This window comes from Colius striatus, chromosome 7 (assembly GCF_028858725.1).
Source record: "Colius striatus isolate bColStr4 chromosome 7, bColStr4.1.hap1, whole genome shotgun sequence".
In the NCBI taxonomy this organism is placed as follows: Eukaryota; Metazoa; Chordata; class Aves; order Coliiformes; family Coliidae; genus Colius; species Colius striatus.
Genome location: NC_084765.1, coordinates 5878797 through 6012765, shown reverse-complemented (window position 1 = coordinate 6012765; position 133969 = coordinate 5878797). Strand labels below are relative to the sequence as shown.

At 40.5% G+C, this 133969-nt stretch overlaps 3 protein-coding genes across 4 annotated transcripts in view; all 3 read left to right on the top strand.

Annotated features, from left to right (window-relative positions):
- The first annotated feature begins 26004 nt into the window (after window positions 1–26004).
- On the top strand, window positions 26005–39102 carry LIN7C (lin-7 homolog C, crumbs cell polarity complex component). The gene is made up of 5 exons (XM_062000177.1): window positions 26005–26081; window positions 31125–31243; window positions 32457–32528; window positions 32884–33093; window positions 35595–39102. The coding sequence occupies exons 1-5, from the start codon at window positions 26045–26047 to the stop codon at window positions 35748–35750; spliced, it is 594 nt and encodes a 197-aa protein (XP_061856161.1). The 5' UTR covers window positions 26005–26044; the 3' UTR covers window positions 35751–39102.
- Window positions 39103–48277: 9175 nt separating this feature from the next.
- Window positions 48278–126211, top strand: LGR4 (leucine rich repeat containing G protein-coupled receptor 4). Its single transcript, XM_062000084.1, has 18 exons — window positions 48278–48916; window positions 80719–80790; window positions 95180–95251; window positions 96853–96924; window positions 108838–109053; window positions 109685–109756; window positions 111618–111686; window positions 112273–112344; window positions 112431–112502; window positions 113193–113261; window positions 113678–113749; window positions 115229–115294; window positions 116091–116162; window positions 116952–117023; window positions 117327–117452; window positions 118823–118944; window positions 120161–120235; window positions 123227–126211. Exons 1-18 carry the CDS (start codon window positions 48732–48734, stop codon window positions 124501–124503), a joined length of 2853 nt encoding a protein of 950 aa, XP_061856068.1. The 5' UTR covers window positions 48278–48731; the 3' UTR covers window positions 124504–126211.
- A 6835-nt stretch (window positions 126212–133046) lies between these two features.
- The window catches only part of CCDC34 (coiled-coil domain containing 34), a 16622-nt gene continuing 15699 nt past the window's right edge, over window positions 133047–133969 (top strand). For both annotated transcript variants that reach the window (XM_062000464.1, XM_062000462.1), the window contains exon 1: window positions 133047–133376. In XM_062000464.1, the coding sequence (XP_061856448.1) occupies window positions 133174–133376 (203 nt within the window). In that variant the 5' untranslated portion in view covers window positions 133047–133173. The remainder of the gene's footprint in view (window positions 133377–133969) is intronic.

Below are 133969 nucleotides of genomic sequence, written 5' to 3'. Positions count from 1 at the left end.
CTGTGGTGTTTGCCTGTGTAGATGTAATCTGTTGAACACATATATTAAGAAAAAAAAAACCCACCAAAAGCAGCCAAAACCCAGAAGATTCGTTTCTGACAAAGCTGTGATTGCTGTGAGCAGTAACTAGGGAGTTACAAGAACTTGTATGCAAAATACAGACTTGAACTGCAGAAATAAAACTCTGCCTCTTCTCTCACAGCAGGCACGCTGATCCAACTTCATGGGCCAGCTTAGTGTACAGGGCAGCAAACCCAGGGTTATTCCTTCATAGATCTGTTCTAGACACAACGAGTGCGCTTGGGAGAAGAATTTGCACAAGCGACACCATTTAGTTTGGGAAGTATAACAAGATTTGACTAAATATTAATGTGATTAGGAAAAGTGTTTTCTTTTAACTCCTACCACCATACTTCTGACCTACAGTTTTCTTTCTTCTGAGATGAGCAATATATGATCCACAAAACTTTTTTAGTCGTGAAAAACACATTTCTGAAGAGTTCAGCACGTCACTGGACGTAAAACTCTGCCCTTTCTAAAAATACGTGCTGTGAAATATCTGTTCATTGATGTTAAAATATCCACAATGTGAATATTTTGCAATATAAATATAACTCTGCATTAAATAACTAAACAAAGCCCATGACAGGCTGTGTGAGTCACTGGTGCAGATATATGCTGTATTGATTGCCAATGCAAAGGTCCACTTCGTAGGCTGATTTTATTTATCAGAATACACGCACCGCTCCAAAACTGGAAATACTCCTACCCACAGAGTATTTAAAGGATGTTCAAATAAAATCCCCCTCTGCAAGTGTAAAACTGACAAAGACTTTAGACTCCTCAAGTATACTTCAGGCTTGAAACGACAGAAAATGTGGGCTCCAGACTTGGGGCTTTTGGCCTGACTAACAAATGTTGTTACATCTCCCAGTGAGGTCCCTGCGTCCAGCCCTCCCCTGCACAGAGCTGGGCATACACCACAAAACAGCTCTCGTTCTTGGTGTTTGGATAGGTCCAGCTCAACTAGGTTCCAGTGCTCTTCCGTGCTTCTTGTTGCTTTCTGTGCTCCTTTCCCACAGGTGCTCAGCTCTAGTTCAAAGCTTGGTGTACTAACACTAGCCTTTTGAGATGAGTGCCTATGAGGGTCTGAGTGTTCTCACTCTTGCAATCTCAGGTAATCAAGACTGGGAAAGATACCAGGACCTGATATTATATATCTGAAAACAGGTAAAGCAACAATAGAACAGCTTGCAGGACATTTAGGGGAGTGGTGGCAGTGTAGGTCTGTGCTTTACCAAGGGAGTAAGACCTGCTAAAAACTTTCTGGGAAGAAAGAAAACACAAAGAGATAAAGCCACTTCTGGCCAGGGGACAGGATTTGTCCCAGGGAGGAGCAGCCTGGGAAGTGGATGGGAAATAGTTTCTCTGGCTTCTCACGACTTTGGGGAGAAGAAGCTGCAATGTGGCAAGTGGGGGCAACTCAAAAGAGCAACCAGAAAGAAAAGCCAGCAGAACTAAACCCAGGGGGGAAATGTTGGTAGCTGGGTGATCATATTTGCAGAAAGGAGAAGAAAATACACAGGCAAAGCATCTAGCCAAGCGGGGGAAAACACACTTGAAATACAACATGGAGCTGCAGGCCAGGGGCTGCTGCTGAGCATGGCAGGTTTGCAAGAGACTGGAAGGACTGGGGTGGCTGAACATAGAGGCCATGAGTTCCATATGGGGATTTGGAGGTGAGCAGCCTCCACGCTGGGCCTGTTCGTGCTTGCAGGCTCTCAGTGTCTGAAACGCAGCAGCTTCGCTAATGAGCAGATGTTTTCTCTGTGTGGCTGTTACGACATCCTTTAGGGTTCCTGCTAGAGATGTGTAACCAGTCTCTTCCCACCCACACACCAGCTTTGAACACAAGCTTGAATACACAGTTGTGCAACAGCATTTGCTCCATGCTGCTCCTGATGGCCCAAGGTACCTACAGAAACTCGAGATTTCAAATGAAAATAATGCTGCTGCTACTATAAACCACTTGACATTTCTGATTGTTGGACATTTGTCAATATGCCTTACCCATTAACCCAAATTTGGGGTTCCCAATGTGCTGATCACCTGTGTCATTTCCTACTAAAGTCACGTCAGTCCACACCTGAATTGAAAACATAGCACAGGCAGTACCAGAGCTGCAGTCTCATCCATCTCCTCCCAACTGACTAGACATCCAGCCAGCTCAGCTATGAGGATGCTGAAGGTGTAAGAAAACCCTCAGGATGGCTCAGAGTAACAACTGAAACGTTACTGACATAAGCCACGAGCACTTGCTGTTTTCAGGAGTGCTATAGCAAGACATCACAAACTTTCCAGAGGAAATGCCCAGCCATCTGCATGCACCTAATCAATGCACCAATCAATTAAAACCACTGGCAGAGACATTGTATAAAGGATGTTGTTTATGCTGCATCTAGCTGTAAAGCAAAAGACCCAGCCCTGTGGGTTTTAGTGCATGCTCTGATGGCTTAATGATAGCCTACCTGAGGCATAAGTCTCAGCTCTTCCATTTTACTGCAAAAGTTTTGTTTGGTTTCTCATTTATCACCTGAGAATTAACGTCTCACACAGACACTGCAGAAGGTGGAAGAATAAGTGTCTCTTCAGTGCTAAAAACACTTTAATGAAAATGGAACAAATGATAACAATAAGTGCTTGTTTGTTTTTCCTAATGGATTAGCTGGCCTTTTAAGAGAGCTTCCTTTTCTTCACTAACCTTATCTTGCTTAAATATGTAGTTGTGTGCTTCTCATGTTTCCCTCTCTGTTTTTGAATAGTATTTCTGAATCTCCTTAATCGTTACTGCTGTTATTTCTGCCTGAGCAGGAAGGTGATGAGTAAAACTCTGCTTTGCTTTAAGCAGATGTGTTTGCATATCACCTAGGTTACCATTTGCACAGAAGGCAAAAAGATCACAACCATGGCATCCTCTATCTTTCCTAGCTGAACCATGGCTTGTGGAAAATGCTAAATGTGGAGGAAATCATCAATTATAATGCTTTCCCTGTTTGAGTAGCTTGTTCTGGAGAATCTTAAATTGCAATTATTCTCAGAGTATTGCTGTGAGGTCCATGGATGTTTCATGGCTGGGTAAACTCAGCACAAAGCATTTAAGTGATTTGCTGAAGATCTCACAGCAAAGTAATAGTAGAATCACCCGATCCTTCTTCTTTTCCAAACTGGCCCTTCATCTTTCACTTAAAAGAGCAAAATCTCACAACTCCCTTAACCCATGTTGCAATGAGGAAACACAATGTATTCAATAGTTTCAGATGCAGGGGCACTCGGTGTTGTGGTCAGGACGAGGTGAAGGCAGTGCAGGCAGCGGGGTCAGGGCAGGCTGAGGACAAACCCTCCGGGGCCACCACTGCAGGGGACAGTGCAAGGGTGGCATTGCCTGGGGACCTGCTGGTACCCCAGGGCCTGCCAGCAGCCATCCACTCTCTTCCAGTCCAGCACTGTAAGGGCATACACAAGCTGACCCTTGTGTTGCACCCTTCAGTCTGCACTCCTTCATCTCTGCCTACAGCTCAGCTGGAGCACGGTGACCTCAGTTTTCTGATGTTTATGTGCTGGCAGGAACCTCTCCCCTCGTGTTTGCCCTGTTTGAAGTCTCCATGGCCATTGCTGGAGGAGTGGGCAGCCTTGGGACACAAGAGGCACCAGGAAGGATGAGGAGGTAACTGCAGAGCTGATGTTGAAGCAGCTCTACTGCATAGTGTAACTTCTGTGCTCTGCAGAACTATGTGTTTGGTTCTCCTACTGCACATGACACATGATGCCTCGTGTGTACACTCTGCTGCCTGGGATGCTTTTGTAATCATCTTTCTCCTGATGCCCAGTTAAGGTTCCCACACAAAATGTTCAACAAAGATTATCTCTTATCCAAAGCACCAGCCACCTGCTTGCAAAGCTTGCCACCACCATTGTCACTGTTGATGTTCTCTTTCAAGCAGCTAAAGTTCAAATGAGAAACAAACCGTCTTGGGAATGGGGAGGATCGGGGCTTAGCAAAACTGTGATGAATGATGGTGAGGTGGATGAGGAGAGAAGCCAGCATCTTCTAGCAAGATTGAAACCTTGACTGAAATGTTTAGATTAAAAGCCTATCAGTTGCACACATAAGGCTCTTGCAGTCAATCCCAGTTCAGTAGCTGAATCTCTCCTGTAAGTTTCATCAGTGCTGTTGAATGGCATTAAAGCCGGGATGTGTAATGATACCCAGAGTTGGGCATCCCCAGATTTGGGTAGGGATCCCAAAGGGTGGCTGCTCAAGTAAAGTAGGGGGGTGATTGAAGTGGTTTCTCCTCTCTCTGTGTAGTAGTGTGTTTTCACACACAACCACACCATCTGTAATGCTTGTGGTTATAGATGCCCAAAGTGTAGAGCTGAAGCTCCGTTAGTGTTTTTTTAACAGTAGATACCCAGGTATCTCTTATTTGCTTTAGAAGCCTTTGGAATTGACATTTTCTCTGTAGCCATCAGGGCTGGAAACCTTTATTCCCCTAGTAAAAGCTGAGATTTTCTCATAATAACATGATTCTGGTAACTAGAGCTTTAAGAAAAAGGTCAGATAATGTGACACTTGCAATAAAACCCCAAGATTTGACAAAGCTGTATTTAGTGCAGTTCCAGCTGAACAGGGAATTGTCATTATGTATTCAGTTTAAAGTACACTTACATTTATTCCAGGAAAGCTCTAATGCAACCTTTTCCTATTAGCTAAATAAAAGATTAAGTTAATGCTGCCACTTATTTTAAAATTTACTGAAAGTATCAGGAGGGAAAAAAAATAAAGTGAAGATTTTTGTAGATGAGTCACTATAGAAATATGTAATGTTGGTAAAACTTTGCTCAGTATCATTCATTAATATTTATAGTAGATTTCACTAATTATAGTCTGAAGCAACACTTCCTCATTTTATTGTTTAACTTTTTGGTCATTTCACGGAATTCCTCGTGTTGCTTTCTTAGTATGCATAGGTCTGTCTACTTGAAAGGAGATGTAGGAGGAAGTTATAGGGTAGTGGAGTTTTAGGCAGTGGAGAGGGAGAAGGTTTTGAATTGGGATGTCTGCAAGCAGGTGCTGTTGGTCTTTATTCTGTGGGGGAAGTTGATATTGGGACAGGGCTCTCATGGAAACCAAACATCTTTCCTCTTTTCATGTGGAATGATTGCTTGATGTGGGACACCTGCCATCAGGAGTACATCATCCTTCCACTAGAAGCACATAAAAAGTGTGACTACAAATAACATGAATACAAATTTGAACATGGAACTTATTTTTTCCTTCCAGCATGGTCCATCCTAGGTTAGGAGAAGATTTTTTTTCCACATACTTTCTAACAGATGGCAGGCTTTAGTGTCCACAATACAGAGCATACAGGGGACATTCATGTTAAAATGGCTGAGAAACTATATATATATATATATATATATATTTAGCTAAACCATGTCCTTTTCCCTAAAGACTTTGCAAGGGTGTCTATGACTTTCAACAAAATGATTCCACCATGCACTTTTTTTCTGAGAAAACAGAGAAATATGTCAAAACCATCAAAAAGAAGCTTCACAAATAACATTCAACGTTGTAAACAGGAACATAAAAGGATTTGTGATCAAATTTGTATGTTTATATTCATAAAGAATCTTTCAGAGAGGATATTTTATTTCATTTTCCCTTATTTCACTACTGAACAAGATTTTATTGCTTCTCGTATACCCACGCTTGCTTTTTACCAGCACTGCTCATGTACAATGTGATTTTATATATTTTTGCCACTGTTTACCAAAATGTCTTTAAATTATCTAATCCAGTCCTGTACTAGCCTTCCACCATGGGCTTCACTGGGTAGGCAAAGCAAGAGATCCATTTTGTAGCCCTGTTCCTTCCTTTTCACTTGTTAATTTACCACTTTCATACCACTGATCAATGTTTGATGGCTTAAGAATGTATTCCAGAGTTCTGACAATGCACAAAGAAAAGTTGCTGTAAAGGTCTGGTGTTCAGGGAAGGAGTGATTCCTGGCTCCAGTGAGCATCTAGAGTAGAGTAGCATCTACTGGAAATTGAATGAAATGACAACTCGGGAATTAACAGTACAATAAAACCTTGGCCATACAGAGGAAGTGGCTGCTTCAACTCCTCAGACACAAGCTTGCTGCAAGCCTAGGAGACAACAAAGTTGATTAGGAGAAGACCATCCTGGGTCCATTTGCATAGCCAGGCTGCTTGGCATATTCCTCAGGTGGGTTTTTATCAGGGCTTTTAAATGGAGAAGAAGCTCTCACAGACTACAGGTCAGTACCTGGTCCCAGCTCCATACCTGTCCCATCCTCTCTCCACAGGCTTGCAGGGACCAGTGTCCCAAGAGCATCTGTGGGAGGGGAAGGGATGCTGGGCACAGCCCCCCTGCTCCCCAGTTTCTGCCAGCTGGTCACTACGTTGTACATCTGGAGACTGTCCCTCTCCTCTTCCAGAGCAAGGCTTTGACCGAAGTTCCTTGTCAGAGCTGAAAGTGAAATCCTTCAGGATTTTGGGCTGGGGCTTCTATATGGGGCTAATCTGCCTGGAGCATCGCTTTGCCTAGGTAGCTCAAACCATGCATCGAGAGTGAAAGGAGGAAGGTACTTTTCACTAAGTGGGCTGCTATTGATTTCCATATGTTCATAGGTATTACAGAGGAAAAAGACCTGTTAAATCATCTAGTCAGTATAATCAGTGCAGAACTATTCCCTGGACATTTCCTGGTGGTTTGTCAACTCTAGTTCAGGAAATTGAGTTGTAGTATTCAATGTAATGGATTCTAAATTTCCATTTAATATCAGTTTTCTTTGGTTTCTGCTTTTACATTAATGCATTGATGTGCTTTATATTGATTGACTTTTCTTAGTGTAATGAGAACGAAATGCCACTTATCATTTAAGTCATTTAACTCAAACTAGCAAGCTATCAAGCTAGCTCCTCCCAAGGGAAAGTTGTAATGGCTAGAGCAGAGCGCCATGTCAATACAGAAGCGTTGGTAAGCTAGATAATTCTACAAATGTTTTAATTTATTTCAAAAACAATGGTAGAGAGTTATACAGCTGAATATACCATCAAAAACTACTCAAACAACAAATTAAATCCTCACCACTGATCTTGCCAGTCCTACTTGCCTCCCAGCAGTTTCATACATCTCACGTGCTCAGCTGCCTGTGCAAAAATAGAGGAAATTCCTTAAAATCAGGTGAAACAGAGCAAACTGAGCATTAACCTTTGAGCCCAATCCTTACTTGGTTATGAGCATTATACCATGGAGATCTGCTTGACAAGGACTGAAAGAAGAAGAGTAGAGCCATTGCTTTACCTCCCGTCAACTAATAAAACCTGATGCTGACAGTAGTGGGTTATTCATAGATTTCAATACAGCAGCAGACCTAGTGTGAGAATAAGTGACAGAAGGAGGTTTTGATCCTTATAAATAGGTTGCTGAAAACATGAAAAATATCATGCCCCTCTAGTGCCACGCTCTTATAAACATGTTCTGAGTTTTAGCACCCCAACTGTTTTGCAAATGCTGCCAATCTGTGGGCTGAAAGAGAGCTCTGGGCTCCAACATCTGCAGAGTGCAGATGTGGTGTAGGGTGAAGCGTAATCTAAAACTGCCGGAAAGCAATTAGTAACACATCACTGGCATTATTTTTAGCATTAATGTTTTAATATTGAGTAACAGCCTACCCTATATGTTGGGTAAAAAATGATCAAACTGAGGATGTTATACTTCTGTGATGTGTTCCTTGAGCTGGATTTTTATGAACTTTTAATAAGTTGAGGGTAATGAAATAAGGCAGGTGATACAAAACTTCCTCTTTGCAGAATGGTGCAGTCATTTTTAATTATGACTTCATGGGAAGGTATGAAGAGGAAAAGCCATCCTTTCTTCTCTTTCTTATGTTGTCTATTGTCATATTTACTATATTGCAGTGGTCTACATCTTGCCTAGCGCATGCAATTACTGTCAGGAGTTCAGTTTTTACCCAGTACTTCTCTAGAGGGTTCCAATCCAGCATGAAAATATAAAAGCCTTATGACCACTTCTGACTGTCAACAGATCTGTTCTCATTCCCTGCCAAAAAGAAAGTTAATTACAAATAAACTATTTCAAGAGAATCTGAAGTGCACTTGGACCAAGCAGATTGCTGTCAGTGACTCTCTGCAGAAGGTGAAGAATCAGAAAATTTCCCATGACTTCAGGCTGTTTCCCTGGAAAGGTGTCAAAGACAGGGAGAAGGTGGTTGGGAGCACAGCTAAGTCACACTCCTCATTTCCAGAACTAATTACACTATTTACATGTGGCTGCTCTCCAAGGAAAACAAATCTATCCATGCTTTCTCCATCCATCTTACTTTGTTCCAGAAGCTGCTTTCAATTCATCCTCCACAATTATGTACAAAGTGGGAAGGGAACATAAAGGCAGACAGGCTGAAGGTCCCTGCAGCCTAAGAGCCTATCTCCAGCAAAGGCATGTGCAGGCAACTGAGAAATAAGAATGGAGTAAGTGAATGTCATCTTTCCACTCACGATTTCTCTGAAAATGACTTTTAGTGGATGAGGGAACTCCTTGGGCTGATACTCGCTGAGCCTCCTCTTGGCCCCACAGACATTGCATCCTTGGGCAGGGAGTGCTGGAAGCATTCAGTGAAGGACCAGGTCTGCAGGTCTTTTTCAGCTCTGTCGCCTCCTGGATCTCCCCACACTTCCAAGTGCTTGTAGCAGAAAAAAACTGTTGTGAACACTTCACCCTGCTCTGCTCCCTGCTCCCATGACTTCAGGCCTCTAGTTTGTTTCCTCATTCACCCTCTCTCCTGATGGAAGAGTCTTATCCTGCCAACTTGTTCCTCACGGGGAAGTTTTTGAAATGTGTTCATGCTTGTTGCCCCTTTCTGACTTTTTTTTCCCCTAGTCTTCCTACAGCTGTTTGCGACCAGAGCTGCATGCATACTAAGAACATCCAATCCATATAGCAGAGTAAGCTTATAGCATCAAAATTGACCTCAGAACTGAGATAAACCATGATTTTTCACTTCTTCTTCTTTGTAAAGTGGAAGCATCAGACAGAAAATCAGAAGCAGCAGCTGTAGCTGCGTACAGCCCCCCAGTGCCAAGAAACAATCATAACATGTAATCCTGCCTGTTCATTCACTGGGCTCCTTCTTTAAAGGATTTTCTGCCCCCACCTTCCTGCATCCTTGTTCCTGTCAAGAAACTTTTGTACGTTTTTGTTCCTTTTTTGGGGGGTTAGAAACCTGTCTCTTTTTTTTCCTTCATTTTTGGTCTAACTTCATTCACACTCAGATTATATCTCTTAGTCTTATTGTTATGGATTTTTCTTTGGCTAATGATTACTTTTCATGTCACCTCTCAGCTAGAGTCTGGATGAGGCAAATGAAACAGATTTTTCTAACTACTGCTTAGGATGAGCCAATCCTTCTTGAACAGTTCAAGATAAATCACAGAACCAAGGGTCTCTCCAATAATCATTATACCTTTGGCTTAAGCAAGTGCCCCATAGATACAGTTTATCTTCCTTTTAATCAAACAGAAAACAGTAATAATATTCAGTATTCAGCATTTACGTGACACAGAACTTTGAATGGATGTAACAAGAGCTTGAACTGATCAAGTCCCTTGGGCCCATCATGTCATGGGCCTGGAAATATTTCCCAAAACATCTAGCTTCTCTTTGCACAATGGTGGTGAATCCTTCAGCTGTGGTGGTTATGGAATAGCTTTGACCTGAGTTACTTCACCTGTTATATTTATTACTACCAGTGTACCCCTCTGTGTGACATTGTTAGATGAGAAATGCAATGGCTCTGATATATGCAATCACTCATTTACCTAGTATATCCCCTGGTGAGGCTCTCTTAGGGGAATGAGGCATCTGGGAAAAGTTAATTTCAAATAAATATATTCCTGTTTTTTTCCAGAGGCTGATTTTTTCCTGTTTAGATACGGGTTTTCTTGCTTGAATTCTATATCATAATCACAGTGTCTCAGAAATGTTTCTTACTATGCCAAAACTGCTTAATCCATTGCCTTTAGTTGGTCTGATATGTTGAACACAGCTCTGGCTTTTGTTCTGTCTGCTGGTCAAATCCTTAGGAAGTGTGGGTGCAATGATGGAAGTGTTTATAATGTGTGTACAATTTTCATATCTGCTGCCCTGTGATTTAGATGCAACTGGTGTTTCTCCACTAATCTTTTTGAACCTGTTTGTGAGGAACCTGAATTCTGCCTCTGACGAGAGATAGTCTGAGGACACCAGAAATGGAGCCTGGTCAGTTAATTTCATAGAAAGTAATTGATTTATTGTTAAGATTTGCGTCACTTGAGAAGTAGCCATCATCTTCCTAGTGTCTGTGGTTTGCTACCTTAGTTCCACATTTACCATAGCAAGGAAGCTTTGTCCTGTGCTTGTATCCCATGGGGTAAGCCCTTCGCCACCACTGCTTGCTCCACTAGCTCAGCACTACACGTCACTTCTACTGATTTTACAGTTTAGGAGTTTACCACCACTTGATGCTCAGAGACAACAGTGCCCACACACCATTCTGCTCCAGGCCCTGGGACCTGCCAGGCCAGAGCCTGGTATGCTGTGGCCCATGCCCATGTAGGAGGCATGGCACTCTGCTTGCAGACTTATTTTCAGAGATGGTTCTCCCTTTTCCAGCCATTGGAATGACACGTTTGGTACTGGAAGAAGTTTGTTGCTTCTGATGGCCGCTTGGTTAAATGGCATTTTTTACACCATATCAATGCTCTCTGTCAAGGAACTTCTAAGGTGCAAATCCTACAGCTGGACCTTGCATAAAATACAGGTGAAATCCTTGGCTGATGGAATGTGACAGGAAAAACAAACAGAGATGACTTCCAAGCCCAAAACCTTAACCACCTCAGAAAAATCCAATAAGTGTTTATGCTCTTTCCTTGTAAGCAAGTCAGTCTGCTTATTTTAAACCCAGAGTTAGGACAGACATGTCCTGTAGGGCCATAAATCAGAGGGATCTGTCTCTTTGCCAGCACAAGATGGATGCCTGCTTCGTGTTAAAGACTATTCAAACTGTACTCAGGCTCTAAAAAGCAGCATGGAAGTGCAGGGCTGTCAAGGCATTGTATTGAGAGTGTATCATCTGGTTCTCTTCATCCCACGGAGCAGGAATATACCAGCAGCTGCCTGGGCTGTCAGGCCCCGAAGAGGCTCCTGGGCTGCTTCTTTAGTGCCTCTCATCTAGCATCTGCTCGTTACTTGCCTAGTTACTATTCCTCAGTGCTTTCTCTTCAATTATCTCCATTTCCTGGATCCTGTTTGATTGCTCATGCAAAAGTGACTTTCATTTTATGCAGAGCAGGGGCGATTTCTACAGCTGCCCCGTGTACCTGGTGTGGCCCTGCTCTGCTGGTGAGCGCTTCTTGGGGAGGTTTATTGCTGCAAACCTCATGCACAGCTGACAGAGGATGGCAAAAGCCTGGGCAAGTGGAGAGCAGGAGCATGGCCACCTTTTCCCAAAACAGAGCCTTTGCTGAAATGTCAGGTATGAGAGTTAAACTTTTCCTAAGGCTATGAGAGTTCCCTGATAAGATTCTGCTTAACATGCTGGATAACGATGTGAGACAGGCCCCTTTCTCACCATGCAAAATTAAATCAGTGGAGGTTTCACAATGTATAAAATAACAGAGAAAATATGGCAGTGGGTGGCAGGGAATGGTGCTTAGTCACTGGATATTAAGCAACACAGGGCAAGACAAAGAAGGATTACAGACTCTTTGGGGATGCCGTGTCAGGTAACCATTTGGAGGCAAGTGGGAGCCCTCATCTGACGTGCAAGCACAGGCATCTGTCACCATAGCTGTGCTCTGGCCCAGGGCAGGGAAGTAAGAAAGGAGAGCTCCTCAAAGCCAAAATGGCTAAAGGCATCTCAGCAGGGTCGTGTCACTCACCTGGGGAAGGAAACAGGAAAAGTCTAGAAAGGTTTCTCTTGAAGCAGAGCTAGAAAGGCAGCTGCTTATATCCAACAAATCCTGATTTCTTCATTTCTTTTTTCAACCGTACCTTCTTAAAGACCCTTATCTTTTATTCAATATCACCCAGATTTTCATCAAAATAGAAAAAATTTGTTTTTTAAAAGCTGATAACAAGTATTTTACTGCCAAATTTCAGCTCAGGTATTTAAACACAAACTTTAGTGTACCTTCAGCTGCATCTTTAATGGTTTTTTTCCATATTTCCTTCTGAAATACAAACATATTCAGGTATGAACAGGGAATGGCCTCAGATGTCCTCATCAGAAAACATGAAATGCTAAATGTATGTGGTAATTAACTTGTGCTTGAAGAACTTCCTGTGAAGCTGTTGCATAAATCCAAAGCTACGGCAGACAGAATTACTTCAGAGTTTATTTCATTACATAAATATGCATCACCAGATCCTGACTTTTTACTCTTATGCACAGAAATAGTCAGATTTTTACCTAATATTTCTTACCTCTGGTTTTGGAATGACATAATACAATAATGCTGCAAACAAGAGAGAGTCCTTAGTTGCCACAGAAGCCAGGTAGCAAAGACTCCTGGGTGGGGAAAAGCATATTCTGAGAAACTGTAAGTGTCAGACTTGCTAACTGGTGGGCTTACGTGGAGAAATGCGCCAAGAAGGCTTCTGAAAATAAGTTAGAGACAATTTTAGTACAGATTTCCTCAACCTCTCACAGACAGATGAGTAAGAATTGCACCTGGCTGTGCTCAGCGTGAAATGGCACGTGTGGAGAAAACAGCCATGAAATGTCCATTTATACACACAAAGGTTTGCTGAGGCACATGAGAAACTTTAACTGTTGCTCTAGATTCAAATGCAATTGGATTCCAAAAACCCTCCCTAAAAACAAAACACGGCCTCCCAACATTAGCAGCATTTCCAGGCTCCTAAAATATTACCAGTAGAGTTAAAAGGTGCCCTTGCTTTGCAGCTCTGGATTTTGGGTGTCCTGCTCCTGGGGAACACCCACATGTGAGTTCACATCATGCCTCACCTGAACCCATGAGTATCCTCCATGTGTGTCTCAAGACCATGAGTACCACTCCCAGCTTTCAAAGACTGGGGAATGCACGCCCTTAAAGAAACATTGTCAACAGAAATACAGGGAGTAAAACTGTGCTGCAGCCTCTTGCCTAATGTACTCCTGCCTAAACTGCACTGAGAAGTGATACCAAAACAAGCAATGGGTCACCATATCTCCTGCCCAAGCACCCAGCATGTGGTAGGAGGCAGGAGAGGTCTTTTTGCTGCCTTTCTCAGTAAGCTCAGCATACTACTCTATCTGTAAGAAATCACTTTTTTAAGCTCACCACAATTGACATCTGACACCTTCTGAGAATGGCTTGGTAGTTTTGCTACAATTTAACCCATTGTTTTTTTACCAGCACCTCATACATAACCAAACTCCTTCCTCTGCCTATCTGGTTTGGGATTGTACCTTTGCATACACCTTTTCATATAAATAAGAAAAGAATGTGTTATTGACAAAATATGGAGTAGGCTTCTTAGAAACATGTTTACTATTAAGTTGCTGGGCTCAAGCAAGAATTTCTAGTCAAACTAAGAGGTATGGGAAAGAGGGGGAATGATGGAGCAGTTCCAGACCAAGCAATATCCTCATGATTATTTTACTCACCTGGAAAAGAGGTAATGTAGGATCCCAATCTGGAACTGGAACTAGGTAAAGGGTAAAGATATTTATACAATTTCTGTAACTGATTCTATAGTTATCTCTCTGTTTGAATGGAGCTAGTTAATTTTGCATACATATGTCAAAATGTGTTGAGCCAGAGCTGGTTTTATAGTTGGTTTCAATCTACATTGCAACAAAAGCAAGCAGTTAAAGGGGTAGGACCAAATTACAGAAAGGCAACGGCTGGGAGAAAAGTCTTAGAAAATACACCAGCCCTGGGACTGATGAGGTAACCTCAGCCATGGCACACGTGGGTTTGACTCTCTGCTTTTACCCCATCTCCCAGGCATCTTCCTAGCCACACAATTCCCAGACATTCCAGAGCATCTTTCTCTCATTCTGGCTTATCATTAAAAAACTCTAAGCATCTGGGTTTCATCTTGATGCAAATGGCATTAAGTGCCAAGCCTTATTGTTTGTTTGTTTGATTGGTTTTGATTTAAGCCAAATACCTTTTTTTTCTTTTACCAAGCCTGCTCCTTCACATTCACTTCTAAACCCATCAGACTCTTGCTGGAGTGTCACAGACAAGGTCTGGTTTTTCTGGTTTTTCCTCTTCTAGAAATCCTTTACACCTGAAGCACCACAAACTTTTTAATCCTTCTCTTGATGTTTGAAATGTCTTATGTAACCTTTAATAAAAGTTGGCTATAGAAATCTCCATAATACTACCCAGACTCATGGGTGGTAGCTTGAACTAGGACTTGTTGTCCTCTCAGCTACCAGCACATTTTATAAGTGAGGAGGAGTATCATGGACTTTGGACTTTGGTAGGGTGTTCTTCACAGCTCTCTGAGCAGAAGGGACTTGCCGCAGTTTTAGGAGCACAAGGACACAAAACAAGTCAATCACTGAGCCTTTTGGAGCTGAGTCAGGCTCCACACCACTTTATTGCATGCCAGAGGGTTGGTAAATCCATACAGCTAACTCACCTTTTTCTTTTTTTTAAGCCAGAATCTACGTTGCATCAAGACATCTAAGCCATAATTGAAAGTAAAATGTTACTGAACATCATTGAAATATTTTAAGTAGAACTTTTTCTGAGGACTTCTCGGGAGGGGAAATGCTTTTGAGAGAGGTCTCTTTGGACACTGCAAGCAACCTGCAGAATAGCAGTCCCACTTCACTGGAGTCCCTGTAAGCGTCCTAAGCACTTTCTGACAAGCGGAACATAAATAAGAAATAAGCTTTGGGCTTTGGGCTTTATGAGATTCCCATTTGGAAAAGTAAAAAAGATGAAAACACAATAGATAAATAAAATGTGTCTTAATGCAAAGATTCTTGTAATTTGGAAAGACAGTTCATTGGTAAGGTTGTGACTAGGTTGTATTATAAAACAAGAGAAAACAAGTGAGTCTAGATAATATATTGTCTCCAGCTGAATGTTGTCATTTAAAAAACCCTGGTGCTCTAAAATCTATGCTGTCCTTTGATAGTGTGCCTTATCTTTAATGACACAGTTATTTTAGCTGTGGAAGAATACTAGTGCCAATTGTACCAGCTTAGCTGGCCTTAAATTTTAGTGTTCTCTGTTTTTGTTGTGTGGCTCAGTGCAAAATCCCTTTTTTATTTCTTGCTAAATGGAAATGGCAGGGTGTGGAGAAGAGGCGGTGTGTTTGCACTCCAGAGGATGGGAGCTGGCTGTACTCCTTTTGAACCACCATAAATTACTAAGAGCACAGAAAAGAGATGAAAGCTACTTATAGTGCTCCCTGCATACTTGAGAGATGTTTTTGTTGCATGTTGTAGTGTTTTATTTGATTTTACTTATATCTTATTTTTTAATTAGGGATCCTAGACTCATCATCATCAAACTCATAGCACTTGATAGAGGGCATAAAGCCTGGCTCTCATCAGGGTTTCTAGATATAAATCCAGGGTTTCTATCTGTGTATTTTCTAACACAACCTTAGGGGTGTCTTCCGAGATTGTTCAGATCAGTTCATCTGGTGATATTTTTGCATTTTTATTTCCCTTTGTGTTTTTAAATGAAAACATGTTACTATTACTTGCCTCCTGAATGTTAAGTGTATGTACACAGTACACAAAGACTTGTTAGATACTTTGATGAAGTTGACTGTGTGAGCCAAAAACCAGACATGACAAGTTTGAAATTAAATCCACGTTGAATAGAAACACTAATTTCAATGTACTCTTACATTTCAAGATCACCTTAAAAAGAAGAGAGATAAAAAGCTTTTAAAAGGATATTTATAACATATTGTCTTATATTGATGAGGCTACATGGAGAAATAAGAGTTGTCAGACAATGGTCATATAATTCACCACAGATGTTTGCATTGTGCTCTGTACAGAGTGCTCTAGCTAGGACTAGGTAAATGTACAACAAGCAGAGTGTAGATTCTTTCCTGTTTGATGAAAAGGTTAAGACTGAATGACCTTATGTCCATTTCCTTGCAGATGTCTCTGCCTTGGTGGATGTTTCCATTCCTGTTCTGACATTCTTTCATGTAGCAAAGCTGTACTGCTTGCGGGTGAAAGTAATTCTTGATTGCTGGAAAGCTGTTAGAACAGCTCCTCAGAGGAAGGGATGGAAACTTGCTTGAGGACACCAGGAGTGAATGTTGTCATGGGAGCATAAGAGGCTCTAAAGTCATAAAATATAGAGTTAAAATGCAGACACAAGTCTGGAGGATCTACCTGTTGGAGGGCTGCGTAGCTTATAAAGCAAGTGTGTTCAACTGAAAGTAAACAGCACAAGGCAGAACACAGACTTAGGTCTTCTAAGGAAAACAACTATTTTATCTGCTCTCCTGCAAGGAGAAAGGGAAAGCATGAGTAAAATTAAGGCTGGTCTTATGAACCTTGGAAGTGTTAGCTCCGAGGCTTTTTGTTAGGAGAGTAAGATGCAAAAGGGTCGGCTTGCAACGAGCTTTCTTTCCAAAGTTCAGTAGGGCTAAGCGAAGTGCTTACGCTGAGCTGCAAGCACACCACTGCTTTACTGTGGGAGAGGTTTGTCTCTTGAGTCACGTCTAATTCATAAGTCAAATTTAGTTTGCCAGAACTGAGCTGAAGACGAAGGAAGGAAAGCATATGATTTTCCATTACTGATTTTCTGCTCTGCAAATAGGCAGGGGAAGGACTGCCACTTGCTAGTGACAATGACATTGGAATTGCTGCTTTGGGAGCCCAGCTGTCCTACTGTGCTACACACAGGGGCTAAAGACAGGCAAAAAATTGAAGTAGAACTCAGCTGCCTTAAAAAGGCACAGTGGTCTTGGCCTGGGCCAGGAAATCCAGTCTCTCAGTACTTCAGAACCACGTTGTAACCCATTTAGGAAAAGAACTGATCTTCCTCCTAAAAGTATGTTTGGGAGGTTTTTGCTTGTTTCAGCTGCAAAGCTTCTTCAGAATCAGATTTCATTACTAGCAGGCAGCTTGTTGGTAATTCCTAACTGTACTACTGGCTAACCGACATCTATTTGTTGTCATCAATCTCTGTTGCCCTCCTTCAATCCCCAGCATATATTCCCCAGTATACTCAGGGAAAGTAATCCTCTCCTAAGTTAGGCTCTCCCTTCACCTAATCATCCGAGCAGTCTTTCTTCCCATCTGTTACAAATCATTGGTTTTAACATGTTTGACAGGAAGGAGAGACAGTAGAAGTCTTTTTTTTTTTTTTTTTTTTAACAAAGGAATCTTTTCCTTGCTGTTACAGGAAATTGTGTCTCAAATTCTGACATCAGAATCTGATTTTGAAGCTTTTGCATGCTGAGACTTTTTAAATGGGTGTTCCTCAGCAAGGCAGGGATGTCATGCAGAAATATGTTCAATGAATTGCAAGGCTAAAACCTATGGTGTGTGTACCATTGAAACACAGAACAAATAGGACTTAAAGAACATAATCCCAGTCTGTAAACGTGAATGCACCACTCTGATTAAAGGATTTATGTTCAGAGGTGCATAAACTAATATTAAAATGTTTCAGAAGGGCCTAAGTTGCCAAAACTCTGTGTCTGGCAGCTGGACTTAGGTTCTTCCATCACTTATTTGCTTTTGGTATTACCTGAAGTTCTAAATTTCACAAATTTACAAGCTGCCATGGAAATTCACTTTGTCATAGGCTGAAAATAAGTAGCAGTTGCATGTACTCATAAACCCCTTTTACTGCCTTCCTACACAAATTTACTGTCAGTCCTTTGGCTGAAATACACAAGAAGAAACTAAAGAACACTTGAAGAAAACTAAAACCCGATGTTTCTAACATGCACAAATGCAAACTAACATGTTTCAAATTTAATTCTGTGCTGGTCACTAAAATTTAGCCTGACAAATCCTACACAAATTAAATTACCTCTTCCATTTTTCAGCCAAAAACCAAATTTTAAATGTCAAATCAAGTTGGAATCTTTTATTCTTTGAGCATAGAGAACACTTTTTATCACCAAACTACCAAATATTTTCCCATGTGCATCACGCTTCCCATATGTGTAACTACAAAACAGATCAGAAGGAAACAGGAAAAGATAAAATCAGACAAATAAGGCATATTTCCACCTTCAAAATATAATCCTAAATGAAGAATCTAGAACAATTATCAGCCTTTTACACTCAGAAAAAATTTAAATATAAATTATATTGTAAACTGGGGCCCAAGCTTGCAAACATTAAAGAATATGAGGTTATTTTATGCATGTGAGTAATTCCTCTTGAGAATATTTGCAGGATTAGAAACAAGAAAATTGTGATAAAACAGTATGGAAGGAGATTGTGTTACATCTGTAGAGGCTATACCAGTTAGATACCACTAACGTAGTCTGTTTAATATTGGTCAAACTCACTGGCTTCGTAAAGATGGCAAGATCAGATATTTTAACAAAACAAAACTAATCTAATTCTAGCACTACCAGGTTGGCAGTGTTGACTGGGAGAGGAAAATCTAGTTAAAGACTCAGTTTTGGTAAACAATTGCTATATATTCTTCAGTGTATAGAAAGTAAGCTCTGAAAATCCTTAGTTCTGTGAAGAAAATACATTCACGGTATATACTATTCTGTACACCTGATGAGGTGGCACATCTCCTCGCTACCTGATTAGAGTGGTTCAGATCCACTGCTATTGCAATTGACAGCAAAACTCCTGGGGCTGTAGGAACCAAAACCTGCCTATACCGTCACTGCAGCAAGATACCAGTGAGCCAGAGATGCAGAGGCAGCAGGGTTGCGTGTGTCTGCATCAGCAAATGATCTGGCTCTTAGCAAGCCTACAAGAAAATAATGTTAAACTCTTATTACTCAACTATTTTACAAGGAAATTTTACATACACACTTTAAACATTTTTCTCTGAGTTTTAAATGGCACAACAATGTGCAACGGAACTAGAGCTCATTAAACTTCAGGGATATTACTAAAAACACAGTCAATGTCTTTGAAACTTACATTCCTTTCTGTGCAAGAGGACCTCATTATGTGGAGATGGAGAATCAGTTGGGGACTGTCAGTGGTGGATGCATTTTTGGAAGCATAAACAATTTGACAGTACTCTTTAGTGTTCCGTTCGCAGTTTGTATCCATTTTGTTCCAATCAGACCTTTGAGAAATGGTATTTACAAATCGGTTTGGGCCAAAAAACCCTGAGGGAAAAAAGTCTCCCTACAAAGCCAGAAATGTGTTACCCATCACGCAGCAAAGTCCATCTGCTTTTCAGTTGTAAATATATATCTTAATTGTATTCAAATTTTCTCACTTGCACCAGAGGAGAGCAAGAACCACCTTACTGACCTTGAGTGGTCTTCTGGGGCTTAGTCACCCACTTAGGTCAACGGCATCCATTTAATGACTTAAGCAGAGCATAAACTGAATTATTTCAGACCTGAGAAGTCAAACTAGTGTTTTCTAGAGACTGTTCTGATCCTGTTGAGCTTTGTTCTGAGACAGCTCACGTAAAGGTACACAGATAAATGGTTGGTTGCAGAAGGACTAGCCAATGAACACTGGAGTCAGTGACTGAAGTGCAGCCTGAGAGAGCAGAGAAATTACTGCAATGAAGGGAAAAAAGCCAAAATATGAAATTAAATTCCAGTCCAAATACTCACAAGGTCCTGAAGAGCACAGATGCTTATTCTGTACTGTGACCCCTGCTGATCATAACAGTTCATCTGCTCAGGAAAGCTGTTCTCAAAAGATGTGAAATAACAATCTTTGTATTGCCTGATGAAGACACACAATGTAAGTTTTCATATAACTGATGAGTTTTAGTTTCTGCTCAGTTGTTTTCTTCTGTAAAGAGGAAGATTTCTCATCTGTACTGTAGAAAGAATATATTGCCTAGCTAACAGAAAGCCTGCTCGCTGTTATAAAACACTGACATCACTACAGAGAGACAGTCACCGCCTAATACATAATAAAAGTATTTTCCAATGATTATTTTTGTAAGTGTAGTTTTTTTGTGTATGGTGATCAAGATCTCGATACAGAAGTCTTTGTGGATATTTCTATTACATTTTAGGGGTAAATATTGTCTCCTTACAAACTACTCCTTTACAGTGCAGTCTAAATTTAAAGAAAAAGCTGATATTTGGAATTCACTGTTATTTCACACCTGTATTTGAACAGGACACGCACTGGATTTGCAACTTCAACCCCTTTCCTACTCAGAAAAGCCCTGTCAAGTTAAAGTAAGACGAAGAGCATACTGCAGAGGCAGAGTTCTTCTTTTGACCACTTCACCTAGAGGCTGAGGCCACATGTTGCTTTCAGTGATGAAAGCAGAGAGAGACTCAGCATGTTTATATTATTCTATCAAAAGGCTGTTGTGCCAAAGCTATTTTGGGTAGCTATAGTTCAACACTAAATCTTTTCTAAAGTAAACTGAAACCTTTAAGAGTTCAAATAACTTTTCATAAAGTAGAATAAAATTATTTTTCTTTTTAACGTTGCCATTGTTTGCCCACTGCTTTGTCTTGTAAGCTGCTTGAACAGGACATTAAGTAAAGCACTTGAAAAGCAGGCAATCTTAACTTATCTCTGTGATTGCACAGAAAGACACTACTTATTAGGAAATGTTTTTCAAAAACACTCCTGTCTCATTCAAGGAGAAATTAAACATCCTGCATTTCTCCTGAAGTTTACCAGTTAACACAATTTCATTCCCTGGGCTATTTCAATTGTGTACCAAGGAAAATGTGTTTAGAGGTGAGAACAGTGCCGTCTTAACTATTTTATTATGACTGCTTGCATATGGAAAGTAGTAAATTCTGTCCAATTAATGTTGGAAAGGAGGTTTTGGTTCTGTATAGAAGGCTATATTATAATAGCAATAATATTAATATATAATTAAATATTAACATACTACTACTATTCTGTTTTGTAAACAGAAGTTTGCTATCCTTCACAACTTCATGGTGAAGGAGCTCCTGTACTACAGAGTGTGTGCTCACTACGTCACAGAGTAAGGTGAGTCCCTCTCACCTGTATAAGGCCTTTCATAGATACTGTGCATTTCATTAAAAAAGAGCATTTTCAAGATCAAGGATTTTCCTCTTAAAAAAAATATAAAGAACAGATACATTCAGTTATTTCTAAGTACTAATGGTAATTTGCATTTAGATGCATCACTGACTCTCCAGATTGACTTTTTTCCTCTGCCAGTCCTGTCATCAGGAAACAGCATTTTCATCTATAGAAAAGGCCAGCAGGAGGATTATAATGACAGGATTTCCAAAAAAAAAAAAAAAAGAGTAACAGGCAGGGTTTTCTATACATCTGCTATGTGCTCCCACATTTGCCAGGATTGACTAGAAAAATTCAGAGACAACTCACACAGTCAAATTTTATGTTGAAAAAATAACTGGCATGGAGATTAGGTGGCACAGACCAACATGCTGGACTCTTTCTACTTGTTAATCAAGCAGAATGTGAGAGATTAATCAAAATGCAGATTGTGGAACATGGAACAAAGGAAAGATCTCTTCTGTCATACAATGACAGAAAAAAAATTGGTATGTGCGTGACCCAAAAGGCACCATGTTCCTCAATAGGTGTCAGAGCCTGAACTTTGGCAGGGACAATAGCAATCAATCACAGTGTCTGGCAGACCATGAAACTCACTCTGGACTAGGCTAAGGAATCAAAGTATTGCTGAAATTGCAAGTACTAATGCAACAGTCAAAGATCTAAAGTGATTAAATTCAGCAGTATGAAAGCAATAAAATTCTACCAACATTGTAGTCCTGAGGCATCGGGATGTCTTAATAACCTAAAAATTTAATTTCCACTCTCTTCTTTGCCTTGAATCATAAATAAAAGTCCTATCATGGTTAATTTGGCCTTTCAGGTTTCCCAGGCATACATTGTTTTTTGTGGAAAGCAGAAATTCCACTGAAAGTTTTATATATCCTGTCCTGTCATCCATTACTAGCTGTGTTTTTCCTCTCCACATTGGTGTACCGTGTTACACAACTGCCATTTCCTCTTTAAAGGTACCTGATACATACATACCTTCTACAGAAATTCTGCAGCTATGTAATTAAGTAAAATTCCTTTCAGTCTGGACTCAACATTTGCTTAATAATGTTAAAACCACTTTGAGACCATCCTCAATCACACACATGTGAAAATACATACATAAAAAAATGCGATTTGTACTACCTGTGTGCGATTTGTACTACCTGTGCATCCAAATAACACACTAATTGCCACTGTTACACTTCTAAAGACCTTATCGTGATGATGGAATTTTAGAAAACTGTGTTCCAATGTTTTCTATAGCATCTAAAGAATATTTTAGTCCCTTCTTGTGACTAAATTCACATCAGCTGAATGTGAAGCAAAACACTACATAGCTACCAGACCACTATGAGCTGGTTCTGTTAATACAGGAACACCTATACATATGCAGGGAAAGCAATTGTCCAATAGAACTAAGACATAAGTTTATACATTGATAGAACAGTACAGAGACAAAGTTTCCACAATATGTGTGTATTTTCTTGTTCTTCTGATAGCTTTTTGAGTTTAGGACATCCACTAACAAAGTATTTAAGCTAAACCAAGCCAAGCTTAAAAAAAAAGCCCACGTAAGAGAGGTTCATGAGAATAACTGCTTGCACAGCTGGAAACACTGTCTCTTTCTCACGAGAAGCTTGAGCCTAAACCTTGCACCCAAGAAACAGCCTGAAGGGAAGTAAACAAAGTTTCTTGAACCACTCTTCTTTGTGCATTTTGCCTAGCTAATCATAGAGTACATCATCATCTTTGCTTTCCCTCCCCTTGTGTCTAATGTCTAGAATCTAAATGCTCCATGTTTGGCTGCCTGGTAAGACGGTATCATAAAAATATTAGAAACTTACTGATTAACCTATAAAGAATGCTCATCCTCTTAATCAGTTAGGGATTAACTTCTTACACACTAAGACCTCTCACCTAAAACAAACTGTTTTCATTTTAAATAAGCTTACACCAGAGACTGATTTCCATTTCCTTTGGACTGGTAAGGCAAGTATTTTCCAATGAAGACATAGGCTATGTCACTTGATTATTGATAATCCTTCAACAACCACTCTAGACTGTCACCACACAGACAAGAACCTGCAGGATGTACTTGCTCCCAGAAGTCCCACTGACACATGCTCCAGCACACAGCACCAATATTTCATGGGGTATTCAAGTGCAGCTGGTAACACCTAGGCTAATTCATCAAGAAGATAGAAGTATTGGGTAAAACTGACACAAGCTTAAGTGACATAGACAAATGTGTCTACATTAATAATTTCATTATAGTTAGTAAAATACATCACTTGAACATTAATGATTAGATCTTTCATGCTTCTCAGCCACTACTGTGCAAATACATTTTCCTAGTCATTCAGGAGGAGCATCCTCCATTCCTTGGGACTAGCTTCTGGGACCTGTTTTTTCCCCTAACACTTCCCAGGATAGGTATTTCCTAACTAGAACGGTACAAACAGTTTGTCATGTTAATACTGAATCTGTCAGTATCTACCCATGCTTTGACATTTTCTTGAGAAAAACTTAGCATGCTATATACTCAGCAGTTCATTCTTTTCCAGCAGGACAGGATCAGACTTCTTATATAGTCACTGTCTTTCATTCAAATACATTTTCTTATTTTTGAAGACAAAAAAAAAAGTACTAAAATACCTCTGCCACAGCAATATCTGGCTTTGTAACTTAAGACATCAGTGCAAAAATACAGCAGTGCATTTACAGCTACCTCAGAAATGAAAAAGCAAATGGGTATGTACCCTTATTCTTTTGCTCTATAACTTGTAGCTTTATTTTCCTTCCCTCTGCTGTTGTCCTGCACTGGCATTCCACTGCTTCTTCCGCTGGGATATGAAGCCTGTCATTCTTTGGTTCTTCTGAAGGACATGGAAAAGGTGTACATGCCAATTTGTAGCTTTTCTATTAACATGAACCGTAATGTCAAATTGTATACCAAAGTCACCTTTCTCGGATATTTTTCAGCAGGTTGAGTTCTGTAGGTGCTACACCAAACAAACTAAGCAGCCACTTCAACTGCTTCTTTTCCATTATTTTCTAAGATTATAACCCTACTAGTTTTCCTGCTATCCACAGAACATCTGTTGTAACACAACCCAGCTTTCTCAAGTATAAGATAATCAGAGAAAGTAAGTTCCCTTCTGGAATCAAAGAACAGATAAAATCAAGTAGCTGTTACATTATCAACATTCTTCACATTTTAAACATTAGAAACACAAACCTTGTTGTTGGGTTTTTTGGTTGTTGTTTTGTTTGGGCTTTTATTCTGCAGATATACATCAGTGCAAATTCCTAGTGTGACATGGTTTAAGCTGGACAGTGCTATGAAGGTAGACTGTGGAAGTACTACATAAAATTTGCTTTTCAGATTTTCTTATTCTCATAATGTAATTGTCCAATTCAGTAGGTCTACAGGAAGGTTAAAGCAGCTGCATTAACTTCTGAATCTTTGGTTTTAACTGAAGTCAGAATTTTAAAGATATGTTTAAACGTGTATTCTTACAAAGATTTATGAAATATTGCTGCACATTCATTTTTCTTCATAGGCTCATCCATCCAAACTCAGAGCAGGCTATTGTAAATTTCAATCACATGTAAGAGAATGGTAGTTCCTGCACCACTGTGATAGAAACATCTGGATTTTATTCCAGAAATATTCTATGGTTCCAGCTGCTAAACCATTTTTTTCTTGATAGAAACTAGTCTGTGAGGATTTAATTTTGTTCACCTGCAAAATTCCATTCGTATGACCTTTTCATTGCAACGCACAGGCAGCATCCTTCAAACTGAGAGGAAGTGGCATTAAAATGAATCACAGAAAGGGGGGAGTACATCACCGTCACATTAGCGGACACTTTGAGACCTGTGGAGAACTATTCTCTTTCAAAGCAAAAAAATACAAAGTGCAGACAAAAATCAAAGCCAAACGTGGACTTGTACCCTTGGAATAAATTAAGGATATTGAAATACGTGTCCTGAAGTGGTCTCCTTTTCCATAAAAAGCCTCAAACATCATGTCATGCTTACATCTATTAGGACATGAGGAAATGGGTTCAAGATGCGCCAGGGGAGATTTAGATTGATGATTAGGAAGAACTTTTTCACCAAGATGATTACTAGGCATTGGAATGGGCTGCCCAGGGAGGTGATGGAGTCACCATCCCTAAGAGGTATTTATAAGCCGTGCAGATGAGGTGCTGAGGGACAAGAGTTAGTGAAAGACTTACTACTGTGAGATTAGTGGTTGGATTCAATGACCTTAAAGGCCTTTTCCAACCAAAACGATTCTATGGTTCTATGATTTCATACAGAAGGCAAACACAACATGCTGACCTCACACAGACTACATTTATGTCAAAGGAGAAAGGAAAGCACATGCTCAACTTCATCCAGGCCAAACCACTGGCATGTAAACATCCCATTTCCAGAGGCACCTCACAGACACCCGCTCCCTGGGTGGTGTCTCTACCGTGTAAAGAGCCTTCAGTCACGGTACGGGCTGGCGGTAAAAAAGCGAGAGTGAACTTGTCATGACTTCGGCCGGTGTGGCAGTGGCGGGCGGGCAGTCCCGGCCTCCAGTGCCCGTCCCTGGCGAGCACTGCCATAGCCCCGTGCCGCTCTCCGCCACGCTCACACCCGCCACGGTCGCTATTACCGCCACGCCGGCCCTGTGGGCACCTGCCCGCCCCCCGTCGCCCTTCCGGCAGCGGCGCCCCACTTCCGGCGCGGGCCGCAGCGGAGAGAAGATGGCGGCGCTGGGCGAGCCGGTGCGGCTGGAGCGAGGTGAGCGCGACTGGGGCTGTGGCCGCGGCCGCCGAGCGAGAGGGCACTCCCCTCCGCGGGCGAGCTGGGCCGGTGCACCGGTTTCTTTGCCCGGGACGGCTCGGCCCTGGGACGCGTTGCTGGGTGTCTGACCCGAACCCGCGCGACGGCCTCCTCCGGCCTGAGGCCTCACGGGCCGCGGCGGAGGCGGGAGCTGGCGGCTGTGGCGGTGCTGCCGCTGCCTTCTGCGTCCCGCCGCCCGGCACCGAGCGGCTCCTCAGTCCCGGAGACAGCTGGAGGGAGGCCGGCCTTGCGGAACCTGCTTTGAAAGTGCTTTCCTTCGCCTCTGATTCTTCCAGCGGTTTTTCTTCGCTTCTTCTGCATTTCTTTTTGCAGCCCCGGAAGGTTTGTCCAGTGTTTCGGTTTGTGGCGGGGTTTCCATGGATGCGATCGCCACAGCCCTTCCGTGGATGTGCCTGCTGTGCCTTCATCAGTGGCAATTCCTTTGCCAGCTCTTTACTCAGCCTTCCAATCCCTTGTTTCTCTTTCTTTCCTGGGAATGCTTACACTTGAACACAGCTGAATTCCTAGCTTTAAGTTCAATCTACTAGGCTGGGAATTAGCAATAGTCATTAACTTGTGTTTATAGAAGACAAGTGACACATGCAGGGGTCCCTTTACACTTGTTCATGGTTCTGCACAACCCTGTTATTCTCATGCTTATGTTTTAATCACGATTTTCCAGTTTATAGTTTTAATTTGTAGTGTTAGTACTGTGCAGTGTGTAACTAGAATTAGTAGGGAAACAGATAAAATATAAACTAGTTGGATGTTTTCCCAGTAGTGTGTTTGTGTCTTTTTATCTAGGGCTTTTGAGAAACAATGATAAACTTCCTTCAGGGTGATTCTTCACAACGGTGCAAGATCCACTGTAGCTCAGGGAACACATGCTGTGTAACAATATGTACGATTGGTTTATGAGTGTGTATGTAGAAAGCTAGGGATTGGCAAATAGAATTTAAATGGGAAAAGAATACTGAGAGGGAGAAATCCTGGTTTTGAAAAGGAAAGCAATGTAGGGGACTGGCTGAACTGACTGTTTCCCCACTTTGGTGCCCATTTGGACCAGCACCTTTGCTCATGATACTAGATGGTTTTTCATACATTTATAACATGCTGTATCTACTCACTTTTACTGTGAGTATATTGATACTATTACATGTTACCTACCCCAGAACTCGTGGGGTTTTTTTCTGCTTACCTAACCCTCCTTCCCATTCCACAAGTGAACCACTTGTAATGTGTGAGAGAAGGCCTGTAAATAGTGACTTACGTAAGGACTTTGCTTCCCACTCTGCAGCTCATCTACCCTCACTGCTCCAAAGCCTGTTAATTAGGGCAGCTGCTTTGGCAGTGGATTAGTTGCTCTTGGTAGGTCTGTGGAGTCAAACCTTGGGCAGCATCTTCCTCCACCTCATTACCCTGCCGCTATGCTCTGTCAACAAAAACATACAAATCTACAGTTACTTAGGCAGCACTAGAACAAAGGACTTATTTAGTCTTCTGGTAGGTTGATCTTTTTTAAAAAAAGAGAAAGGGAGCACAGTGTAATGAACCTACAAAAGCAAGAGCTTTATTTACAGAAATAAGTAACCTCTGTCAATTGTATGGGGTTGACTGCAGATAACCTGGTGATGGATCATTGTCAACCTGAAAGTGAACACCACTAATGTTGGTATATAACATAAGAAAAGAGAGAATAGTGTAGAAAAAGAGCTGATATTAATGGTTACCCTATGAAAATCCAACCCCCCCCCCCCAGTTCCCTCCTCCAAACTGCATTGCAAACACCATCACTCAAACTCACTGGAGGGCAGGGATGAAACCACATGGAACAGCCCCAAGTTATGCAAAGGGTTTGGTGCTGATGAGCAGTAACTGTGTACACCTCAGGAACTCAGGCTGTTAGAACAGAAGCAGCGGAGGTGGTACATCAGGAGTGTCTGTGAGGACACTGCAGCTTTTTCTTGTTCGGTGTTTTGTTCACACGTATGCTTGGAGTGGTGGCATCTTGCTGGCTTTCTTTACACATTCTTTTAGTTTCAATGTGTATCTTTTTCAGGGCTTCAGTCTAGTATCCTGTGATCACACAAAAATAATAGGTGGAGAACATGCAACAGACGTAAAAAAGATGAAAAAGTTAAAACAATTTTAATTTGTGAGGATTCTATTTTACAGTGAGATTTATAGGGCTTTTTAATCACTTCTAGAGCTTTTTCTGTATCAACCTATGCTGGAATCCATCACTGAAACAATTCTCTAGTGCCGTACAATTGTCTGAACTGTAGTGGTAATACTGTGAGGAAGACAGCTTTCAACTGATCATATCCTGAGCAGTAATTCAGGAGGAAGCAAACTACATCAGCAGAGCAGTTAACAGTCTTTTCTTGCAACTGAATGAAGGTGTGTTTTGCCACTTGTTCCAAACCAAACCAGTCTCTTACCAGAGCAGTATTGCTAGAGTTTGAATCTTCATCTTCTAGTAGTATCTAATGCAGTTCAATAGGAGAAAGTTGTGCTCATTTCACTTTGAAGCTGGTATAAAGGTGTTCTGTTAACAGAGTATAACAAAACTATTGGGGGAAGAAGTGTCCTGATTGTGGGATCTACTGCTGTATTTACCTGAGCAAGAGAGATGTAGTGTGATAAAAGGAGATCTGTAGACTGATGTGTTTGTCTGCTTTGGGTTTTTACTTTACAGCAGCAACTTGATCTTTTGACCTGGGATCTCCTTTTTATTGAAGTGCATATTCTGCTTTAGTTTCATCTAAAAGGAATTCAGTTTAATGTATCCTAGTCACTTTTTAACAAGCTGATTCTGTGCTCTTAGTCTGCACTTTAGGAAAGACACAGCTGGTTCCCAAACTAGCTAGTTTTAGCTTAGGGTGTAAAATGCTGTGTAATTCTAACATTTTGTTTGTCAGGAGATCCAGGTTGGAAATAACCCCAGGTTATTGATGAAAAACAGAGGTCAAAAAAGAGAGGAGAAATTAGCAAATGGAGTTCTGGAGTCTTCATTTCTGCAGCTGCTCTTTGCATCTGTAGCTTGCTGTCACCCTTTAACATTTCGTGCAGTATCATAATCAGACTGTTTGGTAGTGACTTCATGGACCTTACAGCTTAACATGGTTCGTGGACCACAGACTCGAGAGCCGCTGTGTAGAGCAGCAGTCTTTGTGTGCCCAAAAGAGTAATTTGTTTGCAAACATCTGCAAGTATGTAAATGATAGCTATATTGTGTTTTATATACTTTCTAGACCTTTTTCATGAATATATGGAGTGTTGCGGGATTGGAAGTGCCATTTGCTGATGATTCTGCTTCAAGCTGTTCAGTGTGAGACTTTGTGAAATTCAGATAATTTGTACTGCTGGGGCTGAACACAAGGATTGTAAAGAATGTTGGTGATATTACATCATAAAAAGATTGAAATGTTAGTAAGCAATCACATCTAGAATCTTTAATTTCACCAGCTATTTCATATATTAAATACAAAATGTGTGTGAAGAAGTTAAAAGCTTCCGAGGCATTTGATTCACTTTGTAATTGTTACTCACACATGCCTGCGTGAAATGAAATCTCTGTAACCTTGGTGTTAGAAATAGATAAAATTCAGGGTTTGGTATTTCTTTGCTTTAGAAAACCAATGCTTGTAAAGCCTGGGAATGTTTGCCAGGAAATACCAAATTCTGTAGAAGCCTTAACCTGAAATAATTTTGTGTCTTTTTGCTGTAGTGATACATTTGGATAATATTAAGTTGTCCCTTGTTTCATTGACTGAACCACCTGGTCTCTATGTGGTAGTCAGTAAGATGTATCTGACTGATAATTCTTGGAAGTGGACAGAATATCACTGTGGATTGTCTCTTGCCAGTGCACTTCATTTCAGAATATACACCCCACTGTCTTTTCATCGTGTTACATAAATTCTCTCTTCTCACACTTGGCCTTTAGAGGAAGTTTGTGACTGTTGCACGTCATCTGTGCTGACGTGATGCCGTGAGTGGAAGTGCATTCACATGAAAAATGATTGCCTAAAGGTTAATTACAGAAAAAAGGAAGTAATACATTTGGGATGCAGCAGTGTCCCAGACTTCATCATTTTCTAAAATAATCTGTACCTTATTTATATAGTAGATTCATCACTGCTTCTTTGCCTTTATGATAATGAAAGTAATCCTTTATATCTGCTTTTCTGAGAGACTGTTCTGCTTCAGAGTCATCACTAATGTAACACTTCAGAAGTACAAGTGAGGGAATATGAATGTGTTCTATTCTGGCAGAGCTGCCAGGAGCACGTCACATAGCTTTTGATGCCCATCTTGGTCTGGAATCAAATCCTTCCCAGGGAGTTCAGTTTCACAAAGCAGTGTCTGCATTGATGAAAATATGGACAGTGTGAATTCCTAGGAACAAATTTCTAGGAACTGACACAAAGAGGTTTGGAGTTGAGGGTTTTTAGACTACAGACATATTTTCTCTCAACTGGAAGTATGAAGAGGAGTGTAGTTGTTTTTCCAAGCACTCTGAGGGGGAATAAAACCAAAAAGGCCAGTTCTAGGGAAAGTATTGAGTGTCTTCTCGTGGAACTATTTTTTTTTTTTAATAAAAGAAATATTCAACAGCATCTTTGACAATATTTGAGCTGATTTTAGCAAATGCATGTGAAATGCTGATAGTGTGTATATCAATGAAGCGTTTCAGTCTCATGTACATTTTTAAAAAAAAATCAAATTGTAATGTCCATATGACAGTGATACCCCAGATATTTTACAGGATTGGGTTGCCATGATTGACCTAAAACACTCAACTTCCAGACTCTTTTTACTGCAACATTTTGCAGATGTGTAGTTTTATGGGAGAAATGCTAGTAACACATAGTTTTAAGGTGTGTACAAATGCACACAGACTGTTCCATCAACTTTTGTGTTTGGTCTGTTTTTTTTAAATTAAGAACTTGAATTTCTGTAAGCATTCCTCGTTACTAGTGTTTTATTTTTCTGCAGACATCTGCAGAGCAATTGAGTTGCTGGAAAAATTACAAAGAAGTGGAGAAGTGCCACCACAAAAGCTACAGGCATTGCAAAGGGTCCTTCAAAGTGAGTTCTGTAATGCTGTACGGGAGGTAAGTTAACTTGACATAAGCAGTTACCTTCAGTTGGAAAACAGTATGGTTTACTTTTTCCTTTTTGTGCTCAGTGCAGTAGTCTGATTTTTGTCTTTCCAAAAGCTGAATTTGATTTACAGAGGTTAACACAACTTTTTAAAAGTTGACAACAAGATAGTGTGGAGTATTGTCATGGTTTGACATAGAGCCGTTTCTGGTGATGGGGAAGGGGCTGTAAAGATGGATGTAAAGATGATATAAGTGTATTGAATAATGGCTCAGGAGCAAATTGCTTTTTAGAGGTTCTTTTGAGAGACTGTCCTTGATGGCAGCCGTCAGGCTGTGATCTTCTTGGAATGGAAGAATGAAGAAAGTACAAATTACCTCTGTTTCTTTGAAGCCAAATCCACATCATCTTGAGCACCACCTCGAGGTGGAGCCTCACACCACCTCATGTTTGTTCCAGATACTATTTTGGAGATTTTTAGGTGATTGAATATGCCTTGCAATTGTTGTTGGTGCTACCACTGCTGGTGATACATGGAATGATTTGAAAAACGTGTTTGTAGATGTCATCTTAATGTTTTCATCCTATAGAGCGCAGTGTGCTTATTGCTTACCAAATCCTAATGGTTGGCGGGTAGATATGGGGGTGTAGGTTAGCCCTCAGTGTAAGCACCTCCTTAGCATTAGGATTCTTATTACCTCTGTTTTCAGTACCATTTTTTTCTTAATATTATCAATTAATTGCATAATTTGAAGGAAAAATTGGGGTTTTGTGGGGAGGGATGCGTTGTCGGAAGAGCTATCCTTCTGTGATTTTACATGTGTCTTTACTGAAGAGTTCCAGCTTGAATCAAACAAGGAAGGCAGGGTCAGTCAAGTGTGTTAGGCTAACCATAAGCATTTCTAAATTCATGATGAAGTCTAAATGCCATGGAAGGAGGAAAGGTTTAGGTTGAGACCTAGGTATGTATGGATTAACTGAGCAGTAAAGATGCCCAGAAAATTATTTCTTCATAGTATGTTAGATTGTCACTTGAAACCTTCTAGTGAATTGGGGAATAATTCTTATTCTTAAGTTCTTAGTACAAGTATGCACTTTTTAAAGTTATTTTTTAATCGTAATTGCTTTTTTTTTACATTTTTGAGTTACACTTACTGTTTTGTTGTATTATCTAAGCAGAAAAATACCTGTTTTCCCCATACTTAAACTCTTTTGTCTCTAAAGGTGTATGAACATGTATATGAAACCGTGGATATCAGCAGTAGCCCAGAAGTTAGAGCTAATGCAACTGCAAAGGTAAAAGCCAAACTATAACTTGTGTAAAATGCAATGGGCTGGGGGTTTTTTAACTTTAGAAGCAGAAGAAGATCATTTAAAATCCAGAAGGTTATTATCTAGATGTCTGATAAAATGGATAAGAGTAATGGGTTATTAAAAGATGTAACAAAAGACTTGTTATTTTTCAGTTTCTTCTGTTTTAATTTTATTCTTGGAGTTTAAATTTTTCATGCAGCTGTCTAGGAAATTATTCTCATTTGTTATAAATATTTAAGTACTTTGAGATAAAAATACTTTTCCAACCTGATCATCATGTCTAGCTGAGGGATCTATATTTCATTTCTTACAAATAAGAAAATCTTGTTTCCTACAGGCAACTGTGGCTGCGTTTGCTGCTAGTGAAGGTCATTCCCATCCCAGAGTGGTTGAACTACCCAAAACTGAAGAAGGTCTTGGATTCAACATTATGGGAGGCAAAGAACAAAATTCTCCAATCTATATCTCTCGAATTATCCCCGGCGGCATAGCTGATAGACATGGAGGCCTGAAACGTGGGGACCAGCTGCTTTCTGTAAACGGAGTGGTAGGAATCGATTTTCATTTTCTGTAGCAGTAGCTGCTTGTTTCCACTTGAGGGCGGGCAGGGAATACATATGGCACTTGGCGGCTCCTAGTCTTGGTAGAAGGTTCTTTTTGTTCTTTTGAGCAACTTGCTTAAGTTTCTAGTGAGTTATGTGCACTGAGGTTCTATGTTTTGGTGATCTGTCTCAGCTGGGAACTGTTCTATGTATATCGATATTTCAGATTCTGAGGGACTGTATAAATTTAGTCAAAATATTGGTTTGTGAAGTAGGAACTGCAGTTTTGATTTCCTCTTTCATCCAAGTTTCACAACTTGGATTAATTTTTTTAATTAATATACTTTTCTACACCTTCTAAGGTAAGTAGCAAACTGCTATATTGCATTGGACTGACCAGATTCTCATTATCCAAATAAAAGATGCTACTCCATAATGAAAGCTGTAATAAGATGGAACTACAAGGTGGTGTTTTCTTCAGTTGTTTGGTACTTTTTTAAAATTTCCCGGGCTTCAGAAGTGGAGCTGCTTTAGCATCCTTTAAGGAGTACGTATATAAAGTGCTGTTATGGATATTATTTTTAGTAAGCATTCTCTTCTGAAGTGTTAGGGGACAAAAAGCAAAACAGGGTGATTAGAAAGAGGAGGCTCTCTGGACAGGCCTTTAACTTAAGGCAGCTGCTAGTCAAATGAATGTAAATATCTCCCAGACCCTTGCTTTTACTTACATAGAAGCTGTATGCTAGCTTAACATTAATGTTTGCATCCTTACATCTGCAAACCCAATTTTATTTTAAGATTGAAGATCAAAGTAAATTTTGTGCTTCTTAACCTCAGTTTTTTTGGCACATGAAAGGAATAGAGACTTCCTAGGTGTCTGTACTCTGAGAAGTCCCTGCTAGCACAGATCTGACATACTTGGCTACCTGCAAGTCCAACTTGCCTTTTTTAGGAGACGTAAGAGACATCATGACTGTAGTGGTGCATGTGTCCTTGGCCCAGAGCCTTCCTGTTATTTAGGAGCATTGAGGGACAAGTGTAGGACTATCTTCAGAGATCTTCCTCACCCACAAACCCTTCTAAAAGAAACCAAACCACCACTGCACTCAAAACTGAATCTGATCATCAGCCAATTGGTACAGCTAACAATGATGGTGTGTGATTGCACTTGTATAAATGTAGGTAGCCATTGTGAGAATAGAGTGAGGCTATCAAATACTGCTGGGAATGCTGGTCTTGGGAGAGTCATCATTCCTCTGATACTTACAGATGGAATCCTGTTGTCTTAATAGGTATGACAGGTGTTTTCTTGTAACTTGTAATTTAATAGTTTCAAAAAAGAAGAGAAGCGTTGTCACTTCATGAGTGCAGTGCATGTGCTTTAAAACAAGTTGGGGTTTTTTTCAGCTGGCAGATTTTGAGTGTACTCCAGAGTTTTAGATGTTTTCATGTAATTAAACATGGAGCTTTACAGACCTTTTAATACCAATTTTAAACAAAACAGCCTACACATCCACTTGAGTAACAAAACTGAAAACATTAAAATGTATGTGTTACCTAAGTCTGATAGAGAAATAACTTGGGGTTTTTTAACTGTTGTCTTTCTTTTTGTAAGTAACTTTATAGTAACGGGGAAACCCTCCAATCAACAGGTACATCACCTGCCTTCTAGCTTCTAATAGCACCAGTGGGAGATAGGCTTGGGGTAGTCCCATCCTTGTGTTTAATAAGTTTGGGAGAAATAAGCTTTGCTGATGAAGTGTGTGCTGTCCAGTTATGTGTATTTGGATGCAGTTTTTGAGAGCCGATGCTTAAAATTTGTAATTAGATGAATTTAATACAAGCCTAATAAATTCTGAGAGTTGTTCTAGGAGAGCACTTCTATTTATACTGAGTTTTGGGTTACGCTGTTCTTAATGTCTTTAGAGGTAACTAACTTGTCTCTCAGCAAATCTAAGGTCTTCATGTGGAGCACTGAGATAAGGAACTCTATATCTTAGCTGCTTGTTGCGCAGTATGCACCGTGCTGCCATGTAGCACAGGACAACATCAGGCCATCAGCTGTCTTGCGGTTGTCTGTGACAATTTATTAGGCAAACTGGGGGTGACTACTAAATTCAAAATGTGTTCCAAAAGAAGAAAAACAGACTTGAATTTTCAATAAGTGTCCTCCTGAAGCTGTTGATTTTGAAGTGTAGTTTCATAATTGCTTAATGTTATCCTTATTTCACTTATTATATGTAAATACAGAATTTAGTAGTTCAGCCTAAACATGACACAAAGTTTTGCACTACTCTGTTATTAAAGCTATTTATTATATTTATCATCACCTTTCATTGATTTGCTGAAGAATAACTCCTGAACTTGGTTGACATTGTACTTGTGCAGCCTGCAAACTAGGATACTTTGATATTTGATTTGTATAGAAGTTGTGCAAAAAATGAAAACAATCTGTTTTCAGTCTGTGTCTTTACTAATACTCTACTTAATGGTTTCTGCTTTGCAGAGTGTCGAAGGTGAACACCATGAAAAAGCAGTAGAACTGCTGAAGGCAGCTCAAGGAAAGGTTAAATTAGTCGTGCGATACACACCAAAGGTCCTGGAAGAGATGGAGTCAAGATTTGAAAAAATGAGATCGGCAAAACGCAGGCAGCAAAATTAACATTGTACGCAATAACTGCAAATATATTCTATTGACATGTTCTAGTTTGCTTTGTGACTCAGTTGATCCAATGCCTGGGCTACAAATGACCCTGTCCTTTGCATAGAATCACAGAATGATTGGAGGGACTCCTGGAGATCATTTAGTCCAGCCCTACGAAGATGAGGGTTAGCTAGAGCAGGTTGCTCAGGACTAGGACAAGCTGAGTTTTCAAACATCTCCAAGGATGGAGACTCCAGAAAATCTCTGGACAACCTGTTCTAGTGTTTTGATCTCCCTCACGCTATGAAGGTCCACTCTTTTAATGGAGCTTCCTGTGTTTCCATTTGTGCCCACTGCCTCTTGTCCAGTGACTGGATGCCATTGAGAAGAGTCTGACTCTTTTTTATTTTAAGTCCACCCTATCAGGCATTTTTATACATGCTATTAAGATTATCCCTGAGCCTTCTCTTCTCCAGGCTAGACAATCCAAGTTCTCTCAACTTCTCCTTGTCTGTCAGATGCTCCAATCAATCACCTTTGTGGCCCTTCACAGAACTCGCGCTTGTATGCCCATGTCTGTTTTGAGCTGGGGAGCCCAAAACTGGACCCAGCACTTGAGCCCGGTCTCATCAGGTCTGAGCAGAGAGGAAGAATGGCTTCCCTCAGCCTGCTGGCAATGCGCTACCTAGTGCAGCCTGGGACACTACTGGGCTGCTTTCCTGCAAGGGTACACACTGCACAGCCTGTACTGGTGCATGGGGTTATTCCTCCGCACCTGTGGGACTTTGCACTTTTGTCTGCTGAACTTGATGAGATTCTTGTTTCCCTATTCCTCCAGCCTGCCCAGGTCCCCTTGGAGGCCTCACTGAGGGTCTGCTCTGTCCCATCACCCATGGGCATTAATGAAAACATTACAATGTGGACACCAGTAGAGCAGTTGGGACCGGCAGCACAGGACTAGCTGCCCCTGATCACAACCACCCTCAGCAGTGCAGCCCTTTTGTAGAATGTTTTCAGTCTCCATGCATTTTGCGATTTGAGGAATGTGTACTTTTACAATGGCCTACGATACTCTGTTGATATTTCTATTGATTTTTTTTTAATAAGCCTCTTTCATGTCAGACCTTTCAGTGTGAAAGTAATTTACAGATTTTTTCAAAGGCATTTGATAGGACAAACTCTGCAACTGGCATCCCCTTTCTTTTTGGCATTACTTACCATGGAGTCCACAGGTTCTTTTCACTGAATGATTTTAGAAACAAAAGATTCTTATGTAGCAGTATTTTGGCACTTTTCTTAAGAATATGCTGTATATCAACTTCCAAACCTTATCACGATCTACTGTGTAGCTGATAATGATACCAGATTTTGTAATGTTTTGGTGAGTACATTATTTTTACACTTCTGCTAAACTGTAAGTGGTTACTCTGGAAATTTGTATTACCTCTCCTGTAAATAATTTGCAGTTGGCATTCTCATATAATGATTTTGTAATAGCCAACACTTACCAATTTGCAACAATCATTCCTGTAACATACTCTTTTGTACTAATTTTAAAGCAGTTAAGGGGAAAAGAAAATGTAATTGCATGTGCAGTTCTGGATTGACTCTCTAGATGTATTTTTATATTCAGAAACGAGATATATTAATGCAGTGCAAAAGAATTCCAACTGTTTCCCTGCCTTTCTGCTGTTTAAAAGAAATATTCATCTTAATTGTCATACCTCTCGTGTTTCTAGTATCTTCTATTTTAGTCTTATTTACAGACTGACTGTCTTGGAATAGTTAGTACCTAAATTATTATTACACTTACAGGAGTAAAATGTTCTGAGGCTTATATGCCAGGTTACCATGACATGTGAACTTGTCTGGGGTTTTATTACTAACTGTTTCTGACTTGGAGGATTCTTGTTTGTACAACAGAAGTACTACATCACCATTGTTGTAAAACTTCATGTGGAATGGTGCTGCGGTGGTAATAAGGAAATCTTCAGCTCTGAACGATTAACGTCTTCTCTCGAATGTGGTTGATGGTGGCACAGGGATTTTTATGCTGTTTTGAAGAAAATTTCTGGACAGAGGTCCATTTCTTGGGATCTGCCAGGTTTGAGGCTGTACTTGTTTAGATTTTGGGTTGGTTTTTTGTGTGTTTTGGGTTGTGTTTTTTTCTAAGCATCACCTTTTGGTATGTATGTAGAGTTAACTTCATTGCCTACTGCATGTCTGTTCACTTGTATGGCAGCTATGAGTGCATCCTAATTGACTGTTAGTAATTCGATTCTTTTGAAGCTTAAACTGAAAACTGCAGTTCTTACTATGTGGCTAATCCCTGGTCTTTTCACATGGACCAGTGTGATCCATTGTGAAATAACTCAGTATGTGAAAGAAAGGAAAAGGTTAGCAATCTAAAAATGACAGCGTGAGGTTTGTGCTTTCTCAGTTGACCTATTGGAAAAGAAAAAAAAACGTGCTTGCTACAGGCAAGTGAGAAATGTGATTGCTTTCTGCATGTTTCTAAGCATGGTAAGCCTGCAAAAAGAAATTTAAAGATACTGATAGTTTGAAAATGCAGTATAAATATTTATCAGTTAGATGACATTGAGCACTGAATCACGTGGTTGATTGTGTCCATGGGCCTCTTTCAAAAGGCCTCATGTTACCCACACAACCATGTTGTTGAATTGTATATTTTTATGGAGCAACTAATGTTTAAAGTATTGAGACCAAAATCACTAGTTAGACCAATTGTGGGTGTGTTTTAATTTAATTGTAAAATAGTAGAGACTTGGTTTAGAGCTATATATAAATATATCTATATTAAAGAAGGGTATGGGTATGAGATAGAAATACGTGTTTTAAAACTTGTATCCCTTGTGTTACTGAACAAAGAGGTGTGCTTTGTTAATCTAAGGAAATGTTTACTCTAGTGCAGCTAGAGCTGCTAGATGCAATGGCATTTTCTTTCTGAATTGTAGCATTTGGATACAGTTTGTCAACTACTACATAATGTAGTGTGGGAGGTGTATCTGGGCATAATGAATTGTACCTGTAGAGTTTAATAAAAAGCTTTTTAAGTTGCAACAACAAAAAAAATCCAATAAATAGACAACTCTTTAACAGTCGTCTTTAACACTATGAAAACCCTGTAATATTAAGGAAAGGATGGATTAAAATATGCCAAGAAACTTGATCTCTGTAACTACTGAGCAGTGCCTGTACTGTGTTAATATGCAGCCCCTACAGACTTGGCATACGTGGGCATGCAAACAGATTAAGAAGAGCTGTCATTTCTGCAGGTAACTTCTGCATCTGTTGCTGCTGTGAGGGATCTTTGGATTTTATCATCAGAAAAAATAAAAGCTAAATTTGACCTCCTTGGTGTTTGTGTGTTTTTCTTCTGACTTTCCCTTCTGAGTACTGTTTTCAGACTGCTGTAATTGGGTGTTTATCATCTCTAGGACATAACATAAACACCCTGCATGTGTGTGGCCTTCTGAAGAGGAAAACTTCAAATCTATTCCTAGTTTGTTCCCTGATTGCTTATGGATCTTCCCTTTTCTACCACAATGTCTTGTGATTTGTTGGAGAAGCAGCAGCATGCTATAAAGTATCTATAATACCTCTTGCACTTTTTGAGACCTCCTTAGTCTTGGCTGTATAAACTCAAATAATGCCTATTATTCTGAGTCAGATACTATCTTTTAATTGTTTGGAATAAGTATCTCAAGTAATGAGATGTTGAATTTCTACAATTCCTTGTTTAAAGACCTTATAAGGTTTTTAGCTCCTCAGAAAAATGGGCCTGGAGGTGCGAACCGAGATAAAGGTAGGGGGGAAATACTTCAGTTCTGCACATTGTCATAAACTGAGGAAATTTCGCACTCCTGGCACCCTCTTGGCCTCAACTCCCGAGTGCCTGTGCTGGCATCTGCAGGTTTTTGACCACATACAGAGCTGTTTTAGTTCCACTTGCTAGCAGAAAGCAATGAAACGCCTTGTATGGGGTTTTGAGTCTGTTTCCAGTGACTTCAGTGAACTTAAAAGCAAAGTGCCTGGCCAAAGAAGTTGCTTTGGTGCAAGGAAAGGAGAAGACTGGTAGGGAGGCAAACTATTGGTATTGCAGGGAAGCCTAAGGTAAGGAGTAGTCTGGGTTTCTGTGGTTGTCTTGTAAAATCCTGATCAGAAGCTGGTTTTAGAGAGAAGCCTGGGTTGCAAGGCTCATTTTATAGGGAAGTTGTGTCTGGCAGCTGAGATAGCACACTCAACAAAAGCCCTCTGAAATTCAGAGTGTGCCTCAGGATAAAACTGGTAACTAGTTCTAATTATTAAAAAAAAAAAAAACAAACAACTGCTATAAAAATTCCAGGGAAGACTTAAAAGTTAGCATTGCCCTTGAAGTTCTATGTGCTACTGTTTCTTGTTTTAGAGACCCATCTTGCATCTGGAGTGACAAAATCACGAGAAGTAAAACTCTTTGCATCCCACTCATGGAAATGTGGGTTTTGTTGTGGAGTTTATTGTTTTTATTTTAAGGAAGTTGGATATTTTATTGGGAACAGAGGCTTATAGGCTTAAAATAAAACCTGCTCAGACACATGCTTATCATTTCTTCCCCACTTCTTAAAGGAGATGAAGGAGACTTGCCACACAACCAAAGACTTAGGAAACTGGATCTATTTAATTCCAAACAGAACAGCCCTCAGATAGGTGTTACACTTTTGTATCTGTTTAATGGTATAGTTTGATGTATTGATAAATCTTGTCTGTGTAGAAAGGCTTCTGTTCATATCAAAGCTGGCATAGCTGGATGTATTCTAATATTGCTGGGCTTTCAGTCTTAAGAAACTTACTTTGAAATGTTGTGTCCCTTTAAGAAATGGTGATATCATAACAGTCATTTTCCCTTTCTTGAGATTCCTCTCTCCCTTTTTCACTATTTTTTTAACGTCTATTTTTCCTGGCTGGTTATTGTGATTTGATAGCACAAAAGGCAAACATAGCTAGCTAAGAGTTAGCCAGATTTCTGTATGAAGTTACTAGATAGGTTTTTTTATCCCATTGTGTCTGATTTTGGCACTCTGACATATGTTCGTCCATGTTTCTTTCTGGTTTCTTATTGACTATCTAGAAAATAGATCTATCGAGGGGGGAAAAAACACCCACCAAAACACTCCCCCCACCACCACCACAAAAATCCTCTTCCACAGCACAAGCCTGAGCTGTGTACTTCCAAAGGTAAGTAAATCCACCTGCACCTGGTTCTTACCTAATTGCAGTAGCATTGTCTGAGGAAAATCTAATCTGCATTGGAGACGAGATGGCTAACAGCAGGGAAATAAGTCATCAGGCCTTTCAGCTGCTTCAAGTGGCTGTAAATAAAAGGCAAAAGGTGGTGATTTATTGTGTTAGGGGCATTGTGGTAGCGCCTACAAGTCCCAGGTTTGAATTGGGATCCTATTGTATTTTGTAGTGTACATACACAGAACAAGTAGTTTGGCTTCAGGGAGCCTCAGTCTATCGCTGAGAAATGGAACGTTTTATTATAAGATAAGTGTTTCTGAGAAGGGGAAAGAAATACAGTGGAAGAAGAAATGAGACTTTTTTTTTCAGTTTCCTTTGCAATTGCATTTGGGTTTTCCTCTGAGGAGTATAGAAGTGAGCCTGTCCCTCAGCATGAGCAGACAGCTTGAGACAGAAATGCCTACTCTGGGATATGTATTAAAATTTGCCATTTTTTTGGCAGGGTCCCGACTGTAATCTTAAGGGAGCCGAGAGCCTGCAGTAGCGTGCTTTTTTCCTCAGTCATCTCCATGACAAATGAGCAGTCCCTAAGAAACTGTATTTGGGGGGCAGCTTCACAAAGCTACTAAATGTTTATAACAGTCTGAGCTGCTGTTGGCATTAAATATGGATCACATTGCAATTTAACCACATGCAGCAACAGCTTTAGGTGAACATGAGAACATGTTCAAATGAAACAGCAAGAGTAATTCTAATCAGACAGGTCAAATGCAGTTAGGTAAGTAAAAAAAAAAGATGATTAGAATTGCAGTTACTTTTGAAAAGTGATGGTTGTGTCTTTGAAGCTTCTGCTATCCATTGCCAAATAGGTTGTTGCTTCATCTAGGTGTCCCTCAAAGTTTTCACATTAAGTTCTGTATCTTGTCTGGCATGCTAGGCATTGATATCATGGTGTTAGGTCATTCTTGGTGTGATGACCATATGTCCCAAGCAGTGATTCATCGGTGGTACATTTGCTCTACCAAAAGAAGTGCTTGGCTTTGAGAAGTGCCTGGCTGCCTTGGAGAGCATCAGTGTTACCATATGTAGTTCTTGAATCAGCACCAGCTCCTCCATAATGGAAAGACATACAGCAACCTTTAGCTTTGGTTGTGATTTCAAACCTCGAAGAATTTGTTTCAGCTTTTACATACCCTTCTCCATATCTAATGACAGAGATGGCATTGTAAAAAAATTCAAAAAATGAGCTGGCTGCCTCTAAACAAGCTGATCCCCAAGGTGCAGAGACACTCATGGCTTCTAAAGGGTTTATTTGGCCAGATTTTCTTCTGCAGTGTACACCCCACTTGGAAATAGTGAAGATAAGCTTTGGGCTAAGCCTGGCTTGGCAAGGGGTGCTGCCTGGCAAAAGTACTGTAACCATTCTCTCCTGCAATGTAAAAGCAGGGTTATTCTCTGTGTGAACAATACCGCTCTGCCAGTTGGAGCTTTTCAGTTTGTTTTGCAGGTACAGTCATTTTTCCACTAACCTTGTGCAACAGAACAAAACTTAAAAATTGTTCATTAACAACTGGTTATGTTACACATGCTATTGTTGCCTTATAATATCCCACATATTTCTCCATGCATATTTTTTTTCAGAGGCATTCTCTGGTGATGATAGGCAATGTGTCAAGTTGAGTTTTCTTCGGTAAAGACTTTAAACAAAAGGATTTTATTCATTCTGACACAGGAGTTTTAATAATATTTTGCTAAACAGTGTAGGGTCATGGGCATGCTCTGAGGATAATTTATCAGCAAAGCTCACTTTACTCCTGTACTTTACTTGGACTCCGCTATAATTCTTCCAAATCGGGTTTAAGTAGGATTTACAGTCACGTAATCCTTAAGCTGGTCCTCTGCAAAGGCAGGTTTCACCCTTAAATTTTTAATTCCTAGTATAATGTCTTGCCTTAAATTTTATACTGTCCAATGTCTCAGTGGCTTACTAGAAATAGTTAAAAATAGACTTCATGACTTAAAAAAATCTATTTCTTGTTGTTTCCTATGGTGAATCCTGGGGACAGGGATGTCAGCAGGGCATGAACTGCAGCCTGGGCAAGCACTGGCCTCAGCTAAGTGCTGCTGGATAGCTGCCGTCAGGCTGGCAGGCCACCCCAGCCTGCCTTCTCACCTCAAGTGCTTTTCTCACTACTTCTCAGTTGGCCACGTATCATGAAATATGTTAAAGTGCTTAAAATAAATATCAGTGGGTATGAACATTGCCAGTTTAGCAACTGAATTTGTGGCTAGGCTTAGCTTTGAGCTATCAGGCTTTGTTCTTAGGAACTGTTCTCCCTTTTCTTTCATGGGGAATGCACAGTACTAGAGAATATCCAGAGCTAATTCCAGACAGCAAAGGAGCTGATACTTGTAGGCTAAAAAAAATCCACATAAACAACAGCCCTCCCCCCAACACACTTCAGAAGGCTGAATGTCTTTTTGCTTTGCTTTATCCAATTTACTGAAGGTGTTGGAATAAACTGCCTGATACTACTCTCTTGTGTTTGTGGTATAATATCCCTTTTCTTTTCACAGCCCGGCTCAGTTCATCCTGAAGACAACTTCTGGTATAACTAAGCAAGGACAGATTCACCGTGCCAATCTACCAAGTATATTACCCTCTGGGCCAGATACAGAAATAATGTTAGAGGCACTGTACCATTGGAAGTTAGCTATTGTTTACATAGAAAAGTAATATTTAGTCATGAGCATTTAAAAAATTGATTTCTTGTCTGTTTTCATTCAATATTTAAGTTCTGTATTTCTTTTCTTTAATCTCCCTGTGCTGTTTTTAAATTGTGGATCTCAGTGGTCTTGCTTGTCTTCATTGGGTTTTATTGTGTTTCAGAGGTGTAAAGTAAGTATTAACAAACTAATTATTTGGGCAAGATTTTGACTGCACCAAAATAATTCTCAGTTGTTTTCAATCCAAGCATTTTTCTGGTCTTAAATTGTTTCTGCGTTTCTGCTATACCAAAGATTGGATCTTTACTTTTGTTTTCTTAACAAAATCCTGCACTTGGTTTAGCCTCTCACGCTCTCTCACGCTCTCTCACGCTCTCTCACGCTCTCTCACGCTCTCTCTCCCTTATTTGACACTTGGTTTCTGAAGTGATTTTCAGTTCTCCTTCATTTGAGTAAAAGTTTTCAGCCTATTTTCTGGGAAAGAGTATACTTTAATTTTTAGCAGAATTTGTGTTTTCAATGCAAATATTCCAGCGTTTGTTTTTTTCTACTCACAGCAGCTTTATGTGATGCTCTCTGCCATACTGTTAACTTCCTTGGAACTGGAATTGGAATATTAATTGAATTTCCTAGCAATATTAGGCTCAGTTAGCATCAGCAGCAGTTTTTGCTGTAGGTACTTCAGTATAGTAGGCTTTGGATAAATTCTCCAGATCCACCTCTAGCCTCAAGGAATTCTACTGTTCCACTCAACCTTCAGACTGTATTTATTTTTGTGTCTGTGCTTCGGGTCTTAATCTGCATACTCTTTCATATCAAACTCCCATCAAATCCAAATTAACTCATGTCTTTGAAGTGGGATTGTTTTGTAACTTTTGTCAGAGGCAGCTGTGTTCCAAGACAGTTTTGTGGCAACAGCAGAAAAAAATTGATGTCCAGATTTTTTGCAATTTTTTCCTTATGTCTTTCAAGCTTTCTTAATGCTTTTTCAGCAAATGCCTGACAAATGTTTCATGAACACCTGCCTATACATTGGGCTCTCAATCTGGAAGATTTTATGCAGTGATAGATGAGTTTATGGTGCTTCCCAGTTCCTCTGAAAAAGAGCAGGGCATAGTTTATCCAGAGCTCAATTGAAGTGAATGTTTCATTTACTTTTTAAAATAAATAGGTCCTCATCTCCTTCATCTGATTTAAAACACACCTTGAGATTTTATCCTCTTCTTTTGCATTTTCTTTTCTATTATATGAGCCAACTGCTGCCTTATTCTGTATTCTGAAGGACAATTCTTGGAATTTTGAGCATTGTGGATTAGACTTTTAGACTATGATAACTGCAAAGCCCATGGGTACAATTTTTAGTTGAATATGTTGTTTAATAAAATGTACCCATTATTTTTTCAGCTTAAAAAACACCTTGGCACACAGATATTTAGGATATAAATAAGCTAGCTTTGCAATAAACATTAGGGTTTTCCATATAAAGGAAAATAAAACCAGTAAGTATCTGCAGACAGGTGCCTGCATAAGAAGAGAGAGAGGGAAACACGGGCTGTTGATGGAAGGGAGAGAGCAGTGCTTCAAATGGTGCTAGCGAGGGAGAGGCAGAGGTAGGAAAAATAAGGACTTGCCAGAACAAGTTATGGATTAACTGGAAGCAGCAAAGCAATATTGTCTGAATGGAAAAAAACAAGTGGATTGCTGCTAGGACAGGACTTTGGAAGATGGAGACTTCAGATAGCTCTGCTAAAGAAAAAAATCACCTGAAGCCATGCTGGGAAGAAGTGGAAAGACTGAAACCAGGCATGGATTGAGAGGAAAAGCTAAACTCTTCCAGTGTTTAAAGGATGAAAAAAGTGCTGTGTTATTTTAACTTTTGCTAGAAAACTTCTGCTCTTCTTTTTTCCCCAGCAGAGAAGTTCAGTGGGTACTTCAGGTCACCACTGCTGCAGTACAATATATGCTCCGCACCTGTCTTCCAGACATCGTGCAGGACCAAGGGCCATTTCTTCTCCCATTATCTTTGGTTAGTGAAGCGAGACTATTTGCAGAGTGGGTATGAGCACTTTGCTATTTTTCTTTGCCAATTGGAGAAAAAAGGTCACTTTTTCTTCCTGGGTTGGTTTGGGTCTGTTTTGTAGAAGTATGTCTAGAAAAGAATTCCTTCTACTTTTTTCTACTTCTACTCTGGTTACTGCTCTCCTGAGCACAGGCACAGAGGCGGTGATGTGAATGTGCAGTGACTTTGGCCCTCACAGTTGTTAGAACAACATGATTTTGCTTGATGCATTTCCCCTGTCAACATTAACGAGGAAAAAGGTCAAAAGATAACTGCATATGTATGGAAAAGCTTTATCATACATCACTGAATTCAGCTTTGGTGAGAAGTTTGCACTGCTCACAAGCTATAGGATGAGCACACAGTGAGTTATTAAAATTACTTTATTTTTGCAGAGATGAATGATGTTTGTAAAAATCAATGCATCAGGAATCAGTTTCCCAGTACAGAAGAGTACTGGGAAGAGTATTTTTAGTAAGTAAGTGAAATAGTACTAAGATTTTTAGAAGACAATTAACAATTGAAAAACAATGAGGAGAAAAGTTGGAGATGGGTGGAGGTGGTGTCTGGAAGATATGTATTTCTATGATCCTCAGTGTGTACTCTACCTTCTTGGGCACACACCTGATTTTTAATTTTCACCAAGTGACCACTCTTAAGCTGCCACTTCTTGTCCACAGCCTCAGGCAATGTGAAGAAGGTGTGAGGAGGTGTGAGCCCAGGCTTCAGCCTGGAATGGAGAGCGTTTTCTGTGATGTCCATGTCAGGAAGGGCAGCCCTTGGTGAGGTGCAGTGTAAGGTATGGGCCCTTCTACTCCTGACCCCTGTGCACATGCATTAGAGATTGGAGCAGTGGTGACAGGCCAGGCTTGCTGTGAACATTGCCTCATCCCTGACATGCCAGACTTGCCATGCATCTGTGGGTATTTGGTATTTTTTTTTTGGACATGATTGCAGCAACTTGAACAAAGTGCCACTGTGCCATGTAGAACCCTTGCACAGCTGCTCTTGCTTTGGACTGAGGATTCAATCACCATTGCAAATCCACTCCTGGCTTTAGGAAAGTCAGCAATGCTCACTACGCACACGGTGATGTTGGTCATCCCATTTCCCTGCTATGGAGGCGGGTGTCAGTCATCTGTTTCTGTGCTCCTCCATCATCTATCCACAGAATGAACAGAAGGAGACCTACCTACCTACATATGTAATGGCAGAAGAGCTTAGGAAGGCTACAGTCTATAGTGGGCACTATGGACATCTGTGCTGTTCAGTCTGTGCTGCACAGGCACCTGCCTGGGTTTGATTCAGCCTGCAGCCTGGGGCTGTGCTGATGGCTGAGTTGGGCAGGCAACTCCCCTGGCAGGTTCAGAGCATCAACATGAGACATGTAAAATAGATGGTGTGAGTGTTTGCCATGGGGTAGGCTCTGGTGCCTTCACAGTGCTTGCTTCAGTCAGGTCTGTTGGCTCAGAGCCCTTTATGGAGTCTGGGCCAGGGGCAGCCAATTGTGAGAGGTCCCAACTAGGGCTACCTAGTGCTGCTGCAACATTCCCAGTAAGAAAAGGTGATTGCATGGAGCATGGATGGGGTGAGATGAACATGGAACAGGCCCATTTCTGGTGGTAGCTGCAGGTCACAAGTGTCCAAAAGAAAGAATTAAAAAATAATAATAAATTGATTAAAGAGAAAAGAAAAAAAAAGTGGTGGAAGGTTCTTACGACAAAGACAGATGGGTTTTGAGTTCTGTTTATATTCTTTTTTAAGGCGGTAAGGAAAAGAGGACACAGACTGGCTGTCGGGATAAGTTTGGTTATGATGTAGAAGTCTTACAAAAGCCAGATACCAACATTACCGCCAAACTCATTCTCTAAAAGCAAAACAGTTCTGAGGAGAGTTTGTGATGCAGTCACTGCTGCTTTGGCAACAGGAGCATTAAATGCTTGCGATCTAGGAGGCAGAAAGTGGGCATGGCACCGTGTCCTGGCTCGCACATGGGGATGCACAGTGGTGGGGCGAACCCTTCGTCTTGGACTCCTCAAGGGGCATTGGAGCCCGCTGCTGCGTGTTACCTCTCACCGCAAGGCCAGCGAGCAGTTCGTACCGGTCCTCGACGGCTGCGGGTCAGGACATGGGACCGGGCAGGTGGGCACTCGCCGCGGCAAAGCTCAGGCTGCAAGTGGTGCCCTGGAGTGGCGGGACCCGGCGCTGCCCTCGCTCCCCGGCCGGGCCCCCCCCATCCTGGAGGCTCGTCCCACGGCGTTCCCGTCACGCGGAGCCCCCCGCGGGCCACCGGGAGCAGTGCCCAGGGGGTCCCGCAGAGCGCCTGCGGGGCGCGGCGGGAGGGCGAGGTGGGGTCGGCCCCGCCACCGAGTGGCCCCGTCCCCCCGCGCCCGTTGGCTGTGGTCGAGCCCCGCTTTGCATATTCCCCAGCCCCGCGCCCCTTTCCAGCCAATAGGAGCGCGGGGGCGGCCGCTTCATTAGCATACGCACCTCGGCGCTGGGTGCAGAGCAGGCGCCGCCGCCGCTGCTCCCAGCGACCGAGGGCCGGGAGGGGCTGGCGGGGGCCGAGGGCAGCCCCGCCGCAGGCAGCCACAGGGCCGGGGCGCACGGCCCCACCGCGCTCCCCGGGGACCGCCACCACCGGCAGCGGCGCGGGCGAGACGGCCATGGCCGCCGCCGCGCGGTACCTGCTGGGCTGAGATGAGCAGCGGCGACGGGCGCTGCGGGCGTTGGATGGGGCTGGCGGGCGGCGGAGGGCTGGCTTCCCGGGTGCGCCGCTGAGACAGCCCCCGGGCCGCGCCGCGCCGGCCACAGGCGCCTTTTCATTTTTATTGCTATTATTTTTGTATCTATTTTTTCCGCCAGCCGGTGGAGTGGGGCTCGGTGCACGGAGGGTGCCGGCGGAGAGCGGCAGGCCGAGCCCAACCCAGCCGAGCTGAGCCGAGCCGGGGAAGGCTGGCCGGCGGTCGGCGATGCGGTGCCTCACTCTTCTCGGCCTCGTCGCCTGGGGCCTGGGGAGCTGGGCCGGGCCCAGCGGAGGAGCGTCCCCGCCGCCCTGTCCGGCCTCCTGCAGCTGCGACGGCGACCGCGGCGTGGACTGCTCCGGGCGAGGGCTGGCTGCCGTGCCCCCGGGACTCAGCGCCTTCACGCACGCCCTGTAAGTCGGGGCAGGGGCCGGGGCGGGCAAGTAGTCGCGGTGGGGGGCCGGGTACTTTGTACCCCTTTTAAGAACGAACGTCCCCCGTCGTCCCCCCCCTACGCCTTGCCCAGTAATGTATTTATGTATTTGTTGCCGTCGCTACTGCAGTTATGGCTGTAACGCGGCCGCGCCGGGGCCGCCGCGCTCCCCGCCGGCACATCGCGTCGCGTGGGGACGGCCTGTGGGCAGCGGCGGGGCCAGCCGGGCCGCACGCAGGGCCCGGCCCGCCGGGGCAGGTGAGGGCGGCGGGGGCCTGAGGCCGCACCTTGGCCCGGCCGGAAAGAGGTGAGCGGGCCCGGCAGATCCCTCCGAAACCCTCTAGACATCAGGCTCGGAGAATTTAAAGGCCTGGAGGTTTGGCGGAGGAGTAGCTACGCCTCTGTGGCAACGAGAAGGGAGATGCCGGTGAGGTTTTGGGGAATCCGGCTCAGTCCTGGTGGCGTCCTTAGGCGGGGAGAGTAACCGCCGGCCGCACATGTGTGCGCCTCTACGCGATGTCTCCGCACTGAAGTGTCTTTCTCTTTAGTTTTCTCAGGAAACCAGTTCCTAGGCTAGCCCGTCTTCTCCTAAAAGTCCAGGCGTTTTCAGTCCGCAGCATGCGTAAATCCAGTGAAGTAAGGATGCCTTCACTTTTACAAAATGTCTTTAGTGTATGTGGTAGAATGTGCAACAGAACCTTGGGGAAAAAACAGCATAAATAAGCCTTGGGAGCTTTCTCGAGTTTTGCTTATGGATGGAGAAAAATACAGACTGTTAAAATGCTTTCTCCGGTATCCTATGATGACATTTTGAAGCAGACACAAACTGGTGGATCTCGTGTTGAGTTTTGGTAACTTTTAATAATAAATTTTTAATTGAGGAGTGAACAGTCTGTTATGTAGAGACATGACCGAGGAGGGATTTGCAGCTTTCAGTATGGTAGTTTTACTAATCCACGAACCTGTTAAGTTTCACAATAAAACCTGTCAGTCTTGCCCCACTTCTCAGCAAAGATTTCACAGGCTGGAGTGAGGTCTTGTGTGGGCCAGTGGTCAGGTCTGGTATTACTAGAGCCTCACGGCGTTTACAACATCTAACACAGAGAACACTACGGCAAACGATGGCATGTGGATTCAGATCAGTCTTGAACTGCTGCATTGTCGAAATTTAGTGGCGGTGTATGCTGTCAAAAATGTCACTTCTTTTCCTCTTTTTTGTTTGTTTGCACTTAATATGCAAAGGGAGTCTGATTCCTAGTTACTGTAGGTTTTGCTTGCTGAGCAGGTTTCCAATTTATTCTACCTATTTGTATTGGGGTTTTTTCCTCTCAATTATTCAGACAGTGGAAAAAGATTAATGGGCCTTTTGCTTGTGAATGGCAAAAGTTATGGTTCTTCGTTGTTAACTGTGCTTAAATGTTCTCTTCCTTTTGTGCTGTGTGGTGATAGGGGGAGCTGACTTTATGGTGGTTTTTCTGTGTCAGAAACAGTGTTTTGTCAGTGTTTGACATAGGGAGGCAGGAGCTGCTGTCCTGAAGCTTTGGACTCTCTGGTGAACTGTCTGCTCTTTCTTCTACAGATAACTCAGGGAAGTTACCCAGTTTCGTAAAGTAGTTGAAACAGCATTTAAGCACAAGGTTTTATGGCTGCTGGGTTGTCTGTCTTATAAAATGGGCTTGGTACGTTTCTGTGTGTCTGCAACATGGCATTCATTGTCTAATGGGTACAGGCCGTCACAGCCAACACCCATTAGAGATAAGGTTGCCAAAGTGTTTCAATTTGTAAATTCCTCCTCACTGTGCTGGTAAATTTCCAGAAGCCAACTTCAAGCTTAAGGAAAAAAGTGAGAGGAGACCTGCGTGTACTTCAGCGTGTTTTGGGATGAGTTTGTGTCACTGTTGGTTTCTGCTTGAGTTGAAAGAACATAAAAGTTTTTCGCTCATTTTTTAGCTCTTTCTGTGGCAGTGAAGGGTACTACTGGTCCCCATTTGTGGCTAGTTCCTAGTTCCTGTTTCCTTATTTACAGAAGGGAAAAAAAAATGGATGATTTCTTGGCACTTCTGTGCTTTGATAGTCTGTTGTAGCAAGGCTACTGGAAACTTAGGGTGTGTAGAAAATGGTTTTGTAGGCAACAGAAAACTTGTTTCTAACCTGCCTGGTCCGGGCAATGTATGGTTTTGCCAGAGAAGATGAATTGGCTTGTGGGGAGAGGAAAAAAAATCACACTCGCTAACTTACATGTTTGTGTCATGGCAAAGTGTTTTAGCCATGAAGAGAAGAAAGCTTTTCAGTGCTTCATGTCAGGCAGCATAACCGTGCCAGGAAACCTCAGCATTGTTACAGGTCTTTTTTTTGATTATAGCCATGACAGCAGAGAGTCTGTAGTGAAGAGATGGCGGAAGGAGCGCTACAAGTAATCTTCTGTCATATCAAAGTAGAGTCCTGCCTTTGCTTTGGCCAGGAGAGAGAGAGCAACTGAAGAGAAGGTTGCTCACAATTAACCCAAGTGTACAGTGAATGAGTTTCAAGACAGTGGAGAACCATGCAGAGGGGTGGGTATTTTAACGTTTACTACTTCTGTGTTCCTGCTGTCTTAATTTCTTTGCATTAATTTGAATAATTTAACATAACTTCCCAGATGTATTTTTAAAATACTAGTGTCATGTTTCTTGGGCTGCCACGAATGGTCAGGCAGTGATTTCTGTAGAGCCTCGAAAGCATATCCTTTCAGGTTCCTCTTCTCTTTCCTTACTTCTCTTTCTTCAGCTCTTGACTCATCCACTGCTCATTCTTTGCTTACTGTGGTGATTAAAAAGCTCCTCCAAACAGCACATTGTTTTTGTGGAGCATGCGTTGAATTGATGATACTCCACGGTCTCCATAGCTGGATCAATGCATTGTAACCACGATGCTGGGCTGCTGGGGGTGGGAAGGACTAGGGTCGTAGCAGGAGGATTATATGGTTACCCAAGTACAGTGGGGTCATGGGAGGATGATTGCATCAGACCAAGCAGCTTGGAAAGATGAAGGATCTGCTCATTACTTTTGAGAGATGGAATTTGAATAAATTCATCCCGGTGAAGAGAGATTTGGGGAGATGTACAAGTGCTGGGGAAAGAGAGAGGTGGCAGCACTAGATCCAGACTCTAGTTGGGGCTAGTGGGATCCAGTGAGGGGCTGGAATGCATGGGAATGAACACGGGAGGACATGACCAGGGATAATGACTTGATACTTTTACTGGAGGCAGCCATTTGTTCTGTATAATTTAGGTAGGTGTTTATGTAACTTTTATTACCAGCTGCCTGTTTTTCTGTTTGTGAAGGTTGTGATTTTGCTTTGTTGCAAAGTAACTGTCATCTAGCAAGTTAAGATGCCTGTGCAAGAATATGAAAGTGTTGTTTGTTTGGGCTTTTTAATCAATGTTCTATGCTCCTAATCTTTGCTGTGATATTTCATGTGCCATGTGCTAGAAAACATTCATGTTAGTGAAATAGAGTTATGGTAGGGCATACTTCTACTTGTGTTTCTTATGGGCGTCAGTTTGAGAACTCAAATTCCAATTTGGAGTGTTTAATACTTGTGTGAGCCTTGTGCAGGAGGCAAAAAGTGAGTCATTCTAGATTGTGACTTCGGAGACATCTTATGTGGGCCTCACTGTTTTAGGGGCTTTCCTGACAACCATGAAGAACATAGTCCTTTTTCAGTGAATGATGGGCACTTAAAAGATGACCAACAGTACAGATAATTTTCATTCTACTGCTTCTTTCATGTGTTGTCAGGGAATGGCAGGGTCCTTTGCTGTCGTTTCACTTTCTTTGAGTTTTGAAAGGAGGGCTTGCAAGCCCCATCTATCCTAGAGGGTAGACCTTCAGGGTGAAATGGTCATCTTGGTCTTCTGGTTTTTATTACTCATGTAACTTAATACTGGCTCTTTTAATGTGCTATGCGCTAGCTTTATAACACCAAAATACTATGGTTGAGAAGGATCCTTTCTTTTACTTGTTTCAAAGCACAGGTTGCTTCAGCAATTTCAGACAGTTGATTACCTGCTTTTCAGTATGCAGCCTGTGTGGAAGTACCTCCAGTGTCTTATGTTTGAGTTTTGAGTTAGATGTCCTGCTCTCTTTATATATAAAATGGCAAAATGATGTGATTCTGTTTGGACTGAGCAGAACTTGAACATTGTTGTGTGTTTTCATCTGGAAATGTTATTTTTTGTAGAATTGTTGGTGAAATGCCATAGGTGGATGTGAGATGTTTCCTCCCAATACATCCAGTAGGAACACATGGGTATTTAGCATCTTGCTATGGTCAGATAAGCACAGTAAGGACCTTGCTGAGGTTTTGTGAATACTGTCTGGCAGAATTATTATGGTGAAAAGTGAAGATGTCCAGACATGACCTTGAGTCTGGAAAATGTAGCATAATTGCAGTCCTCCTGAGATAGAAAAGCCTTATCTAATTAGAGGTTTGAAGGTTTTACAGTTATACTGTTTAGCTTTTCACTTGCCTATGCGACATACTGGTGCTGTGAGGCAAGTGGTAAAAGACCCATTTTGTCCTTTTAAAAACATGCTTTCCGTACTTGGAAAGAGACAATCATGTCATTTTAATATGAATATTCCTGTCAGCAGAAATGCTGTTACATTTGTACAGGCCTGTGAAATCCCACGGGCAGGACTGGGACTTGAGTTTGCTGGTGCAACATCCAGCGCCTGGCTGCTGGACCACAGCCCAGTGGCTCCAATGACGGTCTCTTTACAGCAGATTTCACCCAAGGATTGGAGTCTTGATTCATTTTAAACTAACTGATTCGTATGTTGATCTTGTAAAAACAGTATTCCCTCTTATGTGTAGTGTACAGGTGAAGTTGTTTCAAAGTTTGTTACATATTTTTTAGTCTTTTCATGTTCTCTGTTGGCAGCAAATTTGGTGTTTTCCTCTTTTCCTTTTATTCCTCCCCCTCAAAAACCCCAGTGCCCTGCCTAGCACGTAATCTGTCAGGTATTTGGTATTTATTTTTTACATTGAGCTCATTTGCATCAGCAATATGTCATTTCTTGTTTGTTGCTTACTGCCAGAGACTTGTAAGTGTGAGTTTGGGGAATAAATACTAAGATAAGTCCACAGCATGGAAAAAAGTTGGACTTTAGTCTAAGCAAGTTTATGCTAGTAAATAATTACCTCTTCAGTTCTTGAGAGTGGTTTACTAGTAACTCTCTGCTTGAGATAGAAAATATGGAAGCTGTAATATAAGGACTGAAAAACAAAACAAAACCCAAAGAAACCTCCTCCGCAAGGATCTTTATTTGTTTTGTATTCTACATCTAAGCCAGCAATTTTTGCGGAACACAAGCTCTTATTTACCCAGAGAAAATTACTGGCCTAGATTTCAGAACAGCTCGTATCTCATTTTGGAGAGCACGGGAGCTGTGGTGCTCTGGGAGCATCTCTGAATGTCAGAGACCTTCCTCTCCTTTCCCTCCTCTGGACCACCCTTGCACTTTTCCTAAAAGTTTCTTCCTAAAGATGGTCCTTTTGGGAATGGGCGAGAGCTGATGCTGTGTCTATGTTCTGAAGGATCTGCCAGCAACTCAGGTTTGCCTGCCTCTTGTTTTGCAAACAAGCAAGGGAGTGAAAGGGATGGGGCTGGTTAGCTTGAGCATGGCCACATGGGACTTCATGGCCAGCAGTTATTCTATTAAGGGATGAATGTGTTTCAGGCAGCAGCTCTGTGCTGCCAAGTTGCGGTTTTGGGGTTCTTTACGGAAGAAGCAGAAAGTCAAAAATAACTTGAGGAAGAATTAGAGAGATCCATATGATCCCAGGAATAGGAGACAAAGGTGGGAGAGGGTGCAGAAGAGAAGAAGCTGCCCCTATCTGAAGAAACCTGCGAATCGAGGCAACAGAGATTTAGATGTTACGAGACTTTTGCTAACAGAGGTATCAACAGCATTTCATGGGTTAGAAGTCCCTGGCCACCCTCCCCACCTGGTAGACTCTCCATTTGCTGCAGCACTGACCTAGGATTTTGCTACAGAGAAGCACTCTTCCATAGGCTTTTGTACTTACCTGCTGCAGTTTCCTGATAAGATGTTCTCAAACTTTGGTGTGAAAAGAGATTTCTGGTCATGTAATGTTGGTTCTTAATGCTCTCTCACCGCCAGCTTGTCCTGCACAACCCTTTTGGGAATGTGGAGGTAGCTGTTGATATTCCCTTTGCTGATGATGGGCAACTGATTCAATTGATGTGGAATTGCACGCAGCAATGAGTGTCACAGCAGCTTAACCAGAGGAGGAGAGGATTTGGCATTGCTATATAAATACCATCCTCACTTATAAACATGTTTGAAAACCTTTGTTTCAGAATGCGGGCCAGCTTTATTCAGTTTTGTGCTCTAAATAAAGCTGCTGTGTCTAAATGGGAAACATCTAGCATTAGAGGTATGGGTGCTTGGAAAGTGTAATTAAGTCATACAGAAATGGCATGTGATCTACCTGACAAAGCAGTTGACCTTTTTGCCTGAGTTGCTGCAGCTGTCAGTGAGTTTCACTGAACTTGCAAGTTTCCAATATTTTCAAATCGTATGTCACTTATATTTTAAAATACATAGCTGAAATAGTAAAATACATTTTATTGTACTGTTGAATGATTTAATTATTACAGGATTGTGACAAGGTCAGAACAGGATTGTGACAAGGTCAGAACTTTCTGCTTCCTAGAAACGTATGACTGTCACTGAAAGATTAGGGGAAATCTGTATTTCAGCATCACCCTGAATTTAAAAGCACATTCTGCATACAGCCAGTCGACTGACATTGTTAATTATACACATCTTTTCCAAAACAACAGCGAGAACTCAAAAGGAACAGTTTAAAGGAGGTGTCTGAAAACTAGTGTGGATTTTGAATATATAATAGCAAGCTGATGACATTATACATAATATCAATATGATAAAGTGGATTAAAAAAATACAGATAGTTATTTTTTAACAAGTGATACCAGTATATATTCCATGGTGGACTGGAGTCTGCTATCTCTGAGGGATATGTTTATTTTTGGGAAGTAAAAATATAACTTCATTAATTTTTGTCAGCCTCATTTTCCTGGCTTGTGTTTTATATTTGCTGTTTATACTTATAGGGAAGTTATAGGGAAGATGTGTTTTTCTTAGGTGGCCTGTTTCAGTCGTACAGTGTGTTCTGGAGTTAGTAAAATTTTGTTGACTAAGCTTCGGATATTATTTTTTTTAAAGTCTATTAAAAAGCATATTATGCAATATATCTTGTTACATTCAATGTCTTCTCAAAGGAAGATTGATCTTCAAAGCATGGCAGAAATAGAAATGAATTCTTTAGGCCTTCTTTGCAAGCTTTTTGTATTTCTATTTGATGACTACAGTTCAGTAAAGAAACCTGTAAAGTATGAGCATGTGGAAGATAAGAGCAATATATTTTTCACTATTGAAAAAAGTTTCCCTTCTTTCTCAGGTGATGGTAGTTGTAAATGTAGCCAGATGTTTGTTGATATAGCATGAGAGAACTAAAACATGTAAGATCTGTTTCTGAAATGTGGTGCTCCATGTGTATCAGTGTTGGGTTTTTTTTGTTGTTGATGTCATTCAAATCTAATATGTAATTTAAAATCTTGTTTTATAACTTTGTTACCTGTAGGTAATTCAGCCAGTGGTTGATGCTTTTCGACAACTTAAAGAACAGTCCAAAGTCAGGTGAAGTCACTGAGAGCACTCTGAGAAGTCAGGCCCTCAGAGTGGAATCAGCTGTCTATTCAGCTCTCAGTTGAGCATTTTCTTATTAAAAAAAACAAGACTTCTGTGTTGTTATTTTTTTTTAAGTATTGTACCTCCTCCTTTTTTTCCTCCCCAACCAACCCCAGAGGAATGCTAGGTCTTGCAAAGGCTTTTTTCACCCTAAATTTTTTCAGCAAATGTGTTTGGACTTTTAAATGGTACACAATTAGCAATGAATCATAAATGGATGTGCAATTTCAGAGATATGCAGGGGAGGCTTAAACCTGTTTAATTTAGTTTAATAATGCTACAAATGCAATTGTGTATTTTATAACTTTGTCCTGTGAAGATATGTTTTTGTTTGGGAGGTTTCCCATTACCTTCTTGACATCTGCATGGTTGCAGATGAATAGCCTGACCCAGTGCCCCAGCAGGGTGAGCGGTGTGGCTGTGCTTTCAATAGGCATGTTGCTGACAAAGGAAACATATGGAATATTTCATTCCTGTCTTTGCAAGTGGTGTACGGGGCTGTAAGGGCAGAGGGCTTCATGGTAGGTGGGTAAGCCAGCCACAAGGTTTTCTGGGAGCCCTCAAAATGCTCTTGCCGAAGGCGCTGTAGTTTGTGTGGCATTGTGTTTTGCTGTGGGACCAGAGCTCAAGATGCAGAACAAAGCCATTTTAGCATCACAGTATTAATCATGGGACCATGCAGCAGAGTTCATGGTGGTTGTGTTTCTAAACAATGTTTTTACTCAACCATTTGGGCAGTGTGGTGGTTGGTGTTTGGTGTTCAGTTAGGTGCAGAAGATGTGAGGGCAGATGTGAGGCTGCCATTTGAACATGCATCAGAGCCCGTTCCCTCTATGCTCATTTCTTCCCCTTTCAGAGCACAAAATGGGACCACTGTTCCTGTCATCCAACGAGGACAGCACAGTGTGTCTCTTTTGCCTGCACTTGGGGCCTTGAGGTTGTGTCAAGAAAGCAGGGGATGATTTGCTCCTGTTGCAGCATCACTTTGGAAGAGAAGATGGTGTGAGTCAGGAGAGGACAGCTGGAGAAACTTGCTGCTTCCGTGTCTGTTAAAAGGACTTTGTGATGTCTAGTTTGAATCCTTTCTTTGTAACTAAAGCTTCACATGAGGGGTATCCTGACTGCCATTTTAAAAATTCTGTTTCATATGTTTCTGAAAATAACTCTTACTGCATAAGCTTCCGTGCTGTTTTTCCAAATGCTGGTGTGGAACGGTAGTGAATGTGATTGGTTCATCTGGAAGAGTGAAGGGACTATGAAACCTGTGGCTTTAGCATGCAGATCTCCCTCTTTGGGGCAGACAGCCTTTCTGTGTGAAAACCTACCTGGTGTTCTTTACTTGGCAGAGCTCGTGGATCTGGCCTTCACTCAGTTCTTTCATATAGAAACTGTGAAGGAGCCATCTTCTTTTTCAGGTTCTATGACAGAAAGCCCCAGAAATGAGTTGAGTTTTTAACTAGCGGAAAGCTTGCCCAGACTGGGAAACATGCTTGTAGCTCTCTCAGTTCCCTGGGCTGCTCCTGCAAATTAGAAGCCCTTGAACCTATGGCAGGGAGCCTTGCGCTCTTCAGAAGATGGACACATTAGGCCTAGTCTTAGAGGTTATTGAAACCACCACCATCAGCAATCTACAAACTCCTTGTTCATCTCTCTTAGTTGAAGTTTTGCTCAAGCGGCTACCCTCTTGATGCACCCTGCTGTGCTTCCTTTGAGTGTTTCCTTGGGGTCTTGGTGGTCTTCATGGAATCAGAGGGGAAAAGCTGAGCCTGGGGAGAGAAAAATATATGGTTCTGTGTCAGAGGCTCTACTCTGCAAATGTAGTTCCTGGTGGTTTAGACCTGGACAGGCTTCTGCTTTTTAGTACTTTTCTACTGCTGTTGGTTTTAACACTTGGGTTTTAAAAAAAAAAAAAAAAAACAACAAACCTGAAAAAAAACTTGTATGTGCTAATATTGACCAAACTGTTAATATTTTACAGAACTAGTATGAGTCTTGCTAGGTGTAGAAAATCCATGTTCCAAGGGCAAATCTACTGTCTCTGTCCTAAGTGTTTAGTGGAGGCATTAAATCTCTAATATCCATGTCAATCATTTATTTAGAATTGACTTGCTTGACATCTTGTTTTAAAAAACTTCAACTAGTTTGTGTTTGCATATTGTTTTGCTTTAACTTGCTTCCTGCAGGTCTGTAGTTTTCAGACCAAAAATATACAGTATCTTGATGTTCAGGAGTTTTAAGAAAGATTTTCATCTGTTTTAAGGACAATAAATGGCAGTTAGTTATTGCTTCAGCAGAAACCTCTGCAGATGTGCAGCAAGGCTAGTTTTTGCTCCTGTAAAAAGAAATAATAATTTTCAACGCTCCTAAATAATTGTACTAGTAAAATAATTCTGTAACATATTTGAAAGAGAGGGCTATTGTTTCAACAATATCAGAAATACTGCTTAATAGTAGGACTGCTAGCAATGTCATTGTCTCTTCATTCACATAAGAATTTCTTTTTGCCCTAACTATGTTGATGGGAGAAATTCTGTAACATACACCAGATTAATGTATATTTCCAAATATCCCGTGTATTTATTTCAGCAAATATTTCCCATTTCCCTTAGGTAAAGTGCATTACCTGGTCTCAGTTGATTCAGTGTCATCAGGGGGGTTGGACTAAAGATCCCTTCCAACCCCTACTGTTCTATGATTCGATGATCAGGAATAGAGTAGTGGAATAATAGCATAAAGATAAAATATTCCTTCTTAATGCCATTATTCAGTTAATTTGGCTCAGTGAATTTGGTTTTGAGTCTGATGTATTTTACTAGAAAAGTATCAGCTTAGATAGTGTAGACCATTTTGCTGTGCAAATGGCTCTGTCCACCAGTTTTTCCTTTGGCATCTTCAATGGGAATAGACAGCTGTTTCATCCATCCTGTGAGTGCATGGCAGCAGACGTGGTTCAGGGTTTGCCCCTCACTCACAGTTTATGTGAAGCCCTTTGGGCTTTTCTGTATGAGACATTTGGAAGGACTGGGGGAGCTTTGTACAGTTTAATCCCTAACTACTTGTGTTCTTAATGTTTGTACCAGACTGGTTGTTTTTTTTTTTTCCCCATAAAAGCTTTGCTAGCATAATAAATATAATAGAAACAAATGATTCAAGCTGTGGGTGTAATGTGCAAGCAGTCACCAAGGTGAGAAACTTTGCCATACCATGGTAATATGGAATCTTCCTTGGTGAACTTCAATTGTGCCAGCAGAGAATTCATAGCTATAAATGTCCCACAAGAGGGAGGGGCAGCATTTAATTCATGTGCTTTGTTTCCTGGTGACTCTGAGATGTGTACTGGACCACTTGGGACTTTGACATCATGCTTTCACTGACTAACCAGCTGCTTGTCCAGAATACACATACTGCTGTAGATTCCCTTCTGGTTTTGGTCTGTTCTATAGACTACCATGCAAACTGTCAAACATTTGTGCATGCATCTATTTTGCTATGTCTGATAAAACCATGTTATGCTCACTCCATTTGTTGAGAGTACAAAGGGACTTTGATCTTTGCTAGAATTTTGGAATAGTTAATATTAGTCATGGCAAAACTAGATATAGAGTCACCTGTGTGGAGTTGGACCTGTTGAATGGCTAAACAAGCAATATGTAATGTGCTAAACTTCATCTGTCTTTTTAAAATAAGAGTTTGTGCCATTTTTCATGTCCTGTTTGTGTATTGCCCCATTCAGGACTGAGAGCATCACTGAGGGGTTAGCCGTGTTCAGAGTTCTTCTCTTCAACAGGCACTAGTTTCACTGATAGCTCCTGCACAACTAGTCCCTGTGTGTTTTTTCACACTTTAAAAGTACTGGGGGAACTGAGGATTCTACATGGTGTTTATGATATGTACATATTCCAGAAAAACACATTGCTTTCAAAATGTGACATATGAATGTAGTGCCTTCAGAAGTCACTTGTCCCGTGTGCTGAGTTTTAATTGTTGTTGCTCTTGACGCTGTGTCAAATTAACAAGTGCCTTCTGATTTTTAAGAGAACAATTGAATCACAGTGTAAATTAACAGTGAAAATGCAGAGATATTTTTATATATGACCATTTCCTGTATTAAAAAAGTCCTTTGCATCTCTGGTTTAAAGAAAGCAAGCCCACTGAGTGAGTAGTAGCACCCTGCTTCTGGACTTGAACCCTGCCTGTATGTTTGCATTCTGTACAAGCCTTATGTTTGATCGTGAAGTTCCCTGCCCACACATTGTTCTGTTGTACAACGATGGAAATCTGTTGGGTACATAGAGATATCCAACTTTGAAGGTTAATCCAAGGGATTTGCTGAAAGGGTTAAGAAAAGTTAGAAAGTTGTGCAGTTGGGTAAAGGAGGCAGAAGGGTTCTTGCAGCAGAACAGTGCTTGCAAATGGTTCTTTTGAGGCCCATGGCAGATCTCTTAACAATAAATAACTGCAAAATTGTTGGGAAAGCCTTGAGTTCTGTCTGTGTTACACATTTGGCATTTCTCTTTTTGGAGCTCAAACACACGAGCGTGACCTTAAATGGGATTGCTTCTTAACCTGTCATTATAAAGCAGTCTCTCTTTGGTTTAGATCTCCCTCAAGTGCATAGGATGATAGACATCTGAAGCATTGACCCTTACTTGCTTTATATTTTAAAAGCAATTAGCACATAGTCTAATTTCAGTTTTCAGAGAATATGTGGGAATCGTCTGAGAAGATTCAGCAAAAAAGAGCCAAGAGTGTGTGCAATTTAAAACCACAAACAACCCCTATGCTGTTGCCATCTTGACAGCAGCAACAGTGCATTGCCGATGTCTTAGGCTCTTTTCCTCATATATGCAACTCCGGAGGAGGAGATTCTATTACAGGTTTTATTCACCAGCTTTTCAGGGTTGTGCAAATGATTTTCATTAAGTTTCACACAATAGCCCAAGGCTTTTGAGGAAAGACTAGGCTAGAAACTCATCACACCTATTCCCATATGTTGCATTTATTTAGACAAGGCAAATTCCAGAACACCGTGGTGGTCAAGGCACAAATGGCATCTTAAAGACTGAAAATCTTGGTCATATTTTAAGCGTTTTTAACTGTTAGATATTATCTGCACAGCGATTAGTGAGCAATAAGTAAACTATGTTGGATCCAGGCTTGCAGAATGCAGTTTAACTGCTTTAGGTTTCAGCACACTCATTTAATTACTGAGCTGCCAAACGTTTTCTTTGCTTTTGGAGGGTGGGGATGGTGATGTATGTGTGTGTGTAGGGAAACCATTTATACAGAGAACCATGAATGAAGTTTGGGGATATTGCTTTGGTGTTGCCAAATCAATCCAGTTTAGATTACCCCCTGCCTTCATTTCTTTTCAAAAGGATTGTAGATAGGTCTTGCTATCACTTAGCACTCGTTTAATTCAGTGTTCATTTCCCCTATGTGATGTAACATGTACAAACTTAATTATTCTTTTCTGGCCTAGGGAGAGATTTCCTTCCAATAATTACCTTCACTGCCCTTTACCCTTCTGCACATTAGTTTGTTTGGAGAAACGTACTTGCTCAGTAAGCAACTCCAAACAAGGCAGTGCCTGGAGCTGTCTCGGAAACATAATTTATACCTTTTACATAGCATGTTAAGCTTCGGTTTGCTAAAACTCAAACTACTAGATGTACTGAATTAGCAAGCTCTAAACATTTCTGCTTAACTAAGGGGAGTAGGAGTTCAGCACAAAAGTACCAGTTTGCACTGCACTTTGATACTGTAGTGGAGTGATCCAGGTAAAAAGAAAAAAGACATTCAATTTAGGAAGTATCATCCATTAATTCAGCTATTTCTTTCTACTGGCAGCTGTTGTTTAGTCATACACGATTTACATGTCAAAAGAGAATGACTCCTTATGAGATCAGTGTGATGCAATACTGCCAGACTGATTGCTCCTGTGATAGCAAAGAAATGCATATTTAACCTTGTGGAAATTTCTCAATATTATATCCTCCTGATTGCTCCTCTTGCTATCCTTCCTAAGACTTAGTCTGGAGGAAAGAAAAGATGAACAGTAAAGACCAACACGAGTAAAGTGCATAAATTACATGTTAGGTTGTTTTGGTAGTTTTTAAGTCAATGGCAGTTACAAGAGACATGACTGTTCACTTCTTGGAATGGGTGGTACAGAATTAGTTTTAAAAGCTTTGTCTTCTGCAACTCCTGTTAGTCTGTATGCTATACAAAATACAATCCAATATGTCAAAGGGATGGGGATGCTTCCTTCTCTACTGTTTACTGTAAATAGTCCTTAGATTATTATAACTATTTTGTGGTAAGTATAATGAAAAGTAGCAAAAGATTACGTTTGTCTTGGACCTTTGGATATTTAGTGCTCTTATTAAGAAGGAATAATTATTTAACCCTACTATTAATTACATAGTAAGTAAATGTATTTGTAAAATGGACTGGTTTCATGTGTGTGGAAAAAAACCCTGTTTTGAACATGACAAAGCTATGCATGTTTTTAAATTACGCTACCTTCTTCATAATATCCTATGGTTTGTTTAAACATAGACATAGAAAAGGGATCATATGTTGAACATTTTCTCACCTTTTCTGTTAAGCTAGTCTCTTGAAGCTCTAATCTCTGATCCATTGTAGGATTACTTGTCCCTCAACTGAATGTTAAAATAAATTACTACATCCGCTTTATACTTCTCAGATTTAGTAGAGTGGAAGGTACTTTGGTGTTTATTGTGGGATCTAACAGCATAACTACATAGCACTGCTTCACTTTTGGTAGCTTGAATATTGATGTTAATAGGTGTATTGTTATTAAAAATGAAAAGGGGAAGGATATGGTTTGCCAGTTTCAGTAAAAACCTTTTCACCCTCTCAGCTTTCAGAGAGTTCTTTTTTTATTAGTCTCTTCACCGTTTTGCTGATGATAGGTTGGAAAAATACATTGATAGTAGTACAGTGAAATTGGTGATGGGGAGAACAGAGTGTCAGTAGCAGTAAAGTGTCCACATTAGGGGCAGTTTTTGAGCTGCATGGCAAGTTTTACTAGCCCCAGTTTACTGATTCAGTAAAACCCATAGTCTTTCAAGGCAGAAGAAACCGGACTTCTTTGAAACAAGCAAGAACAAGAAAAACCAGATCTTTTTATTAATGGAGCTTGGGAGGGGTATTTTTTGTCCATCTTGCATCCATTGTATTTTGCTTCACCTCAACATAGGTTTATATACAAAAAAGGATTTTACATTGACTGGTGATGGCCTTTAGGTAAGAGCTAGAGTGTACTTCCTTATCTGTAGATAGCTACGATGAAGTAAAAATATGCCCATGTTTGTTGTGTGGAGATAGCCAAGAAGACAGGGGTTCTCAAGCTCAGTTTTCTTCTTGGAGTTCGTCTGTAAAATGTGCATTGCAAGAAAGAGATGCTATTTCTGTCTGCATGCAGGCTAGAAATACAGGCAGATTACTTGATTACCTTATGTAGGTTGCTTGCTTTTCCATCACACATGCTTTAGATGTGTTTATATAAAAAAATTGATCCTGTGTACATGATTAAACTTGACAAGCCTTAATCTGTATTGCTAAGAGTGTGGGCTGGGTAAGTAATGTGGTAGGTCTTTGTTTTCATGTAAATACTTGTAATGTTGTTTGCATTAAGTATGCTGGCTTTTTTCTTGACAGTTTAGTGATTAAAATCTGCTCAATTTTAAATACTTGTAGTCATATAAATACTGAGAACTGAGTTAAACTGAAGAGAGAACTTAACCTTTTCAATAAAACTACTAGTAATAAGTGCTTCTCTGATCTCTTATTTATTATGGCAAGCAATTGCTATCAGGTGTTTTTGGCTGAAGATTTCTGTGAAACGAGCATGGGAGGGACTGAGCTTTGTTTTTCTGTTTTACATTATATTGCAGTGGCATCTTTTCACTTTATCTTGCAACTTCATCAGATACTTTTGCAAGACTGTTATGGACACAAAATGAATGTGGATTGTAGCTGATGCATTGGATGCACTTAAGATGACAGTTCATGCTCCTTCTCGATATCTAAATTACTTTTCTTGCTCTCTGCTGTTGAATTGCGGTGGTAAATAATCACAGAAATTCTCAATAATAGAACGAGCAAATTCCTGCTTGATCGATGTTGAAGCTCTGTCAAGGTCAGTGTTACAACATGTTCTGATAAAGGCTTGTGAACAGGCTCTCCAAAAATGTGTGCTTGGAGTTAGGCCTTTAAAACCAAGTCATGCAGACATTGTCTTTTTTTCTTATTATTATCTCTTAGTACAGTTACATTTGATTTTCTTGTAGAACAAGGAAACAGGAACACCAATGTAGGGCAGTTGTTTTTTGTATGTACTATTTGTTGGGGCCTTCATTCAGTGGTTTAAGGTGGGACTAGATAGGATTTTGGTGTATAGTACCTAAATAGGCAGTCTGATATATTTTTTTTTTTAAGCAAAATCACTGAACACTGCTGCTGGATTGTCATTCCCCAAAGGCAAGTTTCTTCTTTGTCTATGTGAATACAGATACAAGCAGTGAAGTCTTAAGGTATATTTAATAAAAAACGTAATAAGCTGTTTTATACCGAGTTGCACTTTGCCTAGATGTATGCAGTCTTTATACAAGTGGTGCTTGTTAAAGAATGCCTGATGGATATGTAGGTAGTGTAGAGAGGAGGAATTTAAACCACTGCTTTTTCTGTTAGCTCAGATTGGTGTTAGTAATAAAAACCTCTTTGTTCTGTTCTCTCTTGGTGTTGTGTGGGGTTTCTGTCAGTCATAAAAAGGCTATTCCCATTTTCTTGCAGGGGAGAGAGCTTTTTTGGGATTACCAGAGCCTCAGCCTGTGGTTCTTTGACGTGACAAATACCCTTTGCTAATGATTTTGGTAGTTTTTGGCCGCACCCTCTATTGCTGGGCCGGTCTCCTGCGAGGAAGCTGCCCGTGTGCCGGCTTTCACGGGGTAAGAGCATTTACAAGACAATGGAGAGAAAGGCAGCACGATGGAGGGGTGGGACTATCGCTGCCCGGGTGATGGCTTTGTTAGATGGTGATTGTACCTGATGCTCCCCACCTGCCCCTGCACCCTTCAAGAATAAAACCAAGTTATTCAAGGAAAGAGCCTCTGTTTTACTCAAATATTCCGAGTTTCTATAGCATTTCTGTTAAGCAGAAGAGTGCCTATGCTGCTGAAAGTTAGATGTGTAGTCCTCAAATGTCCTGCTTAATATATATACATCGATGTTACATAAGTTCGGTCGTAAATAATGAAGCAGAGATTACCTTCACATATTTTAAATGCAAGTAGATACTTAGTTGTGCGTGAGGCCACTAAACCCAGCAGGGTATATACCTTAGCCTTCAGGAACTCTGATTTTCAGACAAAGCCAGTGTGTCATGTACAGTCTCAACAAATTAGTTCCCTGCATTATGAGGTCCTTTCTCAGCTGTCTGCTTCAGGATGCCCAGGGATGTTTCATCAACATGCGTTGTTCCACTCGCCTGGGTGTTTGGAGCTGCTGCCTTGCAATGGGTTTGGGTGAGCTGTTGCAGTTACACCGGATTTATGACCTCCTGTATTTATGGTTTGTTTTTTTTCTTTAACATAGAAGAGGATGTACAGCAAAGAGTGAGCAGAGTAAATGTGAACTTCTTTTTATGGACAATAATATTTAAAAGCTAAAATGTAACAGTATTTCAGTTGTGAATACATGGAAATTGTGTGCACTGCTTAATGTATTTCAGAAATCCCTGTTACTTTTCTTCCTTAAATACAAGAAAACAGGCGTGTAATGCCTCTTTGAAAGAAGCCTGTAGGGGTGCTTTGTGAGGGTCTTAATTAAGGGCTTTGAAAGACTAAACAAAAGGAAAAAGAAAATGCTACAGGGTTATTGTTATTCCAGCCCATTGGCTCAGCGAGCTGACCATCCATTGGTGCCTTCTGTCCATTTGGGAGCTGAATGACACTTTTGTTCGTGGTTAACAGAGGTGAAAGAAGCCAATTATTGGCTGTCTTTTCTACAGGGCAGCTGCAGACGGATTTCACTGCAGGCAAATATGGACTTTTCTGCCACAAGGATGGTTGTGATGACAGTTATTTTTTGTGGAATTGTATGAAAGAAAACAGATTTCCCCCCACCCCCCTCCTCCAGTGACTTGTGTAGATGTTTATTGAAAACTACTGTGAATATGCTGGCATGGAATGGGAATGTGTAAAGGGCTGGATTCCCCATGCTAACAGAGTACTTGGCTTTTTCTTTGGGTGTGTGAGAGAGTGAGGATTTTTTTGGGTGTATTTTTCTTCTCATTTTCTTTTTCTCTTCGTGGTTGCAGTTAAAATTAACTATAGGGTTTTTCTAATTGGTGTGCAGCATGCATTAACCCTCTTATAGCTGCCAGCTCAGGCTGTGCTGGCCGCCTTGTGTCCTGTAGTGATGGAGGGATGAGTTAATTCCCAATACTCTCATCATACAAGAAGAGCTAAAACCAGCTTCAAATAGTTCCTGACATTTTTTTTTTCCATCCTGTACTGTGAAAGTGGAAGCTGAACCTGTAGCTCCTCTCTGTGAGTGTCCTGGCAGACATTTTGGGCAGCTTTCATTTGAATTCGTGTCTAAGGTTCATGGAAAGGGTAAGGTGGATGCTCTACTCATGTATTCATGTCTGTAAGGGACTTGGCCACCCATTGCACGTAAATAAAAAGAGGAATAAATCTGAAACCAGGCTAAATCAGAAGGTCAGGCAGCTTGTACAAAGCCAGTGAGGCTGGTTGGATTCTGGTATTTAGCTACATGGCTTAGCAGTAGGCAGCAACCCTGGCTTTGCCATCTGTTGAAACTGCTGTTTCCCAAGTGAAGCACAATGGTTGTATATTAGCACCCACGAATGCTTCCATACAGGAAACTGCAGAAGACTTCGGGCAGACTCTAATCCTTCAAATGTCGTAAAGTGGAAATTACTCTTCTGTTAAAGTACTGTGCCATCATTGATGATCAGGAATTTCCAAAACCTAGGTTTTGCAGCTTATCAAAACTTCTTGTGCTTCTTCTCAGCTGCTTTGAGGTGCCTTGGAAATTGCTATGTAAAAGCATGTTTGGTTCTATAAAGATCATTCCAGGTGCTGCCATGAAATCTATTTTGACACTAGAAAGCTGCACTGTGTGCTTTCAGTTTTCCCACAGCTCATAGATAATTATAGTGCTGTATTGCAGGAAAAGATTTTTTTTTTTTTTCCCCCTTTTACCAGGAATAGGTTTTGGTTACATCCAAGTTACATGTTATATGCAAATGAAAAAAAAAATCTTAAATGCTAAACCTGTTGTATATAGATTTGCAGTGAGATGTTTAGATTTTGTCTTCAGGCTTCATTGTATCACTGATTGCATTCATATCCCAAATTTTGCTTTGCTTTTTCGCTTTTAGCCTTCTAAAAATGTAAGATTTACCCAAACTTGTGAGACTCAGGCTGCTTTCTAAACATTGGGTGGGACAGACTAGGAGACCAAAATAAACCAGAAGAAAATGAATAAAATTCAAAATACTTAGAGTTACTAAAGTTAGCATTTTAATTAAATTTGGGTTGTAGCTGTTTGTGTTCTCTTTTTTGCAACACAGCAAAAACACAGTAAAAATACAACAGAAGAATTTTTTTATGACTATATGTGTATAATGATAGCACTGCTTTTCTATCAGTATAAACAGATTTAAGTGCTGGGCTCTGTCTGGACAGCTCAGAAATATCAGTAGCTTTATCCTCCCCTTCCTTACAGAGATGCAGAAAAGATTATTCCCCTTTGAACATGTGGTTTGGGAAGGGGAAGCAGCCTGTCCAAACCCACAAAATGAGTCTCTGCTGGGACAAGGAACTGAACCTCAACTAGTCAATGTCCAGAGTTGTAACAGGGATCTTTTGGTATGAAACATTTGTTGTAGTAAATACTGTGTTGCTAGGTGGAGAGAGATGTGGTGTCCTTGGAGTCCAAAGGGTGAGCGTGTCTCCCTATGCTGCTCTTGAGGCGGTTCAAGTTTTATGGAATTGCCCTTGAAGCTGTTAAATTGAATGAAATGTGCCTTGTAGGTGTTTGTGGTTATGCAGCAGGGACCTTAGACCAGGGGAGGGGAGGGGGGACCCAGTTCTCATAAAACTGGTTAGATTACATAGTTTGGTGATGTTCTTAGCTTTTCAGCAATGGTTGTTCACACAAGTTTTTGATAAGGAAAAAATGCTTGAGAACTTCCTCAGTAGTAATGAACAAAGCTTTGGCTTGGTCATGCATGAAGTGTCTGTGTTGGTTTTAGCAATATGTGCTTTAAATTAAAACCCAGATATGTGTCTAACCTGGGGCTAACTTAACTCATTAAGAAAAAAAAAAAATCAAAGGTAGAGTAATTTAAAAATGACATAGTTACCTTGGTGGTTGATGGTTCAATATGACTGCTATGGTAGGGACAATTGTTGCAACAGGCAGTGCTGCCCTATTTTAACTTAGTTGCAAACACAGTTTGGAACTTTATTTACTTGAAACATGACAAATCTTTTGCTGTAAAACTCCTTGAGGGTATCTTGTGTTGATTTCATTGTAGGCTTAGCTACATGTTACATTTTCTTTTGGTGCAAAGTTCCCACTGTCTCCTTCCGTATCTTTCCTACTCCTGTAGGAGTCTGCTGCTCAGTAGCTAATAACAGCTTTCACTGAGGTCATGCTATGTAGAGGACAGCTAATCCCATCTGTTTTTTATTTTTTATTTTTTTTTTAATCTAGGCCCAAACCTGGAGATGTCTTTGTTTAAATCCAGGTTAGTGTAATGATCTGATTGCAGAATACTGCCCGTAAACAGTTCCATTGTGGAGGTGGCAAGTGATGGGAATATAAGACAGTTTCCTTCATCAGATAGAAAACACATCATGCAGCTACATCCTGGAGGGTGTAGTATGTTGAAGCCATAAGCACATAACCTATTGTTGTGTTCTCCTTTTCCCTTTTTGTGTAGAAACCTACAGATTTAAAAAAGAAAAAGGTCCTTCTGCTTACTTTGACAGGGCTTTTACAAATAATCTCAGGTCGTGAAAGAAGTGATGGTTGTGAAAGTCACACGTGTTTTGGGCTAAGGTGATGCCATGTTCAAGCCCCTTACCCTAGAGAGTTGTCCTTCCAGCCAGTTTACTGGCACTAGTGTTAAATGAGATGAAGACATTAAACTATTCTTCACAGTTTATCTGGAAGATGCATCAGTGAAATACAAAAGTATTGCTAATAGGAGGAGAACATACCAGCTTCACAACTTGCCTTGACTTCATGTGTAGCCTGAGCTGTGTGGGTTGGAGACGGGAGACAAGCTGGATCAAGTGGAGAAGACATTAAATTGGCATTAAATAATTACATTGCTTAGATTTGATCCCCTTCAACAACTGCTGTTTTAGTTGCAGAGCATGATGAGTCTGCCTGGCAAAGATGCTTTGCAGTGGTCCTTTGAAAAATGGCCGATCTTTCAGATTTCAACTGTTCTTCTGCTGTCCTGAAGTTCCCCTGTGGTGTGTGTTACCTTGAAGTGGCTGTGAATCTTGAGGGGGTTATCACCAAATACTTGTAATGACTTTTTCTAACATTTTGATCTGTAGTCACTTTTGAAGTCATGTTACTGTTTTTAAACCATGGTACAAAACTTTCAGGCTAGAGGGTAGCTGTGATATCAGCCAGGAGGTTGGGTAGTAGCAGAACATGTGATGCTACTTACAGAACAGGGGTGTGGGTGACCCGAGTTCCCATTTGGTTTTGTCTATGGTCTTGCACATTGATTGGTTCTTAACATTTTGTGATGGATATCATAGACATAGGAGGAATATCTGGGCACAGGCTTGCCCTCAGGCTGCCTGACTGATGTGCCTGTCACACAGCCTGATTTTTTTTTTTTTTTAAACTGGAATCCATGATGTTACTGTATTCCAGAGTAAATAGTTATAAACCCATGTATAATGCATAATTTTGCTCTTCTGTAAATAAACTGAAAGGCATTTTGTTTCCCCTTCCAGTTAATAACAGCCTTTCCTTTAGCCCATAATCTGTACCAAACATGTGACTCTTAAAAATTAACTGAAGAGCATGTTAACTTGTGCTATATACCTCTTCCAGGATACGATCTCTTTCATAATAATGTAGTGGAATTTTTTTCTGGGTTAATTCCCCACCATGTGTCAACATAGGCCGTTAACCATATGTGTGATTGCTTAATGGCTGGCCTGCAGTGACTCAAATACCAGTTCAAAATAGGTCTTTGCATACAAGTATTGTTCTGTCTACGATCTTGATGATGGCTTGATTGGCACATGAATAGGTTACATTAGAGCTAGTTACTGTGTCTGAAAGAAAGCTAAGACATCACATTGGAAGGAAAAAAAAACCGCCCAACAGGTTGATGTGACATGGGAAGGAGGAGGCAAGAGAAATAACTTACAAATATGGTGGGGGAAAGAGGGGGATATTACTTCTCTTGCAGGATCAGACCTGTCTGAAATTTTTCAGCCTTTCTGTGGCTGTCAGTGAAAATGCTGTAGGTCCTGCTTCAGCAGAATGCTAAAAGCTTACAAGAATCGGCAGTTTATAGGCTTTCTAGTATTTGTACTGAAAAAGGGCTCAATGTGCCCCTATTTCTTTAAACCTTCTGAATATCTCAGCCCCCTCTGATAGCCGGGGTTGCTGGGTAGTTTGATTGCTTTCTTTGAAAAGCAAGTTAAGTGCTTCATCTTCAGGTGAGGGACCACAGAAATGTTGCAGTTAGTTTGAGCCACAGAAAAGTGGATGGAAACACTTCAAATATGCTACAGGCATAGCTGTTACAGTGTAATTTCTTTCCACTGCTACCAAATGGCATGAAACCTATGCATCTAGTAAATGAGAAACTGTCAGAACAGTTTCCTGTCCTATGTCCTTACTAAAACAAAACAACAAAAGTAATTAATTTGTTTTGAAAAAGGATGATGGGTAGTAGCTGGGCACATGAGAGCAACATTGTGCAACTGGAGGGGCAGCTCCAGGCTCCGGAGGTGACTTTGGGCAGATTACTTCACTTCTGTGTCTGTGTTTTCCCTCCCATGGTGTTTGTCTTGTCCATATAAGCAGGTTAGGAGTGTCTCTAACTGTGTGTTTGTACAGTGCCAATCATGTTGACATGTTGAACTGGGGCCCTTAGCTTCTTGTTGCAATCCAAACAACAGATGATAAGATGTTGTACTCAGTAGAGAGATAGCATGGATACTTAGGAAATGGCAAGTGTGCTTGCTGAGTGGGAGAGCAACCCGTGTCTTATTTATCCAATCACAGCAGATGTTGACTAAGGATTTAAGTATTTTGATATTTCCTCTCTTACAAGAATGTTTCCTAGAAGAAGTGGAAAAGGAAACATGCTCAAAAATGAAAAAAATAACATGGCTGATAGGCTTTTTGGGACTGCCAAGTGGGCTGTGAATACAGAGCAGGTTTCTGTGCTTTGTAAGTATGGGAGATCTCTATAGTCACATCAGAGGCAGTAGGACCGTATTGAAGATTGTTGGGGAGAGATGGAATCACAAGGAGAAAAAAACCTACATTAATGTCAAACTTGGTTTAAAATCTTCCCTTTGGTTTTATCATTAACAACTTTGTCCATGTTAAAAGGAACAGAAGATGAAGATCAGAAGGAGAAAAATGTATTTGGGCATGTCAGTAAGGATTGGAGGATATGGGATTATTACTACCTCAGAGTCCTGGCTGTTGGCAGGGCTAGGCCCTTGAGCTGGGCCCTTCCCATTGGAAGGTGGGCACTGGTAGTTGTGCAGACCTTGTCAGAAATCAGTAGAATGTACACATAGTGTCACATAGTGGAGCATCAGTGTGGTGTTACCACATAAATGTCAGCTAACAGTGTAGGTTGAGGTAGCCAAACCTTGCACTAGTAGATGTAAGTAGTATATGAAAGGTAAGAAATTAATTCAAGCATTGCTTCAACTTTCTTCAGGCACCATTGCAAGCTCACTTTTTAAGTGTAGGCTCCTCTGTAAACATCATCTTTGTCTGATATTTGTCTGCCTCCTCTTTGTGATGTCTATCTGTTGGGACTGCCATGTTGGCATATAACATATCCTTGAATTTTGGCTGCACTCATTGGGTTCACAGCACAGGCAATTACCATTGAAAGCAGGGCTGAGGTGCTGAGAATTGTTTGCTGTATCTTGTTATCAGGAAGATACAGCAAAACAAAACAAAAAACACCCAAGCTTTTTTCTTTTTAATTGAATGTATTTCATTAGAATTACCCTTCTGAGCCTCCAGGCTTTTCTGTGCTTTCTTTACATACTGAATATGCGTAAGACATGGGACAGTATTAATGCAAACTCATTTATTCCCTACCTTTTGTGGTTTTATGTTCATCCTGGCTAAATGGGAAAGTATCTCAGAACCAGGGATGTAATTCAGTTCCTGGTATCCTCCCAGGACTGGCTACTGAGGTGTGTGATTTGTTTGAAAAATACATTTGGTTTTCATCACGTGAGCATGTTCCTACAAAGAGTCCAGCACCAAATGTGTTTCTTCAAGACTAGTACTGCAGTAAAACATAGATGGGCCCAACCTCGAGTTTCCCTGATTTCTCCTCTCCCCCCTGCCCACCCTTTGCTCCAGCTCCTCTGCCTCTCCCTGCTGCCACAACCCCAGGCCATTCTGGTTAATGCAGATGTGACCTGGACAGAGTTGGAAGCATTGACCATTGCCCTACAGCTACGTTTACTTCTATCCCTTTATTTTGGATAATTGACAAAGAATCGTTGGTCTGATCTACTAAGAAAAATATCTGTTGCTTTCTCTTTTTGATCTTCACTGACATTAATGTAGTTGGAACATTATCCATGTACCAGTGGTCCCAGGGGCAATGGATGGCTAATTGTTGCTAAGTATTTTCCAGCATCATGTTGACCTGCATTTGCAGTAACCTGGTTTATTCAATGTAGTTTCTAAAAATATTACCGGTTCCAGCTTTTCCTACTAAACTGAAGCTGGATCAAGGTTTCTACGTGGGAAATTTTACAAAAGATTAAGACCTTTTACCTAATGATTTTGTATAAGTAGGTAGGAGGGCTTTATTAAAATATAGATAGCTCTGCCTAAATAATTTTGTAAGTGTTATAATTAAATAACTCAGTGGCAAAGGGCCCAGACCTTGGAAAAGACTGAATGGAGCCTACAATATTACATGCTATTATCTATCAGCAAACAGGTTAAGCTTGCTCAGAGGGAGTATTTTATAGGATTTTGAAGGTGCCTTGTTGAAACATGATCTTTCCTTCAGCAAACACTCCACTCTCTCTCTTTCCCCCCTTTCCTCTCCCCTTTCCTTCAGAAACTTCACAAAAGATAGAGGTTAGGTGGAGAGCCAAAAAGAACATAGCTACTAAAGAGGTGCAGGGGAGCACAGGGGAGTATTTTGATTTTATTTTTTAAGCAGCCAGTCTCAAATGGCTTTGAGGCCTAATTTTCCTTTACTGTAGCTAGGCATTTCATGATTTTCCAGCTCAAGAGCTTTCTTGTCAGGTGGAGTATTTTAGGTCTTTAGCACACTTTCAGATGCAGTGCTCAAATGTGGTGGGAAAGTGAGTGCCCTGAGTTTGGTTTAGATCCAAGTTTTCAGCGGCAGGGCTGCACTACAGGATAGAAAGTGCAGCACTGGCATCTCTGAGTTTTAGGAGACACACCAGCACAGTGAGGAAGGTTTATTTGCCTAGAATGTGCACACCTTTTGTCTGAGGAGATGCAGTGAGGAACAGTAGGTACTGAAAGAGGAAAAAACCGTTGCAGCTAAATGTCCCTCAGTCCAGAAAGACTGGCACGGTTTTCCTTTTCAGTACCCATCAGTGGGTCATTAGCTTTCATTCTCTGCCTATATCCTGGCTAATTTCTTTATAGTTTTTGCCTGTCCTTTCTGTAAGCCTCTACAGGAAGTCTGTTTCCCATTTTGTGGTCCGTCTTAGTTGTTGCAGCTTTTCTTCTCATGCAATAATTATTGTCCTCTTGCTCAGTTTCCATCCTCTTTAGGCAGCTGTCCTTTCTAGCCAGGATCTTGATCTCACAGTTGATAAGGAACACCTTTAGGATTAACTCTAACAAGGGTCAGGCTACTTTTGGTAGAGACAGTAGTTAAAATGGAGAGAGAAGCTCTCTGTGCCCTTCAGGAGATGCTGTGGCATGTTGTGCATGTTATCTAGTTCTCTTTTGCATGATACCATGGATGAAAACTGTGACTGAAGCCACTTTTTTTTAATGTGAGAGAATTACTGAGTTGCCATTCAAGATATAAAGTATTCCTGCTTGTCTTGAAGCCTGAGGAACATTGACTTTGTTTAGTGGTAGGATAAACAATCCTTAAAAAAAAAACCAAAAAAAACAGCTAAAACTTTCCATCAGGAGCTGAAATTCTTACACAGAAGGAACTTAATGAAAAAAATTCAGGTGCATTATATTGCCTAGTTCGGGTTTCTGAAGTCTCAACTGCAGATTGCTTTAAGAGTAGCTTAAATCTCCTTCTTTATGCAGAGAGGGGTTGTGGTGCTGTGTGTTTTTACTTTGTCCAGTAAAGGTGCTTTTCTCTCCGAAGTTAACTGCCAACAGAGGGAAGTTTTTGTAGCTTTTAGCATTCTTGCTGATTAATGTACATAGAAGTATTTTAAAAAAAACTTGTGGCTTGATTTTTTTTTTTTTTTTTCTTCACCTTTAGCCTGTAAAAGTCTCTGCAGTACCTGGGATGGCAGAGTAACACTTTCAGTAGGTTTCTTCCGGGTAGTTGTTTTAGTTGGTTTTAGGTTTTGGGTTGGATTTTTTTTTTTTTTTTCTTTTCTATTTTTTGTCCTGGAAGGACAAAACTTCTGTCCAGGTGTGAGGGCCGTATTTATCACTGAGAACTGCAGCCACGGCAGCAATAGCACTGTAGGAGGGTGCATGGTCGTGTTTATATTCTGGAGTCACATCTCTCCTACCTGAAATGGCGAAATTACTTGTAACTATAAGATTGTGATTCATGTTATCCCTGAGATGCAGCCTCTTCTTGCTAAAGAGGTTACCACCTTCAGCTGCTCATCATTTTAGTTTCGATGCCAGCTCCTTGCCCGATCACGCCCTGACCTGCCTCGGTTCAGGTTGGTTAGTGAGCAAAGATATAGCCTGGCTACGTAGTACAGATAAACCTGGTTAATGTGTAACTGCTGAAAGGGGCAGGTTTACCCCTGGATTCTCCTTCGTTTTCCTGATGAATCTACAGTGTAAAACCACGACATCGCTGTCCTCACCTTTTCCTTTTTAAAGCTCTTGTGTACGTTTCGCTCTTCCCAGGGAAAACATCTCAAGTATAAGCATTGACCTGAATTTGATTTCAAGACAGAGCGGTATAGATTTCTGGGGCTGACAGATCAAACTGTAAAGTAATGAAAGAATAAGAAATTTAAGATGAGCTTTTCAGATACTGAGTGAGCTTCAGCATAACCAGTAAAATTTAGGGCAACTGTGGAGATTTCTCTTGGTGTTTTGTTGTTTTGTTTTGGTTTTTTTTGTTTGGTTTGAGGTTTTTTTTCTGAGGAAAGGTTTGTAAGTGTTGTGCTGTTTTTAGGGGACTTAGGCCTGGATGTAATAACCCCATCCAGAATGGGTCCTTCAATGTTGTCCTGCTGAAACAAGGCATTAGGCAGCTGCTAACAGGATGCTTCTGTTGTGGTAACAGCATCCAAGGGAATGGTGCTAGCGGTTGGGAGAGTACTGTTAGGTACTTGTTCCTTCTTGGAGCTCTGTGTATTAGGACCTTCAATGAGCTCTGAGCTTGTAGGCCTGTGGTCTTTCTAGTAGAGGTTGATGAACAGGTAGAATAGGGCAGCTTCTCAGTGGAGATTTCTTTGGCATATCCAAGGGCTGCATTAGCATTTTGTCATTATTACATGGACAGCCTCCTTGACTCTGCATAGACTAATTGGATTTTGACATTTTAGGAAAGGGGAAATAAATATTTTCTAAAATAAATGCAGTAGAAAAATGGTAAGGGCCGCTTTTGTTTCGGACAGGGGTTTTGGGATGAATGTTTGCCATTATATTGTCATAATGCTATTCAGTTTTGTCAATGCTATTCCATTTTTGTTGTAATTCTTCAATAAATCATGTTATTAAAAGTATCTTCCAAATTACCTGGCCAAACTTGTTTAAAGTAGTTATTAAATGATCTAATTTTAGTGGTACCAGTGTTTGCTAGTACTGTTGGTAACTTCTTGCCTTAAAGCTCACAAACTACTTAATATTTTATTGCCAGCAAATAAACCCATGAACTCCCTCTTGACAGAGAATGTTCCACAGGGTAAAAGGAAAATAAAATAACAAACCTACATAGTTTGAAAAAAACCCAAATGTCTGATTTTGGCTTCTATAGTTCCTTGTGAGTTTTCCCTTATATATTGATTACTTTACCGATAGTGCACTACAGAGAAGATCAGTGCATTTTTCACTTTCTCATCTCCTATGTTGAAACTTAATTTCTAGCAGTTTTTCAGAGTGTGATTTGCCCATGTCTGTTGATTGGTGATGCCTTGGCAATCAGTTTGTGATTTTGCATCAGAATTACTTTTATGTTTTTAATTAAATGAGAATTTATTTAAAACTTGTATTGGGGTTCATTAGGAACCTTTAAAGGTTAGTGGCTTGATGTTCCTCAAAGTCTGTGAATGAGTGGTATAAAGATTGTTGTATTCACTGTGTAGGAGTTACTGTCACGTGTAATGAAGGCAAATGCAGAAACTTTGTAATAACTGCAACTTTGTAAGCAAGAATAAGCACTCCATGAAGATTCATGTGATAATGCTAAAGGCAGAATTACAATGCATCTTTGTGTCATTTTTTAATAAATGCAGTTTTGCTGAAGATAAATTTCAGTAGAATTTGTGGACATTGATGATGTTTCTCAAATCTTTGTTACTAAGGTGTTGCGCTTGTGCATATATCCAAAGAGTCTACTCCCCATATCAAAGTTGTAGATGCTAACATTTGGAGGTACAGGCAAAATTAATTCTTTGCTAATTTCAGGTCCCAGAGAAAACCAAAATGACATAGAATTTGTATGTCAGCCATGCTGTATGTCTGCATGGTTTCCATTGGCTTTGTTTAGGATTGCATGTGGCACTTGTGAAAATCAGACTCTTGAAACTTTGAGACCATTGCTTCCAGGTGGATGTGATTTCATACTTCCTCTGTCCTAAAGAGCTATCATGTAGTGCAACAAATGTGATTACAGTCAAAATCCTTCTCAAAGCAATGTATAGTCATTCATAAAGGGCTTTCTGATGATATGTACCGTTGACTTATTTTTGCTGCCACCATTTAATATGATACATATGGTAACAGGGTTTTATGTTCCCTGAACAGTCTTTTGAGAGAGCTGTGATTTTTCTTGCATAAGTTAATATTTCTTGGGATTCATGTAGGGTCTCCACTCCTTTCTTACCCTTCTGCCTTATTCATAAATGTTTCCCAGCTGGTACTGAAAGGGATGTGTATTGCCCTGGAAAGGAGGGGACTGCTATGTGAAATGAGTGTATTCATGACAATTTGAAAAATGTATATGGGGGATAAGGAGAATAAAAGTTGCAGTCTCCTGTGGAGCAGACAGCTGACGATTCATGTATCTGATACTTTTATTTACTTTCCTGCGCAAGAAGAAAAATGTCCCCCGCAGCAACTGCAGCATCCGACGGTACCCAAAACTGCTGCAGAGACACAAAGCACCTCTTAGAGGACATGGACTGTAGAGTTCAGAAATAAATCATCTCCATTTCAGCTCCTTCTGGAGCTTATTGGGGAAGTCTGTTGTGTTTTAGTGGATTTTCCTGGTCTTTTCTCACCATGGAGTGTGTTTGGTATGTGCCAAATCTTATTTTGATCTTCATCACTCTTGAGTTACATTAGTACACCCTTAGCAGCTGCCGAGGAATAACTCTCTTGGTTTACACTGGGGTATGAGAAATGAAGTTTTGGCCTCCTATTTGATAAACCATTCAAAAAAACCAATTGCTTCTAGGTTTAATGTAAGAGTGCACTGTTCACATCAGTGGCAGCTGAGGGGACCTGTGTTTCTCAGGCAGAGACAGCAGACCAGTTACTAGTTACTTGTTAAGCTCAGCATAAATTCACTGCCATCAGTTGACACTGTCAACTGCTGTGGGGAAAAAATATTTTTTCCCCAGTAACTATGTTGGGGTTTTTTTTTATGTAGTGCATTCTATTGTCAGTGTAAATAAGGAAGCTTTTTGTAATGAGCCGTGTTAGACATTATGGTCTGGCAACTGAAGGAGTAACATGGGCACTCTTTGCAAAAAGTGGTTTAATTAGCTGCTTAAATGGTTTTGGTAGGTTATATGGTGCTTGCATGGCTTTGGGTTTGCCATTGCATGAAGGCAGGCACAAATGGCCCTCAACACCACTTTCTCAGAAGCAGCACCAATCCCTCTGCATGCTCCTTGCTCCCATTAGGGACCTCTGAAATTCCTAAGGTCAGCACCAAGTCCTGCCTATGGGTGGGAGCAGTGGAAGATACCCTGAATGTGAAACTTTTTCATTTCCCAAGAGGGTTGTTTTTGCTGCTACAAGATAGTTCTTCAGGGATGTATGCCCTTCCAGTACAGCGGGAAGAGTCTAAATTGACCTTTCTCTGCCTCACCAGAAGTGATAATTCTAAGCTGAGGCAGATGTTTGAAAAATGATGGTGACTATGGGTAGGCTAAGAACACCTGTCCAGCAGTAGGTAAGGGCTGGGACTTTATTCTGAGGTTGAGCATTTTAAGTGGCAAACAAAATCTGCTGTCCTACATGTAGTCATCAGCCCTTCAGATCTTAATGCAGAAGCTTCAGTGGTACTTGTTAACTACCAGTAGAGATGGAAGGGGTGACTTGGTTTTGTTTGTTTGCTTTTTATCTGAAATATGTGGGAAAGATGGTGCATAGATGCTAGAAACAAGGTGTGGAAGACAGCAAGCAGAAGGAAGCTGGGAGGGCTGTACTAAGCAGTCTCACTGAATTGCTCGTTAAGCTATGTATTAAAAAAAGCAGTAACCAAGTGGAAAGTAAGAACTGGGGTTATGTCATGGATTGTTAGGCAGTTATTAATTTAATTATCAAACCGAATTGTTTTCGTGCTTTTACTCACATTGAGTAATAACTTGCTTTAGGACTGGATTACCTGTGATGGTTGTGTAAGTGTGAACTGAGGTGATGGCACCAGGTTTGCCACTTACTGCTCCTTTGGAAAGAAACTCTCAACAGGTCTGCATACCTGTCATGTAAACACTTGCTGCTTGCCTGTCTCTGCTCACGGACTGAGAATGAAATCTGCTTAAAACTATTACCTCGAGGACTTCTATAGGTTTTGTAGGGGAAAAAAATGACTGTGGTAGAGCTAGGACATGTTTCTGCTATTCTTGTTAGTTGTTGCAGAAGCTGTGTTTGCCAGAAGCTCTTTATTAAGTCCCAGTGCATATTTTTTTAAAAAAAGAAAACCATTGTGGGATAAGAATTTGCATGTTGGGTGGTCACAAGCTTTTAAAAAACGTTTTCAGATGCTGTGGTTTTCGAGTGGTCTGTGTTAATCATTTGTATTAAAATTGTGTGCAAGTTGGTAAAAATTACTACTGGGGATAACAGTACTGTAGAGCCTCTTTCATACATGCATACACTGTAGTTTCACGGTCTCTTTTTGCTTAGAGGTGTCAGAAAACATTTGTATCAACTTTCCATTATATAAGTCTTTGCTGCAAGTGGCTTCTCAAATTACTGTGCTTTGAAAGTTTTGCATGCAGGTCTTTAGAAAGAGGTATTACTGTGTGATGCCAGAATATTTTTTCCTGTTATCATACCATCTTGATTAGACTTCTTTTTTAATCCTCCTTTTTCTGTAAAAATCCCTTACTGTTTACTGATGAATCGGTATTTCTTTTCCTCCAGAGATATCAGCATGAATAACATCACAAGGCTACCAGAGGATGCGTTCAGGAATTTTCCCTACTTGGAAGAGCTGTAAGTATTTCACACACCTTCAAGTTTTGCTGTAATATCAGATAGCTGCATCAAGTGGAAGGTGGGTGGGGAAATGTTGCATTGAGTTGAGCTGCAAACAGAGAAAGCAATTAAACTTAAAAAAAATACTCCTGTACACGTTTGGAAACCGGAACAGTAAATGCTACTTAGAAGGGACTTTTTACGTTAATTATTTTAATCATGGCTAGAGTGATGACACATACTAATTACAGTGTTATCCAAAGATAACCATGAGAGGTGTGTGATTACTATTGTTTCTGAAGGAGCTACAGTATGGCTGTTGTGTAAGTTCAGTAAAATATATTGTTTCATTTACTGAGCAGCTCACTCCCATTGGCCCCGTAGGCTGCAGATGCAGTGCTCACCAGCGCATCCTGACCTGCCTCAAATTCAAGTTCTGTGGTTCAGGGCTCCTTGTTCTTAGTTTATCTTGCAGAAATTCTCTTTCCAATTCCCATCTCCCCCTTGTCCTGCACCTTTTTTATCCTTTTTTTTAAAAGATTTTACTTGAGTGAGACTTGTATATCTGAATCCTTGAGCTGCTCTAAGGCTCATGTGCCCAGTATTTTGCTGAAGTCTTAACTCAGATGCCTTTGCAAAGTTGAAGCACCCTTTCACAACGGAGCTCTAAATTAGATTGGGTTTCAGAGTCAACAAACAGGGAGAAGGCTTTGACTTTCAATTGACACTTTAGTACGTCCTATTATGTGACGAGTGACTTCTGTGTGCCTTCATTTCCTTATCTATGAAGAGAGGGTAATGGCTCAACCTTTGCCAGAGAGCTTTGAGAACTGCCTGCCAGTATTAAGCGATAGATAAGGCATAAGCCCTGCAATTTCCTTTGCTTTTCTCGCATTTTCAGTGTCAAAGTAGCATTGCTCATACCAAAGAGCATTTAAAATACAAACTGAGGCTGTCCTTACTTGTGACTTTGGCTACACTGGAACTGTGAATGCTGTGTTGAGAGATTTTTCAATAAATACAACTTAGGGAAAGAACAGCTCATGTCAATAAATACAACTTAGGGAAAGGAACAGCTTATGAAGTAGGGAAGCATTCCTCTGATAGTACAGATCAGGAAACTGAAGCAAAGAGCTAAAGCCATTTGTAGAGGGTATCGGGATAAATGAACCCCATAACAAAACTGCAGACAGAGTAGAGAAAACCTTTTGACTCTGGTAAATCTGCTATAACCACCACACCTCAATGGAACAAAGATGTTTGAGAAATTGGTAAGAGATGGATCACTTGCTCCTGAAGAGAGAGGCTCATGCTCCTGAAAGCTTGTCTGGTTTTCTTCCTTGCATCCCCTCTATGCTGGTTGGTCTAATAAGGTGTTCTACCTCTCCTTACAATTTTGATCTGTCTTCTTAAAGTGTATTAATAATGGTAGCTGCTACATCATCAGGATAGAAGCGGGGAAAATGGAGTTATTTAAATAGCTTTGGTTGGAGATGGTGCAATTGTGAAATGCAGTTGAGCCTATTTATGTTAGGTGAGTTGTGTGCCATATGCGCACACGTTTCGTGCATAACAGGTTCTGGTTTATTCCTTCTGATTTTAGATATTGCTTAAATTTGTGATATGGTTGAGAATACCTCAAGAAGGAAAGTAGATTTACCATGATTTCAGGTGATGCATGTGTGTATTTGTCACAATTTATGAAAGGCTCTATGGCGTGAGTAGTCAATATTAAACAAAATAGTCATTAGAAGCCTGGGAAGGCTTGTATGGCTCAGAATATATACTGGGCTAGCATTCCTCAGTACTTTGTAATATGCAGTGCTGTAAATCTGCATGTTTTGTTAGATTATATTTGTATTCCTTTTTTCCCCCCAAATTCTTTGTAGACATATTTCACACCAAAGTTTGAAAGACCCAAACAATTGTGTTTTCCCAACTTCAGATGACTGTGGGAGACTTCATTTCTTCCCTATAAGTAATTAAGCAATAAAACCTAACTGGTGGGTGTGCATGTTGTGTAACTTCCATAAACCTTGGGGTGTGTCAGGAGGTAAAGAGAAAAGGTAGAGCCTTCAGCCATCCTCTGTTGTGCTTATTGCCTAAGAGCTGTTTGCTGTGTATACCTCATTGTCCCCTTAAATTCCAGCATTTCTGTTTGAAAAAAACAAAAACAGTCTAGCATTAAGGTCAGAAATATATGTGGACACCCAGAAGCCTTAAATCATTTCCAGTATGCTTACATGATAGGTTAAAGCACCTTCTGGAAACAAACCCAAGATCGCCAAACCCGAACTCAAACACCAACAGTGCTACAGTAGGAACGACACCTGCCAAACGTTTGGACATATTCAAAGGAACCGTAATTCCTTAGTACAATAGAAAAAAATGGCAATTTTAATTTTCCTTCAAGGTACCTCCTACAGCTGCAGAGGTAGAAGAATCTTCAGAAAGATTAGAAGGAAAAATTCTCTCCAATTCAACAGCTGTCACAGATGCAGAAAGGCAGGAAAATGACCATGAGAGCAAAGCCTTAAGTAGACAGTAACTGTGTATAGTACTTCTCAGTTGAAGGCCATTAACCATTAATCTTGTGAGTTGTTCAGTAATGTTTTGCAGCAGCAGTCTGCTTTGAATTGGAAGCCTATTTGCAGAAGCTCTGGCCATACCCACCAACAGTGAAATATGGAAGGTTTCATCCTTCTCTTTAAAGGACTGGTTATGGTCGTCCATGCACTAGTTAACTCTAGGTTCCCTTGCTTCAATTCACATTCTTCCTGGACAGACTATAATAACATAGATTCAAACAACATCTTCTCTTCTTGCTAGATCAGCATCAGACATGACATGTTTTTGCTTCCTTTTGCCTATTTCCGTTTTCTGGGATAGGGTACAGATTTTTTTTTTTTATTTTATTTTTGCTGGTTGTGGACAGAAAAAACAAATCTGTCATATTTCCTGCTGTGCAACCACAATTTTCTCTCTCTCCACTCTAAGATGGTTTTCAAACTTTCTTCATTGCTTTTATTTGGAGTTGAACAGATCCAAATTCTGTCTGCCAGGCACTAGCAAAATTGCTTTTTCAGCACAGTAACCTTGGGTGTGAACCTCCACACTAAACAAAAAAAGACAGTGTTAAAGCAAAGTGATGTTGAAATCTGTGCTAGAAGTGGCTTTTCCATCTAGAGCTTTTCCCAAGAATTACTTGTGTAAAGCAAATAAATCCCACAAACTAATGGGAATGCAGTAAGTACCCACACCACCACGAACTCAGGCAGCTCTTCATCTGGGAGACAGCCTGAGACACCTTTCTCTTTATACTGTGCTTTAGCCCTGCCATTTGTCAAATGCTGTATCAGATTAGCCCCTGACAGAGTCAGTTAATATTGCAAAATAGTGTAACAGAATTTAATTGAAAGTAAATGGGAGGCAATTAGATGCATTATGTAGGCAACTGAGTCTTACACAGTACACATATGAAGAGGATGGGATTAAAAAATGCAGTAGGAACCATTTAAAATGGGATTGTTTCCTTGATGCAGTGAATTATTTGGTAATCTGGAGAGACTTGAGTGGATTGTTTTATGAATCCTAAAATGAACAGTAGTGAAAGAAGCTGGATAGCAGACTTCTAGAAGCTGACTGCTCCATTAAAAGACACCACCTTTGTCAGTGAATGGGAAGTGACCTGGGTGCTTTGATACATGCATCCTGTGCTGCTTTTAGAGGTACTGGGTTATCTGAGACACCCCCACAGGGCTGGCAGCTCTGATGCGGATGGGAGACCAGTGGCTGCCTGGAATGGCAGTTGGGGCCAAGTGGAAAATGGTACTAAGTGGCTGTTTTTAGGGCACTGACTCTTCTGCAAAGTGTCAAATTTGCAGGCACATTTGTACCTTAGAGATGGTGTTCTGCTTGCCTGTTACTCACAGGTACAAGCAAAGGGGTTCCTGTATGTGGGTAGATTACATCCATTGGGTTTTGTGCTCCATGTGCCCTGTGCACAGCCTCGCTATGTGTGTTACTGCACAGCACACTTAACCGTCTGGCTGTAGTGTTCTTGCACTATTTATAAATGTTATAAAAATTCTCCATCTCTGTGTAACTGATACCCATCTGGAAGTAATTTGCAAATGATGGAAATGGCAACGGTCAGAGTCAGCGAGGAGCAGACCACCAAGGCTTTTGCCACAGCAGTTAATGAAGTGTATTCTCCAGAAAATATTAACATAAATATGCTGCAGCCCTGAATTTGATATGGAAACTGAAAATCCTTGAAGAACTTGGCCACAGTTTTCTAACCACACCTTAAAGTATTTATGGAAAGCTAGAAGAGTGAAATGTAGTTAGATAATGCAGTGTTTTTAGAAAGCAGAAACCATTTTCCAGTGTGAATTTTTTAAGTGGAAGAGCCAGGCTGTGTTGGTTTTTGATGCTCTTGTAAACAGTTACAATTCCTTCTAATATTTTATCTAAAGTGATCTGAAGGATTTTAACAATGTGATTTTTCATTCACTATGTTTGTGAATGATCTTCTAGATTAAGTAAAAAGATACACTCTTATCAAGGAAGGCAAAATGATTATTGTCCTTGCTTAGTTTTCCAGTCTGACTTCAGAAACTCAAACTACTTGAATAAAGGAAAACTCCTTGACTTAATGACCTTTTAACTTGATTTTGATTTCTACTTCTATTTCTAAACACTTTAAAATGTTGTCTTATTTGTACTGATAGGTAAGGTTTAGATGATAAGGTTCTGGCTCTTTGGCTGCTGGTCCATGTCAGAGGTGGGAGGGAGGGAGGGAGGGAGAGGACAACCAGCTATACTGCTATTTCCTGTGACACAAGCACATGGTTATCTGAAGGGAAACCCTGGTCACCTCCCAACCAGACAGACTTATAGTAGGGCTCTGACCTCCATCAAGGGTTAGGGAAAGATGCTCTCCACCCTCAAACTGTTGTGATTGTGAAGACCTTTATCTCCCCAAATAATACTGCAAGGATGATAGTGCCTCCTGAAAGCACCAAGAGACAGCAGTGCTCAGTTATCTTCCAGATACGTGCTGATGCCAAGGTCTGTTGTCAAGGTCTGTTGTGTTTCTGGTTTTTGATCACAGATGATATGAAACAGTCTCTCTTCTGTGACACTACCTTCAGATATTTTTTTTTAATCAGTCAAGGGCAAAAATGTTATTAAGTTTTTTATTGAATAAATGGCTGATGAAAATGGTTAGGGAAGCGGTAGAAAGATGATTTAGATCAGTAGGTTTTCTCTTTTCTGATAAGCAGTACTCATCTGTTTTTTTGAGAGGAGCAGTAAGCAAGAGACAGCATGTGTGCAACTGTAATTTTTCAACAACAGTAAACTGAGAATTTCCTTGACTATTTCATTGTATCGATGCTGATTACAGCTCTGAGATCTTGGTTAAACATCTCAAGCCTCATGCCCCCCACCCCCCCAAAAGAGCCTCTGAATTTGTCTCTTAATTGACAAAGTATATTTTAAGGACACAGGGATTAATTAAAATGCACGCTTGCAGTGCAAATGAGGTGTCTTTGCCATAAGGTTGTAATCAGGAAGCATTTGCAAGGGAAATGTCTAGAGTTATTTTTCCTCTTGACTGCAGTTGAAGATGACCACCTGGCTGAAATGTCACAGCTGCTTGCTTTTGTAATGTCTGTTTCAATGTGTAATTTAGATGGTCCCTTTCCTTCTAATTTCTGTATCAGGACCATGTTGTATTATCCTTGGCGAGACAGGGAGAGCATCTTCCTCTTTTATTACTTTGGTTTTATGAATAAGACATGTCTTGGAGTGCTGCCAAGGCCACCAAGGCTGAGCTGTTACTTTGGGATATGGCATCTTTCCTCACCTGGCTGTGGAGCATTTGGAGGAAGGAGTGCTAGGTCTTTTGAAGTAGTATTTTCAAGGTAGCGTGCAAATGTTTTAGATGAGTGCAATTCCCCTTTCTTTCATAAACATTGAGTAGTCCCAGGATTTGTAGTGGGAAACTGGAGATGAAGGGCTTGAGTAGAAAAGGTAAGGATGGATCTTCTTGGGAAAAGTTATCTTGATGCCTTGTTAGCTGACACATGGTAACTGAGACGGTGGTTAAACATGTTCTTCTGAAACTAGCTACTGCGATTGGAGACGTTACCACCCCATTTCTATCCATTCAGCTTCAACAGCAGTGAGTGGGGAATGAGCCAAGGGCTCTCTTCAGCTTGTTATAGAGGCAGCAGTGTAGACATCCTCTGTTGGTATTTCAAAAAGAGGTGCTGACATTGGGTTGGAAGCTGAGGGCTCTTCATCCATCTGCCAGCTCTTGATATTTGAACAGCTGAAAGCTGTAACTTCCTCAGTTGCTCCAGCTTGAATTCCAAGAGGTAGAGTTCTAATGAAGAAAAGGCAAGATGTAGCTTTCACGTGTGGTAGCAAGTTAAGAGCCTAAGCTTGGACTTGACTGGATAGCATGTGTTAGAAAGATTTGCTGCCTTGTGTGAGCTGGAGCTTCAGAAAGTGTGTTGGCTTGTTGTAACTTGCACTTTCAAATTCTAGTCAAGACAAACCTTTAGGCAAAGACTCCCAAGTAGAATTAACCACAGTCAGCTAAGATATTTTTAAACATCACCTACTTGGTCTGCACAAGATACTAAATGATGTTTAAAAACATGTTGGCCAACCTGTGTTTTAATTAATGTTTTCTTATCTGAGTGAGTCCTAAATTGATTTGATTCTGGGTGAGTTTCAGTCCTGCTCATACAAGAATAATATTTCTGTAGCTTTAGAAAGTGCTTGCTGTCCTTAACAGTGATATTTTTCCTGTTTCTGGGGACAGATGCTAGTAGACTGAGTAAACTCCATTGTTTTTAGAAGACGAGGGGAGTTTCTTTCCAATTTCTATTACTACATTTTACTTTTGAAAATTGGCATGACTGGGTGTAAGGATCCCAAGGCTGGTAATTCTGCTGCAAGTACTTCTAGAGGGAAACAAAACTTTTTCCTTATCAGTTGTGTTAGAGTTTCAGTGTTCAACATTATTTTCAGGTGAGCACGCACACAGAAGCTGTCTCAGCTAAATGGCCTGGAGGGTGAACTTTGTGGTGTTACGTCTTATGAGCCTGAATTTATTATGCTACCTGAGCTGCCAGGTTGGGGCTGTCTGAACATATACACCAGATAAGGAACTTCTGGAGGCCAAGCAATAGTCTGAGAAGCTCTCAGACTGGATCTCTCCAGGTAGAGTCTCTTCTACCTAGAGCGTGGGACAGAAGGTGTACATGTGCAAGCAAGCAGGTAGCCAGTTCCAGGCTCAAGCCTCAAGAAGAGTCATGTGTAGCACTGAAAAAATATCATAGAGAAGACAAATCTGTATGTTGAAGGTAAATGCATTATCCCACTACTCTGAGAAAGTAACTGAGTGCATTCTATCATCATAGTGTTGTGATATGACATTGGATATTACCATAAGAAGATGTGGTGAGGAATTAAGTTGTTCTTTTATTTTCTTTCTTCCCTCCTCTTGGGTGGTCGTATTTTGGTGTACTTTTTGGTGAGTACTGAGGTGCTTTGGCCTAATTAGCATTGACAGATCTTATCTTGGCACAGAAATAGTAACCAGTACTCATATAAAGTTCTTTTCCTGCCATTCCTATAAAAAGGTAAAATTCTAGCTAATTTTGATAAAATATTTGGACATATATTTTTTTTTGGCTGGGAGAATGTTAACAGTTGACCTAAATCTGAAATGAAACAAAGAATCATCTTGAAAATTACTCCCTTTTCTCTAAGGTCATTCATTGCCAAGGTGTCTACCAAACCTACGTCTTATTTTTATCTAGTATGTCTCTGAGGTGATTAGAAAAATAGTAACAGAGGTTTAATAGCCAAATATAGGTGGGTTTATCCACTACCACGTTTTTCAGTGTTACTTATTAGATGCCCCATCATTGAAAAGATCCCACACATGGAAAGTCAATACATGGGTAAGAACCAGGTTGTATGGATAGATCAAAGCAACTTTAGGATTTACTAGCTCAACACTCATTTTTTTAACCCTCTCATGTCTATGCCATCAACGTGTTTCATCATCTTGGAAACCTGAGCATCCAAATAACACTGCCTGCTGAAAGCACAAACCTTAGTTGACTCAGTTTTTGCATCCTAGTTCATTAAATTGAGCATGTTTACTTTCACTTCTGTGCCTCTGCTTTACAGACTGGGTAAGTGAAATGTATTTATAGCTGGGAAGGAGCATGTGGATGCACAACACCTCTGTCTCTGCAGCAGTCCTGATCAGTCTGCTGATGCTTATGGGCAGCAGAGAGCCTGTCTGTCTCAAGTGCCTCTCTTGCACTGACGCAGGATGAAATCAATACCAAACCTACAAACACGGCCGTGTTGGAAAATTTGTGCAAACTTATCTTTCTTGGGTGAAGAATAATACTTGGGACTACAAAGACAGCTTGCTTCAACAGCTCATATTGTGTAATAATTGTTTTAGGTTATACGTGTTTCCTTTGGTGCATAGGTGGGCTCTGTTTCAAGGAGGTCTTGCCCCAGTACAGATAACTGCTTTCAAATTGAATGATAGAGCATGTTTTGCATAGATGGAAATACTGGCTTTCTTCAAAATCCATCACAAACCTCTACCATTCTATGATTCTGTGATAATTTATATTCCTGTTAACAAGGAAAAAAAAGGTAAATATCCTTTGATAGTGCATGAAAACTGATACGGAACCATATTTTGGCTTTCAGTGGGTGCTAGTGACTATTGCTGACAATTTAACAGTAGAACTTATGGACAGGCTTTAGTCTTCTTGTAATCAAGCAGTTTAGATTTGACATTTTTATACCAGGAATGCATTTTGAAAACAAGCTATTACCTTGAAGTTTTGGTATAACTTTGAGAAAGCTGTAAATGCTAGAAAGGGAAGCCTCAGGATGAGAAGTGCCCACTCAGATAGATTTGGTGCAGTTGCAGTGCTGGTTGTAGTTACAGGCTGCGTTTTTCAGTCTTGATGTGTCTTGGCTTACATACAATTTTCTGAATAGCAGTTGAGGTTGTATAATGCTGAAACTACTGCAAGAAAAGGAGAAGGGGACAAATGCATTTTCCATTAGCAGCAGAATAAAGTATCCATTTAGTTTTGTTAAATTGATGTGGCAGAACGAGGAGTAATCTGTAGGTTATTGATTGGTTTCACAGCAGTGCAGCACGCCGCAGCTGACAAAAATCCCAAAGGGGCTGTTTGCTAATCGCAGATAAGCAATGCAGAAGTTTAGTCCAGAGATAACAGCTCCCATTTACAGGCCTGGCCCCTTCTGCAGCTTCCCAGCCTGAGCAGGCGCTGTCTGCACAGGCCTGTGCCCTCGCCAGGCCTTGGAGCGCTACACAGGGGGAGCAGCGAGCCCGTGGTGTTTTCCTGCAAATTGCTGTAGCCCTTGTGTAAAGCTTTAAACCGTGACAAATCAATTGTAGCACAAAGCTGTGCATCATCCATTAAGAAAGCAGAATTCTGTTCCAAAGTGGCTGCATTTCTGGAATAAGTTGCACCTGAAGCTCTTAAGTTTGAGAAAATTTAATCCATGATACCAAGTGTGTCTAGAAGGTGTTTTTGACTGTTACTTCTGATGCATGCAGGAGAACATGAAGTAAAATTCACATTTGCATGGGAAGCACAAGGATCCTTGAACAAGCTGATGTTAGGAACAGGCTTGTGTAAGGATGGCAGAATAGCTTGATATAAGACAGCAAAAAAAGTAAAGAAATTGTGCTAGTGGGGAAGCAATTGATTATTTTCCAGTGGGATGAAAATACGTACATAAAAGTCAACTAGCTAAAAGGAGATGTTGAGTGGGCAGAAGGACGGTGATGGATAGTCTGTAAGGCATTTGGAAGGTTCAGCCTTGACTAGATCTTGGGTTAGATGTTTTGGGCCTTAACAAAAAGCAGCTAATGTAGAAATAAAAAGAATACATGGGATGATTTGTTGTGACCTGTCAGGATTTCAGTCTGTGTCACTGTTTGAGTTTTCAATGAGGAAGTAAGATCACAGTTGGACCATGGAAAAAGTAGCCAATATGTTGTTATCAGAGAGAAGATGGACAGGTAAGGTTAAGAGAATCCCAGAATTCCACCAAAAGGGGGGGAGGGGAAAGCCCCACAGCAAAACCATTTTGTGTATGTTGACAAGATCTTCATAAGGACAGAAAGAGACGTAATTCTTTGCTCAGGTAACCTGAGGTTCACCACCATCTGGGATGCAAGGCAGGCAGAGAGGTTTCCAAGAAGTTTGTGTTGCATCCTGTCAAAATGAGAGTGATGGTTTTAATTGTTATGACAAAAATGTATCCCTGGGTCATCCTCCCTGATTTTGGAGTGACACCAGTGATTAACTTGGCTTGGTTAACATGCAGTGAGATTGCCAGACTCTTAATTGCAGAAGTTTTTAATTTCTCAAGAGAGAGAAAACAGTCTTACCTGCTTTCAGGAGAGTTTCAGTGCAAGAAGCTATTCTTGCTCTGTACTCTGGGAATGAGATAGCATGGAAGATTATTCCCCAGCCAGATTGTATCTTGATTTTTGCAATAACAAGGTATCCTCTACATCTGGAAGTCGTTTACTGTGTCACTTAAAATAATGATTAGAGGCTATTTCTCACCTATGTATGTCAGGATAGCAGAAGTATTTTGTCCTCCGTATATCCTGCTCTATTATCCTGCTATGCTGAAATCCATTTTGTCTGTTTGAGTTTGTCCAGTTTTTCAGGACTTTTGGCTCATGGAAACACTCAATTTTTAAACTATTACACTTATTTATTTATACATCTATTTATTTATTTATTTATAAGCACAAGTAGAGGACTACGATGTTCAATACTAAGCAGTTACAAGGAGACTACCAAACTGGAAGAAAAGCAACTAATGTGGATTACACGTTATAACTGTGATTCCACTGCAGAAACTTCCAAGATGTTACATGGCAGGGCTAGTTCAGGATGCCTGCAGTCCTGGGCAGAGCTTCCAAGCAAGGGGAGTTGTGATTGAGTTAGCAAGGAAATTCTTGGTCAGTATGGTGGGCACCTCACTTCAGATGATGCTTGCTACTGTGTCTGTGTGCCTTGAGAAGTAAGAGACAGCAGATTAAGTTTTTGTGGCCTACAGCATAACAGGGCACTTTAGCATGGTCTGTTAAATTAAGTTTTTACCATCTTTGTGGATGAATCTCTACCTTTTGGAGAAAGGTACCTTGACTCAGTAACTATAGATGGATTTTCAGACTAGTCTCAGACTGTTTCCACTCAAAATAAAGGAAAGGATGGGTACTCAGCTCTTGATTGTGAGTAGAGCTGCCTTCAGGTGCTGCTTTGTGGCAGTGGGAAGTTGTCTCACCATGGAGAAGTAGTTTCCAGGGTTCATACCAGTCAGGTTTGAGTCTAGCTGCAAGGAGATGAAGGTTGCTTCCGTTCTACTGTGCTGGAGTTTGGGACTTGTTAAAGCTGTGGTTTTCCTTAGCCTATGTACTGTGTTTGTGTGTGAGAGAAACAGAAATGGTTTTTTAATATTAAACATCATATTTGAAAATCTGACTGCAACTGTTTCAGGTAACGTGCTGCAAAGAGGTAACGTGGAAAACCTGACTGGATGGTTTCACTGACATCTTAATTTATATGCTGTACGTGCAGTATATTATGTGCTATTATTTTTGGGAGGTTTTCTCTTTAAAATGAACCTGGCTATGTGAAGAGAAATCTTTCCATCCTCCCAGCTGCTACATGCTGCAGCAGAGGGAAGCATGTTGAGTGGTGTATGATACATTGGTCTTTGCCTGCTGGAGAGCTGCAGTTGAAACCTCCTAATGAGCAGGCACGCTCCCCGGGGCTAGGACGTGAATGATAAATGTATATTTGGCAATTTGATTAGTAAAGCCTTTGCACACTTGACTAGTTGTATCCTGTTTCTTGGAAGATTGCCAGATGGAGGAGAAATGGAAATGTAATGGATTGCAAGGGGTTTTTTTTTTCCTGTCGGTTGGTTGCAAAAAGGCTGAATAAACAGGAGTTGCCTTGAGGTAGGCAAAGTCCTGCTATTTGAAGTCACGCAAACCTTGCTCTGGCTCAGCTGTATTCTGTTTCCAGTGCTTTGTAGGTTATGTTAGTGACACTCAGTGAAGTTGGGGGAGGCCATTCAACTGGATTTAGTTTAGCTTTTTAAAAACAAATCGTAATCCCCAGCCTCTTCTGAGGGAGGGAGAAGTTAAAGCAGATGCTTGAGGAGCCACACACCAGCCCCATTAATGGGGCAGAGCTGCATCCAGAGCTGCCTGACAAATATGTGCCAGGGCTGCCACTTCTTGAAGTGTGTGGTAGGTAAACTGTTAGTGTTTGAGTGCCAAAAGAATTCGATGCTGTATAGCCTCAGTTAAATGTTACTCGATTTAAGGATTTCTGTTTTGGTGTTTTAAACACATCTTAAATATGTTTTGCAGATCCCTGTCACTCTACTGTAGAGACCTAGCATGCTTCATCAGTAATCCTTCTGTTTACAGTGAACTTCTTAGGAAATTGTTAACAAGAAAGCTGTGAAGCATTGCAAGCATCCTTCCATGTCCCTCCAGATAAAGTTAATATAGTTGATTTGGGCAGCTACTGACAACAAAGTGAATTTTAAAGGGAGTGTTTGGTTGCCATCTGGAATTTTTCATTCATGTTAAAAATTCCAAGTATGTAAAAAATCATGTCACAGCTCTCAAGCATTGAGTTTGTTTGCAGACAAGAGATTTCAAGAATAAGTATACATTGATTCTTTTGATTTTTCTTCCATTTTCAGAGCTGTTTGGTTATCCACAAGCCACACAGACAAGCTTTTCTTAGCAGTCAGGAGATGTCTTCTTTTTTTTCCTTTGTGTTTTTTTCTTTAAATACATATCACCATCCTGGTCATGAGAAGCTGATGTCGCCTCCCTTGCTTTATAAACAAAACCATCTACCTTTGAGAAATGGATTTGATAAACATAACTAGCATCCTCTCTTACCAGGTGGCATTTTATTAAGTCATTAATTCTGTTGCAAGCAGATTTACGTAGGCATCAAATGCTTTGGGTAATCTCTGTTATGTAGTCAGGTGTAGAGACTAAGATAAAAATGTAATAATGTTGCTGTGCTCTGTCAGGCTGATACTTTAGATGATGCTCTTATTGTTTCCTTCATTTGACTCTCTGAAATAATATCTTCCCCTGAGTGTGGCTGGCTTGCTTCAGAGCCTTGTAACAGCAGAGGTGGTTTTTGTAGTCTGTAACCTTTGATGAAGCACATTGACTGTTTTTAATTATTAACATTTACTGCATTGTATGCAGTATTTCCACTGTATGGTTTCATTGTACAACCTTCTACAACATTGCTTTTGCTTGTATGAAACCAGGGCTGAAAGCAAGTACTTTGACTGAAATGATGGCATCTTTTGGCAGCAATGGATTACCAGGTGTTCTGAATTATTGTCTTTTACCCTATATGAAATAGCTTGGGTCACAACTATTAGCTCCACGAAAGTTGGACCACACAGGGTCTGCTGGTCAGGATAAAGGTAAAAAGGCTGAAGGAAATCAAAAAGGGAGTGGGGGAAGGGTGAATGAGCTATTTGAAGCAGCTGTTTTGGCTGCTGTTTCTGCTTTCCTGCTTTGTGTTCTGTAGTGTCTCCTGTATTTATTACTTTTAATATGATGGTGGTTTTCACAATTTACTTTGTATGTCTAGTGGTCCAAGTTTGAAACCGGACACATCTTGAGAGAGAGTACAGCCAAGGATCCTGTTCCTTTCTCCCTCTCAGTTTTATTTGCTGAAAAGTTTGTCCAAATAGCAAAAAGATGAAATATTACCAAGATTTCATGTGGGTGATGTCAGCAGGGATCCTGTCAATTGTCAGTGCTGTGAATATACCGTCTCCTTTCGAGTATCATATTCACACTTGGGTTTCTCATGGAAAACCGTTCCCTGCCTTGTACTAGCATCTAGCTATTTTTACTTAACTGTATAGTTTCTTTAGAAACTGCTGTATAGATTAAAACCACATGGGTATCAGAGCATGTGTTTCAGCAGAGCAGTGCTGGAAGTCAGAGGATCACATTAATAGATGGTAAAGGCTGTTTTCAAACCTAGTACTGTAAAGAACCTTTTTTATTGTTCTGGGATGTGAGGTTTTTTTCTAGCATGCTTGCTAAAGTCTGTCTGTGAGGCTCAGTAATGCATTCTTATTTTTAAAATTAACTGTTGCAAACTTGGAAGATGAGTATGATAAAATGCATAATTGCTTCATGGGATTTGTTGTATTGGTGATTTTCCTTGTTAGATGATTGTGTAAGTACTGTATTTTGTGACTGAAATTTATTATTGCAATTTTTTTCCAGGCGACTGGCTGGCAATGACCTTTCTTTTATCCATCCAAAGGCCTTGTCTGGGTTGAAAGAACTCAAAGTTCTGTAAGTAATCTGGTTTTAGAGTTTCATAGCTAGCTGTATGCTTTCTTAGTGCTCAGCCAGCCTGTTTACTGGTAGACTGGAGGAAATTTTTGTGTCTGCCTCCCCCCCAGCCCCCTCAAATTACATCTCTCCATTTTGTTTTTTTACAAAGCCTGCTGTAAGTGATGATGATGAGCAGTGGTGAACTTGACTAAACTGTAATTACTGGGTTTAATTAGAACACTTAGTTGCTACTGAAGTATATCTTGTGCAGAAGAACCCTAAGAAAGAAAAATCCTGAAAAGAATGTGTAAAGCTTTTTGTTGTTCTCCACTCCCTCAGTTTACCCCATCAGGTACGCAAACATTATCAGGTAGTACTAGTACTTACAAAGATTTAAAGCACTGTGTGATCTTTGATTTGTCCACTACAGATGATAGAAACAATTTCTGTAGTTTGCTGCTTCTTTAGGTGAAAATAACTTACTATTAGAAATAACATTTTTAAAAAGAGATTTCCTGTGCCCCGTTTCCCAGATCCTGTTTTCCTTTCTGACATGAGGATATTAGTTTCAGTTCTTTTTGCATAGCTAAGGATAATAGGAGCTTTCTGTTGTTTGAGGTTTTAAAAACCTGTATCCACAAACTGTAGCATTTATGCTGATGTAAGTATTTCCACCTGCTAGTAGGGCAATGGATAGTTAATTAAACAGACAGTTAAAAAAAAATAGTGGAAAAGGACCCTGAAGTTGTAAAGAAAGAAGCATAAGCAGGGTACTGAATAGGAGACTGCCCATCTGCAGTACTACTTAATATGACTTCTTGTAAATTGAATGCAGTTTCAAGGCTCTGGGAAGTGTCTCTGTAAGGGTGCTCAGCACTGGAGGTGCCTGAAATTCTAGCAGTTGTGGAAAAATTTGGCACTTGGATATTAGTTAACCGTTAACTTGTTCCCTTGCAACCCCAATGTGCATCAAAATCTAGTAACATTTCATAATGTGTGACATCTCAGTTACTTACGTTCTCTTTATAAAAGACCTCATTGTGCAGTAGTATGTTGTCCCATAAGAGAAGTTCTTAAAAAAAACACCAAAAAAACCCAAAACAACCCAGTATAACTTAATGCAGCTTGGCTCTGGTTTCATTCTGTGTCTTTTTAATGTTATGCCCAGAGGTGCTTTGTTGTGAACACAGTTTGTAAATTAGTTTGTTAACACATTGTGTATTGATGCGGCTTTAAGAAAAATTAGAGGTTTGTGTATTTTGTAGCATGTCTAGGATGATTTCACAAGAAAATAATAAAATATCATTCATTGTAGCAAATTTGTACTAGTGTTAAGTTGTTCAACCTCTTCAGTGAGTTCCCAGGGGAATTTCTGTGTATTTTGTCAGAGGCTTGTTCTCTGCAAATTAATGCAGTTAATGAGTTGTAAATAAAACCGAAATAGACTATTTTCTTGTTTGAGCATTGCCTTTGGCTATCTGGGCTTGACAGTTCTTAATGTCTTTATGTACACCAGGAATCTCTGAAACCATAACAGGACTGTAGGCTCATCTGTCGCCTCTACTCTTGATAAAGATTATTACAAAATTCTGCTTTACTAACGCAGTGGATTTTTACAGAACCTTACAGAACAATCAGCTGAAGACTGTACCTAACGAGGCCATCAGAGGATTAAGCGGCTTGCAGTCCTTGTAAGTTTTCCTACTTGGCTTTCATTTTTGTGGTGTTCTCCAGGTTCCACATTCAGTCACTCAGTGCACGTTTGTTTCGTTCTGTACGGTTTTGAAGCATAATCGTGTGTGTAATAACATATGTGGACTTTCTGATATCGCAGTTTCAACTGGAGCAAAGTCTCCCAAGTAAAGTTCAAAAGGAATTTTATTTGTCATCTTTGGTGGGCCGACTCAAATCCAAACTCTTTCCAAACCCAAACACGGGTATACAGATTGCTGTACAAATGCAGCAGCGGTGGAGTTAAACATTTGTCATCCTTCTTGCATGTCCTAAGGTGTTTAAGCAATTTTAAAGTGTTGTGCAAAAATGAATCATGCCCAAGGCTTTTGTATCTGGAAGAGGAAAAGGGGTTTCTGGGAAGGAGTATTGCTTGAGACTTGCATGGTATTGGTTTTACTGGAAGGTGTTGAAATCACACAGACAGTTATGAAGACCTCAGCCATTATTGCTAGTTGCTTGTAAGGTATTTCATACGTGCTTACACTATCTCATGGGTTGTTATGTTTTATAAAGCATCTTAATCAGACCTTAATAGTTAGTTACAACTCTCTAGGTGGTAGATCCTTATCATGGTGATGAGGGGGAATGGAACTATTCCTCCTTTCTGCTTACCTACAGAGAGAGGAGGCAGATTATCTATGCCCTCTGTGCCAAAACTCAGGTTTCTGGCCTATGATCCTGTTTCTTTTGGTGTTGCATCAGATTATGGAATAGTTTTGCAGAGAAAAAAATAATTAGTTTTGCAAAATAGCTTTGCAAAGTGTTGCACAACTTCTGCAAAGGTGCTTTGTGCATTCCCTGAATTTGGATCTTGGCCACTACCTCCTCAGAGTTGCTCTCTGAGGGTATTCCCACCTTTTCTATTTGAAGAATAAGCAGGATAGGGCAGGAGAAGACTGGCTGCAGATTGTGGGAAGCCTTTGCACTGCAGGGCTGAATCACCTCTCAGGGCAGCCTCAGAGCAGCTGCTGCTGAGGCCACCTGCCCCTGTGGGCCACAACCTGCCTACCCCAGTGCATGGGCATCATGTGGCTCAGCCAGGGACACCAGTGAGATTCACTGCTGTGACTGGGCACTGACCTGTCAAGGGACAGATGCAGATTTCCATGTGCAATCATTTTGAAAGTTTAATATCCACATTTCCCTCTTGTTGCAGTGTGCATGTAGAAGAGAGAATACCTTAGCCTGTGGCCACGGTCTGCTTTGTGCAAATATTACGACTTGCAATAGAACCCTTTCAAATGAGACGATGTGAAAAACTGTTCCATGGTTCTTTGAAAAAGCCAAACCAAAACTCCTTCCTGGCTTCCAGCATTTCTGTGATGCAATAAAATAGAAGCTACTTAAGTAAATACTTGGTTGTCTACAAATCATCCATTTAATTTTCAATGAACGTGCTTTTCTTTCCTCTACTTATTTACATTAGTGTCTGTTCTCTGATTACAGTTAAAAATATTGTTTCCATTTGCCAGTTCAAAATTTTCTGTTCGAAGGGGAGGGGGCACAACTAAGTAAAAAATAATGAACGTACAAATTAAGCACACTTCTCTCTCATTAGAAGTTAATATTTTTTATAAGAGATGATGTTAGAGCTGCTTAAAAAAGCAGACATTGTAGTTGAAAACAGTCATGGAATGATTATTAAATGTTTTATCATGTAACCAGTATAATTATTTGACATAACATTATAAATAAAATATAAGAGTAAAAATTGTAAGGTTTCCCTTTCTGGGACCTTCTTGTTCATGGGCAAATGATAAACTAACAATTTTAGGAAAGTGAAAACAGAGGAAATTAGGTTACTTGTTACTTCTTTTTCTGAGGAAAATGAGGTTGATATTTCAGACTAGCGGTTAGAAATGTGATGTGTAAATCCCATCTGGAAGCCAACAGTATCAAATACTCTGAAATATTTTTCTTTAATCTTAAAAATTTTTCTTGCACTGGTGTGGATCAGGCTTTGGGTTGTCCCACCCTGTGTTCCCAAGAAGTATATCTGTGCATTGCAAGATCACTATAATTTGTGAATGATTGGCAGCAATTTGAGAATAAATGGGTTTTTGAGACAAGTGTAGTGAGAAATGTAAAGCATTTTTCAGTCAGTTTACCAAATGCGTGTCTGTCATTCTAATGAATTTCAGTTTATTGCGTCACTTATAAAATGACAGTGTAATTATTCATATCCCTTACTAATGTTTGGAGCATCTTCTGGCAAAGGAGTGTAGAACTGGTCCTCTGAATTTTATGTGTGAGCATGGAAGCTTAAGTGTCATTGTACTGCTTTATTAATGTTTTTTTTTTTTCAAAAGAGGGGATGTGAACCTTCCACAAAGGAATTTGTGTCAAAAATGAATTTAATGCTCCTGAGCTGCTATGACTTTCTTCTAAAACAATAACTCCTTGCAGAATACGTGTTGGAAAGCCTGCTTCTACTTCTTCAATATGTAATCTGCATCCAAAACCTACAAGTTTAAACATCACTTCATTGACTCTCCTTTGGCAGTTTCCCAGTTTGCTCTGAAGTAGACTTTAGGGGGATTTTTTTCCTGGTGAAGACACAAATTACTTGCTCATAAAACTTTATAGCATATTGATAATCATTTGGTTTGCAACTCCCATAGAACTATCCAATTTCTCTCTTAATGTGCTCCAGTTTCTAGCTGCGTAGGAAGATGGTTGCCACACTGTATGTATTAACAAGCCCAGTAAACATACCTGGGTGGAAATAAAGAAGATGGTTACAGGAGCTTCATGATCTCTAATGTTTATATTATGGCTGGCAAGCAGCCAGACTGGTTCAGAATACTAAATGTCAGCTCTTTATTTTCTGTTTACTTTGGATGTTTTCCCAGATCTGGCCTCTGAAAGAGAGCTAGAATAGAGTCCTTATTTATGGAGGTGAAATTTAGCAAAATGAAAGACTTTTACTGAGTGGAAACTTGCTGTCTGACACCCCAGAAAAGTTTATCTGGCAAGATGTATTCTTCCATTGCCAGGCACTGTGGTATCTGAGACTGTAGATGAAGGCACTAGTTGTCCAGCTTGTGCCCACAGCTTTTGGTAGCAGAAAAACCTGACAAGTAAGGAGCTTCACAAATATAAAACAACAGTCTTGATGCATTTCAATTACTGTAAAGCATCAACAGTATATTTTTGTTACATCAAAGTAATGAAGTGTCACACTTCAGATCTGGAAATGGCGTCAGTTACATTGGTGATCCCGATGATCACACGGAGAGCCAGAGCTAGTCAAGTGGTGTGCTGCTCCAGCAATGTGGGCAGAGCCCAGAAGGACCTTACTTAGCATATTTGACTGCAATGACTTTATTTTGGTAACAGTGCTTATTCTGAGCTTTGATCAGAATGTGGGGATTAGTAAAATGGTTCTGTAAACAACAGCAGCTTGTAGGGTTGCTCTAATTCACCTCAGAAACCTGCTACAAATGACTTAAGTCATAACACACAATATTCTAGTGCAGTCCTCAGTATGTGATGAATACTGGAACTACATTGTATAAACAAAGACATTCAGATGTTTTGGAAGGAAGAACGAAAAACTTAACTGCTGCTAATTTTAGTGGGCATTTGGCATCAAATCTAGGAGTGATTTTGAAGGCTTGTCAATAGCTGCTAATGTACTGGAGGTGATTTATTTTCAGGGCAGTTCAGGAGTCACTGAGTTACTGTCCCTGCACATGTGCACACATGCCCACACGCAGGGAATATTTGAGGGTTCTGCAGCAATAGTTCAAAGCGCTGCAGCTACGTCATTCTGCCAGATTCCCAAATGGTGGGTATTGGGATCGTGCCAGTGTGATACTCAACCGTGATAGCTCCTGCCTTTCTCCTTGTGTGGGTGTTTACCTGAGCTGCAGGGTATCTTCATGCATGTGGTCAGCAGTCATTTTCTTCAGTGCCTGGTGGCAGTTCTGGCTCCATAGCTGGGTCTGCCCGCAGCCTCTGCTGCAGGAGCAGAACAAGTTTTGCAGTCTGCCTTCCTATCTCACAAGGCTGGAGATGGCTTGAGGCAGGATGAGGCAAGAGGTGTGAACATGCTGAACTGAGATGTGATAATATTTTCTGGGAGAGGGAATCACCTTGGCCCAGGCATTGAAGACTGGGGTCCTAGGGTGGGATTGAAAGAAATGAGAGCAGGATCTTGCTTTGCAGGATAAAGATATTGGTAAAAGGATGGGGACAGAAGGCGGCATATTTCAGGCAGTCAGTATTTTCTGTGGAACATACCTGCTCTACAGCCCTGCATTTATAGCTTTTCCTTATTTTAGGAAGGATTCCTTACAAAGACTGAGTTAAATCTGTATTTATTTAAAGAAAAAAACCAACATACCAAAACCCAAATCAGATCTAGAAACATTCTGCTGGTACAATAACACAACCACACAGCTTTAAGTGGTAGTTCACATCGATGACAATTTTAGTAATGTGAACCATAAGCTGTCCACCATAATGTGGGAAGGTATGAGAAGGGAAGACCCTTGAATTTGGAGAGGACAATGCAAACACTGTCTTGTATCAAAAAATACACACTTCTGTTGTAATTCTGCTTTTTTTTCCTTAGGGGGTTTTATGGTTTCTGTTGATAATTTCGTGGTTCTGGATTGTAGTTTTGAAGGATAAGGATGTCTGTGAGGATTGTCCTGTTTGTGAGACTGTGCAAGGTGCTCATAAAAAGCAATGACTAGATGAAGTTAAGAAGCATTATATGGTCTTATATATAGTAATACACCTTTAACAGTGGCAGGTGATTTTTCAGACAACCATCCTTTTGTTGAGTTGTCTGAGAGATTTTTTTTTATTACTTCCCTGCTTTATTGTTATTAAAGGGTCAAAGGGGGGACAGCCCTGAAGTGAGTCTGTGTTAAGCTATAGGATTAAACTATTGGCAGCAGAATGGGAAAGGAAGAAATTCACAGATTTTCTTTCTATCCTGCAAAAAACAAATACAAACATAAATATGCCGTGAATACACTTTTCTCACTTGCATTTTTTTAGAGTACAGAATGCATAACAACTCTTCTGAGCATGGTTGATTGTGCTGAAAAGTAGTTCAATATGCAGCAGTTTAAATTTACTGTTTTGTGAACTTCACATACTTGCTGAATGACAAGAGTCTCATTTTTCTATGCCATGTTCACCTTTAGCTGTTTTGCTTTTCTTGAAGCTGAGATGTGAGTATTACTTGTAAGCTTCAGGAATCTCTGCGATTTTTTTGTAGCCCTGTTTTGTTTTCTAACTGTCTGGGCTTGTTTAAGGAATTATTGAGATTTAAATTGAAATCGGGGAACCCTTGAGAATTGGAATGATCAGAAACTTCACTGGGATGATGGATGTTATAGGCAGAGGTCAGCTGTATCCTCTATGTTTATTTTGTAGACAAGTTTGTAGGAAACTTGATATGATCTCTGAGTGGTAGCATCTTAAATATTTAAGTGGAACAAATAACACTGCTGGCACATCAGTACTGGTGGTTGAAGTAGCTTTGGCATATACCATTAGTTTCTGAGACCTGCTGTAAATTTGTCTTTGAATAAAGCAAATCCTTGTATTGATGTTCTCAACACATAAGGTACAGAGAGCTGCCGCTTGATACAGTGCCGAGTACCTCTGTTAACATGGTGGGTTTATTGCCTTGCATTGTAGTAGGATTTCCTAGGTACCAGGCTTATCAGTACACAACTTCAAAACCTAAAAATCTACTCCAGTGTTATTTGAGTGATTTCTTTGTGGTTTTTGAAGGAGCACTTTAAAAGCCAAGTTCTTTAACAATTGTAATTGAGCACAAGTGGTTTAACACAAGAGTTAGGAGGGATTTTTTTTTTCCTTTCATTAACATCAACAGTAAGTTCCTGCTATCAGTACAAGGCTGTTAAAATTTCCCAGTCACTGAAGCCTGGAGGGCAGCCTGTGGCCACAGATGAGAGCTTGTGAGGCTGGAATACTAGCTGCAAACAAATCTGCACTGGTGTCCTCTTCCCAGGCAAATAGCATTAACAAAATGTGTGGCAGTACATTCATAAGGAATATTGTTACTAAGATGATATTTGAGATGTATCTTGCATTTGCAACACCCAGGTGGGCTTCACAGTGAGAAGCAGGGCCAGCTCCTTGGGGAGCACCTACAGCAGTGACCACAGGTGTGCTGTTGGTGGTTTGTCCCAGGAGAGAAGAGTTGCAGAATCACACAATGGTGAGGACTGGAAAAGACCTCTGGAGATCATCCAGTCCAACTCCCTGCTAAAGCAGGTTCCCCTCAATCAGGGGCACAGGAACTTGTCCAGGTGGGTTTGGAAACCTCCAGAGAAGGAGATTGCACCCTCCCTGGGCAGCCCGTGCCAGGACTCCCTCACCTGAAGAACAAAAGAAGTTCTTCATGTTCAAATGGAGCTTCCTGTGTTCAAGCTTGTGCCTGTTACCCCTTCTCCCATCACTGAGCACCACAGCAAAAAGACAGGCCCCATCCTCTTGATACCTGCTGTTTAAGTATTTATAAGCATTGACGAGATCCCCCCCTCAATCTTCTCTTATCTGGGCTAAAGAGCCCCAGGTTCCACAGCTTTTCCTTGTAAGAGAGGTGGTCCACTCCACTGATCATCTTTGTAGCCCTCCATTGGACTCTGGAAGTTCTCTATCACTCTTGAACTGGGGAGCCCAGACCTGGATGCAGTACCCCACGTGTGGCTTTACCAGGACAGAGTAGAGAAGAAGAACCTGTCTTGACCTACTGGCCATATTCTTCTTAATGTACCCAAGAATGCCATTGGCTGCCTTGGCCATGAGCACACATTGCTGGCTCATGCTTAGTTTGCCATCAAACAGAGAACTAAAGTTGACTATAACATGCCTGGAAAGACTGCAGGATGTGAGCAAAACACAGGGGTTTTTTTCTCCACTGACTGAGCCTTGTGCCCAGCTCTCCCTGTTGTGTTCCTGATTGCTCTACACTGTCTGTGTTAGCAGAAGGCTGCAGACTTTGCAGCCTGACTGTGGCGTGACCCTGCCTGCACAACTGAGCTGTGCTTTGCCCAGCCCTCCCTGGGGCTGGCAGGAGGCATCTATGTGGCACATGGAGTCTTTTGGAAGGTAGGAAAAGAATAAACCAGAGAAGCAGCATGAGGGCCACTAGAGGAAATGTGTAAGCATGATCCTATAGACCTCCCCAATGCCACCCACATGGGATGCAGGCTGTGGGGCACATGCCCTAAGCAGTGCTGCTGGCCAGCCCCATGGATATCCTTTCCTTCATAGTAGCCGAGCCTTTTAGCCTTCTTGGCCCTGGAAGCAGCCATTGTGGCCAGTAACAGTGCTGCTGTGCCCTCTCTGTTGGCAAACACCTGCTTTGTTGGCACAGCAGTTTCTTCTGCAGTTTGATGTGATACAGGGGGACTGCAGGAACCAGAGGAGAAGGGGCTTGACAGACTCCTGGGAGATCCTGAGGAAACACTGAACAAATCTACCTTTTTAAAAAAGTTTATTGGTTTTTTTTGCCTCTTAAGCTCTCAATGCTCCAGAAATGCATAAATTTATCAACCTTTTTTCCCGCCTTTTTCCCCCTCCCCCTACTATAATGTATTAAAAAGCTGTGCAACTTCCCACCTATTTGCTTCCCATACACTAGTGTACTAGGCAGGCATGGCCTGAGATTTGCAGTGAAAGACTTTATAAAAACTTGTCATATACTGGCTTAGGCATGGTACTTATTGTGCATTTATATGACTATATAAATGTGAAAAATTCATATGTATGTGTCTTAGACTTTGTAATTGTTATAAATTTGAATTAAAGTAGGAGTTTGTATAAGCTTTTCACTTACAACTGAGTTCTTTGAAGACCTTTAAGTTGCTATGTTCTTGTTTCAATGATACGTCAAATAAGAGCTGCTGAATATATGCTTGTCTATTATCCTCGTGCTCTTGTGAAGTTGGAGTTTGTGTGAGGAGGGAACCTGACAGGTAATAAAAATGATGATGACAGCTCTGCAAGTGAACTCCAAATTTATAGACTAAAATATAAAGGTGTCTCGCAAGCCAGTGCCTATAGAGAGGCTGGAATTGAAGTGGCTTCTGAAAGATTAAGGAATTTAAGTACATGATGTGAGCTCTAATTTCAAGAACTTAGTCTTGTCTTTAACACTTTAATGGAATAGGACAGGGTCTGCAAAAGCTCAGTCCAAGTGAAGAATATTACTTACACTTTATTAGTTATTGGAGTTAGTGAGTACTCTGTTATTCTACCTTAAAGAAAAAGTATGGTCTTTAGCTGTAATGTTTTGTCAAAGCTGTCAAATTCTTTAGGTTTGCTTTTCAGTTGTTTCACAAAATACTCTGTGATGTGCATTTGCACTAAATGGACATGCTTCACCTGTGTTTTGGGCAGTGAACACAATGGATAGGCTTTGAATAGTTCAAAAGAGGAAAGTAAAGAGAAAATAAATATGGCACATTAGGCTTAGGCTAAGAGGCACAAGAAACGTAGATGAAACAGAAATGAATTAGTTAAAAAAAAAAAGTCTTAAGGTATGACAACTAGTAATAGAAATGCAGCACCAACAAATATTTGTTGTGTAATTGTAATAATACCTACTTTGGTTCTTTTGATGCTGTGCTTATTGCTGTAACGTTTGTAAATCACAACGTTTTCCTTGGAAACTGTAAATGCAGGTTAATGAAAACTCTGGGCAAACTGTCCATTTTCAGCCATTTTATTGAAATATCTGTTGGCCTCTGGGAAGACCTTAGGCTAGCAGTGATCTGCAGACACAGAGGTCAGGGATTTGCGGTGTAAATGAGAGTGAGCACACAAATAATCACTACATGATCTCCTGTCTTTCTGCTTTCTGCTTTATGATTTGGCATCGCTAATGACTTTCAACTCTGTTCAGGCATCGCGTTTGTTAAGATGATGCCAGAAGTTTGCAAAGAAGTAACAGAGAGACAGGAAAGCACCCTGTTTCACCTTCCAAAACTCCCTGCTCAATGATGACAGTGGGGGATGGTAATCTTTCCCCTTCTCCATTTTACTGCTGAGGGGAGAAGATGAACACAACAAAGTGAACGGCTGTGGAGAGCCATCAGTTCAAGGTGCAGTTATTTGGGCACTGGATCTGCCTGGAGTGAGGGACATGAAAGGTCTCTCGTTCTCTCCCATGACCCTGTCTGTTCTCCCTGACTGAGAGATTGACTCCCTCATTGTGGATGTCCATCCTTCCTCTGGTCATCTTCTGCTTTAATGGTGGCACAGGAGGAACAGGGCTTGGGGCTTCATTCGTTGTTTTCCAGAATCTGCTAGATAAGTGGAATTTATCAAGGAGTACAGTGAAAGTAAAATCATAGGTGTAAACAAGTAGTCACAGGGACTGAGGCCTGCCTCTTTGAGTATGCAATTTCCCATAAAAAACTAAAAAAAAAACCCCAAAATCTAAACAAAGCAAAAACCAAACCAGAAAGGGGCGGGAGAAATGAGTCGGAGAAGACTCGGATATGTTTATTCCACTGGAAAATAATTCTTTTGATCTTCAGGGAGGTGTGTGAATTTAGGAGAGAGAAGAAAGACAGGTAATTTCTAGGTTTCTTCTTTTTTTTTTTTTTTTTTTTTCTGAAGCGGAGCCTCAGGCTTTTTCCCTCTTCTCTCCACGCCCCCCTCTTTTTTTCCCCCTCTTTATTTTCACTGCACGTTTAATTTCTCTGAAGCGTTCCAGTGTTGATGCAGCCTAAAAGCATTTGAACGGAGCAGCACACACACTTGTCAGACCATGGGGCAAATGATAAGGGGATGCCAGTATGTGAACCGTAGGAATTAGCTCTTTGATGTATAGCTTTAGAGCTAATGGTACCTCTCATCTTAGGAGAGAGCCTTTGACTGCAGACAGTTTTGTAAGTTCCCACTTGTTGTATTTGTTGATGAATTTCATGTATTTCTTGACTTTTTTATTACATGAAAATTCAACTGATATCTTTTCTTTTCCCCTAAGAATTTGAAGTATGTAAACCATGTACAGCACAGCAACAAAACTCTCTTTTATGGAAATAGGTCAAGTGCATTAATTCTCAATCAAGCTCTTCTTTTTAATTTGGCATGTCATTTAAGTGTTGGGGTCCAAGGTCGACCTTACTAGCCCAGAGAGGGGACTGGATGAATAGCTGAAGGCAATGATTTCTTCAACTAACCCAGCCAGACTTTCAAGAGCATGTCTGCTCATGGCTTTAGAAACACTGAATGCTTAATGTAACTCAAAACCCATGCTAATTTGTATTGTAATGGAGGAGAGTGTTCTGTCTGCCTGGACAGTGGCATACATACCATGGCTGGTACACCACTCATGTCAAAGCAGATGTGCATGGGGTTTTCTTCCATAGTTGCAGCAGTCACCACAGTTCAGCTGGATGTTGACCTGCAGAAGACAGCCCCTAGGTCAGAGGACAGTCAGACTGCCTGTTGCTCTCAGCCATATGCTTGCTCACATCAATTAAAACTCTTCTTATTTTTTATCTCATGGGCTGTTACTGCTGACCTTTCCCCTTTAGTGCTTTATTCATATTTTGCTTCTTCCTGGGTCATCCCTTGCCACTACCTGTTTCTGTGGCTTCCATCTATCTAAAGACAAGCTTAAACTTTCAGTATGGGTGGTTTTCCACTTTTGTCCCCAACACATCTGGCTACATGGCATAATGTAGACAAACCTGAACCGGTCCCAGTCTGTGTCCCTGCCCTGGTTACTAGTGATACCATCCAAGAAACTGCTGCTAGTGTAGGAAGATGAAAAAACAACTTTGTTCAGAGCATATTGCATGAGGAAAAACCACCTGTCATTTTGGATGAGAGTTTCTGTTGTCACTGCAAAAGCCATCAGACAAGGATTTGCAGTGTCAGGTTTGTCATTTGTTGCGGATCAGGATTCTTGACAGTTAGCACCTGCATCTCCTGTTGTGAGGGCTTCACATCTGGAACTGAGGATATGCATTTCAGCCTCCCAGGTTTCCAGGTGTAGAGTTCTGTTTTTTTGATGCTTTGAAACCTGAAGAAGCAGTGAAACCCCATAGCATAGGTGGGACAGTAAATGCGGCAGAACAATTTGTTGCAGGTGGTTTGACTTTTTGTGTCAAAGATTAAGTTGCTTTCCATGTCTGTTAATGCTGCCAATGTTTTGCTGTTGGAGGTTGTTGAAGGGAAGAGTGTGATAGCAAATCTAATAACATACAGTAGCCAGCAGTGCTAATGTGCTCTTTTGCATTTTGTCGTGGAGCATGTTAAGAAAGGATCAGGTGCAAGAATGAAAGAAAATTCTCAGTTTTGGGTGATATGATGTTTTATTTGTCAGGATAATTCATAATTCTAAACTTTGCGCAATAACTGCTTTTAATGATTTTGTTCTGTAAAGCAGTCACTTAAGGTGTATCTACAAAACAAAGCACGTTACAGCATCTGATGCTATCGACAATGTAGCTGTAGGGATAATCAATTCAAATGAGAAATGCCTCTGCAATCTTTGGTACGTTATGAAGCTGCCATTTTAAAGACTTGTTCCAGTATTAGCAGCTGGGGGTTTTGGCAGGGAGTGACATCTGTAGAGTTACCAGTTTGCTTTAAGTTGATTCCAAGCATCTGAATGTATTAAAATGTTTTATTGAAAATGTCTGAGAAGTTTTTTATGACGTTTTCTTTCATGGGCCCTTCATTTGCCTCTAAAGACTGTTCATGCATCATTCAGTAAGCCTTCAAACTTTCTGATGCTAAATGATTCCAATAAAACATTTTAAGCTTTAAAAAAATAGGAGTACTAGGACTTCAGCTGATATTTTCACTCACCTGTAGTTTGTACATTTACCGTGTGAACGACTTCTGTTTTAATGTAGGCGTTTAGATGCTAACCACATTACTGCCATACCAGAAGACAGTTTTGAGGGTCTGGTGCAGCTGCGTCACCTTTGGCTGGATGACAACAGTCTGACAGAAGTTCCCATCTATCCTCTCAGCAACCTCCCCTCTCTGCAGGCCTTAACACTCGCGCTCAACAAAATCACGCACATTCCAGACTATGCCTTCACAAACCTCTCCAGTCTTGTTGTTCTGTGAGTATCTGTAACTGTATTTCCCAAGTGACACAGATTGTCTCCTCAGTTAAAGAGTTTTGATGAATCCAGGATGGCACTGGAAATGCTGTTTTGCTGGTTTAGCTCAACTGTCTAGTAACAGCCTATACTGCCAATGTGATACGGTGTTTACTAGGCAACCTGCTGTAGGTCTGATAAAGACTTTGTAAATCAAATGGACTGTGGGCAGTGTGACTGATGTATATTTTCCTGACATCTCATTTTAGTAGTGAACATTTTAATCCAATCGTTGGCAAGAGAAAGCTTTCAGAAATATTAGCTACCCCAGACCTTTTTCTGCCAAGTCTTAAATATATCTAAAAATTAATATGAAAAATTAGTTGAATTTATGTGTTTAAATCTTAATTCTATCACACTTCTGGATAGCAAGTAAAGGTTTAATAGGTTGTCTTGGCTGTAGGCAATCTATTTTGCTCCCCTATGAGAGTGAAATGTTCCTGTCTAGAAGTGAAAGATAGTCTTCTATGTAGTCCACCCCATGCAGTGTTTTATCTAAAACATTTAACTGTCTGATTTCATAGAAATATCTGCTAATTTAACGTACATGAAATAATTGCACTTGCTTTCATGTTTTGTTTTTGCTTTTTAGACATCTTCATAATAATAAAATAAAAACTATAGGAAAACACTGTTTTGATGGATTAGACAACCTTGAAACCTTGTAAGTAAGCTTCTTGAAGTAATTTGTTGTTCCCTGTTTGCCTCGTTGCCACGTTAATCAAGATTACACTTCTGGTATGGATTTTGCAAATCAGGCATGTGTGCACCACACAACTCATACCACTGATGCTTAGGTCCAGCTCAGGGTTTGGAACTGAAGGCTGGTATCAGTGCAGGGCTCCACCAAAACTAATTAACTATGTTGAGAAGGAGGTAAATATTAGCCTGGGTGAAACGTCGCGTTGGATAATGTGGCTTTCATGTTCCTAGCCTCCATCTAGCTGGCATATCTTTACATAGCTCTCCACTGAGTCAGGTGGATATATCAGAAGTGTTTGAGTGGCCCTGTGGGTGATAAGGGACAAATATTTGTTTATCAGATTTACTGTGGGATTAAACATATTTAAGGTACATTGCCAAAACTGTTGTGTGAATATAGGAGGTTTCTTATAGGGCCCCAGCAGACTATTTCTCCACTGCTCCTCCCTTACTGCATGGGCACCACTGCCTGCCAGGGAGACTGTCACTGGCATATCTCTGCAGCTCCTGAGCCCATCCTCTGCAGGCAGGGAGAACACAGCCCAGCTTCTGCTTCCCAGCCTCTGGGACAAGAGATTCACCTGAGTTCACTTCAGATACTGGCAAATATGAAGATGATGGAGTGGCTGATCCGAAACTGCCTTACGTTCCTTCAGACAGAAAGGGGAGAGGGGAATGGGAAGCATCACTTTCCCTCTTCCTGGTGCTTGTTGCCCCAGAGCTGGGTGTCCCGAGTGCCCGGATCCCACCTGTCCTCCTTCCTTAGAGCACCTCTTTGGCGAGGAATGACTTCCAGCTGCTTCAGTTCCATTACCCATTTAATAGAATTATAGAATGGTAGGGTTGGAAGGGACTTCTAGAAATCATCTAGTCCAACCCTTGTGCAGAAGCAGGTCAACCTAGATCAAGTCCTTCCCCTGCCTCCCATTTCACTTCACTTTTCTGAGTTAATGTCTAATGAGTGCTATCTCCTTCAGCAGTGCATTTTGTTATGCATGGGATCATGCATTTTTTAAATAAATAAAACAACTGAAGGTGGACAAGGACCAACCAGTGCCATCCACTGTTACCATGAGAAGTTCGGATGAGTCCAGGAAAGCTGCTTACTCCAGCTATCTTGACATTCTCTTAGAACCTCAATTAGCGATTACATGCTATATAAATATACATAGCAGATGTAAGACTCTCAAAATGATTTTGCTGCTAATAAGGAGTCCCTTTTGTGGAAAAAAGATGGGGGCAGGTCCTGACATTACTGCTAGAACAGTGACAGGTTAACTGAGATTTCAACATATCCTGCCACTGATGTATCCAGATTTCAGTGTGATTACATCTGCCTCTGTTCAATATTTATCATTGTTTTTGCTGCAAGGTCTGCTCTTACCTAACTGTTGCTCATTCCTTACTGTTTGTTTTAAAAAACCTGACAGAAAAGTTTTCTGAGTAAGCTGATAAAGAGTAGACATTTGTATCTACTTTTTTAAAAAAAGAAAACTTTGAAATCTCAGTTCATTTCCTTGCAAATTCTGTTGAAGAAAAACCTGTGAGGTGTTGAGAAATGCTGAGCTTTTCTGTAAAGAAATGCCATTTGATTTAATATGAATCGTCATCTGGATAATGTTTAATACCTTACCTAAGTTGTTAGTTGGTTATAAACCATGTCAAACAGCACAAAACTGAATCTAAGTTGAAGTTATTCTATGGTCTAGGTAAAGATGTTCTGAGAACTTTTTACTTTCATTGAATTGTCTTAAACAAAACTATTTTGACAATTCCTGACCAATATTAAGAACTTTCTAATTTTCCTACTTTGTTTCTTCTAGGGATTTAAATTATAATAACATGGTAGAGTTCCCTGAAGCCATAAAAGCACTCCCAAATCTAAAGGAGTTGTGAGTATTACTTATTCTCCCTTTTTACCAATTTTCTTTTTCATAAATGAAAAGAGAAAAGGAATTCCTGGGTTTCAGAATGCTTGACTTATTATGCAGCAACTTCAGTCAGATTAAGTTATGCTAAGTGAAGCTACAATTAAAGGAAAATATAATCATCAGCGAGAGAGGGAACCTATTGAAAATTATTTTGGAGTTATATAAGCAAGCAATTTATTCAGGAGAACCATTAGCATAGATCTTAATCATGAACTGGTTTTGGCCTCCAGTAGCAAAATGAAGTATTCACCGATCGCACATGTTTTCCTTGTTGCCTCCATATGAGGAGGAATAAGAGAGAAAGACAAGGATTGTGTTTTGGACAGAGTTATGTCTTTGTAATGTAATATTTTCAGTTTAGCTGATGTACAGTAGACAGAAATCATACCTTCAAAGTTATTCCTGTAGTTTGACTTTTTCCTATTAAACTACAATCCTATTTTTGGCAAGATTAAGATTTGAGTAGGTGTGAAGAAAATGACTATTGGTTGAGTCTACTGGCAGTATATTTTTAAATGTTGATTTTCTTCTTTGCTAATATCTTTAGGGGATTTCACAGTAACTACATTTCCATAATTCCTGATGGTGCATTTGCAGGAAATCCCCTTCTAAGAACGATGTAAGTAATTTTCATGCGTCTATTTTTAGTCTTTAGCAAACAGTGACTGTAAGAACAACGATTGAAACATATTTTTCATTTCCCAGACATTTGTACGATAATCCTTTGTCTTTTGTGGGGAACTCAGCATTTCAGAATCTGTCAGATCTGCATTCCCTGTAAGTATCCTCTCAACTGTCTAATACAATAACTGGATATGAAATGTTGTGGCTAAGAACTCTATGTTTTCTGATTGCTTCTTACCTTTTAAATGTATTTTGCAGTGAGCTTTAATAGGCATTGTTATTGTTAGGAATATCCAGTTTCTTCAGAAGCTCTAGTAAATAGGCTTTACAGCCTTTTGGGTATTTTTTTTTAAATTTTCTTTGCCTTGCATAAGACATATAACCTCAGGCCAAATGCTCAGGTTCTTACTTAAACAAACTGCAATATGTCCTAGGTGGTTTTCGAACAGGGATGTACATTGTGAGAATGTTTTGCAGGTTAGTGCATGCATGTTCTCAAAAGAGATCAGTTCTGGGGGTGACAAGTAAGCAAAATGGAGTGAGACTTCAAACTTTGAACTGCAAACTACCTATGAGTTTATGCCCTTTTCATAAGTGTATTGATGTGAGTCTTTCCAGCTTGATGAATTAGTTTGCTAATGGAAGAGGAATTTATTAAGCAAGTTACCAGTATGAAAAGCAGTGAAAAGACTATATTTTAGAGACTATTCATGTGTAAATTTTAAACAAAAGTTTTAAGAACCTTAGAGTGTCTCCTTTCTGAAAATGTGTCTGATAGCAGGACTGAAAGTCACAGTTATTTGCATAACAGTTGGCAGCTAATTTTTGTGGGGATTCTTCTAGGGTCATTCGGGGTGCCAGCATGGTGCAATGGTTTCCTAATTTGACAGGAACAGTTAATCTGGAGAGCTTGTAAGTATCTTCCACAGAAACAATTTCCAGTAGTTTCTTGGTTTTACCTCTTGTGAAGTGATTAAATGTGGTTAGTGGATCTGGAAAGCAACTGGATATATGTTCTCTTCATGTGAAGAACTCTAATTATACAGCTTTCTTTCTTGTGGTACCTGGGTGCCTCTTAGTTTTGTGGGTTTTCTTTTTTTAATAGGGTGAGCTGTCAACAGCCTATGAAAAGACTGTTGATACTAAACCCCCTCTCACAGAAGTGAAAACCAGAAAAGTTGGCCTTTGCCTAAAAAACAAACCAAGAAAAATTTTGGTGGGTGGATCTAGAACCCTGATAGCTTCGACACCCTCCTTATTCTGCTCTTGCATATGTTTGTTAGGCCATCAACAATAAACAATGCAACTACTTCATTTTTTTCCCACAGGACTCTAACAGGGACCAAGATAAACAGTATTCCTGTTAACTTATGCCAAGAGCAAAAGGTGCTACGAACTTTGTGAGTATACACAGTATGATATTATCATCTGCATCACAATGTTTTAAAGGAAACTTTCAAGCAAAAGTAGTGGTTAGAATTGCTCATTTTAATAATTCTGTTAAAGCTGGGAATGTGATTCTTGTTTCTTAATTCTTCAAATCAAGATTCACATCAGAGTTGATGTAATATCCTTATATTCCTGAACATATCCCCTTAGAGGGATCCCCTGTATTTCTTTCATGCATTGTAAAAGATGTGTAACGTGGTGCTGCAGAACAGTCTTCTTCAGATTTGTTTCAAACACAACAATAGTCACCTACATTCAGAGGTTAAGGAAGAGTTTAGTTACAGTGCTTCCACTTTTTGTGTTTGGGAACACAACAGAGAGCATCAGGAACAAAAGGAGACAAGGATTAGGAAGAGGATAGTAATACAAAGGCAAGACACAAAAAGCAGTGAAGATGTGTTAAAGTAAATTAAAAAACCCTCAAACTGGTTGGGAGGGAAGAGACAGCCGTGTTTACAAAAGATATATGCAGGAACATGTGGAACAAAGTGCTGAAAAATGGAGGGGAAAAAAAAGTTCTCTTTTGTAGAAGAAAAACTAGGGAAAGAGAAATGATGAGGTGAGATGTATTTTCAAATGGCAGTTTATTTTTTGAACAGAAACTGGGAGATTGTTTGCAAGTTTCTAGTCTCTTTTTTTGCTGCATAGTTTCAAAGAAAACTCTGAACTTTTCTAGCTCTGCATAGGGAGGTCCCAGCACACTAAATCAGAAGTTGCACCAAGTTCATGCGTTGCGTGCTGTCTGTCCAGGTCACTCTGAAAAAGCAGTTTAGCAATAAAACTATTCAGATTACAACTCTCAGATTTCAGCAAATTTGTACAGTATGGTTTTGGGGTATGCGCATGTCCAGATGCAGAACTGAAAGCAGTGAAAAAGGATGTAGAGTATATACACAGAACAAAGTTGAGAGGAATGTCATGAGCTGTTGAAGCCACTGTAAAGGCTCAGACTGTTTCTCCCTTACTTCTCATTTACAGAACACTAGTTTCAATAAAACTTTGTCAAATACAGAGTTTGGAGATGATTTTTTTTTTTAATGCTTGCTTGCTTTACATCACTGATTAAATATTTCAGGAAAGTTAAAAAATAGAATTGTTCACTGCATTTAGAGGCAAAAAGGGGAGAGAGAAATGTAGCTTTTAAAGAGATTATATGAATAGAATGTAAGACAATGAATGAACGTTTTATAGAGTTACATAGACAGCCTTGTTTCTACTCTCTACTGACTGGTGCAAGCTGGACATAGCAGTTCTGTGCAGAGACCTCACTTCTGATTCCCATCATAACTTTGTCTAAGCTGCCCTTAGTTTTTCTGTCAAATGTTACTAACAGGAAGGTTTTTCTGCCAAATTAAGAGTTAAAATTATTGAGATGCTTTGAGTGGAAAAGAATTAAACTAAGTACTTTTCTCTCATTTTCTGTTTTGAAGGGACTTGTCTTATAACAATATAAAGGACCTCCCAAGTTTTAAGGGCTGCCACTCCTTGGAGGAAATGTAAGTAGAAATACATGTTGTTTATCTTTATTACCCCCTTATGCTGAATCCAAGTCTGTAGAATTTTTTTCTTCATATGTGATCATAAGTTTCGAAGATCAACAGAGACAGTGACCATCTCACGTGAGGAGTGTGCTGGCCAGTGAATCAAACCATTTGTGTTTTCCTCAACTAGCTAAGTTTTAATTGTTACTATGGCACCAAAAAAAGAATGAAGGACACCTTAATCCTGAATTTCATACTAGTATTGCCAGACACATAAATGGAATGAGCATTTATGTGTTTTCTTTCCTGCCACTTATCTCTTGTACTCTTCAGTTCATTCTAAACCATCAGCTTGTGATCCTGTAAGATGTATTTTCTTTTAGCTCCTGTAAGACACATTCAGAACCTATCTCTGCTTTTCCTTACTTCATTGCTATAAAGCTTCTTAAGCTGTACAATTTCTCTGCAGGAATCTCTGCTACACTTAAGCTTTATTTCTCTTCAACAGAGTGAGGTTAATAGACTTCACACAGGCCTTTCTTTGTTGTTGTATTCTTGACATTTTGAGGCTCATTGTACACATAGTTCAATGTAAAGGGAGCTAGTGACAGAGGTGCTACCAAAGAGCTTCACGATTGTATTAACATGGCTAATGCCAAGTACTTAACTGATTTGCCTAAAAGGGGAAAAGGAGAAATATCCTGCCATTGGTAAGGCTGAACCTATGTATTAGCAGGCACTGAGCTACCCCGTGGTTTGAAGTCAACCCAGTTAGTCAATAAAGTTCTGTTTCTACTTGTTTGGCTTGCAGTTCCTTACAGCATAATCAAATCCATGAAATCACAGAGGACACCTTTCAAGGACTGTCTTCCCTTCGCATCCTGTAAGTGCATGTATCTTGGTTTACTCACTATGCAGCCAATGTTTTTGATTCCTTTATAAACTGAGACCAGGATTTGATGTTAGAAATCTGATTGATGGCAAAAGGCCAGGTATGCTCTGTCCTAAGGTGAAGTAAACCAGGGGCAAGAGAGACTAGCAGAAGCCAGTTTCGGTCCCATTCTTTCTAGTCTCCATTTTTTTTCCCAGCCATAGATGTTTTTTTAATATATAGAGATTCAAAAGGAGAGGGTTTCTTTTTGCATTTTATTATTACTATATTATTCCATTAGATAGTATTTATTGGAGAGATCTTACCTATTTTCCTCAGGAGCAGAGCAGTGTGTCTTTGTCTATGTGAAATTTATATAAGAATATAAAAATGGACAGAAAAAAAATTGGACAAATTGACAAGTGTTTTAGGAGGAGTGTCATAATAGAGTCCTGAAGGTCCAGCAGGAGCAGATGCTCCTTTACTCGTTCTGTTGTAGTCTTCCCCCATCCCTATCACTGTGCCCTGCTACAGCTGCAGTTGTCACCAAAGGAATTGTTTAGTACCAGAAAGGGAGACGAGAAATAGAAGGCTGATTCTACTTTGGGGGTGAGATGAAGCAAGATACAACTGCCTTACCAAGGGGTTTGGTGCTACTGCATCTGACTGGGGAGAAAGGGGAAATGGGAGGGTTGTCAGCTTTTCTGACAAAGGCATAATGTATTCGTCACTTTAGCGTTCTCCTCAGTTCCAAAGTTTTGATGAAACTGTTAAAATAATCTCATTTGTCATTCATTGCAGTGACCTCAGTAGAAATCAGATCCATCAGATCCACAAGGAAGCTTTCACCACTGTTGGAGCTATTGTTAATCTGTAAGTAGGCTATTCTGTGCAGCAACCCTCCCCTATCTATCATTAAACTGCTGTGACAGGAAATGTTTTTAAATTAAAATTGGTATGTGTCCATCGTGACTTTCATCTCTGTGAATCACAGATCCTCTCACTAGCTGAACACATGCAGGACACACTTAAAAATGTTTGCTGTGCTGACAAGCATTTGTCAGGCCACAGCCTGAGTATGAGACCTTAAAAAAGCCTTCATGCTTCAATGAAATGTGTGATATAGGGTCTTCAAACTTACTTTGTTGTAACATTTTTCTAATGTCCACATTTCAGAGACCTAAGTTTCAATGAACTAACTTCAGTTCCAACCGAAGGATTGAGTGGACTGAACCAGCTGAAACTTGCAGGCAATTCTGAGTTGAAGGAAGCTTTGGCAGCAAAGAACTTTGCAAAGCTCCGGTAAGTTGGTAAATAACACCACAGGGTGCTTTTCTTATTTTGTCAGTAACAAGGAATGTGACAATAAATGAAGCCAGTTTAGGTAATATTCATGGCAAATGATCAGGCCCTTTGCTGAGTCCTGTAGTGCCTTAATGTTGACATATGTGAGCAGGCATCTGACTCTTCTGGTATAGAAGCCATTTGCAGACAATTTTCTTGGAAGCTTTTTTATTTTTCCTCCACCACTTTTCAGGCAGGTATCACTTGACTTTGGAGTAGTGGTTTGTGTGGATTCCAGTTGTTATTGAACTGAGCACATCTGCATGTCTTGCGGAATGTTGAAAAGGAGAGCAGGTGTGCAGGTGTCTGATTCAGTAATCATCACTCTTTATACACAATGTTATTTATTCTTGGAGGCACATGATAAGAGTAACAGCAGTCATGGAAATGGAAACCTGGTACAGTGGGAGGTGGATCAGACAGGAATTAACTGCTTTGCATTTTTAAAGATCTCTCTTCACATTAAGAAGCAGCAGTTAAAACTTGTGTCCCATACTGTTTGACAGAAAACCTGGAAGATAGAGTCAATTTGTCTAAGGCCAGCAAAGGAATTCATGTCACTTGTAGGCTCAGACCTCAGCAGTCCTGTGGAAACAGCAGATCAGTTTTTGGTGGGTTTTTTCTGTTTGAGAATTAATGCTTTGTGGGATCTTCTGGTATTACTTCTAAATATTTACAAAAGAATAATTCAGGAGCAATAGTGCAGATAGTTGATATTGCAGCCTTGAGTCACAAAAATTAGCTTCTGGTCTGCTACTATCTTGTTTATATGGACTTAAAAAACTCTGTATGTGGCTGTACTTCTCTACCAGGGTTTATAGTATGTCCCATTTCTGTCAAATACACACACAAACAAAAAACAGAACAGAAGAAACAAACAAGTCTTGTTTTGGGGCCACAAAATGAAAGGTGTCAAAGGAAAGATGTAATTTTTAACATTATGATTGTTTGGGAATTCACTTTCTTAGAAAATAATTACTCCTTAACTTGCTTAATTAGTTTTCAGTTTAACTTGTACAAAACACTGATCAGAACTTGGTTTGTTTATGGAGTAGAGTGAGTAGTCGAGTTAAATGTCACAGGATTGGCTTTGTACTCCTTGCAGCAGACAAGATTTGGACACATCCCTTATCCTTTATCTCAGTGCAAAAAATAATCAGAAATGGTTACAACTGATCCAATTTGAAGTAGGCTTTTTATTAGTGACCATGATGACAAAAAAAAGCTTCAGCTTTAGCAGTAGTGTGCCACTTAATATTTTTAATAGCTAGTAATCTTAAATTTAGTTACAATGGATAATGCTCTGTGTTGTTCTGCTGTTATTTCAGGTCACTCTCTGTGCCATATGCCTACCAGTGCTGTGCATTTTGGGGTTGTGATTCTTATTTAAACTCTAACGCTGAAGATTCCAGTCACCGAGATCAAGGTGCCTTGATGGAGCGTGAGAAGGGTCAGTGTTTCTTTATACTAAACCAGCAGTATGATTTTTTGTAGGATTACAGAATTATATGGATTGGAAGGGACCTTTAGAGATCATCTAGTCCAACATACCTGCAGAAGCAGGTTCACCTAGATCAGATCACACAGGAACATGTCCAGGTGGGTTTTGAAGACCTCCAGAGAAGGAGACTCCACAATCCCTCTGGGCAGCCTGTGCCAGGGCTCCGCCACCTGAACAGTAAAATAGTTTTTCCAGCTTCTTTCCATTACCCCTTGTCCTGTCACTAGATACAACAGAAAAAAGTGCTGCCCCAACCTCCTGACATCCACTGTTTAGGTATTTGTAAACATTAATGAGTTCCCCCCACAGTCTCCTCTTCTCTAGACTAAACAGCCCCAGTTCCCGCAGCCTTTCCTCATAAGGAAGATGCTCCAGTCCCCTGGTCATCTTGGTGGCCCAAGGCTGGACTCTTTCAGAAGTTCTCTGTCCCACTTGAGCTGGGGAGCCCAGAACTGGACACAGTACTCCTGATGAGGCTTGACCAGGGCTGAATAGAGGGGGAGGAGAACCTCCCTTGACCTGCTGCCCACACTCTTCTTGACACATCCCAGAATGCTGTTGGCCAGACTAGACTGAATAACGGTGGATGTTGTCTTTGAACAAACCATATATCTTCATAGGGATACAAAAGTTGTCTCTACAAGTGCTTAGCAGTTGCTCACAGATCAGCAGTGCCATGTTCCTTCTAAATGTGTGAAATGGCTTTGACAGTGTAAGGTTGCCTGGTTTGAAAAAAAAGAAATGAAAATTCAATTTAAAAAAAAAAAAGGTAAACTGTCAGTATCGTTCCTGTCACTTTCTTCTGTGGCACAAATAGTTCTCAGTGTTTCAGCCTTCCTGTTCAGAAAGGGTTTGTCCTTCCACACTCTATTTCAAGGCTCATGGATCTTTTCCCAGTGATGAAGGTTGCTGCTGCTTTGTTAGAAAGCGTAGTGAGTAGCTGGGACAGGCAGTAGTATCTCAAACTGCTGCAGAGATTTCTGCACTGAGCATTCACCCTTACATGGCAAACCAGAGCAGCTCCACTTGTTAAAGACTTGAACATTGGTGAAGTGTTGGTTAGACATTTGGTCTTTCAAAGGACTACTTCCATCCTAGGCAGCTTCACTGCATTTCTTTCTTAATTCCTACAGCTAACCTGTTTTTCTTTTTTACCTGGATACAGCTGATGCAGATGCTCTAAGAAGTGAGGAAAATGAGGAACTGGGACAGACTATTATTCACTGTACACCAGCAACGGGTAAATATTGTTATGTGTTTAAACCACAGTGTGAACTTCAGGCATGATATTATGCAAATAGCTGTCTGTGGAATTACATGTTTCGTTCCTTGTAGTCATTCTGTACACAGAAGATTAAATTCTACAATGCTTGGATGAAACTTTATTTGATGTCAGTGTTGTTTTAGACAAGTAATCATGAAGATTTGGCTCGGCTTTAGACCATATAGCACTGGAAAAGTAAAACAACAGGAGTTGGTTTCCATAAGCAGAACAATCAAGACTGTAATACTTTTATTCAGAGCCTGTTGCTTTTAATGCATGTTTAATTCTGCATTGCTCTTGCCAAAGACATGTCCGTGGAGCAGACTGTATGAACGCTCATCTGTTTCAGTGAGAAGTCAGCCTGTGCTTAAAAAGCTTAACTCTAACTGCTGTCACTGGTGGTTTTAACTAAGCTCAGTGCCTTTGTAGGACAGAGGATGAGGAATGTGCATGTGATCTATTCCCCAGTTCTGCCATAGACACATTAACTGACAGCAGAGGGCTGTTACAAGTAGCTGGAGCAGGCAATAGCACCTTAAACTGCTAGAGATATTTATGCAATGAGTAGTCCATACTATTGGTATACCAGAACTACTCCAATTCATGCGTGAATAGTCCAGGAATGTTGAAAGTCTTTGATCTTGCAAATGAATATTTTGGTTTTAGATAGCTTTGTTGCTGCCCTTCTGCTTCTCTTCCCCAAACTGTAGCTTTCCACACACAGTTCCACAGTGCCTAAAGCACTTACTGTGGTGCCTCCTACTTCCTTGCCTTTGCCACGGGCTCTCCAGTGGGTTCCTTCTATACATCTTGTACCTTTCTGTTTGCATAAACAGGTTTACATAGATGGGGGAACAGTATACTTCCCAGTCAAATTACTTCTGGAGGAGAAGGGGTTTTCCAAGTCTTGTTTCATTCTCTTCTCCTAAACTGGTATTTTATATCCATTATGAAAATTGGTTTGCTCTTCGTCTTTTGGGCTGGCTCCAGCTTTAGTGTACAGAATATCACAAGGATTTAATGATCACAGCCAAAAAAAAAAGTGTGATCAGAAAGGTATTATTAATGTAACTGTATGTGGCCTGAGAATTAATTTGACCAATGCTGCTTAGTTGCATTTGATCTGCTCACAGAATGAGAATTCTGTGTGTGTTACATGGGTTAAATCTTTAAAGCCTTCAGCTCTCTCTTTTTGCCCATGCCAGAGATGCTGTAGCTTTAAAACGAATTAAGAGCTTGTTTTACAAGTTCACAATTTGCCTTGGTTTTCACCAGTCCCTCCCATACTGACAACTTGTTTTCTATGCCATGCTGTTGTCTGGTCATAAGTAGGACACTCCACCCACCATGTAAGTTCTGAATCATTGCTCATCTCGTAGATCCACTTTCCACTTTGCCTAATGGCAGAAGTGAGTTGCTGAACAGTGACACTCCAGTAGCATAGCTCTGAAAGCCATGAAACTCATCCTTCTGAGCATGAATTTCCCCCAGCAGGCTAGGAATATAAGCAAAAGAGAAGGGTAACAACTCTAAGGACAGTTTAGACCTTGGAAGAAAACCAGGAAAAATGTAGTGGGTGAAGATACCTTGCTGTACAGCTACTAGAAGACAGACTTCAAATTGATTTTGGAAGCACAGCATTGACATTTCTGAATTTTGAAAGTAGGAAGTTGTTCTTTTTTAAGCAAACTCAGATTAACAGGTACAATTGTATTATGTGACTATTTTGCAAAAACAATCTGGCAAGGATGTCTTACTCAGGAATACCTTCGGAAAAAGGGGAATTCATTGCCCTGATAATCCAATTAGCACTCTCATTTCTTGCCTAGCACAGAGCTTGCTCATTTAAACAAACAAAATGTTATTTTTTGACTCGTTGGTCCAGTAATTCCTGGAAGCTGCTGTAGGCCTTGGGAGGTTTTTGTGTTAAGATGGAGTTGTTCTCTGCAGTTGCTCCAGCTGTGCTTGAAGGAAGGCCGTGATCTGTGCAGAGCCAGGCTTCATGGGCTGAGTCTGGCTCATGACTCTCCATGAAGCTGCAGCCCGAGGTAGCAGCACAGATTGGCATTTTTCTGCTCAGCCTTCAGCTGCCGAGTGCTTTACTGCAGGGAGAGATCCCCAGCTATTGTGCTTTGGACAATTAGCAGCGCCTAATGGGATGTAGGAGAGGTTAAACTCTTCTAATTGTTACTTGAAATCAGTAGGATTTCCCTATGGAATAAATAGCAATTAGAAGGATTAGGAGGGTAAGCAGTTGTAATGACCTTTTTTCATTGTCTTGCCTCATATTATTTTTGCTTGTTGGATGCTTTTTTTATTATTTAAGCTTTTCTAAGTGACAAAAGAAGAAAAAAAAAATCATTTTCCCTGTGTGACTTGCCAAGTTCACAGTGCCTTTCAGTGATGAGGGAGGAGGGGAAGAGCTTGTGGTGAATTCCTGACCCTATTAAAGCTGATTAACTTGAATTTCTCGGCTGTTCTACAGATGTTTCCTTGTGACCCAGAGTTACTCCAGAAGGCATATTTGTGAATCATTTTTTTGAGAGAACATGTTACTTCTAAAAAAATTCTCTCCCCTTACTAGTCGATTGTGAACGTTTGCTTTTATTCTCTTAGCACTTTTTTTGGTGAAGTATGAAATCCAAAGAAAACAAGAAGTATTTAGGTGGCACTAATAGAAGCTATTTTGAGTAGCTGAAAGGTAATTAAGTTTGTTTAGATGGCTTGTTTATACAAAGTATTCTCAAGTGACCATTCATCACAATAATTATTATTTCGGGCATAATTAATTAGTAAATAATAGCTTCAGCAGAATAGTTTACTTTCAACTGACCTATTTAGCAGTTCAGCTGTATACTCTATTCATGAATTAATGAGTGCTGTTGTAATAGCTTTTGAAAACCTTACTTATTAAGGCACAATTTTTTTCCTAAATTGGTTGTTGTTCTGTGTTTGTTTTTCTTCTAGGTGCTTTTAAGCCTTGTGAATATTTATTGGGCAGCTGGATGATTCGACTTACTGTCTGGTTTATTTTTTTGGTTGCTTTGTTCTTCAACCTGCTTGTCATGTTAACAATATTTGCATCCTGTACTCCGTTGCCATCTTCCAAACTGTTCATAGGCCTCATTTCTGTCTCTAATTTATTTATGGGAGTCTATACTGGTATTTTAACTTTCTTGGATGCTGTCTCTTGGGGAAGATTTGCTGAATTTGGCATATGGTGGGAGACTGGCAGCGGTTGCAGAGTCGCTGGGTTTCTCGCAGTCTTTTCATCAGAAAGTGCCATTTTTTTCCTGATGTTGGCAGCTGTTGAACGGAGCTTCTCTGCAAAGGAGATCATTAAAAAGGGGAAAAGCAGTCGCCAAAGACAGTTTCAAGTGGCGGCAGTGTTTGCTTTCCTGTGTGCCGTGGTAGCGGGGTGCTTACCGCTTTTTTATCGAGCGGAGGACTCGGCGTCACCCCTTTGCTTGCCCTTCCCCACGGGAGAAACACCTTCCTTAGGTTTCACAGTAACCTTAGTGCTCCTGAACTCATTAGCATTTTTGCTAATGGCTGTTATCTACACTAAACTGTATTGCAACTTGGAAAAAGAGGACCTCTCCGAAAACTCTCAGTCCAGCATGATTAAGCACATAGCTTGGCTCATCTTCACGAACTGCATCTTTTTCTGCCCTGTTGCATTTTTCTCATTTGCACCGTTGATCACCGCGATTTCTATCAGCCCTGAAATCATGAAGTCTGTGACTTTGATATTTTTCCCGTTACCTGCTTGCCTGAATCCAGTTCTGTACGTATTCTTCAACCCAAAGTTCAAGGAAGACTGGAAGCTGCTCAGACGCCATGTGACCAGGAAGAACGGAGCAGTAGCGATTGCCGTCAACACTCAAGGGGGCTGCGTCACACAGGATTTTTACTACGACTGCGGCATGTACACCCACCTGCAGGGGAACGTCGCTGTGTGTGAGTGCTGCGAGTCGCTGCTTTTATCCAAGCCCATGCCCTGTAAACATTTAATCAAATCCCACAGCTGCCCCACGCTGGCGGTGGTGCCTTGCCAAAGGCCGGACGGCTACTGGTCGGACTGTGGCACCCAGTCAGCCCACTCCGACTACGCAGATGAGGACGACTCCTTTGTATCGGACAGCTCAGACCAAGTGCAGGCCTGTGGCCGCGCCTGTTTCTACCAAAGCCGAGGATTCCCTTTAGTTCGTTATGCCTACAACATACCGAGAATTAAAGACTGAAAGGCTTTTTGCCATTAGCTCTTCTAAGAGAGGTATAACACTTTGTAAACTGTTGCCTGTTTTGACCTTTGGAGCAGGAAGCACTTTTGCAATCATCGTTTAGTGTCGTTGGTAAAGAAGGGAAGTGGGCAGTAACTTCTTGAGCCATACGTTTAAAAATAATTAAACAAATAAATCAATTGCCCTGACTGTAAATAAGTGGTAAACCAAATTTGTTACCCAATATTTTTACTCTTTCCACGTAATAGCTGTTTCTTTTATACAGTTTTTTACATGCTAACGGTGTGTGTTTCCACATTGTACTCCAGTTGTACTTTGCTTCTGCTCTTGGCGAGGTAAGCTCCCTTGATTTGTTTTTTTCCTTGTTTTTTTTCTGCCAAAGCACAATATAAAGGACAGCTGTTTAATATTAAAGAGATTATTTTTAAATGTGACTTTTCTATAATTAAGCAAAAAACCCCTCTCTTGATAGCTTTGTGAAGTGTATTCAGCATTGAATCTCAGGATAAATCTTACTGCAGGGCCAAAAAAGGGATTAATTCTCCCATACATAACTGTGACAGCAATATAGGAATATCATGATTGTTTTGTATTTCAAGCCGACATTCAATTTGAAAAGAAAAAAAGGTTTTGTTACAATAAAGCACTTGCAATCCCTGCTATCTGTAGACTATGAAATAAGCATAGTAACAGCTGTCAGGAACAATAGGATTGTACATTTTTTTTCAGTGGTGATGCATTACTTCAGGTGAAACCACAGCAAGTTTCTTCAGTATTAGCCAGTTGGATCACACTTACAAGGAATACTGATGCATCAATGCAGTGCTGTTGATGTGCACAGCTCGTGTCTTTGCAGAAAGACCGGCTTATACTCTGCAGCCTGTTGAATGTTACAGCACCCTAGTAATAGCTAAGAGCAGACTGAGATTTTAGCAAGTGGAGGGAAAACAAAGAACAATTTTGCAATAAGGTAGAAGCATTTTTTGCCAGCTCCTTTACTGAGAGTGAAGTATACTGTGCAAAGCCACCGATTTTCACGTCAATCAGTCCATTGATTTTAAACCATTCAAGTCCTGAGACCCAAATGATTTTAAGTACAATCAGTCGCCCATTTATCCGTATTTAGTTTGAAATCTGATCGGTACAAAGTTATGAATGCATGATTAATTATGTTTGTTTTTTGAACAATACACTAAATCAAGAGCAAATCCACTGCCATCCCAGTTACTCTGGAGACATTCTTGTGAAGATTTAAGGCTAGATTGCTGTTTTGAGAATTAAACTGTATATACTGTTCATACAATGATTTTTTATCTTTGTATTGTAAATTATTTGATAGAACACATGATGGGAAATGTGGCTTCAGTTCATTTTGTTAATTAAAGCTACCTCCTAAATAATAGTGGCTGCCAGTAGCAGAATGTTTAAAATGTGGTTTATATACTTTTTGCATTGTAAATAGACATGGTTGTATATTGTCACTGTAATAAAAACAGAATCCTTGTATATCAAAATCATGTAGTTTGTACAAAGTATGGGAGGATTATTTACTGTATACTGTTAATTTTGTAAGCCAAAATATTCACATGTAAAAACAAGAGAGGAGAAAACCAACCCAGAGTTGTTAGTTCATATACTCATGAATATTACAGCTGCAATTAGCATGGAATGTTACACCGAAAGCAAATAAAGGGTACCTGAATATTGATTGTTATTTATCTCTGTTTGTCAAAAGTTAAGACTGAAAATGGTACACGTGTAAAATTATAGAGCATAAATAACATGTCATCTGCTCTCCACTACATGTGGTGAAAGTTTCAGGAAAGAACTGCCAGTGAAGTGAGAAAGTTGCCCATTTAGAAGTAAATTTATGATCTTGGGCTAATGCTGACTCTTGGCATGCAAAAGGCTAAAACCTTCAGAGGAGTGTTTGCCCTCTTAGAAAGCAATATCTTTAAATAAAGATATTATTACATATTGTGTTTGCATTGAAATGGTTTTGGTATGGCTTGGAAAATATACAGATGATGGGTTTGGTTTTGACACTGTTTCTATGCTGGGAGACCATGAGGTTTTTGTAGCCTGTTCCACGCTCCCTCTGTTGGCCAACCAGTCATGGGTAACGAGAATACTTCCAACAAGGAAACTTCTCAGAAAGGACAGTAAACGCCGGATGCCATTTCGTAATCGATAGGGAAGGAAATCCAAGTATCCATTTCAAACACTGCTCTTGAGGATGGATTTTTTTTTTTCTTCTGTTTTACATATGAGTCTTCATTGAAATGCTATTAAAGTGGTTTGATGCATGATCCATTTGGAGTTAGTGTTTAATTTATACATGAGTATGTTTTTGAAGTTACAGTTCTGCTAATGATTAAGTTTTAATGCAGTCAGTCCGGTGTCTTCCAACGCACGCAGGTTTTATCTGCTGGCAGAGGTGGAGGAAGACAGGCATGAAAGAATACAGCACACAGCAGTGCTGCTGAACTTACCTGTCCCAGCATCACCACATGCCCGACACCAAGGACCACCCCGAGAAATCTAGCCACCAGGTACCAAACGCCTCCTTTGTCATGCTTTTGCTGGACAAGAGGTACCAAACGCCTCCTTTGTCATGCTTTTGCTGGACAAGCTGATCTCAGTAGTGGGTTAAAGTATTCAGGTGTTCATGGCTGCAAAGGGAGAGTCATTCACTGAGAACTCACTCCCTCTCCTCCCCACTCCAAACGCAATACCAAATGTGTGGGGACAACTTGCTGTTGTGTTAGTAAGGAGTGTGGCTTTTGGGTTACCTGTGTCATGCAGCTTGCCATATCCTCAGCTAGACAAAGCTTCCTAATTTCTGCTGGAATACTCAACTACTAAAACTTCCCAAACTACACTCTTCTGGGGTGTCCACAGGAATAAATCCTCTGATTTTTCTAGAGTCTAAAGCAATCTGGTACTGTTTTTATATGACAGTGTCAAATACCTTGCCTCTAAACCCTTCTAAACAACCATTGTACTGAACTCCAACACTGGATTTAACAGACAAGATAATTTGCTGGTGACTTAACGATTAGGAGAACATTTATTTTCCTTCCTTATCTTCTGTTGTGAGGAAGGAGTTTTCTACACGGGGACAGAGTCACACATCAGATTGCCAAAGCTGTTGCGAAGGTATTCTCTCTTTCCCCCCATTAAGAAGAATTTATTCTAGACAGCTTTTAGCCTGCTTTGGGGCAGTATGCGGGTGAGATCTCCTTATTTGAAGTGTGGAGCCTTGTTATTCTCTTAGAAAAATAATGCATCTACTTAGCAGCTTTCTGATCTGGATCTCTTTTAATTTCTTCCCAGTAGAATTTCCTGTGTTTTATCATAAATTTACTAAGAAATTTCAAATTATACAAGGATACTTTTATACTAGTAATTCTTTTGAGCTTGATTACTACCTTTAAGCTTTCAGTTTTCATTTACAGGGTAATATGTTTGTTTAAAAGCACAATGCAGAGTTTGTTTCATGCGTACTCTCAATTTAATAATTTTTAATCACATAGATACTTTGATCTCTTACTGTTTCAATAAGTTTATTTTTAGCAAGAGATTTTTTTTTAATATCACCTTTTGCATATTGTACAGTAGAATCTGATCAGTTTACTCGTAGCACTAGAGTTCAGCTGAAGAGAATTCAGTAAATAAGGAAAGGAATTAAATCTGAAATGAGATAATACATCACAAATTACTGTTACTGTTGTATGATGTAAGAACTTTGAGGGCACATTCCACGTGTTGCATTCATGGCACTACACTATCAGCATTTAGGTTTTTACCTAAGAAATGCTAGTTAATGGTAATTGTGGCATTTACCCTGGAAAAATTATTGAGATTTGAGGGTAAGAAAATAAGTGTCTCACTACTGTCTAGTAAAAAAAGTATAACCTATTAAGCATCTCTTGAAAATCTTAGCTCTAAACTGAACAACTAAACCTGTTCTTCAAAGGCTGTTCATAAGCAGCAGAGCTATGATCTCCAACCAACAGAAGACAAGTGAGTTGAGGAGATACTGATACCAATTCAGAAAGATGGGATTTGAATGTAAATGTGTTTTATAAAGTTCTTGTACATTCCCCTAACCAAGAGAGAAATTCTCACTACCTTAGGGCCGCACTCCTTGAAGCAAGCAACAGAATCTGGACTGGCACAAGCAGTAGGTACAGGGTATTGCAAAGATGAGAATACACCATACTGTGGAGGAAAACTGAAGCAATCCAAGATGTTTGAGATTTCACAGTATCTAGTCAAGTAGAGCTTCAAAGTCAGGCACAAAAATAGCCAATAGATGAGTACAGGCAGTGCTTGTTCAGCTGTGACCCTGGGTGTGAAGCCCGGCAGCTTTCTTCCTCACTGCCATGCTTGCTGTACCCTTTATTCCAACACTGCAAAATCTGAAGATTCAGGAAGATGTCTTAAATTCAACCATGTTTGGTTCAAAATTTCTTGGTTTTTTCCCTAGGTTGCAAGTAAAATGAAGATACACGTTCTTTTCTTTGTATGTTTAAACAACAAGCTTAAGGCACTCTGTCTAGGCCTTAGGTTGTGCCTAAATTTAGTGAGGTTTTTTGGTTTTGTGTTTTTTTTTTTTTTTATAATGATTAATGCTTTTTCTGTCTTCCTGAATACATGCGTGGAACTAGAAGTTACATCTGAAACATCTGAAAGTGATCTTACCTGATTCTTTTCATTAAATCTGGCTAGTGTTAAGTTGAACTGAGAGGTTTCATTCTGCTGGCTCTTAGGTTTTTGGGGGCTGATATGACCTGATTACCAGATGACCAGATTTCATAAAGAAGAAGTTGGCAAGTTCAAATATTGGAGTATTATCAAATCAGGGTAGTTATTGATTCAGAGTAGGTGACTTATGCCTAGAATTTAACTAATTTATATTTTTTGTAACTTGTAAAAGTGCTTTCTTGCCATCATTTGCTATGTAAAATGTTTTTTCAAATATATTGTGGATGACAGAGGGATTACTTACAACCGATTTGTCAGGAGCATTTGGATGTTAGGCATGCTGATTGGCAAGACTGAACACATAGAAAGTATGGGTCTGTGAATATGTCACTCTGTTTTACTTGGAATTGAACTCCCTGTTGTAGGGTTGACGTAGTTCATTATCTATGATGGTGTTGGTACAGTTAGCACTGAATGACTTGTCATTTCTTTGATGAGAAATCAGGCTGATTTTTTGTGATGGTAACAGCCTTGGAGGGTGTGTGTGTATATACTTACTTGCTATGCTCGGTTCTTTCTGGCAAACTTTGTGCTTCATTATCAGGTTGATTTTGCCTGTAGGCTTTAGCAGTGTTGGCATTTAATCCCTGCGAGGGCACATGCTTTATAGAGGCAGTCTTTGCTAATGTGGCACTATATTCACAGACTTAAAGTTAAGTAGGAATTAATGTGCCATTTGTCTGCTTGTCAGTCCTTCTGTGGCCATAGGAGTGCATCTGAACCTGCAGGACTCGTTTCAGTATTAGTGTTTTACAAACTGACATTATTTGGGCTCTTGCCTTGCCCGTAGTAACTAGGGCACAGTGGCTGCAGAGCTGGCTTGGCAAGTTGGGCAGATGGGTAAGGAGAAGGATAGTAAGGATAACTATTTTATACCTTCACTTATCTTCAAAGTTGGATGCTTAAATTCTCTCAAAGGTAAGCAGGCTTTTGCTGCCCTCTGTATAGACTATCTTGATGCTTAAACTCTGGTACCTCATCACAGTACTAAGGTTTCTTAACATAAGTTATTTGCCCAATTCATGTTCTTGAATTCCCAAGGAATCTTATTTTGTAGTATAATATAGGGAGAGAAAAGAGAGACTCAAATGTTTGTGTCTTTGGCAAGATTGGATCTGGCTGCTGTCTTGCCTTGAGATGTCCATTTAACAGTTTCTGGCCATACCGAGGAGAGCACCTGTTGGGGCTTCATCAGAAGCAAGAGATGCCCAGTGCAGTGAGCTCCAGAATTCCGCAATTCAAGGAGACAGGATGGTGTTCAAATGCTTGAAGTTTTCATGCCCACCATGACACTGAGCTTTGCTGACAGTGCTCCTTTAGCCATGTAGTAAACTTCTTTAAACTTTAGTAGTATACTTCTTTTTGTTTCTTAGTTGCATGCAGCACATACACAGACATTCACATATAACCATAGGTGGTTTGTGTTTAACAAAGCTGAGGTGTTGCATTGTGCAGTTCATATCCTAAGAATTCAGTCTGATTTGTTGTAACTTCTCTTGGTGTGAAATTTAGGTTCTAGTAGTACTCTGTTGTCTCCAACACTTCATCAGCTTAAATTATTTTAACGGGTGTAATTTGTTGTCTGTTAGACACTGTAGCTAGTAATAGTCAAATCTTTATTTGGTAGTGATCGGCTCAACAATCCACTGCAAGAAGCTAGAGTTATTATAACATGAATATCAATTTTTCTATAAGGATGTAGTCAGTTAACTAGAGGAACACTTAGATCAGAGATGCATTTTTCAGCTTGCTGCAAAATCATTCCAGGTGATCAGCTGCATATCAGCTGATGTTTTCTGTTAATCATAATTCAGTTGTAACACCAAACATATCTACTTCCATCTAAGATACTTATTTAAAAACAAATGTCATACTTTAAGGTGCCTGTTGTTTTAGTTATTCCAAGGAAGGCCATAGCTATGAACATGCCAGCATTTCAGAATGTGGTCTCATGAAGTTCAGTGTCACTCTGGTTCAAAATACATAACTAGTGTGACAGGTAGAGTTCAACCACTGGCATGGACACTGAGAAAGACTGGGTCCCAGCCTGCAATCTGGGAGCTTTAGACGGTACTGCAGAAGATAATTGTTTCTCCTAACATTTCTTCATATTAAGCTTCTATTTACCTCTGTTTAACATTAATTTTTTGCTATTTCTTATTTGTAAACAGCAATTTTTCATTTGTAACTGAATTTTTTGGGGGGACCAGATAACAACTTGAACTTTATTGATACAAGAAAACACATAGTAAATCTTGTTAATTCATTCCTTCTAGTAGCACTTTATGTGTCAGTGATAGGCCAACATTGGGGGTTTTTCCTTACAAGAACCATGGTGATATTTCTCCAAGCTGCCAAAACTGCAGTTCCTATGAGATTGTAAGACAGATTAAGAATTTCCACCATTCAAAGGGGAAAATCCTTCATGGCTCACCTTTGCTGTCACTGTTTTCTGCTTTGTGGCCATGCGCTCCTGGTGCTTGTCTTGTTTTGGCCTCAGCATTTGTCAGGTGTCACCCTGAGCCCTGTGCTCAGACCACAATTTGCTTGTCTAAAGTATTGAATGATTTTCTACTGCTTTAGTAAGGTAATGTGGCTTGATGGCAAGAATATACTCCCAAGAGACACAGGAGATACAGCCCTTTCAGTAGAGAGATGGTGAGTGCCCATATTAAAATTCTCAATTATGATTATTTTGATAGTGTTTAAGACTGTTAATGATGGAGGTGAAATGTCTCCCACATCATGGCCACCTTTTTGGTGGTGTCTAGGCACATTTAATGGTTGTAAATTTGATCACCTTTTTATATCATTGTGCTAGTAAAATGCAATTTTCATGACAAGTTGATTGACTTAAATATCACAAATTAATTTCGTAATTTAGAAAAAGCATTTTTAATACCCTTGCTTATTTTTCAACTTGCTGATCCAACAAAAGATGTATTTCTTGTTAAAGAATCTTGGTAAGAACAATTATATCATTATAGCAACCAAATTTGCAATCACTTTCAAACTTTTCTATCTGATGTTAATATTAGTAACGTTTCTGCTTAACTGCAGCAGAATTACTCAGTGAAGTTATAAAAAGCTGCCCACTACTAGTCAGCGATTATCCCCTGTGTTTGTTGCTGATCCTGCTTAAGGCTTTGGCTAAAAAGGCAGTCAAGGTGGCCTAGCATCAGCAATGAAGAGAGACTGTGTTCCCAGAGTTTGGAACCACAGAGGAATATTGACAAAGTATATGGAGTGGTAAAGAAGAGGAATGTGTGTGTGTGTGTATATATATATATATATATATATATATATATATATACAAACACACAGGCTCATATATACATTCCTGTCATATGTATATATACACACATAATCCTGTCCTTCATATATATGTTTTATTTGGAACAAGGAGTTACAGACTTGGTGAGGTATCAGCTGGTAGTAGGAGAGGGAAAGGACACCATTAGCCTAGCAGCCGTGTATGAAAACCGAAGTGTTCAGAACCTTAAATCAGAAGGTTCTAATTCCGGGGACTGAAATGGGGCAGTTTAATATGAGAGGTTTCAAACTTTGACTCGGTGTTTTGAAAATGCTAAGCTACCATCTTCTGATGTATTGCTATAAGAGGACAGGTAAAGCCAGCAGGCATCGCCCGTCCGCTCCTCCCTCAAGCGACAGCCTCCGCCGCCTCCTGAGGGAGGAGCGAGCGGGCGGGCGGTGGCTGAGGCGAGCGTCACGCGCGCCGGTTGCCATGGCATCGGGAAGGCCGCGGGGGCCGCCGGGAGCGCGGGTCGGAGCGCGCCGTTTGGCCTGTGGGGAGCGGGGCGGGCGCGGCAGGAGGCCGTAAGCGCTGTTAACCGGCGTTAACCGCCGCCCGCTCCCCTCAGGTGCCACCCCGCCGCTATAATGAGCAGCGATGCCCGGACCTGTGCCAGCAGAAGCATGAAGAGGAGGGTTGCCCGCCTCAGACCGTCGTACTCCACCAGCTCCGAAAGCGAGGAGCCCCTCAGTCTCTCCAGTTGCTCCCCGCTCTTCCCCGCGTCCCGCCTCAGCTCTCCGAGCGGCGAGGAGGAGCGGGCGGAGGCCTCCTGGAGCCGACGAGGCGATAGGTAACCCCTGCATCTTGGGCCCGGGTTCGAGCTGGGAGCTCGGGGCCCACCCTTGCGTGAGGAACCAGACTCCTGTACTCTCCTGCCTTTGTTGAGGACGGAAGATTACTTCACATACAGATGTATTTGCGTAGATAAGTGCTTTAAGGCACCTCGTTTCCCTTTTAGGCGGGGAAGTCGCAGGTTACAGCAGACTTTTCTATGGCCTGTTGGGTATTTTCGTGCTTTTGTAAGATCCATAAACTGTTAACTTGAGCATCAGGGCCTTTGCAAGTTAAAAGGAGTGCAGACATTCCTGTCATCCTTTTAAGTGTTCTTAGGGATTAAAGGACTACTTGGCTGAGAAAATATAGCAATATTCAGAGTCAATTTTGGTGTATGCATTGCACATTTCTTGTACCTGTGCTTAATTTCATGCCCTCTTAATTCTATGCAAATTTAATGTCTCTTTCCCTTGGAATCTCTTCTGTTTGACAGTGGAATAAGTAATTCTTATTCCTCCCTCTAAAACAGAATGGGAGAAGAGCAGGGAATGCCTGTCTCATTCTCCAATATATGACCATCCCAGTGGAAATTTCACAGATCTGTGCAGT

Bases quoted from the DNA above. Each gene is read 5' to 3' on its own strand.
- LGR4 (XM_062000084.1), top strand. From the start codon at position 48,732: ATGCGGTGCCTCACTCTTCTCGGCCTCGTCGCCTGGGGCCTGGGGAGC. The intron at 112,345-112,430 runs GTAAGTAATTTT...TTCATTTCCCAG, and splicing joins AATCCCCTTCTAAGAACGAT to ACATTTGTACGATAATCCTT. The intron at 112,503-113,192 runs GTAAGTATCCTC...GGATTCTTCTAG, and splicing joins CTGTCAGATCTGCATTCCCT to GGTCATTCGGGGTGCCAGCA.
- LIN7C (XM_062000177.1), top strand. From the start codon at position 26,045: ATGGCGGCGCTGGGCGAGCCGGTGCGGCTGGAGCGAG. The intron at 26,082-31,124 runs GTGAGCGCGACT...ATTTTTCTGCAG, and splicing joins GCCGGTGCGGCTGGAGCGAG to ACATCTGCAGAGCAATTGAG. The intron at 32,529-32,883 runs GTAAAAGCCAAA...TGTTTCCTACAG, and splicing joins GAGCTAATGCAACTGCAAAG to GCAACTGTGGCTGCGTTTGC.